The 144179-nt window shown below is 37.7% G+C and overlaps 1 protein-coding gene across 1 annotated transcript; it reads right to left on the reverse strand.

Moving 5' to 3' along the window:
- Window positions 1-2667: 2667 nt before the first annotated feature.
- LOC129396518 (phosphoglucomutase-like protein 5) lies at window positions 2668-102065 on the reverse strand. Its single transcript, XM_055107382.2, is given in 8 exon segments — window positions 2668-3348; window positions 34344-34498; window positions 35093-35283; window positions 39222-39347; window positions 42588-42734; window positions 48763-48925; window positions 69714-70262; window positions 102042-102065. Coding segments are annotated over 8 exon segments (1461 nt in total). The 3' UTR covers window positions 2668-3242.
- Window positions 102066-144179: the final 42114 nt, after the last annotated feature.

Raw genomic sequence — 144179 nt, forward strand, 5'->3', positions numbered from 1 at the left:
TTTGCTTGTTTTATTACTAAGACTATGGAAAGTGCTTCTTTTGCCACTGCCCTGAATCCATCGTCACATGAAATTTCCCCTCATGCTCTACGAAGCCCAAGCAGCAATTTTTGGAAATTGAAGAAACATATAATTTACTCCACATCTGAAACTCCTACTAAACCCAAATAGCTTATCCTTTTCTCATAGGAGACCAGTAATTGGCCCTCACTAGCTGCCATGAAGCCCTCTTTATCTCATATTCATCTAGGTTCTCTAAATGTTATTTACACGCATAGAAGTGTATTTATAACCCGCATCTCTTACATGGAGTATTTTTTTAAACATTGGAGAGGTGTTTCTTTTGTAATACAAAGTGGGAAAAGGTAAAGGAATGATTTTTATTAACATATTCTCAACCATGTGAAATATATAACATTTGACAACTATATAAAAAATAGGAAGACATTTATTTCTAGGTGGTATTATCACCAGTAATTCTTGCTTTTGTTTTGGTTTTCAGACAATACAACACGCATCTATACTTTTAAATTTTCAGCTGGGTGCGATGGCTCATGCCTGTAATCCCAAAGTGCCGAGGTAGGCAGATCACCTGAAGTCATGAGTTCAACCCCAGCCTGGTTAACATGGTGAAACCTCATCTCTACTAAAAATACAAAAATTGGCCGGGCGTGATGGCATGGGCCTGTAATCCCAGCTACGTGGGAGGCTGAGGCACAAGAATCACTTGAACCCAGGAGGCAGAGGTTGCAGTGAGCCGATATCGTGCCACTGCACTCCAGCCTGGGTGACAGAGCAAGACTCCATCTCAAAAAAAATTTTTTTTTTCTATGAGTGTCATATATATGGTGTACACACATTTGTGTTTGTATATACATATATGTATGTATATATTACTATGTGGGTATATACATATACAGACACATACACATATATGTATGTTTGCATATATATTACTGTTTATGGTTGAGTCTCTAATTAGATTTGCTTACAGATGTACATGGGTCATGGTGACTAGAATAAGTAAAAAATCTTCCCCTGCACAGTCCAGATAACTGTCTGCAGTAACAATTCATACTCTGACACCCTGAAAGTCACAAATCGAGAGCTTTCTTTTGCTTTCAACCTCAATGCCCAGACCTGTTAGGCAGGATACCAGGTGGGAAGGAAAAGTTACAGCTTGCTTATTAGATCTCAGGAACAAAGAAAAAAGGTAAGTACACAACAAACCAAGTTGGAAAGGAATTAGTGGGGTAGGTATCTAAACCCATGAAGAAAGGATTTTGCCCAAGGCACCAGAAGAAGGTTGAGGTCTTGAGGCACCAACAATCTTAAACACCCCTTCCCCTGAGCATGTGAATGGAAGCAAATGGAGGGCAAGGGAGGAAACCACATCATCAGAGGGAATTAAAACCCACCCACTACACTTGAAATTTCATAATGTTTCAATCTCCTCTCTCACCAAATATTTTACTGGAGAAAGTCATCATAATTCTGATTTATTTTATTTTTTGATATGGAGTCTCACTCTGTCACTCAGGCTGGAGGGCAGTAGTGCAATCTGGGCCCACTGCAACCTCTGCCTCCCAGGTTCCAGCCATTCCTGTCTTAGCCTCCTAAGTAGCTGGGATTACAGGCATGTGCCACCATGCCTGGCTAATTTTTGTATTTTTGTAGAGATGGGGTTTTGTCATGTTGGCCAGGCTGGTCTTGAACTACCGACCTTGGGTGATCCATCCCCCTCAGCCTCCCAAAATGCTGGGATTACAGGTGTGAGCCACTGCCCATAATTCTGATTTTTCTTACTTCATTTACAGTAAGTCCTCAAACTTCTCTGTGACATTACATAGGGATGATGATGACAGTAAAATAATAGCTTAATCTCATTAGATTATTGTGAGGATTAAGTATGAAAATGCAGGCAAAGCATTTTAGGCACCATGGTGCATTTAAGTGTTCAGTGAATGTTAGATATTCTCATCCATGTCTTTATTATTGATAGCAGTCCCACAGCAGAATCTATAAAAGTCTCAAGAAGCTGGGCAGTAAAAAGGTCAAAAATGGAATGGACAGGGAAAGATCAGTCATCCCAGAACAAATAACTGAGTTTATCTGCGTTTGGGTTATAGTGTTCTACCCAGAGGAGATACTTGCAGCTGAGACCGCTAGAATAAAAAGTCACATTCATGGGCTGGGAATGCCCACTTTAGAGGTCACTTCCTGCTGTTGTCTTCAAAAGTGCTTTACGGCTTACATAGCTCCTCTAAGTATGTTTCTGGTGCGCTCACTGGTCCTAAACCGGCAGGTGGATATACTTACCGATGGTTTACATGTGGAGAAATAGCCCTGCCCAATATTTCACGGTTAGTGCTGGAACTAGGACTCAAATTCAGGTTTCCTGGCCCCAATTCTACACTTGCTCCAGTATATAATGTTGTCATTTGAAGGTGTTCAGAGCCAGCAGACGTAGGACTCTGGACTCAGACGCTCAGAAAAAATTTCTGCATAGACAATTACTATTCTCACTAATTCAGCTATTTGGTACATAACTCAAAAAAGAAATGAACACTTGGCATGCCATTTTGGGCAGGTTGTCCCCATGGTGATGTGTCTCTTAGGAGGATCTTCTCTGCATTTCGTGTACAGATTTCTCCCGAATCTCACAGAAGCAATATTGGAACAGAAAGTGAAACTATGTAAGTCTCTAATATAACCAAAATAAGAATTCAAATACAGGTCTTTATGATTCATAATATGGCTTATTGCATATTCCTAAGAGAATCATTTTACAGAATATATACTTCTCTTCCCTCCTTTCTCTTTGTTTAGCAACATCAAACAAAAGCTGCTTGGGAGTGGCTACTAGGAATTGGTTTTAAGCATCCAAACTAATTTCCTCTCTCCTCATTCAATCCCTCAGAAAGAAGTGCAAGAGGAGTATACATTACATTTGCATCAGCATTCAGCATTTACATTTGTCTTTCAACACTTCAACAGAATTGACTTAGGTAATAATTTACCCAACTGATTTCAGTGCAAGACTCTAAGATAAAAGCAAATTTTCTGAGAGTAAAACAAAACAAACCCAAACTTCAACGGACAGAAAATTGCTTTGAAATCCTAGTTATCTAGGCAACTTGCTATTATCCGTTCATTATTAAAGAGAATAAAAAATTAGTTTGAGAAAAGACATACATTTAACACACAAACTCCAGAGCACAGGGTTACCTGAGGCACTGCCGTTAACCTTTGTGGTGTGAGCCATGCTGGCTTGAGTCCAATGAGAGATTCAGAAAGGAGTGAGGAGTCATGCAAATTTTATGCATCAAGTTCTCAAAGGCATTCAACCTGAAACAATAAAGAGAGCCCCATCAAAATGGATCATTTAAAAAATGTACAACACTAAATCTTAGACTTCCGTTTACAAAGATGACTGCTAACAGAGAAAGGAAATCGGAATGGGGGGAGAAAGACTATAGATCCAGGAGGTGACTGCATTGGACCTGGCAGTATGGAGATAACACCCACGGATGTACCAGTGGCTACATACTGAAAGGGGGTCTCTACACATAATAATCTATGGGAAACAAAATTGGTTCTCTAGAAATGAGACTATTTTAGCAAAGTGGTCACCAAATACAAATGACTTCCTAATGTGTAGCACTCTACAAAATATTTTTGGTTTTTAAGCATATCTTCCTTTCCAAATTCGGGTTCAAAAAGTTCATTTATTCAACTGCAATTTCAAAGCAATTATTGCACCAAATGTTTACATTTTTAAAAAGATTAACTTCATGGAAATTCTTTTGAGATATCTGAAGTCTTTCTACCAACGCCTCTTTCTTACATGCAACCACTTTTCTAAAGCACAAATCTGATCCAGTCAGTCCTCCTCCTCTTAAACAAAAATACATTATCTCCCACTGTGCCGTTGGATAAACTTCAAATTATTAGAGGCATTCGGACCAGAGCAACTCCATCTTGAATAGGGGCTAGATAAAATAAGGCTGAGACCTTTATTTTAAGTCTAAATTCCCAGGAGGTTAGGCATTCTTAGTCACAGGAGGAGACAGGTCAGCACAAGATACAGGTCACAAAGACCTTGCTGATAAAACAGGTTGTGGTAAAGAAGCCGTCCAAAACCCACCAAAACCAAGATGGAGATGAAAGTGATCTCTGGTCATCCTCACTGCTCATTATATGCTAATTATAATGCATTAGCATGCTAAAAAACATTCCCACCGGCAGCAGGACAGTTTACAAATGCCATGGCAATGTCAGGAAGTTATCCTATATGGTCTAAAAAGGGGAGGACCCCTCACTTCCAGGAACTGCCCACCCCTTTCCTGCAAAACACAAGAATAATCCACCTCTTGTTTACCATCAAGAAGTAACTGTGTGTACAATCAGTTGAGCAGCCTACGCTCCTGCTCTGCCTATGGAGTAGCCATTCTTTATTCCTTTATTTTCTTAATAAACTTGCTTTTACTTTACTCTATGGATTCACCTCTAATTCCTTCTTGTGAGAGATCCAAGATCTTGGGGTCTGGATTAAGACCCCTTTCCAGTAACAAAATGATAGAGCATGGCACATAGTTCTGAAACACCGGGGTCCACATTGGGCAATATATTCATTTTACATTGATATTTCTATTTCAAAGTTACCTGAGATTACCATAATAAGACTTATATTTCAATCACAAAATTTAAAACAAAAAAAGAAGAAATACAAAAAAGAACACTGTTTCCCCTTTGGTTTTTGCAAATACCTTCCGAAACATACTAGCAAACAGTAAACAACAGTACATATAGAAATTCCATTTCCATTGTGCCCAAACTCTGACTCTAGACCCATGAAATCAGAAGAAGTTGGGAGAAATAAACTCTTAAGTTGAAAATTAAAGTGTCAATTCAGAAACCCACATGACCTCTTAACAACAGAATGCTAAAATAATATCCATATACACTAATTCTAATGCAGCCATTGAAATCATATAAGTTTTTAATAAGGTAAAATATTCAAAGTATGTTGGTTAAAAAAAAAACTGTATACTATCCTAAACCTAATTTTATTAAAAATATGTATGTGTATATGTACACATTTAATTTAAACGATGAGAAGTAAATCTACCAAAATGTTCACTGTGGTGGTTGCCTCTGGGTGATGAAATCATGGATTTTAGCTCTTTTCTTACTTTTGTAATAACAATTATTAAAAATAAATATTTAGGCCGGGCGCGGTGGCTCACACCTGTAATCCCAGCACTGTGGGAGGCTGAGGCGGGCAGATCACCTGAGGTCAGGAGTTTGAGACCAGCCTGGCCAACATGGCAAAATCTCGTCTCTACTAAAAAATACAAAAATTAGCCAGGGCTGGTGGTGCACGCCTGTAATCCCAGCTACTCGGGAGGCTGAGGCACCAGAACCACTTGAACCTGGGAGACAGAGATTGCGGTGAGCTGAGATTGCACCACTGCACCCCAGCCTGGGTGACAGAACGAGACTGTCTCAAAAAATAAAACTAAAAATTTAGACCCCTTCTGTCTTGTTTTATTTGCTTTAAAACCCTCAGGGAAAAGAAAAGGTATTTTTTTTAATGCTATTCAAAAAAGGAAACTATCAGGCTACAATCATGAAGATTATAAGGGGGTCAGAAATATAAGTAAATAAAAAGGAAGGAAAAGGAAATGGCTGATTGCTTTGATCACACAGGGTGAGAATTTCTTGCCACTTAGTGAAATTTCCCTCATTGTTTAAATGGGTTTGCACCACAGTTCAAAGCTAAGTACTGTGAAAGCAACTCAGTGTAAACTCAAAAGGACCCTTTTTTCTTTTTTTTTTTTTTTTAAACAGATTGCTTCTGACAAGCCTGCCCGCTGCGTGGCTTTTCCAGCTACACTGACTAGCATTGTGTCCACCTGGAGAGAGGAGATTCTAAACCATCCACTCCCTGCTGATCCTTAGTTTCTGGCTGGTGACACACCAGAAGGATAGGATGGCTCCAATCTCCCTGATGAAGGGGTAATCACCTGACTTTCTCTTGGAAACAGAGGCACTGGTTCAGGTCCACAACATTGAACTTGGAGAGCAATAACCTGTGTGTGCACAGTCATTGCTGGCTGAATCAAAAGGCAGGCATTAGGGATAAACACTGTCTTTTAAGAATAGGAGTGAATGTCTCTACATTTCTGACAAACGCAGTTTTATTTAAAAAAAAAAAAAAAAGTGGAGACTGGGAAGACCAGAGAGGGAGGGGCAAATGAAGGGGCAAAGGAAAGAAGCCCAGTTTCTGGAATTATTCAACTAAGTATGCTTTTAAAAGCTAACAACCACAAAACCCTAAGCCAAACCCTGTTTACTGGCCCCTTGCTAGCCTTGTGTGTTTGCACTCCTGCTCCATAACGGCTTGTAAATACCACCATGTAAAACCTTGAAGGCAAACAGAAGACAAGACGGGACAAGCTGCATGTGCTAAGGGTGAATGAAGTATGCGTCAAGGTATTTGGATGGAGATGTGCCCAGAATCTTCCTAGTCAAGCTTAATAAACTTTGGCCCAAGGTCCTCTCCTGTTATTGAAACTCTTCCATCTGGCAGAAGATCTTTTTCTCAGATCCAAATTGGTGCCTCCCACCCTTCCCCAAACTGAACAATAAAACCAAAATAAGGAGGAAGCCTAAAATTAGGAACTATAAGCATATCACTGGTAAAATAACAAGACACTGTTGTCCAGGCACGGTGGCTCACGCCTATAATCCCAGCACTTTGGGAGGCCGAGGTGGGTGGATCACTTGAGGCCTGGAGTTCAAGACCAGGCTGGCCAACATGGCAAAATCCCATCTCTACTACAACTACAAAAATTAGCTGGGTAGGGTGGTACACGCCTGTGATCCCAGCTACTTGGGAGGCTGAGGCACAAGAATCACTTGAACAGGGAGGCAGAGGTTGCGGTGAGCCGAGATCACGCCACTGCATTCCAGCCTGCACAGCAGAGTGAGAGACCCTGTCTCAAAAAAAAAAAAAAAGAAAGAAAAAAAGAAGACACTGTCACTGGGTGTGAATCCTGGCAGTGTCTGTGCAAAGAGAACAGTTGTATATTGTGTATTGATTTTTCTCAGTTATTATTCATGCTGACAGGCGGCCTCAAATTGTGAGTGCTCATTCTTCTTAATGCTATGCAGATTCTTATGTCGGTGCATTGTATAAACCAGAAAAGGTTTGGCCACAGTCCATTCCTGTGTTACAGATCAATAAATTGCTTCTTTTCTCCCTCAGAGGACAGTGCAAACCAGTAAATCTTAAGTGGTACAATGGTGGCTTAGTTCTCCTAGCTAAGAAAGAAACCACTCCTGCGAAAGGATTTAGGAAAATACATCAACAGAGAAAATAAAGAATTTGTCTTTGTCTCTATTTATTTCGGGAGACTGAAGGATGCTGATGCATGTTTTAGTAGATCGCCAAGTAAGGTACAATGAATGACGGAAACATTGCATGAGCTGACCCCATAAATACTTTACATTAGCTAAAATGATACAAATATGAAAAACAGCACACTAGAACTTTGATAAAAGTACACCAATGCAAACAAGTAGTTAGATAAAATTGAGATTTGATATATACTCTAGCACTGCTAAACTATCAAATGCCACTATCTCAGTTAGAAACAAGATAATGCTGATGATAATATTGATGGTAATGTTGATGGCAGCTAATGTTAATAGACCTCTTACTATTAGTTATTGAAATATAAAATGTCACCCAAAGTGTAACATTAAGTACTACTAATAAGAAAAGATGTCACTAAATGATAAAATGCTTATTAAGAAATTGCATTCATTATAAGACACATCCACATTTCAGAGGCCATATGAGAAAAATGCATACCTTACCACTGATGCAATTGTTACGTTCAAGGGACTTTTAAAAACACTTAACAGTTATTACCTTGTTTAAACTTCACAACCACCCTACAAAGTACTACCCCTTCTCTCCATTGTATACATAAGAAACAAGCACAGGCAGTTTTAGAACTTGCTCACATCACACAGCTAGTATGACAGCGCTGACATTTAAAGCTGAGCAATTCAGCCCTAGGGCTCTTGTGATTATGTGATTTAGAGTAAGGGCACTATTGTTTCAACAAATGAGAACTTAGGGCATAAATGAGTGATGCATATACGTAAGGTAGTCACCTTAGTTACCTATATGCTTACTGCAAGGAGGCTTTGCGCAAATCTTTTTTAGATAAGAAAGCTGCATCTCGGAATTTTATGGAATTTTTTTTCTTTTTTGAGACGGAGTCTCGCTCTGTCGCCCAGGCTGGAGTGCAGTGGCGCATTCTGCTCACTGCAACCTCTGCCTCCCAGGTTCAGGTGATTCTCCTGCCTCAGCCTCCCAAGCAGCTGGGATTACAGGTGTGTACCACCATGCCCAGCTAATTTTTGCATTTTTAGTAGAGATGGGGTTTCACCATGTTGTCCAGGCTGGTATAATATGTTTTTAGAGCAACTGTATTTGCAACCTTATTCCTTGGAGTAACACATTGAAGAGCCTGAAGTACTTACATGACACACAGGAAATGCTTCTCAGTACTTAACCAGTACACTCTTTTCTTCTTTTTTTTTTTTTTTTTTTTTTTTTTTTTGAGACGGAGTTTTGCTCTGTCACCCAGGCTGGAGCACAGTGGCGCCATCTCGGCACACTGCAAGCTCCGCCTCCTGGGTTCACGCCATTCTCCTGCCTCAGCCTCCCGATTAGCTGGGACTACAGGCACAGACCACCACGTCCAGCTAATTTTTTGTATTTTCAGTAGAGACGCGGTTTCACCGTGTTAGCCAGGATGGTCTTGATCTCCTGACCTTGTGATCTGCATGCCTCGGCCTCCCAAAGTGCTGGGATTACAGGTGTGAGCCACCGCGCACGGTCCCAGTACACTCTTTTCTAGACTGCACAGAATTAGTAGAGCAGGCTTGATTATCAACCTTGTTCTTTATATGAATGTCAACTGTTTCAAAAAATCAAATACTTCCAGAACTGAAAAAAAAAAAAAAAAACTCCACCAGGTAGAAGGTTCTAAATGCAATGGTAGGAGTTTCAAAAATGCATAAAAACTAAGGCAGGATACGGGAATCAGATTCTTGCCACTCAAAATAAGAATTATACTTTAAAAATGTAGATGAAAGCTGGCTTCACTTCTCCCCACAGAATAACCAAAATAAATATACATCAACGAGATTATCACCAGCAATCTCCCAGAACTCATGAAAGAGAATCGGTCAGTTCCTGGGGCCACTGAGAAATAAAAACAAAACAAAACAAAACAAAAAACAAAACAAAACTCCAGCAGACAGTAAGAGAATCAGATTTTCATATCTGTGACACCCTTCCCCCAGTCTGCTTGGTATCAAGCACATGTAAAACTTCCCCCAACTCAGATTCTACACTGGAAAAAGTGAGATTAAGTTGGACACACAACTTGCCTACCATCTTGGCTTCTTTGGCAGGAGACCTATCCATGCCTCAACCCATGAGAAGCATCAGGAGTGCCTGAAGGGAGATATCACCCTGTGGACAGCCGGACACAAAGGAAGGAGGCAGGATTACCATCTCCAGCCCTGGAAGCTCCGCTCTGTAACTCAACCAAAGGAGATGCCAAATCAGAGTGGCTGTTCGGCAGCACTACGCTGTAGGAGGTAGATTCCACAGGTCTCTTGGGCATGAACTCCTAGCCAGCCTTTCCATACCACAGGGATAGCTCCTTTGGAACCTCCCCCATTCCAGCCAGGCAATCCTCTGATCCTTTGCTGGAAGAACAGAGGCAAACCTGGGTTTTAAGTACCATTTAGTGCTGAAAAAGAGGCAGTGACCTAGCGGGAAAAATGTGTAAGAAATTCAACAGCTAAATTACAAATAATCTCTAAGCAAACATACCAGTAAAAACCAAAACAGACTAGACAGAGAAGATTGGAATAAATAATAAATCCTTTAATGCAAAGACACAGACATATATCCATAAGAACATGGAACCATGACCTCCCCAAATGTATAAAGCAAGGAACCAGTGACTGACCCTAATGAGATGGTGATTCATGAACTCTCTGACCAAGAATTCAAAATAGCAGTTTTACAGAAACTCAGGGATCTCCAAGACAACAAAGAAAAGCAATTCAGAAACTTATCAGAGGAATTTAACAGAGATCGAAGTGATAAAAAATCAGACGAATCTTGAAATTGAAAAATATATTTGCTAACTGAAAAATTTATTGGAGGCTCTCAACAGCAGAATGCATCAAGCAGAGGAAAGAATCAGTCAGCCCAAAGACAGGCTCTTTGAAATTACATAGAGGAGAAAAAGTAAAATGAATGGAAATATATTCTACAAAGATTGCCTACAAGATACAGAAAATTACCTTAAAAGACCAAATCTAAGAATTATTGGTGTTCAAGAGAAAGTTGAGCAAGAGTGAGGGGTAGAAAAAAGCTTACTCAATAAATAATAACAGAAAACTTTCCAAAATATGAGAAAAATATCCAGGTAGAGGAAGGTCAGAAAACACTAAACAGATTTGACCCAAATAAAACTACACCCAAGGCATATAATAATAAAACTCTCAAAGGTCAAGGACAAAAAGAGGATACTAAAAGCAGCAAGAAAAAAGGAGGATATAACATACAACGAAACTCCACTTCAGTTGGCAACACACTTCTCAATGGAAACCGTAAGTCAGGAGGAAGTGGAATGATATTTTCAAAGTGCTGAAAGAAAAAACCCCAAAAAACCCTGCTATCCTCAAATACTTTATCCAGCAAACAGCAGAAATATCCTTCAAGTATGAAGGAGAGATAGTCTTTTTCTGACAAACAAAAGCTAAGGGAATTTACCACTACTAGATCTGTCTTACAAGAAATGTTAAAGATGGTTCTTCAATCTGAAATGAAAAAACATTAATGTGCAAAAAGAAAACATTTGAAGGTATAAAACCTACGGGTAACATCAAGTATAGAAACCCCCAGAATATTCAAATACTGTAATTGTCATGTGCAGTCCACCCATAAGTTACCCATAATTCTAGTATGACACCTAGAAGACAAATCTATCAAAAACCCTAACAGCTACAGCAACCTGCTAAGAGATAGGCAATATCAAAATACGTAAATTCAGACCAACAAAAGTCAAAATGTCAGGGGATGGAATTAAAGATGGAGGGTTGTTTTAAAGTTTTTTATTTATTCTTTTTTTGTGTGATCTAAGACAGGGATCTCCAACTCCTGAGCCATGGACCAGCACTGGTCCGTGGCTTGTTAGGAACCAGGTCACACAGCACTGCCTGCTCCACCTCCTGTCAGATCATTAGCAGCATAGATTCTCATAAGAGTGCAAACCCTATTGTGAACTGCAAGTGCGAAGGATCTAGGTTGAGCGTTCCTTATGAGGATCTAATGCCTGATGATCTGAGGTAGAACAGTTTCATCCTAAAACCATCCCCACTGCCCGATCTATGGAAAAATTGTCTTCCATGAAACTGGTCCCTGGTGCCAAAACAGACTGGGGACTGCTTATCTAAGATAAGCTGTCATCTCTTTAAAATAACTTGTTATATCTATAAGATGTTTTCTATAAGCCTCATGGTAACCACAATGTAAAAACCTATAATAAACACACTAAAAAAACCCACAACAAATTAAAACATAGTTCCAGAGAAAGTCACTTAACCATAAAGGATGACAGGAAGAAAGGAGGAGAAGAGTTACAAAACAACCAGAATACAAGAAACAAAATGGTAATTCTCCATTCAGAAATTTATCAGAGAAATTTAACAAAGAGACATCATTCAAAAAATCAAACAGAAATCTTAGAACTGATTAATACATTTGATGGACTGAAATTCAGCTCCCAAGTATATAAAGCAAACATTAATAGATACAAAGAGAGAGAGAGAGATTGTAATACAATAATAGTGGAGGACATCAAATACCCCACTTTCACCAATGAACAGATCATCTAGACAGAAAATTAACAAAGAAACCATTGTATCAAACTACACATCGGACCAAATAGGTCCAACTGATATTTATAAAACACTTCACTCAACTATTCAGAATACACGTTTCATCAGTACATGGAACATTCCCCAGAATAAACCATATTTTAGGCCACAAAACAAGTCTTAACAAATTTTTAAAAGTAGAAATCATATCAAGTATCCTTTCTGACCACAATGGAATAAAACTAGATATCAATAACAAGAGGAATTTTGGGCTGGGTGTGGTGGCTCATGCCTGTAATCCCAGTACTTTGGGAGGCTGAGGTGGGTGGATCATCTGATGTCAGGAGTTCGGGACCAGCCTGACCAACATGGCAAAACCCTGTCTCATTAAAAATACAAAAATTAGCTGGGTGTGGTGGTGTACACCTGTAATCCCAGCTACTTGGGAGGCTGAGGCAGGAGAATCACTTGAACCCAGGAGGTGGAGGTGGCAGATTGCACCACTGCACTCCAGCCTGGATGACAGAGGGAGACTCCATCTCAAAAAAAAAAAAAAAAACACAAAAAACACCTTTGGAAATTAAACAAAAACATGGAAATTAAACAACATGCTCCTGAATAAACAATGAGTTGATGAAGAAATAAGAACATTTAAAAATTTCTCAAAACAAATAAAAATGGAAACACAACATATCAAAATCTATGGGATACAGTAAACACAGTACTAAGAGGGAGGTTTATAGCAATAAACATCTACATCAAAAAAGTTGAAAGACTTCCAAAAGACAACCTAATAATGGAGCATCTCAAGGAACTAGAAAAGCAAGACCAAGCCAAACCCAAATTTACTAGGAGAAAGGAAATAATAAAGATCAGAGCAAAAATAAATGAAATTGAGATTAAAACATTACTGAAGATCAACAAAACAAGTTTAGTTAAAAAAAAAACTGACAAAACTTTAGCAAGACTAACTAAAAAGAGAGGACCCAAATAAATAAAATCAGAAACAAAAAAGATACAAAACAACAGAGACCATAGGAGTACAAAGAATCATTAGAGACAATTGCCAACAAATTGAAAAATCTAGAAGACAAAGATACATTCCTGGAAATATACAACCAAAATTGAACCACGAAGAAAGAGAAAACCTCAACAAACCAATAGCAAGTAATAAGATCAAAGCTATAATTAAAAGTCTCCTATCAAAGAAAAGTCCAGGATCTGATGAATTCTATTAAACATTTCAAGAAAAACTATAATAATTCTACTCAAACTCTTCAAAAAAAAAAAAAATTGAAGAGGAAGGAATGCTCAAACTCATCCTGCAAGTCGGGCATTACCCTGATACCAAAAAGAGATAAGGCCACAAAAAAAAAAAAAAAAAAAAGACAACAATAGGCTAATTTCACTGAGGAACACAGATAGAAAAATCCTCAACAAAAAATATTAACAAACTGAATTCAGCAAGATATTAAAAAGATCATTCAACATTATCAAGTGGGATTCATCCCAGGGATGCAAAGATGGTGCAGCATATGCAAATCAATAAATGTGATACACATTAACAGAACCAAGAACAAAAACCATATGATCATTTCAGTAAGTGCTGAAAAGTATTCATAAAATTCAATATCCCTTTTGATAAAAACCCTCAACAAACCGGGTACAGAGGAAACATACCTCAAAATAATAAAGGCCATATATGACAAATCCACAGCCGACATCATACCAAACAGGGAAAACCTAAAAGGCTTTCCACTAAGATCTGGAACAAGACAAGGGTGTGCACTTTCACTACTTTCATTCAACATAAAGTGAAAGTCCTGGCCAGTTAGTCAAGAAAAATAAATAAAGGTGTTCATACTGGAAAGAAAGAAGTCAAATTCGCTTTGAATGTAGATGACAGGATCTTCTATTTTTAAAAACCAAAAAACTATTAGAAGTAATAAGTGAATTCAGTAAAGTTGCAGGATACAAAGCCAACATACAAAATTCAGTAGCATTTATATATACCAATAGTGAACAATCTGAAAAAGAAAGAAAGCAATCTAATTTATCGTATCTACACAGAATGTAAAATACCCAGGAATATTTTGTTTTTTTTTTTTTGAGACAGGGTTTTGCTCTGTCACCCAGGTTTGCAGTCTGTCACCAGTGCAGTGAGCACTGCAGTCTCGATTTCTTGGTCTCAAGCTTTGCACTCTGTCACCAGTGCAGTGAGCACTGCAGTCTTGATTTCTTGGTCTCAAGCTTTGCAGTCTGTCACCAGTGCAGTGAGCACTGCAGTCTTGATTTCTTGGTCTCAAGCGATCCTCTGACTTCAGCCTCCCAAGTAGCTGCAACCACAGGCACATGCCACCACGTCTGGCTAATATTTTGATTTTTTTTTAAGAGATGAGGTCACACTATGCTGCCCAGGCTGGCCTCAAACTCCTGGGATCAAGCAATTCTCCCGCTTTGGCCTCTCGAAGTGTTGGGATGGCAGGTGTCAGCCACTGTGCCCGGCCCCTGAGAATCAATTTAACCAAAGCTGTGAAAGATCTTTACAAGGATCACTATAAAAAACTGATTAAATAAATAGAAGATGAATCAAAAAATGGAAAAGATATTATTCCATGCTCACGGATTGAAAGAATATTGTTAAAATGACAATCCTACCCAAAGCAGTTTGCTGATTCAATGTAATCCCTATCAAAATACCAACAATATTCCCCATAGAAATAGAGCAGACAATCCTAAATTTTATATGGAACCACAAATAACCAAAGCAATCTTGAGCAAAAAGAGCAAAGCTGGAGGCCTCACACTACTTGACTTAAAAATATACTACAAGGCTATAGTAGCCAGATCAGCACGGTACTGGCATAAAAAACAGACACAGACACCGACTGAACAGAATAGTGAACCCAGATATAAATCCATGCCATTTGCAGCCAACTAATTTTTGACAGAGGTGCCAACAATATGCAACAGGGAAAGGACAGTCTCTTCAATAAATGGCACTGGGAAAACTGGACAACTATATGTAGAAGAATGAAACTAGACCTCTATCTCTCACCATGTACAAATATCAAATACAAATGGATTTAGACTTAAATATAACACCTGAAATTATAAAACTACTAAAAGAAAACATTGGGGAAATGCTCCAGGACATTGGTCTGGGCAAAAATTTTTTGTTGAAGTTCTCAAAAGCATAGGCAACAAAAACAAAAATGGACAAATGGGATTACATCAAGCTGAAAAGCTTCTGCACAGCAAAGGAAACAGTCAAACAAGGTGAAGAAACAACCCATAGAATAAGAGAAAGTATTTGCAAACTACCCATCTGACAAGATAAATAACCAGAATATATAAGGAGCTCAAACAACTCAATAGCAAAAAGTCATTAATCTGATTTTTAAAAGGGCAAAAGGCCTGAACAGGTATTTCTCAACAGAGGACAAATGAACAAAGGGTATAAGAAATGCTCAACATCAGTAATTATCCAGAAAATGCAAATCAAAACCACAATGAGATATAATCTCACCCCAATTAGAATAGCTTTTATCAAAAAAGACAGGGAATAACATGCTGGTGAGGATGCAGAGAAAGAAAAATCCTCACACATTGTTGGGGGGAATGTAAATTAGTACAGCCACTATAGAAAACAGTTCAGAGGTTCCTCAAAAATGTAAAAGTAGAATACTATATGATCCAGCAATTCCACTACTGAGTATTTATCTAAAAGAAAGAAAACCAATATATTGAAGAGAGATTTGTACTTGCATGTTTATTGCAGCACTATTCATAATAGACAAAATATGTAATCAACCTAAGTGTCCATCAATGGATGAATAAAGAAAATGTGGAGGCCAAGGCAGGTGGATCGCTTGAGTCCAGGAGTTTGAGACTAGCCTGGACAATATAGCAGGACTCTGTCTCTACAAAATAATAATGAATATTTAAAAAGAAAGTGTGGTAAAAATACACAATAGAATATTATCCAGCCATAAAAAGAATTAAATCCTGTCATTTGGAGCAAGATGGATGAAACTGGGGGTCATTATATTCAGTGAAACAAGCAAAGCACAGAAAGACAATGTCGCATGTTCTCACTCATATGTGGGAGCTACAAAAGTGAATCTCATGAAGATAGAGAGTAGACTAGTGGTTACCGGAGGCTGGGAAGGGTAGCGGGGATGGGGAATGAAGAGCAGTAGATTAATGGGTACAAATACACTTAGAAGAAATAAGACTTGGTGTTCGATAGATCAGTAGGACAACTACAGTTAACATTAATCAAGCGTAAAGATCTCATGAAAACTCACTATTACAAGAACAGAATCAGGGTAACTGCCCCCATGATTCAATTACCTCCCATCGAGTCCCTCCCACAACACACGAGATTATGGGAACTACAATTCAAGATGAGATCTGGGTGAGGATACAGCCAAACCATACGACCTTATTTGAAGAGTTCCCATGATAGCATCTGCCTCCTTGTGTCCCAAAGTGGGCATGAGTGTGTTCAACCTTCCTAGAAACCTTCACTGCTCATCCATTCTACATCATGAAAGTAAACATTAGTATCTTTCCAAGAGTGTACACAAGGGCTGCACTTCCAAGGAACAGGTTAAAACCATCTCAGAGCCTGCAAATGCTTTCAGAATCCCGTGCTGGCTCTGCTCCAGCTGGGTCTGAGACCCACACAGCTTCCTGAACATTTAAAGATAACTGACACTTGCAAAGTTTCTTTCCAAGAAACTGTCTATGGTGAAGGTTTATCAGATCATGAAAACCTAGGCCGAAAATCAGCTGTTCTGCTACAAAAGAAAGCAGCAATAGATAGTCTAAAGAAGAGCATCAGAATGAAAATCAGAATGATTAAACTTTCTCTTTTTCAGTTAACCAACTTTATGCTTCTTCCTGACTTGGGAGGAAAATAATTTTATGACTCGGTATAGGTACATTAAAACAGTATTTACTGATTTGCTTTCATTTGTTTGTAATAGATTTAGGGAAAACAGACCCTGGCAGACACCTAAACCTTGACTTTATAAATATGACTGTGTTAGTGGGGTCTTGCTCTTACTGAGCAAGCATTCCTACTGCTGGTAGTTTCAACTAAAACATCAGTGCTTTCACCTATTTAAGCATTAAAGAACAACAATGTAGTAGCCACAGATATAAGTTAGTTTAGTATGATTTGAAAGGCTTTCTGTTCATTTATTTATTTTAAATGTACAGTTCTCATTTATTTTCTGCTTAGCAAAAATTTTTCCTCTAATTCCACTGAGATTGGATTCTTGTATGACCTTCTCTGATCAACTCTTAAATTGATGAATATTGTTAATGACAAGCTCAAGTGTGCCTGGGACTGTCACTAAGTAAAAGGGGGACATGTAACACATCCTCAGATTCATTTTCTTCTGAAAATAAGTTTTACTTAAATAAGGGTTTAGGCCAGGCATGGTGGCTCATGCCTGTAATCCTAGGACTTTGGGAGGCCAAGGTGGGTGGATCACCTGAGGTCAGGAGTTTGAGACCAACCTGGCCAACAGGGTGAAACCCCATCTCTACTAAAAATACAAAAATTAGCCAGGCGTGGTGGCAGGTGCCTGTAATCCCAGCTACTCAGGAGACTGAGGCAGGAGAATCACTTGAACCCAGGAGGCGGAGATTGCAGTGAGCTGAGATCGCGCCACTGCACTCCAGCCTGGGCAACAGAGCAAGACCCTGTCTCAAAAAAAAAAAAAATTAATTTTTGTATAAGGTGTAAGGAAGGGATGCAGTTTCAGCTATCTAAATATAGCTAGCCAGTTTTCCCAGCCCCACTTATTAAACAGGGAATGCTTTCTTCATTTCTTGTGTTTGTCAGGTTTGTCAAAGATCAGATGGTTGTAGATGTGTGGTGTTATTTCTGAGGCCTCTGTTCCATTCCATTAGTGTCTATCTCTGTTTTGGTACCAGTACCATGCTGTTTTGGTTACTGAAGCCTTGTAGCATAGTTTAAAGTCAGGTAGCATGATGCCTCCAGCTTTGTTCTTTTTGCTTAGGACTGTCTTGGCAATGCGGGCTCTTTTTTGGTTCCATATGAACTTTAAAGTAGTTTTTCCCAATTCTGTGAAGAAAGTCATTGGTAGCTTGATGGGGATGGCACTGAACCTATAAATTACCTTGGGCAGTATGGTCATTTTCACAATATTGATTCTTCCTATTCATAAGCATGGAATGTTCTTCCATTTGTCTGTGTCCTCTTTTATTTTGTTGAGCAGTGGTTTGTACTTCTCCTTGAAGAGGTCCTTCACATCCCTTGTAAGTTGGATTCCTAGGTATTTTATTCTCTTTGAAGCAATTGTGAATGGGAGTTCACTCATGATTTGGCTTCTACCCATCTGACAAAGGGCTAATATCCAGATTCTACAAAGAACTTAAACAAATTTACAAGAAAAAATCAAACAACCCCATCAAAAAGTGGGCGAAGGATATGAACAGACACTTCTCAAAAGAAGACATTTAAGCTTTGTTCTAAAGCATCTGCTTGAGCTCTTCCTCGAGTCGGCCCACCTTGGCTCAATGGCATGCCTACCTGCAGCCACACCCCAGCCTCTGCTCTGTGATCTCCTCTAGGAGTTGGCCCTTGATGGAAATTTCCTCTTTAAATCCAAACGACCTTATCCAAATCTCACATTTCACATTTCTTCACGCTCACATTTCTCAGGCTCCTAACACCCACCTGATTTGATAAGAGTCATGTAAAGAAACCCCATCTGGGGGGAAATGTCCACCTTTCACTTCCCAAGTCTCTCCCTAGAGTACCAGTGAAATTGACTAATGGCTTTGCAGATAAAGGGACTCCAGATGATGTTATGAATTTTTCTGAAGTCATTATGAAAGCAAAAAAACAGCCACAATAATGATAAATTGGGGTTGAGATGTTAATTGTTAAAGAAAGTAGCCGGTGTTATATTAGTAACAAAGGAGTCCACTTTCACAAATCTCTCCTCTGTCCTCTCATGCCAGTGCACAGGTATATCAAAGAGCAATTCTTTTTGCTCAGGATGTTTCTCTTATTTCACTTTTGTTGCTTTTGGCTGAACTACTAAACAGGTTATAAAATGAACAAATGCTCACAATATGCGCACAAATCACATTATATGTTTTAATGGGATGTGTGGGCAATACAAAGTCAAACCCCTATTATCAGAAGTAGTGGTAGGGATAAACATTTCAGGTCTGTTCGGGGGTTTGAGGCTTTTGGCCAGCATACAGAGACACAGATGTGTTATAAAAGAAACTCTGTATTTTCCCAGAAAGATAATTTTTCTAAAGAGATGGGACTTCTAGGGTCCTATATGTGTTCTATGGAAGCACCTAACAGAGGGAACAATGAATTTTCATGTGTTTTAGAGGATATTAATCAAAAAGTATGGATCAAAAGGCAATAGGGGCTGGGCATGGTGGCTCACGCCTATAATCCCAGCACTTTGAGAGGCTGAGGCAGGAGGATTGCTTGAGTCCAGGAGTTTGAGACCAGCCTAGGCAGCATAGTGAGACCTTGTCTCTACAAAAAATAAAAATAAAAAATTAGCCAGGTAGGGTGGTGCATGTCTGTGTTCCCAGCTACTTGGGAGGCTGAGATGGGAGGATCACTTGAGCCTGGAAGTTCATTGTAGTGAGCTGTGATTGTGCCACTGCCCTCCAGCCTAGGCAACAGACGGACCCCTTCCCCACCCCAAAAAAACGTAGGTCTATTCCTAGGTCATAACTGAAAGGCTCAATATATTAATACATATTTTTAAAAAGCTAAAGAAAATTAACAATAATTATTTACAAAGTAATCTGAAAAACTATAAAATAGAGATATGTGAGGTTCACACAGCAGAGTCCTCTGGAAGCTCTGAGGGACTCTGAAATGTGAATATACACAGCAAGAAAGCACCCCTGCCTCACTAGCATCCACATGTGGAAGACGGGGCCTGGGCACAGCCACTGGCCAACATTTAGTCCTTAATGTGGAAGCACAGGAGACTACTCATGAGAATCCACTGCCTATGCTTCACTCTCTTATCCATAAAGCCCCATTGCCATGACAATAATAGCTAACTTCATTGAACGCATATTGTGGACTGGCACTGCTCTAAGCACTATATATATATATATATATATATATATATATATAACCTAATTTAATCCTCAGTACGAGACCCCGTGCTATGGTTTGAATGTTTATCCCCTTCAAAATTTCTGTTGAAACTTCATCCCTAGTGTGGCAGTATCGAGAGGTGGGGGCTTTAAGAAGGGATTTGGTCATGAGGACTCTGACCTCATGAATGGATTAACTCATTCATGGATTAGTGGATTAAAGAGTTACCATGGGAGTGGGTCTGGTGGCTTTAAAAGAGGAGGAAGAGAGACCTGAGCTAGCATGCTCAGCCCCCTCACCCCCTGTACTACCTTGGGACTCTGCAGAGTCCTCGACAGTAAGAAGGCTCTCACCTGTTATGCCCCTGGACCTTGGACTTCTCAGCCTCCATAACTGTAAGAAATGAATTCCTTTTCTTCATAAATTACCAAGTTTCAGGTATTCTGTTATAAGAAACCAAAAATAGACTAAGACACCCTGAGAAGTTAGGTAAACAGCCCAAGGTCATAAAGTCAGAAGGCAGAGGAGTTAGAATTCAACCCCAGGTAGTCTGAATGCAGAGGCCAATAAAGGTCAGCGAGTTCCATGTCCCACTTCGTACATGAGCTCATTTGAGTACACTGGCAGACATAAATGCTTGCTTTTCTTAAACTACATTCCCTGTCTCTCCCTCCCACCCCAAAATATAGGTAGTAGAATCTGTGTGAGACAATCTTTATGAACAATGTCATCATGATTTAAAAACACTCCCCAGCTCTATCCTTGAGATTCACGCTGAAGCCACGGACCTCCCTGAATCTAGCAGAACACCTTACACAGAGAATATTAACACATTTTGTTGGCACTGAAGTTTGCTAAAGGAAAAGGGAACATGGAAGGGAAGATGAGCTCCATCAGGAATATCCAGTACCATGCAGTGTGCTTGGCACACAAAAGGGGCTAAAAAAGGTTTTTTGGAAAATGGAAATGTGAGAGGTAGGCAAGGTGGGGAGGAAGGGAAGATAAGAAAAGAAGGAAGGAAGGAAGGAGGGAGAAGGGAAGGAGAAGGGAAGGAGAAGTGAAGGGAAGGAGGGAGGAATACAGATGGAGGGAAAGGGTGGGAAGAAGGAAGAAAGGGATAAAGAGGAGAGGATGAGAAAGAAGGACAGATGACTACTTGAGCACATGCAAAGGTCAGAGGCAAGAACCACTGTTCCAATTTGAATACTACTGTCAGTTATTAGTGAGTCTCAGAGTATTTGCAGGGGTAGGAGGAGATAAGAAGAAGGTCCTGAATTCCCCCTCCAGAACTGCACCCCAATGGACTCACCTAGATCGTACCCCTTTGCCATCAATTGGGTCCTAATTACTGCAGTTACTCTTTCTGGAAGGAAAAAAGAAAGATCTTGCTTTGGAGGACAAATGTATCCATTCTTAGTCATTTAGTTTGGGAAGGAATGACCCTCCTCCTAGCTCTACCTAATGAGGGGAAGGAGGCTTAAGACTGTCAGTCTATCCCATCGTCTATAGCCCCAGGGAATCAATGAGTCAGAGAAAGTACAAACCCCAACCAAAGTCAAGACTTGAGTTGATGTTTTCAGTTTCTTCTTGGAAAGAAAAGCTTTGTCGTCCATCTTCATAGACAAGCTGGTGTAAGAGCATGGGGTCTAGAAATCCTGCAGACACTTGCTATCTGGACCACACAGTCAGAGGCTCAGAGCCTAGGGATAAGAGTGATACCATCTAAGGCAAAGCAGACAAGAGGGAATACCAGGTCAAATGGTAGTATCATGTGAGCTGCTGGATCACGGTTCACCTGAGGCCAATCTACTTCAGTTATGTGGGCCAACACATTCCTTTTGCTATTTAGGCCCCATTTCAGCTAGTTTTCTCTAATTTGCTGCACAGAGATCCCAAGTGATATGATCTCTCTGTGAGTCCTGGTGGATCTTGCATTCTTAAATACAGGCATCAACTTACAAGGAGTTTTCCCTCATGCCAGAATATAAACCACCAATGCCATCAGGGACTCTAAAAGAACTTGGAACTCCAAATGACAAATTTAATCATCAGGCAGCAACTTGATCAGAGATGAGATGACTGGATTCCCAGGTCTGGATTCCGCCCTCACCTGTGTAGGGCATATAGATAGGGCTGACAAGATTTGTTTTCATTTTTTCCTAGGCTCGGGCATCTCATATCCAACTGCTAACACATTATTTACTAGAGGATCTCATTGTACTTAATCTATATCTTTTACGTTTCTGGTCATCAGTGTTGTCTATCTCAGATTTAAAACTTAGGCTGGGTGCAGTAGCTCACACCTCTAATCCCAGCACTTTGGGAGGCCAAGGTGGGTGGATCACTTGAGGCCAGGAGTTAAAAACCAGCCTGGCCAACATGGCAAAACCCTGTCTCTAGTAAAAATACAAAAAAATTAGCCAGGCATTTTGTCACATGCCTGTAATCCCAGCTACTCAGGAGGCTGAGGCATGAGAATTGCTTGAACCTAGGAGGCAGAGGTTGCAGTGAGCCGAGACTGCACCACTGCACTCCAGCCTGGGCAACACAGCAAGACTTCATCTCCAAAACAAAACAAAACAAAACAACCTCTAGAAGGAATCATACCTGCTTAACCCACTTTACCCAGAATATAAGGGAGAAAAGCTGCTGAAGCCTAATAAATACTTTTTAATGCAGCTGCTGCTGATGATCTTCAAGCAGATCCTGAGGCAAAGATGTAAATTTCCAACCTTACCTTGAACTACGGTCAACATTTTCCTGGAAGTCTTAAGTTAAAGCCAGGACTGCTTCTTTCAGAGTTTTACTAAACAGTAGTGATATTCAACGTCAAAATTACAGATGTATTGGGTTGAAATTAATTCTGCTTATCTGATGTTATCTACCACCTTGGGGGTAATACAGGTCTCTCTCCCTACCCCCACCCCTACCCCCACACCAACCCACACGAATGACTTTCACTCAGAGTATAATCAGAACTTTTCCTGCCCTCACAAATAAGGAATAGTGAAGAGATTATGAGGCTTGAGCCAGATAATCTGGTACCAATATTGACTAATTTATTCTGTGTGACCTTGGGCAATTACTTAACGTCTCATCATCATATTTTTCTGTAAATACAATGTCAATAATAGTGCCTGCCTCAAATACTTCTGAAGGTTTGTGTGACAATCAAACAACATACTATATAACATAGTGGTCCCCAACCTTTTTGGCACCAGGGACCAGTTTCATGGAAGACAATTTTTCCACAGACTGGGGGAGGGGGATGATTTGGGGATGATTCGAGAACATTCCATTTATTGTGCACTTTATTTCTATTATTATTACGTTGTAATATATACTGAAATAATTATACAACACACCATAATGTAGAATCAGTGGGAGCCCTGAGCTTGTTTTCCTGAAACTAGATGGTTCCCATCTGGAGATGATGGGAGACAGTGACAGATCATCAGGCATTAGATTCTCATAAGGAGCATGCAACCTAGACTCCTCACATGCACAGTTCACAGTAGGATTTGCTCTCCTATGAGAATCTAATGCTGCCACCAATCTGACAGGAGGTGGCACTCATGCAGTAATGCTCACTCACCTGCTATGTGGCCTGGGGTTGGGGATCTCTGCTGTAATAGAGTTCACTTGTAAATAAAAATGCTTTCCTGAGCACACAAAACTTTCAGGCAGCATCTTGATTCACCCTGCGCATCTATCTTAGATACTATCTTTCCCTCAGCATGACAGGTAAAGTGAAATCAGTGATATTTAGCAAGCATTTAAGCAGTATTTCAATAGACCCAGCTCAACACTACCCTAGAAAGTTGAAGATGAAATCCATTTTAAAACTTTTTTGGTGGGGAGAGCTACAAAATACATTTTGAAATATAAAGCACACACAAGAACTGCAATGCTCTTTCACTCCAGAAGTACCTTCAGGCCTAAGATGACTTAACATTATCCTCCTTCATTTTAAAACGTTGTCAAGCACCAAACTTCTCTGGTGGCTTGACAGAGCATATGATTGAGAGTTAGGCCGGGCTAAACTACCTTCCTTATATCTTTTATATCACCAATAAATTTGACTAATGACTGATATCTGAGAACCTCCAACTCTGTAAGTTATGTCTTTTCCAAAGACAAGATTGCAGGCCATATATTTATGTCCTGGTTCAAACAAAAAGGAAAGCAGTAAACAGTGATTCCAGAGACAATTCAACTCACCTGAACCTAACCAATGTTTACTGGTGGTCTAGTAAATACAAACCTCTATGCTGGGAACTAGAGTCATTCAAAGAGAGCAATGATTCTTGCCCCTAGTCAGAAAAGAAGTTCCAAGAGAGATGCTTTGTTTTATTTTTAAATAAATAGAGTTTGATTATTTTTATCACCTTTATCAAGGTATAGTTTATATAAAATAAAATTCATTACTTCTTTTTTTATTTTTTTTGAGAAGGAGTCTCACTCTGTCACCCAGGCTGGAGTGCAGTGGCAGGATCTCAGCTCACTGCAAGCTCTGCCTCCCAGGTTTAAGCGATTCTCATGCCTCAGCCTCCCAAGTAGCTGGGATTACAAGCCTGCGCCACCACACCCAGCTAATTTTTGCATTTTTAGTAGAGACAGGGGCTTCGCCATGTTAGCCAGGCTGGTCTTGAACTCCTGACCTCAAGTGATCCTCCTGCCTCAGCCTCCCAAAGTGCTGGGATTACAGGTGTGAGCCACTGCGCCCAGCCAAAATTCATCACTTCTAAGTGTACAGTTTCATGAGCCATGACAAATACACACACACACACACACACACACACACACACACACACATATATATATATATAGCTGTGTAACTACCACTGTAATCAAGATATGGAACATTTTTATCAGCTCAAAACATATACCTCATGCCTCTTTGCAGTAATCAATGGGATTGATTTTTAAATTGAATAAATATTTTAAGTCACAAGCAATAAAAGAGAGAGGTTATTTAACCAAATGTAGCCTCGGAAGACCAAAATTGAGATTACAAAGGCAGGCCATGAAGTTAATGTTCCCATTGGAGAACAACAGCATGCCACATGTTCGAGACTGAGTGGCACTGAGACTGGATGGCATTGAAACCCCAGTTTAAAGTAGCCTTGAATCCCTAATCAGACAGGGCGATTCTAAGGAGCTTCTTTCAGTATTGGATCCATCCACCACTGGTCAAAGTGACTTGTTTAGACCAAGAAGGGCCACATAGGTGGGAGGGCTGAAAATAGACTGCTGGACACCCTAAATAATGACAATGCCCTTCCCGAGACAGAATCTGAGTATCAAAGAGTCCTCACAAATACAGCAGATAAAAGAGAGCTGACTTCCAAAAAAGGTTCGTCTTTCAGTTCTCATGGGAGAGTGATGACGACTATATATTTTAGCACTTGGGTTACTTAACATTCATCTAAGTGTTTTTCTGACTAACTCAGATAGCAGAAACCCAAGATGGGTCAGAAAAATTGAATAAAAGACGATGCATCCAGCATTTCCAAGAGGATTTAGCCACTATCTCCAAATCTCCTACAGTTTATAGTCTTAAGTGTTAACAATTTATTCCTCTCACTCTAGCCAGTTAATACATAAATGCTTTTTACTAACTACAGGCCTGAGATCACTTTCCCATTAGACACCAACTCTTAGAAACACACAATTACAGACTTGAACCAGTCTCAGCATCCTTTCCAGTAGATCAACACACAAACCATAAAGGAAGGCCACCTTATGCGTCTTGTAAATGCCTTGGTAGTGAATCCAGTCCTCATTCAATTTGCCAGGGCAGGGAATAAACAACCTTGCGCTTAAGTTCAGGCTGTGGGGAGTTTTTCATTATCGACTAGGAAATAACTACAATGCAGTTGCTTCCTTTCATCTCACATTGATTAAGCTGTATTTGCTAAGAGCGTCAGTACCCACATATCATTACTAAAAATCCAACTCATTACAAACTCACCTAAATGTAAATGAAAACCACAAATCAGGCATAGTTTTATTATATCCAAAGGAGATTGGGTCATTATGCACCATTCATTTTCTTATTAGTCGGTTATATTTTTCTTTGCAATCAACAGATAGTATCACCAGATGTCTCTCTGTACCAAAGTCAAAAGAAGCATGTTGATAGCTCATAGTAGTTAACTTTTTGAAATATCTGTTGGGGTGGAGGGAACATGGTATCAAAGGACTTACTGAGAAGGGGATGCTTGACTCAAGCCATAAAAGATAAAGAAGAACAAAGTGGAATGAGGTGGGGCAAAGGGAATACATTTCAGGGACAGAAGTGCATGCAAAGGCACAGAAATGTGAGGGCATCGAATTTGGGGAACTGTAAGCAGCATGACATGTTTAGAGTGTAGGATAAGAATGTCTGCAGGAGTGAAGTGTTCATAATCAGGAGATTATGCGTGTTCTATAATCAGGAGATTATGCATGTTGTATAGTCAGGAGACGGAATCTCCTGCAGGCATTCAAAGCCCACCAGCCCATTTTAAACAAGGGAAGAAAATGCACGACTTTCTGCTTTAGAACAACTGCCCTTGGGACAGTACAGAAGAGGAAATGAAGGAGACGAAGTCTAGAGGAAGTGGGAACAGTTTATTGACTATTACAATAGTCCAAGCAAAAGATAATGAGAACGTAAAGTAGAAAAGGAAAAGTAGGAATGGAGAAGAAATAACGATTTAAAAACATTTAAGGGGTCCTTCTAACAAAACCCAGTGATTAGTGGTACATCTGGAATGAGGGATTATTCCAAGGTTTATTATTTAGATAATAGGTGACTCATGCAGAGACTAAACATAGGAAAAACAATTTTCAGGAAAAATTAGAAAAGTTGCTATTTATACATGTTCAATTTGAGTTGTCTATAACAGATCTGTCTACTGATATCAATTTGGCTATCGAACTCAGGAGTAAAATTTTGTCTAAAGATAAAAGATGAAAATTAGAAGTGCCTAAAACTGACAAAGGGTCTAGTATCTAGATCATCCAAGGAACTTCTGCAAATTCATCAGACTAAAAAGAAGAACCCTAAATAGAAAAAAAAAAAAAATGGTCAAAGGACAGCAATAGGAAATTAATAGAAAAGGAAACTCCCAAATTTCTCAAGCATATGAAGAGATGCTTAAACTCATTAGTAATGTGAGACATGAAAAATTAAAATTGCAATGGTATGTTACTCTCTATCTAGTCTACTGGATAAAAATTAGAAAGTTAGACAACATGAAGTGTTGGCCTGGATTTGAAGATGCAGGAACTTAGAGACTGGTTGGAGAAGCAGGCAAGAGATGGGCATTCTGGAGTGCAATCTGACAGTATTTGGTTAAAATTGACTAAATTAAGTATAGACACCCCCTCTGGCCCAATAATTCTGCTTCTGAATACACGTGTTGAAGAGATCCTCACACATATCCACAGGGTGCCTGTGCAGCAGTATTCACTGTGATAGGAAGTGAGAAGCAGTCAGAGTGTTCATTGCTGAGGGAATCAAGGGCAAAATATCATGGATGCACTCATGGACAAATAAGCAGCAGTTTGAAGCAACACCCTAGATGGATGTACAGCCAACAAGAGGATCTTAAAGTGTGGTCTTTAGTGGAAAAAAAGGTAAGAAATCAAATACAATCTCTTATATAGTACTAGTCATATTAAGTAAAAATATATGCAAAAAATATATACACAAAACCCAATAAACACATTTTTTTGTGGTTGTCTATGGTGGGACAGTCAAACAGACAGAAAAGAAATGCATTATCATTTTTAAAGTAATAAGAAATGAGCCTTCAATCAGACCAATTATTAAAGGTTTGTTCAATGATGAGTATGATTCACTCGACTCTTTATGCCTGAGGTCCAAAAAAGAGGGAAGAGGGTGAGACTAGGAGATAAGCAAGTAGAAATAAGCAAAAAGATGGGCCATTGTGCCATTTATGCTGGTGGCTTTTTGTCCCCTTCTACCCCAAAGTCCCCACTTCATCAAATGCCCTGTTCTCTTCCCCAGGAGGCAGAACTCCATAGGCTGCCCTCTGGCTTCCAGCGCAGTTTGGTTATAGGAGGCACCAGCAGGAGGTTGGAGGGTGAGAAGAGACAAGTTGGGGCATTTCTCCCCCCTGCCAAGTTCAGCTCTTGTCTGACCACCCACTTTTCACAACTCCAGACCTCACTAGGCTGTGGTCACCCTGACCTCTCCCCTGGACCCTTCTTAGTCCTAGGGGTGTTAACAGCTTCCTGCTATTGCTGATGCTAAGGTACCTCCCCATTCCTTCTTGTGTTTTTTGGTTTCCTTAACCTCATCCGTTCCTTAGACCAGGTTATTAAGTTACAATTACTAAATTCTCTTTAGTAAGACCTTTTTGAGGGTGCCATGTCTTTCCTGCCTTGATCCTGACTGAATCAGCTATACAGAGTTTCAGGGCAATAACTTACAGGATAAAGGGCTTTCTTCTTTTTTTCTTTTATGTTAATATAGGTTACATTTGAACATATTTATCTGCTAAAGCAAAATAATTCCCATCATTCTATAGCAGAAGCAATGTATGGGAGACTGAGTAATTACATATGAGCTCACATCGCTATCTCTTCCACCACTGTCATCCATCATGACTGATCTGGGAGATGAAACAGCACAGATCTAAAGGACGTGGTAAGAATCGAGATCACCAGAGATCAGTAGATACTTGCATACTTGCAGGATGAACACTGTCTGGATTCCAACGATCAGCTGAGTATGTTCAAGATAAAGCTATAGTACATATTTTAGATTGGGGATTGGCAACAAATAGCTGTAGACTACCTTCTGAGGAATAAGTGTTTTCACATGTGTGGGTGTCATTTCTAATCCCAGCATCACAGTCAGGTCCAGATACCTGTTTCTGATCTTTGGTCCTATGCCTAATCTCCTCCAAGAGTCCTTCCCTGGACCTCCTATCTAAGCAAGATGCTCGATGCCCACCAATGAGTACTGCACCAAGTTCATTTCCACTAGCCTGTGTTACAATTTGTGTTTCTGTATGTTTCCCTTACTTGTTATTCTTTGTCTTCCCCATTAGACTGAAAGCACCGCCACGGGGACCATGTCTAGGACATAGGAGGTCCTTAATAAATATTTCTTGAGTGGCTAAATGGTGAACCATAGGGGTGGCATAAGAGCAAATAGAGGGTAGATGAGCACTAATCCATTCACCACCCTGTTTATGGGTGGTGGACCTTGGATGGCCTTTTTCATAGTCAAAACATACTTTTTAGATCTGGCTTCTTGGGATGTATTCAAGGATGCTAGCCGTGTTTGAGACTGTAAATATGTCTAGTGAATAGGGTTTCAGGCTGTGTGTGTTTGCCTTGTTTTGCACAGAATTCAGCACAGCCCCAAGCACAGATGGGTGCTTCATAAATATTGTTGAAGGATGATGACACAAAGGATTATTTAATACCTCTACACGGGGTGGAGACGGACCTCAGGCCACAAACATACTTTCAATGTGTTTTACTTCTGAAATCATTTGAACCAAAATGTTTCCGCAACACAGATTCATCTGCAACCACAAATCAGACACATTCAGAATGACAAAGCCCCAAAAGAATGCCATTTTCAAGGCTGAAACTGTATTATTCTGGGCTAAATGGAATCCTTGTTTTAGTGACACTGTAAGAGTAGAAATTAAAGACACTGAAAATCTTCCCTTGGGGAACCACAATTATCTGTGAACAATGAAAGTTTGTCTGAATAATTCATCAGCCTCAAGGGTACAGGCCTCCCCTTATTCTGGAATCCCAGGAGTTTAGGCAAGTGTGTCATTTAATGGGTCTCAACTGTGTCCTCAGTTGTTACTACTCCAGGGCCTGGCATTTATGGGCACATTCCTATAATGTTACTAATTAAAGAAAAAATAAGCTATGTGGGAAACCACTGTCAAGGTCGAAATTTTGAAGCTGCATTGATTTTACCCAGGAAGAAAGAGGCTTATAAAGTGTCCATCATGAGAATCCACCTGGGACCTACACAACAGATCAAATACCCAGAACAAATCACCACGTCAGAGCCCCACAGAATTCTGATTCCCAGCCAGCAAGCATGAATAATCCTTTTAAATGGTCACTTACATATCAGAACAGGTCCTTTGTGAAATTTCTAAGCAAGGCCTCTGGTTTCTGACTGAAACAGAGATTTATTGAGAAGGAGGGGTAAAGTGAAATCAAGAACTGCTGGGAAATTTCCACGAGAAACAAGGACAAATGGTTTTTGTTGTCAGAGTAAAACAAGCCTCCCCTAGCCATGGTTTGGAAAGTTATTTGCTAGCCCACAGGGGACAATATTCTCAGCTGGTTTATCAGGGACCCTTTTGATCCAATTATAGTTATTGGGCAGATACAGTAGTACCCTATTATCAGAAGACCTAGTTTCAAATCCTGAGTCAATTTCTAATTCACTGTGTGACCTTGTACAAGTCACTTAAGCTCTCTGATCATTGGTTCAACATCTTTAATATGAGGAGAGTAATGCCTATCTCAATTACCTCATAAAATTATTGCAAAGATCAAGTGAGTTGATATGTTACAAATTATTTCTAAATTATAAGATTCTGTACAAGTGGAAGGGTTAAATATACTCCCATATTATTAAATACCCTACATATTACTCAGGATCCTATATGACTCTGAGTTCTCAATTTCTAGAAATGGTCCCATTTTTGCTTTGTTCCCTACAATTCTATGGAGTCTTTTTTTTTTAAAGGAAGGGTGTAGGCAAAGGTAAATGGGAGAAAACATGGCATCACATACCACTCTTTGGTGCTGCTAGGCAAGAATTTTAAACTGAATTTAGTTCACCATCGTGGACTTAAGGTCCATATCACCTCAGGGAGACAAGTAGAGTGGGAGGCATCCAAAAGGTAGGTGATTCTTCTCCCCTCTAGTGAAGAATACAAGGTCAATTTACAAAAAAGCACCAGCAGCAAATAATTGGAAAATTAAATTCATAAAACATTTATAATAGCGTCAAAATAAAGAAAATACCCAGAAATAAATTTAACAAAAATTGTATAAGATCTCTACATTAAAAATTATGAAATACATGTAAGAGAAATTAAAGAAAACCTAAATAGAGAGATATACCACATTCATGGATTGGAAGATTCAAGATTATTAAAATACTATTCTCCCTAAATGGCTCTATAGATTCAACATAATCCCAATCAAAATCCCAGTAGGCTTTGGTAGAAATTGAGATGTTGGTTCTAAAATGAAATAAAATGCAGAGGACCTGGAATATATAATTTCCCTTTAATTTGACAAAGAAGAAAAACATGTTGGGAAGCTCACCTACTTTCAGTGTAATATTTACATACAAATCAACAAATGGATCAGTGGTATAGAATAGAGAATCCTGAAATAGATCTACATATATATGGTCAACAGATTTTTAATAATGGTGCCAAGGCTATTCAGGGGAAAGAAAATTCTTTTTTAAAAATGGGATTGGAAAAACTGGATAAGGGAAATAAGTGAACCTCGACCCCTACCTTATACCGTGCTCAAAAATTAATTCAAAATCATTCTAGACATAAATGTAAAAGTTGAAACTGCAATGACTCTAGAAGAAAATATAGAGAAAATATCTCTCTGACCTTGGAGGAAGCAAAAATTTCTTGTAGTTGACAAAGACATATATAATAATCATATAATCCATTAATTATAAGAAAAATAAACTAGACTTCATCAAAATTTAAAACTTCTGCTCATCAAAAGATACTAATAAGAAGATTAAAAGTAGCCAGGTTCAGTGGCTCATGCCCATAATCCCAGCACTTTGGGAGGCTGAAGCAGGGGGATCACTTGAGGCCAGGAGTTTGAGACCAGCCTAGGCAACATAGCAAGATCTCATTTCTACAAAAAATGTTTTTAAAATTAACTGGGTGTGATGGCGCATGTGTAGTCCTAGCTACTCAGGAGGCTGAGTTGGGAAGATTGCTTGAGCCCAGCAGTTGAAGGTTACAGTGAACTATGATCGTACCACTGCACTCCAGCCTGGGCAACAGAGTGAGACCCTTTCTCTAAAATAAACAAATAAATAATTTTTATGTCATCTGAAACTAAGATCATACTGAAATTTTCCCTCAGTGTCTCCAGAATGTCTTTTTTGAATGGTTTGCCCAATGTAGTATCTCATTTAGAACCACGTGTTATGGCCCTTCAGTTTTTTTGTTGTTGTTGTTGCGACAGAGTTTCACTCTTGTTCTCTTGTTGCCCAGGCTGGAGTGCAATGGCATGGTATTGGCTCACTGCAACCTCTGACTCCTGGGTTCAAGCGATTTTTCTGCCTCAGCCTCCCAAGTAGCTGGGATTACAGGCGTGCGCCATCACACCCGGCTAATTTGTCCCATAGAATCTCATCTTCTGGATTTCGTGGCTATTTTTTCATGGTGTTGATTCATTCATAAGGTAAAATTTATATACAGTGAAATGCATCTTATGGGTACAATTCAATGTTTTGAAAAGTGTGCACATCCATGTAACCACCACCCAGATTAAGACACAGAACATTCCCGTCACCTCAGAATGTTTCCCGGTGCCTTCTTCCTACCCCTCAAACAGTAACATTGTAATAATTTCTATTGCCACATATATGTTTACCTGTTCTGAAACTTCACAGAAATGGAATTATATATTATGTATTTGTTTGTTACTGGCTTTTTATCATTTAATTTTTTTTTATTCATCCACACCCACTGCATGTGTCAGTATTTCATTCCTTCTTGTTATTGTGTAGTATACGAATATATATATATATCACAATTTATTTTTGCAATCTCCTGTTGATGGACATTTGTATTGTTTCCAGTTATTAGCTATTATGAATCATGCAACTATGTATATTATTATACAGGTCTTTTGTGGACACATCTCCATTATTTTTGAGTAAATATTTAGGAATGGAATGTTGGTCAGCTGTAGGCTCCATTTTACAAGAAACTGCCAAACTGTCTTCCATTCTACACTTTCGTTTGCAATGTATGAAAGTTCTGGTTGCTTCCTATCCTAATCAACATTTGGTGTGGGACTACAGGAACATGCCACTACACCTGGTTGATTAAAGAAAATTTTTTGTAGAGACAGGGTTTTGCTCTATTGCCCAGGCTGGTCTTGAATTCCTGGCCTCAAGTGATCCTCCCACCTCAGCCACTCAAAGCTCTAGGATTACAGGTGTGAGTCGCCACGCCCGGCCAAAATTTATTAATTGGTAGTTGGCAATTGTTGATGGAAAAGAAAAAGCAGTTTACAAGCAATGTACTTTTTGATGTCTTTGGTATTATCACAGGCAAATAAATTATATATGTATATATATTATGTATATTATATTATGTATTTTAATTATATGTGTATAACATATATGTATAGAAAGAGATACAGTAAGGAATATAAGTTTTTCTATTAACATAGGTAACCCAAGGTAGGGGATATGATGTTTACATTCTCTTATTTGTGTTTTCTAACTTTCCACCAGGCACATACACTGTTTCTATAATAACACGTGCTGGTTGAAAATGTCAGACTCTGAAATTCAATGTTTTATAATATAGGGTGATAGACAAGAGGGATGGAGAGAGCAAGAAGAATGAAACCTAATAGGGTTAGTTAGAGCCCTACTGAGTGAATCTCTTGTTGGGTATTTTCCATGCACTGTCTCATTTCATTCTTACAGTAAACCTATGAAGTATCATTTTTCTATTTGTACAGCGCTAATAAGGCTATAAGTTAGCATTTGAACATAATATAGTCTGACCTCAAAACCCATGCTTTTTTCCCCTCACTTATACATACATACTTTCAGGTTAATAAGTTCTGTTGCTAAACATTTATGTAGTATTTACTATGTACCAGGCACCATGTTAAATGTTCTACATGAAGCACCTCATTTGTACTTCATGACAATCCATATAAAGATACCACTATTATTATCCACATTTTACAGATAAGAAAACTGAGGCACAGAGACTAAATAAGTCTAAATTCCCACAGCTAGTAAGTGGCAGAACCAAGAATTAAGCTCAGGCCACCTGATTCTCCAGCTTCTACCCAGTACACTATACCGTGTTCCCATGCTTTCAACGCATTCCCAAATGGAGCAGGGGAGAATAAGCGCCAGCAACCAACAAAGGAGACATCAACGCCAAAGGTCTACCATAAAGTTTTTCACGGTGACATCCTTGCTTACCTGTCCAGGGCCATGCTGGTTGGCATACTCCTCCCAAACCCGCGGACCCCCATCTGACGGAAACATGGAATGCAAGAGAGGTTGGCAGCAATGATGGCCAGGGAGTCAGAAGGGCTCACAAAGAAGCCATTTTGGCCTAGGATCATGTAACGGTCCTGTAGGAAGGAATGTGTAAAAATGATCGGACAGAAGCATCTGCTAGCAGCCCATTCCCATAATCATCACGATCCACTTTACTGCCATCTTATATTTAACAATCTAACAACTTGAATGAGGCCAAAGAGAACATGGGAAACATTCTTCGAAACCTCTGAGTACCAAGGGCCCAGAATCTTGACACACCAGGAACATGTTCCACCTGTTGAAATGTGGCTCAAGCTTTAGAAGCCCCCAAATACCTAATTCTTTCTTTCTCCCAAACATAATAGAGAACACTGCTTCTTGCAGAAATAGCTGATTTCTTAACTTGGTGCTTTCAACAACACCAGCCATAAATAAAGATTTACTGAATAATATATATTTTTAAATAAACAACCTTTGTATGCCATAATGTAAATCTGGAACTAAGAAAAGTAATCGCTATTTAATTGCAACACTTAGTCATTAAACAGAAGGGCAGATGCAGAGCCAGTTAGGGCACACATGTCCCATACATGTTAGCTCCAGATGTGTTCATTAATTCTCTGCTTTCCAGTGCATGGCTCATTATACGATCAAAGGGTCAGCAGACAGAGAGCTTTCCTACTTACCCCATCAGCATCAAATGCAACTCCAAATCCATATTCTCCTCCTTTCATTGCTTCCAGAAGAGTCGTTGCATATGTCAGGTTTGGGTCAGGGTGCTGCCCTCCAAAGTCTTCCAGGGGAACACAGTTTATTGCAGAATTGGCTGGGGCCCCCAGCTCATCACACAGAACTTTTCTCACATAAGGTCCCATAACTAAAAATAGATACACAGCAATATTAAATATTTGCAGAACCTGCTCCCCAGAGTATTTTGTTCTGAATAGTACAGGAAACACCATTTAATAACCCAGAAGAAAAATATAAATTTACAATCGTTTTAAAGATACAATATAGAACAATATTTGCTTGAACTACTATTTATTGAGCATCTACTATGTGCCAGTTACTGTGGTAGGAATACAGAAGATGTATTCAATCATCTAGTTACATACATTTTTTCACCTGAAATTTTTCTAAAAGGTTGCCAGAAAGAAATCAGCTACATAATAATGATTCATTGCCTGTTGCTTTTCATGTATTAAAAGCTTTAGCTGAATATATGCAAAAGCATTAAAGGGCTCCAGCAATGTTCTTTGTCTCTGCAATCATTTGGACTCTGCCAAGTATATAATTAAACACTATAAACCACTGAAGCATATAAAAACAAGCACATTTTACCAAAATACATGCCAAGGAATAGTATTTTCCAGTTCAATGAACATTATGGAGTATGCAATATGGAGCTGCTCTGCTAGGAAACGAAGGGATCATATTGAAGGGATGCAAAGCACATAGTTTCTACATTCCTGGGCTTGTAATCTAGTAGTGGGATGAGTCAAAGCTGCAAATGAATGACTGCAGTGGAAAGACTAAACAATGCACATTGATGAAATAATTATATCCAACGGCTTCAGAGAAGCAATAACCACACATAAGGCTTCAAGGAAGAAGCAGCATTTCTGGTGGAACTTGACGGAATAATATAAAGTTGGCAAGTGTTTGGGTTTGGAGTGGGAAGCCCATCTAAATCGAAGGAACATTATGAGCAAGGGAACAGAGCCTGAGGTAGAACATAAGGCACATTTGTGGAACAGCATGTAATCCTCCTAGCTGAAATATCTGAAAGATATTGCTTTCCACTTATTTTCCACCAATACAACACACAATCCTCCAATAGTGAACATCTCTTGATTGTGCCTGCCCAGCACACATTTCCTCTTCCTCTGGATACAGCATTTGGGATTTCTATTGGAGAAAAACTCCCTTCCCCATCTCAGTTCATGGGGTCTGGGTATGGCTAAATCCCACCTCCCCAAGGCTAAGGAGGTGACCTAGGTCTGCGCAGTCAGCGTCCTCCATCTTCCAGCCAGAGCAATTGATTCAAAGATGGACATACAGTATAAACCAGGCAATGAGGCTGAAACCCAGAAACATTGCTCATACTATTTGGAAAAAAAGCAAAGCTGTCTTCCCTGTAGGCCAGATAATGCTAAGGCAAGAACCTGAAAGTTCTTTTCCTGAGGAATATGATCAGCCCAACAAGAAAGAACAGAACAGCCTAGCCAGAAGCCCTTAGAGTAAGGCCCATGGAGAAGACCCACAGCAGGCTCAGAGCTCCCAGCAGATTTTTAGTGCCTCATTCTTAAATATGCCAGAAAGCCAAGGATCACCAAAATTTTGAGGAATGTATTTGAGATGAGGTGAAAATAAACAAAAAGAGAAACCTGGAGGAAACAAAAATTATACAGGGAGAAGAAAACTTTTTAAAATATATCAGTAATATCCTAATAGAGATTAACAAGATAGAGTAGAATGGCTAAAATGGAAAAGACTGACAGTAGCAAGTATTGGTGAAGATACAGATAAACTGGAGCCCTCATGCATTGCCAGTGGTGCAAATGGAACAGGCATTTTGGAAAATGACTTGGCCATTTCTTATAAAGGTAAACATACACGTATCATATGACTCAGCAATCCCATTCCTAGCTGTTTACCCAAGACAAATGAAAACATACAGACTTGTTCACGAATGTTCACAGTATCTTTCTTTACAATAGCCAACAACTAGAAGAAAAAGAAATCTAATTTTCATTAACCAGTGAATGGATAAACAAATGGTGGTATATCGACAACACAATAAAATTGTACTCAGCAGTAAAAGGAACAACTTACTGATACATGCAACACCAAGAATGTATATCAAAATTATTATGCTGAGTGAAAGAAGCTTGAAGCAAAAGGTGACATGTTGTATGCTTCCATTTATATAACTTTCTGGAAAATGTAAAACTATGGGAGCAGAAAGCAGATGAGTGGTTGCCAGGGGCTGGGGATAAGGGGAGAGGTTTGACTACAAAGGGCTGCAAAAAACTCTTTGGGGTGATGGAAATATTCAATCTTGATTGTGATAGTGGTTACATGACTGTATATGTTCATCAAATCTTATCAAACTGTATACCTACCAGGAGTGAGTTTTACTGTGTAGAAATTATACCTCAGTAAACCTAAGTTTAAAAAGATATGGTATGCATGAAACATAACTAGGATGTGTTTTTACAAGAGAGAATCTTTGGAAAATACAAACAAAAGTTTTGGGAAATTAAAAATATAATGGTAGAACTAAAGGACTGGAAGATAAAGTCAAGGAAATTTCCCAGAAAGTAGAACAAAATAAAGAGATGAAAAACTGGGGAGGAGAAGGGGAAATAGAATAATTAAAGGATCGATTCAGTAGTAAAAATAACCAGAATGGTTACTAAATAGTAATTCAAAAACTTTTCCAGAATTAAAGGACACAAGTGTTCAGACTGAAAGGGTCCATCAGGTATCCGATATAATAAAGATAGAGTCCCATACTAAGATCCATTAGTGTAAAACAGAGGAACACTGAAGATAAGTCAAAGGTCCTAAAAGCTTCCAGAGAAGAAAAAGGAAAGACAATGGATTAAAAATCAAAATAGCACTGGATTTCTCAAGTTTAATATAATAGCTATAACACAGTAGAGCAATGCCCTCAAACTTCTGAAGAAAAATAATATCCAACTTAGATTTCCATATCAGTCAAATATTAATCAAGGGCAAGTGTAGAATAAAGGGCCTTTTCAGATATACAATACACAAAATATTTACCTACCATGAGCTTTCTCTCACTGAGCTCCTGGAGAATGTGTTCCTCCAAAATGTGCGAGTAAATCAAGGTGTCAGACAAAGAAACCAGGGGACAGGACATTTAACATAGGAGATGTGTAAAAAGAATTACTACCATGGTGATAAAGGGAGATTTCATGATGACAGCATGCTCAGAGAGCAACCAGGGCAGAGTGGGGCAGATCAAAGTCTCCAGGAAAATGAAGTGAAGGAAGATTTAGACATTAGCAGAGAGCTTGAGGATTAAGAGTGGTAAACATACTTGATTAAAAGCAAGCAATGAGAAAACAAGATAATTGCTGTTTCCAAGGAAATCAAAAAGTTGTACTGTAAAGGAAATATAATTATAGCATATTGCATGGCTCAGCAGTGTTGTGGTAATGTAAACACTAGATAATGATCTTACCAAACTGATGATATAATTAGGGAAGCATGCTAGGATTCCCTAACTGGTGGGTGGAAAGGGTGGGTGGAGAGGTGGGTGGTGGGTGGAGAGGGTGAAAAAGAGCTGCAGCTCCAGTTCCTGTAGTACGAATTCAGTAATGCTCAAAACTGAAAAATCAACAAGGGTCTGTATATTCATAATATTTAATGATAGGGAGATAAATACAAAAAAGAAACAGCTGAAAAAATGGAAAAATTTAACTCTGGAAGGTAACAAATTGGGGGAAGATAGGAGTTGGGTACAGATTTTTTTCACAATAAATCTTGAACTATTTGACTGTTTAAACTATGCCATGCATATGATCAAATAAATAACAGTTTTACTATACTCCACACTTGAACATGCATAGCCTCAAACTCATTTGTTCAACTTTTGTTTTCATTTACATCCAAAGACAGAAATAAGGGTCCTGAAGTTTTCCAGAGCATTCCAAATATCTGAACATACACATGTTGTGTGAATATCTATGAATCCAACTTTCCTCTTAACCTCTGAAACCCAACAGGTGTAGAGGTCTCAATATTTCCTGCCCACTGATTTGGAGAAAATCACAAGCTTACCTCCATGCATTGCGTCAACGCGAATCTTCAGTTGGCTGGGCCCAGTCAGCAAACTCTTGATGGCATGAAAGTCAAAGATGGTCCGAAGGAGGTTAATATAGATATCCACTGGGTCCACTATCTCCACTAAAGATAGAAAAACAAAGGAAAATGTCATTGACTGTACCCATGAAAGATACTTGGAAGCATAAAAGGAATCACTACCTTAACAGCATGAAATTCTGGTCACAAGCCCATCATATCCCTACACATGATGTGGGAAGCGAAGTGCCCATTTGTTGACAAAAATCACAAATCAGGGCACAATCAAGATACTACAAGCTTTTCAGGTGCTCAATGGGTATAAATGATACCAAGTTATAAATTCTTCTTTGCAAGGAAAATATCAACCACAAGAATAAATTAAGATAAAAATGTGCCCTGTGACTCCTGCTCCCACTTCCCCTCCCAAAAAAATGCACACAGCACACATCTCAATGTTCAGAGGCATTTTGGCATATCCAGTTGCCTTTCTTGTGGGGGCTGGCCAAAGACTGACTCAGCTGGTATGAAACAAATCAGCAAGTGACCTCAGTAGTGACCCCTATTTTCCAAATGCCATTGTGGTTACCAGATTCGAGTGCAGAATTGGTGGTGAATATATTCCTGGGTTTGAGTGAAATCTCATTCATGCCCAATCTAGCACCCAATTTCCAAGTGAATGGCAAATATCTAGAAGTTCTCATTAAACACAAATGCTTTCCAGTATCTAGCACCACCCAGTAACCAAGAATCCAAAAAGTTTTATTCATTTATGTGACATACCAAAAAGCTCAGAATACATTTTTCATACTTGTCAATCAGTGTATAATTAATGCTCGGAAAGTACTTTTCCAAGAAGTAGTAAATCAATTCTTTAGGTGCTAAAATTTGTCCAGGAGCCCTGCTTTTTTAAATTCTTAGCTAAATTTTGAAACTTATGTATATTGTTTTCAGATTTTTCAAATACATACTACTTTGAAACCCTGAAATACTTTTAAACTTGCACTGAAGATATTACCAACCCACTTTCAATAATTTTTAGTAAATCCAGGTGTGATATTTCATGGATGAGATCTTAATATGCCATATAATATTATCCCTTCATCTGATCAAATACATATCTAAAAATATTTTTTCTTACACTTAAGTCAATGTAATCTATGTGTTCATTCAAATATAATTATATTTGTAACATGGATACTTTTAAATTATCTTTTTACATGAGGAGCATAATAATCTATGAAGTAATTAAAAATTAACCTGTATAAAGTGTACACCTGACAATGGTTAAAATGGTAAATTTTGGGGCCGGGCGCGGTGGCTCACGCCTGTAATCCCAGCACTTTGGGAGGCCGAGGCGGGCGGATCACGAGGTCAGGAGATCGAGACCATTCTGGCTAATACGGTGAAACCCCGTCTCTACTAAAAATACAAAAAATTAGCCGGGCGTGGTAGCGGGCGCCTGTAGTCCCAGCTACTCGGGAGGCTGAGGCAGGAGAATGGCGTGAACCCGGGAGGCGGAGCTTGCAGTGAGCCGAGATCGCGCCACTGCACTCCAGCCTGGGCCACAGAGCGAGACTCCGTCTCAAAAAAAAAAAAAAAAAAAAAAAAAAAGGTAAATTTTGTTATGTATATTTTACCGCCATAAAAAAATTAATCTGTAAGACAAAAGGTTATGCCCTGAGTACTTTGGAAGTTTTACTCACTCTACAGTATAGGATAATGTTTTTGACAATTTCATTCTGGCTCTTCAATTCTTGAACCACTTGCCTAAATACATTTGGTATTTACAATAGGTAACACACAGTACCAAACAAATGTGAAAAACGAGGGAACAAGAAGTCAGTAAAAATTGAAAGTTCACATCATATAGTTCATGCTCTTGACACTTTAAAGTGAAATGCAGAGGAATTATTTGTTCCTAATTAACTCAAGCTTTGCTCAACACTTGAACCAGCAAGAATACAGCACATAAATTATCCCAAACGATTATCTCCAAATTCTTGGAAGCCAGGGAATCCCTCTACCTATCTCCTGGTATCAGTAACATTTTTAGAAAACTCGTTCAACTAGCAATGTGGCTGCAGCAATGAGCCTGAATGAGAGCCCACGAAGATTCAGGTCTCTTGGACAACTATAAAAATTGTGAAGATGCCAAAAATAAGCCTAGTCCTTCCAACCATATGTAATCAGCGTATTGAAATCATTTTGCTTAATATAATGGACCCCTTGCCTTTAATTGTCCAGCCATCCCATGCGTGTGCACACATATGCCTATGCAATCTCCCAGCTAGATTAGCAAAAGCAGGCACTGTTGCTTCCAGTGAGTATCATGGCTCTCTGTAAATTTCTGCTCATTACCTAAGCAAACAACTGACTCAAAACTTCTCAAGAAAGATTTGGTAACATTGGGCAAATACTGTGACCCCCACACAATCCATTTTAATCTTTTCTCTATCCCTAAAATATCACATGGACACAAACCAGGTATTTCCTCTTTTGGGCTAAGTTAAATTACTTCTAAAATGAGGATACCATCTTAACACAAACTGCATTCAAGCTTATAGAAGCACTAAAAAAGTAAAACATGTTAGATCTATTGCTATTCTATGCCTTCTAGGAAAAAGCAATATGATAAAATATAGGGGGAAAATGTTGTATACATACATGTTATTAATGTTGTTGTCATATGGTCTAAAATTAATCTATAAAACAAAAAGCTATCTTCTGAATACTGTAGAAGTTATATTTGCTTTACAATATAAGATAATATTTTTGACAATCTCATTTTGGTTCTTTAATTTTTGAATCACTTGCCTAAATATATTTGGTAGTTACTGAATTCCTTTTTAAAATCTCCTAACACGGTGCTTGGTATAGGGCAGGTGATCAATAATTATGCATTCAATAAGCTGATGCATAATTATTCCAAGCTTGGTTATGGCTTGGAAAAGAAACTCCTACCTTTCATGAGAAATTTAATAACCCATTGACTTGTTAGGTTTCTTCTTAACTAAGGCATTCCAGCATCTTCACCTTAATTGCTTAGACAAGTTTTGGCAATTCACAGTCTATTTTTGGAATGCTATAATGAAGTCAACCATAAAACTTTTCCTATGTTGAAAATGATATCGAGTTTTGGAAGTGGTTTTTGAAAGTTTCCAGTTCTGAATATCTTGGCTGCTCTCATGTCTTCTCTCTACACCATATTAAGTTTACACACATTTATCGAGTCACCCCTGAGATTAACAATGCAATAATTTTCATGAGTTTACTTCCCTACAGAAACCAGTCAGCCCCATCCACATAGTTACTCTGACTTCTTCAAAATAAAATCTCTGTTACCTCTGAATGGTTTGAATTTGTTCTCTAGGTCAAATTCTTGTCTTCCTAGTCGAGATAGGTCGATTCGGAGATCAGCACATATAGCATATTCCTCAATCGTTTTGCTGATTTGGTAGATTTTGTCTGAGACAACATCGGGTGCAGGACCTAAAATTTGAACACCAAAAATACATGTTTTTGAAAGTCTCGTGAGTTTCAAGCAGTGAAATGTTACCATCCTCCTCCAGCAGGCAGAGAAAGATTCATTTGTTCTCTAAACAATGATCAATGGTTCACAGTTCAATTAGCCTTGATATTTCTTATACTGTACTCATCCACTATGGGGGAAATTTGATCAGCCTCACCTGTTCTATGTAGACTAACAACCCATATGTTTGTTTGTTTGTTTTAATCCACTTCTAAGCAATGACACATCTTTCCTAAAAACAGTTTCACACCTGCCAGGGAAACCTGGTTACATAATCAGCTTTATTCAGGTTATGGGACACAAACAGGATATGCATTTGACAGAAGTGAGGGATTCCAGATTTCCATGCAGCTTCCCCAGTGCATCTAGAAGAGGAAACTATGCTTTCTATTCCCAGCTCTGCTACCTAATTGATGTGTGAGCTTAGCAGGGTAAGTTAATTATTTTCCCCAACTCACAATCTCTGGTCACTTCTAAAATGAAGCTCAACTAAAAATATATGACACATTTCCTCGGAAGGCCAAATTGACAAGTAGTATTAGACTTTAAATAAATTGAACATGAAATCAATACTTGTTCACCTTTTGGGTTTTTTTTTTTTTTTTTTTTTTTTAACCTTGTGTATCTTAATGCAAGCCATTTCAGATTTTTTTTTTTGCAACAACGTTGAGAAACAAATAAGTAGATTGAAAGATCTAAAGTATAAATGATTGCTAGATGTATAGATAGCTTTCTGTATGAATCTTACTTGTCAACTATACTGTAACTTTCTACTGAACACAAATTGTTTCTTGATTTTTAAAATACCTCAATCCTTAGAACTGCATTTTCCAATACAATTGTTACTAGTCACATTTAGCTGTTGAGCACTTAAAATGTGGCTAGTCAAGTTGAGGTGTGCTGCAATTGTAAATGCACACCAAATTTTGAAGAGTTAGTAGAAAATGCAATCGATTGCATTAATAATTTTTATATTGATGACATGGTATAATAATATTTTAGATATAGTAGTTTAAATAAAACACAATGTGAATTTCACTTGTTTCTTTTCACTTTTTTAATGTGGCTACTAAAAATGTACAGTATGTATGTGACTCACAATATTTTTCTGTTGGACAACACTGCCTTAGAGTGTAGCACCATCACCGTATTCCAATAAATGCTCATAAAAAAGAATAGCAATAGTCCTATTCTAGTAAGTGGGAGAGAAGACAGCCCAGAAGATTTTACCAACAATTTTCTTGTTGTGTGGGAAAAGTGAAGACCTCAAAGAAATAAACATAGCCCTTTGCTTCACTACTTACCATTTTCTACCCTTCACAAAACTTAAAGAATAGGTAGTCTTGTTTTGTTTTTGCATTATTTTATGCTTGCCAGATTATAGAATGCATGAATATCTCCCTCCACTCCCTACACCCCAGGCACCATACTATATTCTTTGGCTGTGTCCATCATTTTCAAGTCCCTGAGTTTTAATGCCAGCACACTGATTTCCAAAAGTAAAGCAAGTACTGTCTCTCTAGATAGTTGTCTATGATGCCATTCAACCATCCATGCTGATAACTTCAGAGTTCATCAACAACTTCTGAATTCCTTTTCAATTTCCAAGCTCCTTGATATCTTCCACTCCAATGACTTTCACCATATGCACACCGAAAATATGTACAATTATAATATATATTAAAATAATTGTTTTTTAAAGGATACGGCAAATCTACAGGCACTCATATAAAAATAAATTTTAAGATGCTAAAAAAGAATACCCAGAGATTTTGAAGTGTATAAAATAAATAAATGAAAAATGGAAAAGCTAAAAAGCTTTTTAATTTGAGGTGGTCCCATTTATTTGTTTTTGCTTTTGTAGCCCGAGCTTTTGATGTGATATCCAAGAAATCATTGCCAAGGCCAATGTCAAATAACGTTTTCCCTATGTTCTCTTCTAGGATTTTTATGGTTTCAGATCTTATATTTAGTTCTTTTATTCATTTTGAGCTTATTTCTGTGTATAGTGTAAGATAAGGGTCCAATTTCATTCCTTTACATTTTTGTTTTCCCAGGCACCATTTATTGAAGAGGTTTTTTTCTTTCTCCATTATGTCCTCTTGGTGCCCTGCTCCAAAATTAGTTGACTATATATGTCTTGATTTATTTCTGGGCTCTCTATTCTGTTCCATTGGTCTATGTTTCTGTTTTTATGCCAGTATCATACTGTTTTGGTTTTACTTTAGCTTTGTAATATAATTTTAAATCAGCAAGTGTGGTACCTCCAACTTTTTTTCCCTCAACATTGCTTTGGTTTTTTGTGGCTCCATACAAATTTTAGTATTGCTTTTCTATTTCCATGAAGAATGTTATTGAAATTTTGATAGGGGTTGTGTTAAATCTGTATACTGTTTTTGGTAGTATGAATGTTTTAATAATATTAATGTTTTTGATCCATGATCAGTGAGCACAGGATATCTATTTATTTGTGTCTTATTCAATCAATGTTTTATAGTTTTCAGTATACTTTCACCCCTTGGTTAAATTTATTCCTAAGTATTTTTTTTGATGCTATCATAAATGGCATTGTTTTCTTGATTATTTTCAGCTGGGTCATTATTTATGTATAGAAATGCTACTGATGTTTGTATGTTGATTTTGTATCCTGCAACTTATTGAATTCATTTATTAGTTCTAAAAATTTGTGTGTGTGTTTGTGTGTGCATGTGTAGAATCTTTAGAATTTTCTATATATAGGATCATATCATCTGTAAATAGAGATTATTTTACTTTCTCCTTTCCAATTTGGATGACTTTTATTTATTTTTCTTGTCTGATTGCTCTTGCTAGTACTTCCAAAACTATGTTGAATAGAAATAGCAAGAGTGGGCATCCCTGCCATGTACTAAATTGTGGAAAAGTTTTCAGTTGTCCCCAATGGATTATGATGTTAGCTGTGGGTTTCTTATAAACGACCTTTATTATGTTGAGAAACTTTCCTTCTATACCTAAAGTGTTAAGAGTTTTTGTTAAGAAAGAATGCTGAACTTTGTAAAATGCCTTTCCTGCACCAGTTGAGATGATAATGTGGTTTTTATCTTTCATTCTGTTTAGCCAGTCTTGCATGTCAGGGATAAATCCCACTTGGCCATGATTCATAATTTCTTTAATGTGTTGTTGAATTTGGTTTTCATCAATATTTATCAGAGATATTGGCCTGTGGTTTTATTTTCTTACAATATGTTTGTCTGGCTTTAGGTATCAAGGTGATGCTGGCCTCACAAAATGTGTTTGGAAGTATTCCCTGTAGCTCTAATTTTTGGAAGAGTCTAAGAAGTGTTGGTAATAATTATTCTTTGAATGTTTGATAAAATTCAGCCATGAAGCCATTTGGTCCTAGGCTTTTCTATTTTGGAAAGTTTTTAATCACTTCTTCAATTTCTTTATTTGTTGTTGGAGTGTTCAAACTTTTTGTTTCTTCCCAATTCAATCTTGTTGGGTTAGTTTTTCTAGAAATTTATCCATTTCTTCTAGGTCCTCCAATTTGTTGGCATAAAATTGTTCATAATAATCCCTTATGACCATTTTTATTTCTGAGGTATCTATTGCAATGTCTCCACTTTCATTTCTGATTTTATTTATTTGAGTCCACTTTTTTTAGTGAATCTAGCTAGGAGTTTGTAGATTTTATTTTTTCAAAGAACCAACTTTTGATTTTATTTATATTTTCTATAGTTTTACTATAGTACATTTTATTTGCTTCTGTTCTGATCTTCATTATTTCCTTCCTTTTGCTCACTTTGGGTTTAGTTTGTTCTTTCTTTAGCTCCTTGGGGCATAGTGTTAGTCTACTTATTTAGATCTTTTTCCTTTTCTAATCTAGGCATTTATTGCTATAAACTTCTCTCTTAGAACTGACTTTGCTGCATACTGTAGGTTTTGATACATTGTGTTTCCATTGTCATTAATCTCAAAATATTTTTTAATTTCCCTCTTGATTTCTTCTTTGACCCATTAGTTCATCATAAGCATGTTGTTTAATTTCCACATATTGGTAAATTTTCCAAGATTCCTCCTGTTATTGATTTTTAGCTTCACACCATTGTGGTTGGAAACAATACTAGACATGATTTCAATCTTTTTGAATTTGTTAAGGTTTATTTTGTGGCCTAACATATGGTCTATCCTGGAGAATATTCTATGTATGCTAGAGAAGAATGTATATTCTGCTGTTGTTGGATGAATGTAGGTCTGGTAGGTCCATTTGGTCTGAAGTATAGTTCAAATTTATTGTTGTCTTGTTAATTTTTTGTCTGGTTGATCTCTCCATTGTTGCAAGTGGAGTACTGAAGTCCCCATTAGTGTTATATTGCTGTATATTTCTTCCTTCATGTCCACTAATATTTGCTTTACATATTTAAGTGCTTCAATTTTGGATGCATATATGTTTACAATTGTTATGTCCTCTTGATAAGATGACCTCTTTATCATTAAATCATGACCTTCTTTGTCTCTTGGAACAGCTTTTTACTGGAAGTCTGTTTTATCTGATATAAGTATAGGCATCCCTGCTCTCTTTTGGTAACTGTCTGTTTTCATGGAATATCTCCTTCTATCCCTTTACTTTCAGTATATGCCTATTCTTAAAGTTTAAAAATGGGTCTCTTGTAGGCAGCATCTAGTTGGATCTTGTTGTTGATCCACTCAGCCATTCTATATCTTTTGATTGGACAGTTTAACCCATGTACCAGCAAGGTTATTATTGATAGTAAAAGACTTACTCCTGCCATTTTGCTAATTGTTTTCTGGTTACTTTGTAGATAATTTGTTCTCTTCTCCCTCTATTGTTGTCTACCTTTGTGGTTTGGTGGTTTAGTTTTCTGCTTTGTGGTTACAATATTGTTTTTTAAATATTCAACATGAATACACTTTCTTGTTTGGATAACGTGTAAAACGTCTACAAGGAGGGATAGATAATAAGTTTTCCCTTCAGAATGCACTGCTTTGCCTGGGATGAGGAATAATTTATAATGGTAACTGTTGCTGGTTAAAATTTGGCTCCTACCCACATTCATGCAAACTCAGCGTTCTAGATTAAAAGAGATTTAAGAGACTTGCCAAGCAAATGCATGGCATCCTTAGATGTATCCTGATTTGAATAAAACAGCTATAAATAATAATATTTTGGGGATTATTGAAAAATTTGACTATAGATTAGTTTTCAGGTGATATTGGAGAATTAATGTTATTATTGTTAGGTATGTTAGCACGGTCATGCAGCAATGTGTCTTTCTTTTTAAGAGATGCATACAAAAATATTTGGGTGTGAAATGTTCTTGTGCTATAATTTGCTTTAAAATTCTTCAGAAAAAAAAGATAAGCAAAATAGAAAAACAAGATAATGGGTACATGTTATCTATTTCGTATTCTCCCTATTTTTTTGTGTGTTCAATTTTTAAAAGAAATTTACTGCATACATATATCCCACCCCCTCCACTAAGGACCCCCAAACTATAAAGTGCTGTGAATATAAGAAAAAGTGAAACAATTCTATGATTTTGAGAGAAAGTCAACACTGTAGGAAAAAGACAGCCCAGGATTTGGGCTAAAATCATTAATCTCACCCTGATCAACCCTGTGGCCTTCAGCAGTAACTCAGCCTCTCAGGCCTTTGATTTGTTCATGTGTAAAATGAGGGTCATTGTCATTTAGACAACGACCTTCAGGGTATGTTTTAATGTTAAAATTCAGAGTCCTTCCATATCAGATAAGCATCAACTATTCAATAGTTTATGCTGAAGAGTACAGGGGACCAAGAGACCACCCAAATGGGTTCATGAGCCCATCATGCCACTTCTTTGTTGGGTCACTTTGGGCACCTCACTAAATTTTTCTGAGCTAGGTCCTCTGCACCTTGCTTGTCTATCATCAAAGGGTCACTGTGAGACTATAATAATATAAGAGGAAAGAAATCGTGATTATTAAGGCATATGCTGAACCACATACCTCCATTGGCAACATTAAACTTCACTCCAAACTCTCCCCTTGGTCCTCCAGGGCAGTGGCTGGCTGTTAGAATGATTCCACCAGCTGCCTTGATCTTCCTGATAATGCAGGAGACCGCAGGTGTAGACAAGATGCCATTCTGTCCAATAATCAGTCGTCCAATCTAAACCATCCAAAAAAAAAAATCAATCCAGTTGCTTGGGATTAAAGGCATTTCAACAGGAAAGTGCCCCAGGCTCTGTTAACATACAGCCAATCACTTGATAAAAGAAACAGAGTAGGCTTTAGATTAGGGGAGGCAGGGTAGGGGGAGCACTGACATTGTCTCTCCTATCTAATGTCTCTAAGACCATTTGGTGCACCTGCATCTAGTAGTCAATTATTAACCTGTAAATAGGATATGCCTCACTGATCTTCAGTCGTTTGAAACATCTGCTTCTGATAATCGAGGGGTTAGCTTGAATCACACAAGAAGTTCTTAGTTTGCTACTGACTCAGAAACTATGCATATGAACATGCTAGAGATTACAAGAAAAAAGAAATGGAATGCTTCTCTGCTTCTTCTGCTTCCTGTAACTTAGAACAAGCTCAGAGAGCAAGGGGACTGATTTACTACAACCTCATCATCTGTAGGCATATTTTAACTGTAATCTTCAGGAATGACTTTTCTCCTGAAAGTAGGAATTCTCTTTCTGCTGTTAAGTGACAGCATGTGCTGGAGACATTGGAGAAATTACCCAGTCATGCTAAGCAGAGATCTGGAGGTCATCCATGGATGCAGCCAGATTCTTTCTAGAGCTACAAACCTGACTTTCTAAAAAGTCAGCAACACAGCGCTGAAGAACATTTATTGCTACACCTTGTTTTAAAATTGGATTCAATATCATCCAATCTAGTAGTTCTCAATATTTCTACAAAATAGAATCACTTATGAAGCTTTTTAAAATCCTAGTACTCAAACTGCATTCTAGACTGATGATATTGCAATCTCTGGGTTTGAGAGCCCAGCATTAGTAGTTTTAAAGCTCCACAGATGATCCCAATGTTTAGCCAAGCTCGGTAATAAAGCCCCCTTGTTACTCAAAGGGCTGGCAGCATAGGCATACCTGCAAGCTTGATAGAAATACAGAACCTCAGCTGGGCATGGTGGCTCCACCTAAAATCCCAGCACTTTGGGAGGCTGAGGTGGGCAGATCACTTGAGCTCCAGAGTTCGAGACCAGCCTGGCCAATGTGGTGAAACCCTATTTCTACTAAAAATACAAAAATTAGCTGATCATGGTGGTGCACGCCTGTAGTCCCAGCTACTCCGGAGGCTGAGGTGGGAGAATTGCTTGAACCTGGGAGGCAGAGGGTGCAGTGAGCTAAGATGGCATCACGGCACTCCAGCCTTGGCTACAGAGTGAGACTCTGTCTGAAGGAAGGAAGGAAGGAAGGAAGGAAGGAAAGGAAGGAAGGAAAGAAAGAAAGGAAGGAAGGAAAGAAAGAAAGAAAGAAAGGGAAAGAAAGAAAGAGAAAGAAAAAGAAAGAGAAGGAAAGAAAGAGAAAGAAAAAAGAAAGAGAAAGAAAGAAATAGAAAGAAAGAGAAAGAAAGAAATGCAGAACCTCAAGGCCCACCCAAGGCCTACCGAATAAGAACCTGTATTTTAATAAGATCCTCTCCTCTCTTCCCAGATAATTCATTTGATAAGTACTGATATAACCAACAAGCCAAAACAAACCTTAACATACAGTTCAACAACAATGTTGCCCTGGCACCATCATTGCTAGAGGTCAGTCAGTGACCAAATATAACAATCAGTGAGATCAGGGGAAAAAAAATTACAGAAGAGATCAAAACACACACACACACACACACACAGAGAGAGAGAGAGAGAGAGAGCTCAAAAGCAAAGTGGCCTTGGGATGATTTAGTATGGAAATCCACAAGATCCCCAGGCTACATATTTTCAAGTAGAGGAGACAGATTATAAACAAATAAGCAATAATAATCATAGTTACTAGTGAGGTACATATTAGGAAGGAATTAGGCTGCTGTTATAAAGGACGTCAATTTTAATAATAATATAATAATAATAGCTAAGGGAGCTTAGATTTTATTCTAAGTACAACCAGAATCCATTGAAAGGTTTTAAACAGTGGAAGTGACCTGATTGCATTTTTAAACATCATGGGCTGAGCAGCCCAAATGGTCCTATTAAAAAGTAAGTCACATCAAGTCACTAAAACATTCCAATAGCTTTCCTTGTCCCCCACCAACCCAAAACAAAGCCAAAGTCTTCATTGTAGTCTACAAGGCCCTACATAATCTGACCTCCAGCATGTACCATTCTCCATCGCCCTCCCGCCCTCCTTCTTCTGTTCCAGCCACAATGGAACAGAACAGCTATTCCTCAAACATACCAAACATGATCCTGCCTCAGGGCCCTTGCATTTTCTTTTTCCTCTGCTTACAATACTTGCCCAGATATTAACATACCTGCCTTCTACTGTCTTTTGGGTTTCTGTTTCAGTGTAAGCTAATCAGAGATAGCATCCTTGACAGCCCTATATAATACTATAGCCAGAAGTCCCTAACTTTTCTATTGTTTCCTATTTCCTTCACCCTGCTATAATTTTCTGGATCACATATGTTGCCTTTAACATTTTCCATATTATTTATTTTCCCACTGTATGTAAAGCCCAAGGACTTTTCACTGCTATATCCCAAGAACCTAAAATAAATCTGGCATGTGGTAAGCGTACAATAAATATTTGTTGAATTAATCAATGGAGAATAATGAATGCATGAAGAATGGCTTCTCTGGGAGAAATACCTTGAAGGGGGGCAAGAGCAGAAAGAGGAATATCAGATGGGAGACTCTTCAAGTCGAGTGTTGATAGAGTCTTGGACTAGGCTAGAGCCAACAGAAATGAAAATTAGTCATTTGGTTTGAGATACATTTTTGGAAGGAGGATGAACAGAATATGCAGGTGGACTGGAATATGGAAGAGAGGGGCTGTGGTAAATAGCCTCCAAAATGGCCCCAATGGTCCTTGCCTTTTGGCATTTTTGCCTTTTTGTGGTCCCCTCCCACACTGAACGATGCAGATCTGGGTAATCAGTATATATTGCAGAAGTGATTGTGTGTGACTTCCATGGTGAGGCCGTAAATGGCATGGACACTTCTGCCCTGCTCTCTTGGACAGCTTATTTTGGGAGAGGCCAGCCGCCATGTCATGAAGACACTCAAGAAGCCCTGTGAAGAGGAAGCAAGGCCTGCCAACAGCAGCCAGCACCAGCTTTCCAGCCAAGGGATTGAGCCATCTCACAGTGGATCCTCCAGCCCCCACCAAGCCTTCATATGACCAAACCAATACCAACATGTAACTGTGACCTCATGTGAGTCCCCAAGCCAGAATATCCATCTCCTCTCTCAGAAATGATGAGAAATAATAAATATATGTGCTCACACATATTACCATCTAATTTTCTACATTATATGTTTATTTCCCCACTGTATATAAGATCCAAGGACTGTTTTTTTTCACTGCTATATTCCAAGAACCTAGAACAAATCTGGCATATGGTAAGTATACAATAAATATCTGTTGAATTAATTAATGGGAAAAATAAATGAATGATGAATGGCTGCTCTGGAAAAAAATACCTTGAAGAGTGGCAGGAATGGAAAGAGGAGGATCAGATGGGAGGCTAACAGCCAGCACCGCCTTGCCAGCCAAGTGACTGAGCCATCTTGCAGTGGATCCTCCAGCCCCCATCAAGCCCCAACTAAGCCACTAAGTTTAATGGTAATTTCTTACACTGCAATAAATAACTAATACTGGACCAGTGAGAAAAGGAGTCAAGAATAATCTCAGCTTTCTATCTTTAGTAACAATGGATAGTGGTGCTATTAATCAAGTCAGGAAAGAGAAAGGACAATAATTACACCTATAGTATTACCCAAAGTCATGATAAATTATTTTCCATATGCTCTTGCTAAAATTTATGTAGTCATTCAACTCATTTTATTGAGTATCTACCATGAAACCGGCAATATGGAAGAACCTTCTGATATAGAACTGAATATAATTTAGTCACTGCCCTCAAGTAATAAGTCTGGAGAATCAAGAATCTGAAAAATGTTTGTAGCTTTTGTTCAAAATTTTCTCTCAGCCATTTAAAGGGAAAATTATGAAGATTGTATAGTGGTGAGAGACTGGGATAGCAGTCCACAAAAACTTAGAAAGCCCTTCCATAGCACAGAGTCAATGCTGAGGAACAGCAGCCCAGCCAGGGGCTACATTTTCCAACCCACCCTAGCATCTAGGTGTGGCCACATGGTGCATTTGGACAATGGGTGATAAACTAGTATGAGAATAAGAACAGAAGTAATGTGTGTTTCTTCTAGGCTGAGGATATCAGAAAACAGACATATCATCTCTACACTGCTTATTTCTCTTTCTACAGATTCAGTACAGGTAATCATGTGGCTCTAGGCAATGCCAGAGTCACAAGAGGGAAGGAAACTGAGTCCCCATCCCATTTGGTAGACAAGAGTCTTTGCCCACCAGGGACATCCTCATTGGACTATTGTGAGAGTGAGAAATAACATTCTATTGTTTTTGAGGCAATAAAAATTGCCTACATTTCAGGTTTATTTATTACAACCACCCACATTTTCTTAAGCAGTAGCGAAAGAAACATAAACAATAGTTTAATGCCAAATCAAAAATGTCAAATGCAAAATTATTTTATGCTATTACAGTATAAAATTATGTCCACTTTGGGGCAAGGACTTAGAAAAATGCAGAAATAAACATGTAAAGTTATTAAGTAGGAACGATTATAGATACATTTTTATCTTATTAAATTTCAGTTATTTTTGAAAAGGTAATATACATTCTGTTTAAGAAGGTTAAAGTGAGTAATTACACTTGAATAAAGTTTCAACCTGAAATACTTTAGTTATAATTGGAGAATTAACAGAAGATTAAATTCTAGATATCTGGACATTTTACCTATGTGAGATCTGCTCATTAACCCATCAATACCAGAGAGAAGAGGTATTGCTGGACATGGTCCTATCATCTGGGGGATAAGTACTGGAGGAGATGTGAAAGAGAGGGTGATGGGGCTTCTGAGGTAAGACATGGAAAATCATGAAGATATTTGTGTCCCTTATGGACACTCACCAAATGGTGACCTAGGCAGAGGAGGATTTTAATAACAGGATCACCAGTTCTGTGGATGTCAATGAGTGGCTTTCCCCCAGCCATTCCTGTCATTGTCCAATGGGCTCATGAGCCAAGTGGCTGTTATGGTTTAGATGTTTGTCTCCTCCAAATCTCATATTGAAATGTAATCCTCAGTGTTAGCGGTGGGGCCCAGTGAGAGGTGTTTGGATCATGGGGACGAGTCCCTCACGAATGGTTTAGCACCATGCCCTTGATGATAAATGTGTTCTCGCTCTGCGTTTACATGAGATCTGCTTGTTTAAAAGTATGTGGCACCTTCTCTTTTGTTCTCTTGCTCCCACTCTTGCTGTGTGATATGCCTGCTCCCACTTTGTCATCCGCCATGTGTAAAAGCTCCTGAGGCCTCACCAGAAGCCAAGGAGATGCGGGCACCAGGCTTGTACGCCTTCAGAACCATGAGCTAAGGAAACTTCTTTTCTTTGTAAATTACCCAGCCTCAGGTATTTCTTTATAGCAATGCAAGAATGCTGTAATACCATGGCCGTGATGGTAGGGATGAAGGCTATGCATGGGCTCAACAACATGGACATTCACTCACCAAGGCTGACCTGGCTATGGCCACTGCAGAGTGCCTACTCTACCAGCAGCAGGGACCAACACTGAGTCTCCTTATGGTACCATTCCCCAAATGATCAGCCAGCTACCTGGTGGTAGATTGGTTAATTTGGGCCACTTCCATCACGGAAGATGCAGCACTTTGTACTTACTAGAACAGACACAAAGAAGAGGAGATATGAAGACAGATGCAAAGATTGGAGTGATGCAGCCACACCCGGGAAGCCAAGGAATGTATTCTGCTGCCAGAAGCTGGAAGAGGCAGGGAGCAGATTCTCCCTAGAGCATCTACAGAGTGTGGCCATGCCGATACCTTGATTTTGACTTCTGGCCTCCAGAACTGTGAGAGAATAAATTTCTGTGATTTTAAACCACCAAATATGTGGTAATTTGTTATGGGAGTCCTAGGAAATGAATACAAAGTTTGTAATCTAATACGAAGTTTGTATTAGCTTCACAAGGCTGCTATAACAAATTGCCATAAACTTGGTGGCTAAAAGCAATTAAAATTTATTCCCTAACAGTTCTGGAGGACAGAAGTTCAAAATCAAGGTGTCACTGGGGGTCTGCCTCATCGAAAGGCTCTAGGGGAGGATCCTCCCTTGCTTCTTCCAGTTTCTGTTGCCTCCACATATTTCCGAGCTTGTGTTCACATCACTCCAATCTCTGCCTCTGTTTTCACGTCACTTTCTTCTCTGCGTGTCTATGTCTTCTCTTCTGTTCACCCTCTCTCTACCAATTAGCCCAGGATAAATGCCATCAGAAAAGGTATGGCTTTCAAGATCTAGTCATTGATAAAAAGAAATATAACTTTTGGAAGCCCTTTTGTATAAAGAAAAAGCACTCAACTTGAAGTTAAAAGGCATAGGTATGAGTCTTGACTCTACCCCCTGACATAGGATCAATCATTTAACTTCTCTGAGGCTCTGCGTCTTTATCTGAAAAGCCAAGGAAGAAGAGTGTTGTTAAAATCCACCGAAGATCAGATTCTATAAACAAAAACCCTTTGTTAAATTAACCATGACACAAATTATTCTATTGTCTTCCCCAAATCCCACAACCCCCTCCAACATTTAAAATTCATCTTTAGATAGCAGATTATCCCTTAAAGTACCATTTTACTCTCTGAAAATGTCCTAGAAATACTAACCCTCTGTCAATGCAGCAGACCGCTACCTTGCAAGGAAAAGATGGTCTACTTACATAATTATCCTTAGTTATGTTTACAGCATTGAAGCAGGCAATATCTGACTTTCATTCCTGAGTGAAATCCAGACCACAGCCCAGGGAGGACCAAGCCATGGCATTCTGTTGCTCCCCGCTGAACGTCCCACACCATAGGGTCTGGCTTTGGCTGGAAGAAGGGCAACCTCACCCAGTCCTCCAGAAGGTGCACACACCCAAGCGGATGCTACTGCCTTTAAGGGGCATTTCCTTCAACTCCCACGTGGAAAAGGGGGCAAAGTGGACCCTAGTCCACTGTCACTCACACACACGTACAGATCCCAGGGTCCACACAGATACAGATCCCAGGGTCCACATCTATCACATATATGAACATTATCACACAGACCCCTGCAGACACATCTGTGAGGCATATGCATTCCCAAACACACAGACAGACTCATGATAAATTTGTTCCTACCCAGCTGTGACTTCTAAATGCTTGGGGAAACCAAGACATAGTAGAAAGGAGTGTGCAATTATCATTTCCCATGATGCCGTTACTTAAGAACTCTTTGTGTCCGTCCTTCTAATGGCACCAATGCCTCCCATCAAGCCTTAAACCTCACCTAAATTATGTCATTGGGCTTTTTCATCCATAAATGAGCATACCAGGTGCCAAGGGAATCAATATGCCCTTTCACATGCCTTAGAACAGTGTCCAAAGAAAGATAAAATGTTATTCTATAAAAGCTTTCTCCCAGCATTTCTATTCCTTTACATTTTGTGCCATATACAACTATGGTTTTTTAATGATCTTATTTCTGACAGCTGTTTTTCTTCAGAACATCAACAGCTTCTTTCCTAAATTAGTTTTAGTATGAGTTCCATTTCTAATTAACTCAAATTAAAGTCCTAGAGAGCAGCGAGGTAATATTTAAACCCTCAGGCTAAAATTTCAGAGTAGGTGCAGAATGTTGACTCTAAATGAGTTTTTCCTGTGACATAACACGCATGAAAGCAGGATTTCTTTCATGTGTGAAATGTCTTAAATCAGACTTACCCTTTGTGATTCTCTTTTAGCTTTAAATGTCATTTAAGAAAAAAAAGAAAAGAAAATTAAGCATGACATTCCCCAATATCCTCTGCTCACTGTGTTATAATCCCTATCACTCCCCAAGTGAACTGGAGAGAGTGAAGACACAATGAACAGAAACTTCCCTGATGCTTCACAGAGGAAGTGTTCTCCAGGACCACACAGCCTCCACCATGTCCATCTACGAAGGGCTGTGGCAAGCCATATACACAAAGATGCCTGTTTCCTGTCTTCTCGGTTAAAAACAAAAACAAAACACTGGAAGGAACCCCAAAGCCAAGCTGCCATGGGTTGCAGAGTGCCAGCCGTGAAGTAGTGTTGTCCATGGGTAAACAGGAGATGGATAAGGGCAATTTCAAGAAATAACAAACTCGAGGCATGAATGTGGTTATCCAAACATCAAGGGACTCCTTCATTTGCATTTGGATAATTGTGCAGTTATATGATTTGTTACATGGAGACCAGATGGAAGTAAGAGAGCTCATCCTCAACTTCCTGTACCTCTGGAAGTCTTTACACACATGCTGGAGAGATAGATGAGAGTTCATTAGCATCAAACCACCATGGATTTCATAATCAATTCCTAATATCTGAATAAGTGCAGAAAAGTCACAGGCATCTAGAAGTGTGGCCCAAGTCCTGTTCTTCAATCGGCCCACCCATTTCTCAAGATTTCATTGAGAAGATCAAGAAATCTAATCTTCCTTGGATGCAAAATGGAGGTGGTGAAAATTGGAAGTACGTCCTTCCTGGTAATGAGGCAACTTCAGTATATAGGAAGTGCTCTGAAATCTTTAAGGTATACAGTCTGACTCACTAGAACAAGAAAGGGCCCCACTTGTTGCCATTTTATGAGGTGACCACCCCAGCTGGATAAGAACTACAAGTGTCCATGGGGTCTACCTGGGTGTGGGTCAAGAAAGCAGAGTTGAGTGCCCTGAGGTAAGCTGAGATTTTGGTTTTCAATGGGAAAGAATGTAAGAATTGACTTTGCCACCTACTGCCTGGGTGACTTTGCACAAGATCCCAAATCCCTATGTATCTCGATTTTGTTATCTAAAAGATCACATGATGGAGGATGTAAGCAAGTAACACAGCCAAGACCCAGTTTACAGTGTCTAGTACCTAACAGACTCTTGACACGTTTCACTTGCCCTTGAGTCAATCTTTCCATGTCACTGAATATTCTTGCACAACACGATTTTAATGGATATAGTCGTACATTGTTTAAATGTACCATTATTGACCAATGTAAAAATGTTCTTTTACCTCAAATTTTTATATGTAAAACAAAAACATGTTTGAGGACTAAACCCACACTGTAGTATAAATTAAACTGGATGTAGGCCAGGCATGGTGAGTCACACCTATAGTCCCAGCACTTTGGGAAACCAAGACAGGAGGATGGCTTGAAGCCAGGAGCTCAAGAGCAGCCTGGGCAATACAGCAAGACCTCATCTCTACAAAAAAATAAGAAAAATTAGCTGGCCACGGTGGCGTGCACCTGTAGTCCCAGCTTCTTGGGAGGCTGAGGTGGGAGGATCCACGGAGCCCAGGAGTTTAAGGCTGCAGTGAGCTTGGATAACGACTGCACTCCAGCCTGGATGACAGAACAAGAACCTGTTTCAAAAAAGAAAAAAGAAAAAAAACCCTAAAATCTAAAAACTGGATGTAGTTTGCTAATAACTAAACAGCAAATTAATTGTAACATGCTTACATATCAACGATGTCTTTCTTCTTTGATCATAAACCTGCTCACTAAGAAGCTGCTGAAGTCCATGGTAGTGACAGGTACATGTCTGCATCCTTGTCCTGACCTGCATCTTCTTTGATTGTCCCCATCTGTGTCTCCGACTGGCACTGCCGAACCGGCTTGCTACCTGATCAATGTTGTACTGAACCGGACTGCTAACTGATCAATGTTGTTGAGCTCACTGCACAAAGCTGTTCTTACAAGGTAGATTTCTGCCTGGAATAGCCATACTTACACTGTTTATATTCCTTACTCCTGACCCATCCAACGCAGCACAAGTTCTATTTATTGCCATAGAAACATAGGTCATTTGGAAACACCTCCTTCATTTCTATGGAATGTTCAAACACTTCTGACATTTTGGACTCTGTTCTAGCCTCTTGTTAAATATATCCAGAAAAGAGACAAAGCTTTATGGGGGGGCTATATGCACACATATGCTATAGAATAAGCTATCTAAATGCTTAAAAATACTTTCCATCTGGCACCGCACCTTAATAGGTAGACAGAAATTAAGTATGTGTATATCTATCTGTATAGATACGTATAAATATATATCCCCAAAACAAAAACTCATTCTCTTATTTATACATAGGTAGAATATAGGTGAATATACATATACATTTATAGGTAGAACAAAAAAACCCCTCAGCCTCTTTAGGGCCATGTGTTTTCTCTGAGTAATTGTCACAATCAATTAAAATACACGTGTATGCCTTTTTAGATAAATTCCATCAGACCAGTTTCTGTCTGGTTGGAAAATAATAACTGCCTATTTGCTAAGTGCCCCTGCCCCCATACTATGTTCCAGTGAACTAAAGACCTCTGGCAATCATAGATTTACAACTCAGCAAGATTAAACAATTTATTGTTATTTATGACATCCAAGCTGGATCTTCTGTATTATATTCCACATTAGCATCTATCACTTTACATTTGGGAGATCCTGTCCAAAAAATGATTATGCCTCCTAACCAAACATTCAGCAGGGCTGCAGGAACAGGCCCCCTGAACAAACATCCTGCCAAAGTACTTTAAAGCACCGTGAGCTCCCACAGCTGTGCATTTTCAGATGACTCAGCAGATTAGCGTGGAGTCTCTTAGCCTCTGCTTGGTCTGTTCCTTTCAGTGATCTCTCACATGGCCCAGTCCATTCGGTTTGAAAATCCTCATGAAATGAGCAGATTATGATCTGGCTTCAGTAGAGGGCCATGGGGTGGGCATGGAGGGGAGAGGGTTTGCTCTTAACACAGCCTGAGCCTCAGAAAGGTTTCACATGGAAAAGCATGGCACTGACTCAGCTCATGCTTAACAGGAAATAATGCACAGACCACACCAAAAAAGCCCTTTATGTTGTGTGAAAGTCTATGCCGGAGCAGCTGCTGCCACCTCATGTACTGTGATAGAGTGTGCATGTGTGTGTTTGTGTGTGCGTGAGTGTGAGTATGCACACAAATGTGTGCTGGGAGGGGGAGGAGATCACACCTTCCACAGTCGCCACCTCAGCCTTAGCTAGCAGCGTGGAGAAATGCCAAAAGTCAACAGGAAGCTGCACCAAAGCAACTGTGATCACCACATCAGCAGGCGCTTTCTGATTAGTAAAGCTACTGGGACTGAAAAACACACACGATCTCGTCCTTCTTTTATTTTAATCAGAGCAAACTATTTTTATAATAATTGTGTTATATGAATAAATAATTCATAATGCTGTAACCCATTATCACATTCAATCCTCCCAACAACCCTAGAAGATATGTAGACAAGTATTATTACTTTCCCTATTTTTATAAATGAGGAAATAAACCCCAGGAGGCTAGGCGACTTCCCCACGGTCATAGAAGTTGCAAACAGTAGTATCATGATTCAAATCCAAAGCTTCTCCTTTTGTCTTTATCATTTTAATTTTGAAGGTAATGCATATGCATGTATGATCTTTTAAATCCAGAGATGTATATGGAATAGATAGGAAAAGGGACTCTCCTTCCCCATTATACACCCCCTCCACCCAAGCTATATACACTGTTGACTAGATTATGTCCTTTCAATCCTATTTTCTATGCCTACATTATATACAGAAAAGCAGGATTACGTTACACACAATATTCCAGTCATTGCTGTTTTTCACCAACAAGCTATCATTCACATCTTTTTCATACTACATATAAATTTATATCCTTTATTTTAGTGGTGTATATTGTGCCGTTGTGTCATAAATTATGTACCTGTTCTCTGTTGAACATATAGATTTTTTCTGAGTTTTTCCTTAGCAAAATGCTGCAGTGAGTATCCTTGTACACAGATGTTTGTACATTTGTTCTAGAAAAATCTACAGTAAAGATTCTTAGATTAAGAGATTCCCAGGTTATTAGAAAACTACTCTATTAATTTAGATATATACTTCCAAATTGCCTGACCAAAAAGTTATGTCAATTTAACTTCTATGAACAGTATACAAACATGACAATTTTCCATCACCTACACCAACTCTGGGTAATTTCATCTTTTTTACAAGTTGATGGATTGTTTTAATTTATATTTCTCTGGTTATTAATAAGGTTGGCCACCTGTTCATGTGTTATTATTGATGATATTTGTATTGAATTGTTTGAATTTTCTTGATTTCAAAAAACGTTTTACATGTCATAGATATTAAATATTTGTTGTAAAACTCTCCTTCCAGTATTGTGTATGTGTTTGGTCAAGTAGAATAAACTCTCGTCCTCTGATTTCAGATTCCTTTCTCTTTCCATTAGAAATCCCTAAATGTAAAACTACATATTGATAGCTAAAAACCAGGATGTTTACTAGAGAAAAGGAATACAAAGGCAATAATTAAATATTATATTTATACAAAATACCTACTAGTACAAACTTAAAAAGAGAAAGTAAAAGTCAAATGCTTCTACGACTTCAGACTAAGAAAAAGAACTTTTGAGGTTGAATGTTCCTGAAATTTTTCTTTTCATACAACTACGGACACGACTTCAAAAGTTGATGTGACTAAAAATGTAAGATATGAAAGATATTTGAAGACTCAGAGAAGGTGGATTTTCATTTTAACAAGTCACATATATATTCTAGATATCCTCTTATTCGTAACTAAGAGAGTCAAATCAGATGAAAGAATCTAAAAATTTCCCTTTGACTGTGTTAAGTAGAAGTAGTAGAGGCATATTGGCCAAATCTTGAGTGTTTGCAAATTGACTCTTAAGGCTATAGGCTGGCACAGGTCATTGAAGCCCTAGCTTTTTATCTTTAATTTTAAAATCCCCAAACAATTTATACTAATTTTTCTTGTCCATTATTTCCAAATAATCTTGTTTAAATGTTATTACAGTGCTTGCTCATGTTACTGTTGTCTAACAGAAGGGTATCTGGGGCCTTAAAACTGAGAGGGTTAGGACTAATGATTCCAATACCTATGCTTGGACATCTCCAAAAGTGGGTTCCAACTTCTTGTCCTCAAGTCTGTATAGAAACTAGCAAACTTCCAGAGTTCACAAAAGGCTCAAAGAGAACAGATGTTTTATAGAAAATTCTTAGAGCAAGTTTCACGCATAATGTTGCTGATGTGTGTCTGCCTTTTCAATAAACATCACTATGCTTTATCACAAGATTTAATAAAGCAGCTTAGTTAAAAATGCCATCTGGGTCTCTGGACACATTAAACAAAGCTTAAAATAACCACCCCAGCAACTGGGAGGACCCAGCTGTTCTCATAATCTGTCCCACTCCTTTTACTTCCCCAAAAAAAGAGTGAATGAAGACCACAGACTAAAAGCATCCAGAAGGAACTGACACAAACAGGGAGATAGATGGAGCCAAGGGCTCCTGTAAGTTTGCTATTGCTCACATAATAGATTTGCTAATTCCACAACCTGCGGATGGTGATTAAGAACGGGAAGCAGAAAGAGGGAAGAGAGAATCATAGAAGGGCTCATTCAAGTTTTCTAATGTATCACAAACCTGTCCTCCCTAATGTCTGGATCATAGCAGCCCATTCCATTCACCTATTCTGTAGTGAACTCCAATAGAAAATACAAAGCCATCACCACCCAGTTCTTTCTCCCTTCTAGAGATGAGATATTAGCCACCCAATCCCAGATTCTCAGATCCATTCCAGGAAAGAAGCCCTAGGTATTGAAGCACAGCTTTCCCTCCCTCCCTTCTTTCTTCCACCCCAAGATTTGTTCCCCAGATAGTTCTAGTAAATGCAAAACCAAGTATATTCTCATTCTTTAGAGCAACCAGCTTTTCATGGCCAACTGGAATCAAATACAACCTGCACAAACATCTATCTGGAGGACACTCCCAAGGCTCCTACTGAGCCAGCCTTCTGCATACCACTGCATTTCAGCTTCCTAGTTCACAAGACACTGAGACATTCTTGAATTCTGCAAGGTGCACTGTGTGTTAATATCTTTGCTGATCATCATGTGGCCAATAAAGGGCATGACTAGTCAACAAATAAATCTTCTCTTGGCTAAAACTTGCAACAAAACTGTAAGCTGTTTACCCAGGGGCCCACTACAGGTTATATTCAATATATACAGTCAAATCATAACTATCTGAGATATATTCAGTTGACCATACACCTTTATATTTCAGTAAAAGGTCTTTACATTTCCCAGTGCTATCGATGTTACAAAGTGCTTTCATATGCAGTGCTTCATCTGATTTCCAGGATAATTAAATGATCCTGTCATACCTGATTTTTAGATGAGGAAACAAGTGGTTTCTGCGTATTTCAAGAGGCTAACGCATCGGCCCTCCAACTTGTATGTGAAAACCAAAAACAAAATTCCAAGGCCCCTCAACCATCTGAATGGACTTTGACTCTTTTGGTCAATATATGGCAGAGCTAGGAAAAGAAGGTGAGTCTTCCAGCTGCTGATACAGGGTTTTTTCTGCCATACTCCATTACCTCCAAGGCTAAAGTCAAAAGAGGGTGTGGTTATCACATGAAAAAATCTGGTTTGGATTTCCCAAATGTGTATGTAGTATTTGGTGATTTACCTTAATTTAACCTACAGTTCTTTTGGGTTGTAACAGTCTGACTCCATTTTTGAAAACAAAACAAAATCGATTTTAAATGCTGAATTATAGATCTTTGCTGTCCAGTATGGTAGCTACTAACCACTTATGGTTATTTGCATTTCTATTTTAATTAATTAAAATTAAGTAAAATGCAAAATTCAGTTCTTCAGTTGCTCTAGCCACATTTCAAGTGTTACAGTAGTCACATATGGCTAGTGGCTGGGACAATGCAGATTATAGAACAGTTCCATCATCAAAGAAACTTCTATTGAACAGTGCTATTATATAATGTCATCTCCAGAGAAAGAAGACTTTAGAAAAAGTCAGAAACGGCCGGGCGCAGTGGCTCACACGTGTAATCCCAGCACTTTGGGAGGCCAAGGCAGGCAGATCCCTTGAGGTCAGTTCAAGACCAGCCTGGCCGACATGGTGAAACCCCGTCTCTAGTAAAAATACAAAAAAACTAGCTAGGCGTGGTGGTGCATGCCTGTAACCCCAGCTACTCAGGAGGCTGAGTTGGGAGAATCACTGGAACCCAGGAGGCAGAAGTTGTAGTGAGCCAAGATTGTGCCACTGCTCTCTAGCCTGGGTGACAGAGCAAGACTCCATCTCAAAAAAAAAAAAAAAAAAGAAGAAGAAAAAGTCAGAAACATCTTGAGGCAGGCATAGTGCTGTCATCTGTCCAATATTGAAGATGATTTAAGAATAAGAAAGAAGAAGAGAACAAAGAAGAGAAAAAGAAGTTGCCTTAGGTGTACCTACCCAGAAAAGGACAAAGGCATTCTTGTAGTCATGGTGTTGTATTTTAGCTCTTAAACTTTTTAAGAGATTAGAATAATTTGACACATAGAAGATCTAAACCACTGAAGAGGCTCTGAAGCAGATAAAAGTAGAAAGAAAATAAAAAACTAATTAGTTACAAACTAAGCTTAACCACAATTCGTTTAAACGATACTATTTACTCTTCACATGATTGGTTTTTCTTTTGCTTTATAGTATGACATAGTTTATAGCTTTAAAGGGGAATTAAAATATTTCTGGGAATTTTTAAAAGTAAGTTCACACAGCCACATAAAAACTACAGAAACAGATAAAACCTATCTTCTCATTTATTCCCTAATCCATTCAAATTAAATCTAAAAATCCAAGCAGCCACAGTGATATTCAAAAAAGCAAAAGTGAGACAAAACAAAATTCATTTGTCACCTGTGGAGGTAGTTAACTCACCTAATCTTCACTCCAAACACCAGTAATTTTTAAAAGACAGAAATAAACATATGTTCTGCCTTCCCGGAAGGAACTATGTTTCAGGGTAGCCAAATAACCCAGTTGTGAAGAAAATGGTCTGCTTATAGAAAAATGCCAGCTAAAGCATGTAGATAGAATTAGAGAATTAGAAATTCACCATTTGGAAACCCCTAATGAAATAATCAACTCAAGCAAGGATCATTAATAAATGCTAAAACAATCAAGTAACTATTGATACAGAATATAACTGAATATACACATGGTACAAAGTTCACGTCACAGACTACTGGCTTGACCCAAGGGGGAATATAGCAGAGGAGATAGGCAGTGATCACCCTAACCTTGCGATCATCTCACCATCACTAATGATGGGATGTGAATACACATTACTGCCTATGAAATAGTCTTTAAAAAAAGAAGTTGAACCTGAATCTAACTAAACCTTGCAATGGGCTGAACGTGTATGTCTTCCCCAAATTAATATGTTGACATCCTAACCCCAAAGGTGCTGGTATTAAAAGGTGGGGCCTTTAGGGGGTCATTAGATCATAAGGACAGAGGCTTCATGATTGGAATTAGTGCCCTTATAAAAGAGGCCCCAGAGAGCTAGCTAGTCTCTCCCACTATGTGAGGGCCCAGCAAGAAGGCCAATCTATGAACCAGAAAGTTGGTCCTAACCAGATATCAAAACCACATGCTCCTTGATTTTAAACTTGCTAGCCTCTAGGACTGTGAGAAATAAATTTCTGTTCTTTATAAGTCATCCAGTTTTTGGTATTTTGTTATAGCAGGACTAAAAGCCTTTAGAACTAACTTCCAGTTAACCAGGAAAAAACAGAGTGAAAAGTTAAATGACACCATAAAAAGCAACCAGAAAATTCCAGAAGGGGAAATATTCTACAGGACAACTGACTAGTTTTTCAACAAGTCAATTTCACTAAATAAATACATAAACAAAGAGTATGGGTATTTTCCAGGTTAAAAAAGTCTTGAGCTAAATAATCAAATGCAATGTGTATCCCTTGATTAGAAGAAACTAATTTGAACAAACCAGCCACAAAAGATATTTCAGGGAGACCAAGCTGGAAGGATCACTTGAGGCCAGGAGTTTGAGACCAGCCTGGGCAACGTAGTAAGACCTCCATCTCTACAAAAACAATAAATTAGCTGGGCATGGTGGTGTGCACCTATAGTCCTAGCTACTCAGGAAGCTGAGGCAGGAAGATCACTTGAGCCCAGGAGTTTGAGGCTGCAATGAGCTATGATTGTTTCACTGCACTTCAGGCTGTGTGAAAGAGCAAGACTTTGTCTCAAAAAATAAAAGGACATTTCATAATAATTGAGGAAATCTGAATGTGGACTGGGTAATAAATGATATAAAAAAGCCATTTTTTATTTTGTTTGAAAAGATGATTTTGTAACTATACAGGAAAATGTTCTTATTTTTTTAGAAATCTGTACTAAAGAATTTAGGGGTAAAATATCATTTTCTTTAATATACTTTCAAACACAAGCAAAAAATAGTCACGACACAAATATAGCAAAATGTTTACCATCTATGTTCTATGCTTGCCTGTGAGTGCCATTAATCTCATCTCTCTGCTTTTCTGAAAGTTTGAAAATTTCAAAGTTTTATAATAAATTTTTTTACATCCCATAATTTTATAATAATTTTTTTAAAGTTTGAAGCAAATCAACAACTATAGCTTCAAAAATATCCTGACCCACAATAAACATTGAACAGGGTATATTTCTCCCATTTCCTAAAAAAGTTGGCCCAGGAAGGAGTATGAGAGCTGCCATAGCTCTCCCAAGGCTCATTATTCTCCATCACTCCATGGGAAATCACAAAATAAATTTTTTAAAATGTTGTTTAAATTTATAATGTTTTTGATTCTATAATAATTTTATAATAAAATAATTGTAAAATGTTTTTGATTTTATATTTTTAATTTATAAAAATTTTTATACATGTTTATGTTTGAAATGTCTATTTCAAACTTTATGAGATATTAAAATATAAGTAATATAGTTCATCATTTTAGAAATGCCATGCTTTTCTTCTCCAGCAATTACATAATCAAAGAGTAACTGTAGTTTTTCCTAGAACATTGCTTTGTAGGCTGGGCATGGTGGTTCATTACACTTTAGGAGGCCAAGGCAGGCAGATCTCTTGAGATCAGGAGCTTGAGACTAGACTGGGCAACACAGAGAAACCCTATGAGTAGTAAAAACACAAAAATCAGCTGTGCGTAGTGGTGTGCACCTATAGCCCCAGCTACTCAGGAGGCTGAGGTGGGAAGATCACCTGAATCTGGGGAGGTCAAGGCTACAGTGAGCCAAGACTGTACCATCGCACTCCAGCCTGGACAACAAAGTGAGACCCTGTGTCAAAAAAATGAAATTTAATTAAAAAAAAGAAAATTGCTTTGTAAAATTAACTTTTTCAATCAAAACCAAGATTTTTCAGATATAGAGAATGCAGCCCACTGGTCAGATTTGTCAGTTCAAAGAGAATAAATTCTAGTTTCCTATTTTTCTAGCCTGCTTATGATTATCCAATAGGATATCAAAAAAGACCAAAGCCTTTGGGATCCATGTTCAGTATTCCTGAGTCTAACTCAGGATGCCAAATCAGGAGACAAGCACATTCTCATCAATTTTCAATCATTCGAGACCAATTTTGCTTATAATTATCCAGTTCTTTTAGACCACCTTTCTCCTGAAGCCAGCCTTATGGCTATTCACTTCACTTTAGCATAAGCCCCCAAGAAGGTGAACAAAATGAGGAAACGATTGGTTAAAGTTGGCATTTGAAATTCTGAAACATGTCCACCATTCCCTTCACCCATGCCCGCCCCTCTTAGAAGTAGTACTTTCAGATTATTTAAGAGTCGATGCTTCTATGTGGATTTTGTCATCTGTCCTTTATAACAGCTAGTAGGTTTAATTTGACTCTATTTTAAGCATATATTGACCTATGCTAATTATCTGTTAAAATAAATTCCACTCTTAGAGTTAATAAAGTGTGTTTGTCATGGAAGACCCATTGAAGTGAGAAGCTGAGGAGCCCTTATGGTAAAGTGGGACAAGAAATAATAAGACATAATAATTTTCCCATGCAAATCAACAACCGTAGCTTCAAAAATATCCTGACCCACAACAAGTATTGGACAGGCCATGTTTCTCTCACTCCCTAAAAAATTGGCTCGGGAAGGAGTATGAGAGCTCCCATAGCTCTCCCAAGGCTCATTATTCTCCATCACTCCACAGGAACAGCCTGTCAGAGAAGAGTGAAAGACCATTTGTCAACCTCTCTTCAACTCCCTGATTCTAGCCAAACTTCATCAATCTCAAGTGAGGAGCCAGAGAGAAATCAAACCCCATATATCCAGCATCATTGTCTACTGGAGTCAAAAATCACAATTCCACTACCCACCCCAACACCACTGGCCCTGTTTCTCCCAATTGCTTTTTATTGTGTTTTTTAAAAAATCCTCTTTCCCCATCCCTGCAACACCGAGAAGGAGGAATTATAGTAGATAAATATGAAGCATGGAGATCCATTAAAAATGTTTTTAATAATAAATGAGAAAATGAAAAGGAGAGGGTTGGGAAGGAAGGAGGGAATTCAAATGCCAGGGAAATGTTCAGTTTCGCTTTTAAAGGTGTTAACACTCATTTATACATCTGCAAGACACTCCCCTTAAAGAAAAGTTCTATGAGTGTGGGTCTGGTTGCATGAATAAGGATAAAATTACTTTTTTAGACGATGTTTCCCACATATCATTCAGAGACCCCTGAAGTTAGGTATCCCTCTTGTAGATGTCCTTGAGATGCTGCTGGACCTGGGAAAGAGGAAACTGGGATACGGGTCTATGCCAAAAGGTGCTTCTAGTTATAGGACAGAGAGGAAAGGGGCAGAGGGAGAAAAACCCGAAGTCTGAGAATCTGGATTGCAGAAGACTACCGAGGTCGTGGGAGAAGGGAGAGAAAACAAGGATGAAAAGCGAAAGGGGAAGAGGCATGAAATGTTGTCAAATGTCAAAAGGCATTTGGAGAGAAGTTGGGAATTGCATTAAGAAAACCACTGCAAATCTCATTTCAGACCATTTAGAGATATGCCCCCTGGGAACTGCGAGCTCAGGCTGTTTAGCATCAAACAAATGGATCCACTCCATCCCTACCCTAATTAAATAAATCATTCAGTAATTCCACTGGGTTAAAGAACCAAAATATTAAAAACCTTCAGGGCCTACTCTTGCCAAATATGTCAGGGTTCGTGTGTGTGTGTGTGTGTGTGTGTGTGTGTGTGTGTGTGTGTGTGTGTGTGTTCTGAGACACCACTACTGTTAAATAGGCAGAGCTAAGACTTAGGGCACTGGCAGATTATTGCAAAAAGGGCACGGGGCAGAGGGACTATGTTGTGAGCCTGGGAAAGAAGTTTGTGTGAGGACTGTGGGCAGTGAACGCGTTGGAAACAATATGGAAAACTGGGAGCTGCCTTGGAATCTACAGGGCCGGGTAAGAGAATGTCCGAAAGAAAAATGAGCAGGTGCGGGATGTGTGCAGAGTCGGAGAAGAGTCCAGGGCGCCCGGAGTGGCTCCAGGAACGACGGACACCCCTCAAGGCTTTTGGGGGCGGTGGGTACTAATAGAACCCAGTGTCCGGGGTGCACCGGGGAGGCTGCGAGCGCGGCGGGATTGGGGCACTGGAGGGTGAGGACGCGGGAGTGAGGAAGCAAAGCCGGGGCCAGGCAGGGGCCTCCCAGCTGGGCCCGGAGGCAGCAGGGGGACAAGGGCTAGGAGAGGGCATGGCGGCGGCGCGGCGGGAAGCGAGGGGCATCCGGACACTCACCCCATTGGCCGTGGACATCTGCACCATGATCTCGATGGCCGTCCTGCTAAAGTACCTGCCGTCGCTGCCCACCACCGTGGTGCAGCCCTGACGGTCGCGCAGGTCGATGGACGACAGCACGCTCTGGAAGAAGTTGGGCAGGTAGTTGCACTGGCCCTCGAAGAGGCCGGTAGGTCACCGCAGACCCCCGCCGCCGGCCGGCCGCCGGTCCTCGTAGGGCGCGGTGGGCACTGTCAGCACCGGGATGGGGTTCCCCTCCGTGGCGCCTCCTGGCCGGTCCTGCTGAGGCTCCCGGGGCCGGAGGGAATCTGCAGCCTGCCGGGGGCCTCCGCCAACCTGGCCGCGCACCGGCACTCCGCCTCGCGCCCGGGCCCCCTCTCCGGCAGGTCGGCACCCTGCGCCCTGCGCCCACCCGCCTGGGGACCGCCCGCCCCTCCTCTCCGCGCGGCCGCTCGCTGACTCCCTCGGTGGAGATTGCTTCTGCCTTCCTGTAAAGTTTTCTCCCGCCCACCTTCTCCGCTGCCAGACTGCCCGAGGTGCCCTCAGTTTCTCCCCAAGTGGGACTCACTTTAGGGGTGTCCAAAAAGCCTGATTCCAGGGCCTGCTAGCCCGACCCCGGTGACGCCTGCACCCGCCCCTGGCCCCAGCCTTCACGCGCGATCGCCGCCCTCCGGGGCACACCCTCCGCCAGAAAACAGCCGGCGGGCGGCGAGACTTTGGGCAGAGTCCGGGTTCCTCTCCGGAGCCAGGCCCGTCTCCCTGTCTCCCTGGGAGTGCGCAGCCTACACGCACCAGTTTCTCTTTAGAACAAGCACGGGGAGGGATTTGGGAGGGGGCTGAAACCTTTTGCCATCAGCGAACAGCCTCAGCCAAAAATAACCCTGGAAAGGCGAGCTAAGAATGGTTATCTCCTGCCAGCGCTGAAATCGGAGGCTGGGCGCTGTGTGTGGGGTGTGTGTGTGTGTGTGTGTGTGTGTGTGTGTGTACCCTCCCACCCCGACCATTTGTTGAAGGGAATCACCACTGTCAGACTTCAATCCAACAGGACCCACTCGAGCAATCTACACTTTCCCCAGCCTCCTCCAAAACAGCACACTTTCCGGTATGGACAATTCTTTTTTTTTTTTTCACTTGTTTGTTTGTTGTGGTGGTTGCAACAGCAGCAACACAGACAACACATATTTCCCTATTCTTCTCGCCCTTCTCACCCTCCCTACCCAGCTCCTGCCTTAGAAACAGGCTTGGCCTACACTGTATCTGTCCACACTGCCTGAACTCTTCCCTGAATTAATCGTTTTCAATAGGAGGGGGCTAAATCCCTTATTAATGCCCTACCAGGAGTGAATGAATAAAGCCAAGTTAAAGGGGAACTGGGTACCACATACTGTGCTAGGTTCCTTTGCATGTATCCTTTCATTCTGCTGGAGCTAAAGATGTTCTGCCTCCTCTCCATAAAACGCACCCAAACTCCAAAACCAGGAAATTCTCCATAGAAAATAGGAGTGAAGAGAGAAAAGACTAACAGGATAAACCCCAAAGCAGGAAGAAAGTTTTGTCTCCCATTTTGCTCAAGGAATTTTTGGACCCACCAAGGCTACTGTCCTGAAAGATCCTGCTGCTTCTCCTTCCCCAAATATTGTCCACTTCCTCAGAGTAAGGCTGACTTGCCACAGGCTTATAAATTGTTTGGTCACAGTAAGACAACTGTGAGTAATAACACACATTGTATAATGTTTTGCAATTGATAAAAGGCTTTGCATCTGTTTTTTCTTTGGAGGCTGAAGAAAAGAAGAATGGTATTCACGCAGTTCCCATTTTACAGATGAAAACAAGAGGACTTTTTCTGTGAAGTCAGGAAAGTGGTTACAATGGTACTTTCCGCCTGTCCGAATTATGTATTGCCCCTCCCCTTTCTATTAATAACATTGAAGTGTGATGGGACAACCACTGAAGCCGTCAGTTGAAACCTGCTGGGACTTTTTAGCCATTCTCTTCAACATAAAGAATGGGTGTTTTTGGAGGGGGTGAGAGGAATGGGGAAATGTTGTCAAAGAGTACAATGTTTTAGTTGAGACCGGAAGAATACATTTTGTTGAGATCTACAGCACAGCATGGTGACTGTAGTTAACAATGAAGTATTGTGTATTTCAAAATTGCTAAGAAAATAAATTTCAAATGTTCTCACCACAAAAAAGATAGGTTTTGAGGTGATGAATCTATTAATTCTCTGGATTTAATTATTCCACAATGTATACATATATCATAACATCACATTATACCTCCGTAAATACATACAATTTTAATTTGTCAATTAACATTTTTTTAAAAGAATACTGTGGCCAGTTGGGGAGGTAGTTTTTTTTTTTTTTTCCTATAGTCTCTACTCAGTCTCCAAGATCCCATTCCCCAGAAAGTTCCTGTCACCCAGGTGGAGTGCAGTGGCACAATCATGGCTCACTTCACCCTCTCCCTCTTGGGCTCAAGCAATCCTCCCGCCTACAGGTACATGCCACCACGCCCAGCTAATTTTTGTAGCTTTTGTAGACATGGGGTTTCACCATGTTGCCTAAGCTGGTCTCGAACTCCTCAGCTCAATCAATCTGCCCACTTTAGCCTCCCACAGTGCTGGGATTACAGGTGGGAGCCACCAAGCCCAACCCATAAAGTTCCTAACTTTTTATCTCCCTGGGAGTGCACAGCCTACACACACCAGTTTCTCTTTAGAACATACTTAAGAGTCTTGGCTTAGCATCCAACACACAGAACTTTAACACTTCTACGGATCTGTGCACCTGTCTATGGTGTGGGGTTTTTAAGATCTCTTTCTAATGACACTTTATTTTGCAAAGCAGGACAGTTTCATTCCCAGAAGAGCAGGTATGGTAAATCCTTTGTTCCAGTAACGAAGACAATGATCCAAACCCTAAGCCTCAGAGAAGCCCAGAAACCCTCCAGGCCTCCATCTCTCTGCTCCTAGCACCTGCCTCTCTCTTGACATCAACATCATTCTCCCCTCTCACAGCCCAGCTCCTTCCACAGACCCAGGGATTAGGCACCAGCACCTCAGACTAGATTTTAGAGAATTACCATTCAAGAGGCAATCCTCTTCCCTTGGTTCCAATTTCAAGGTTCTCAAAGACTGGAACAGGGCTAGTTTGAGGCAATGTGCCCCATCGCATAGCCAGAAAGAACCTTACAGTGAAAAGGAGAACAATTCTTCCAAAGTAAGGGGGTGCTGATCCCCAGAGGGAGGACAGATGGGCAACCAAACAGTAACCGGGCCACCACATGCTTCACACTCACTGATCAAGGATTTCTAAAACCACTTTTCTTTTCTCTGAATTTATATAGGACTTTGTATCACTCATAAAGGAATGTCTTATAGGCTGATAACACCTTTCTATTCATGCTTATACTTAACATTTAGGCTAGGATAATTTCCTAACCTCAGTGTCCTCACTATAAGATGGGAATTATTATAATCCCTACCTCATAAATTGTTGGGAGGATTAAAATACTTAGTAAAGTGCCTGACTAATAGAAAGGCATTCAATAAATGTTAGCTATTCATGGTGTCATCATCATTATATTTACCATTATTACTAATCTCCTGTATTGCAAGAATTACACTTTATATTTTTGTAGACCATCACTGTAGCTAAAGGGTCTTTGGGCCATAGGTGATATTCCATAAAGGTTGGTTAAATTGATCTGTGGTTTTTGACTCTGGAAACTCAGAACTCCCTCAAAATGTACAAAACAGATTTACCTGCTAAATAAATCTCTTCAAAGCTGACCCCAGGTTTAATTGAATTAATTCCAATGAATTTGTCACAATGATGGAGAAAGGAAACTTAGAGGGCCCCACAGTTGTTTGCTGGTAAAATGAGAAGTTTGGATTAGATCAATGTTTCCCAAAATATTTTCCTCAGAATGTTAGTGCCCCTCGAATCCTGCACAAAGCAAGAGTTTCATGACCAAGTAGCTTTTAAAACTCCTGTACACTCTACTCCCATTCTTCACAATGCACACTTTCATATTAAAAGTTCTGAGAGGTCCTCAACAGAAGACATCACTTAACTTTTTTTTTTTTTTTTTAAGACAGATTCTCACTCTGTCACCCAGGCTGGAGTACAGTGGCCACCACTCCTGGCCTAAAATTTTTTTAACCTGGTGCTTCCCAATCTAAACTCACAGGGACCAGTTTTCTTAATGAAAGAGAATCAGAATAGCTAGTAACCATAGCTGGTGACACTCCCCTGCCCCATTCCTTGTATGTCCTCAGTGGACTAGGTAAGGAATAAATAAATTTTCCTGATTCTCAAGGGCTGGTCACTCCTTTGCACTGAGCTCAAAGCTTCTCTGTAGCATGGGTCACAATGAATGGTAGCCCTGATAGCCTAGAGTAGCCTTTCAGCCTTCTCTGAGCCTCTAAAGACTGAGGATCCTTGGCATGAAATGGAGCAACTGATATACCCTTGCTTCCTCTGGGGACTCTCTTGCTCTCAAAAAGGCATCAGCCATCATCTCCATCTAGAGAATATACTAGCTGACTCAGCTTGACCAGCCTGTCCCAAAATGAGAATCTGGGTAAAATAAGCATTGAAACACTTCATTCCTTGTAGATTCACAAAACATATTAGCATATTACAGACTATGAAGTTCTTCAGGAAAAAAGAAACCTATTTTACTTTAATCCAACATTGCCAAGTTTTATTTGACCATGGAAGATTTTTCCAAAACACTTACAAACAGATCAAGGACATTAATCTTTCATGAAACACTAGATCCCCAGGGTCCTCTCCAGCTACATCATTCTGTGATTTTCTTTTTTATTTATGATACATTAAAAGATTAATCTCTATCAGACTTCCATTTAGAAATTCACCAGAATGTGCAAAGGCAGCAGGTAAAATTGCTGAAGGGTATTATAAAAATACCCTCCAGTGATTTTTGAAACTTAAACTGAAATATTTATATAACTATATATTTCAGTTTGTATATTATATATATATGTATATACACACATATATATGTGTGTATATATATTGGTGTATGTATATCTATATCTATGTATATATGGCATTATATCCATTTTACAGATGCAGAAACTGAGCTTTAGAGGGGGTGAGCAATTGGTCCAAAGCCACACAGCACACAGGTAGTCATTGATAAAGGTAAAAACAAGAGTTGAAGCCTGAGGTGTAAGGACACAGAGACAAGTACACAAATGTTTACAAGTTACACATACGACACGTGCCTTTAACATGAATTTCTTGAACATTCATTTAGAGGCCTTACAATGAAGACATCAGAGTGGCAGCAAGTTCTGTTGGAATCAGGGGAGCGTGTTCTTCTATAATCCCCTGGCTAACAGGAAAGCACACTGATTTGGCCCATGGTAGTTATACACTCCCATTTAGCCAGGGGCCACTTTTATGCACACAGGAGGTGCTAAAAATATGCTGTTGACTCATTGCCTCTAAGAGCAGAAGAAATGCCAAAAGTATAGGACAAGAGGCAGAAAAGCACACGGAAAAATGTCGTAGGGCAGTCCTCTAAGGAGGTGTGAGATCCCTTTGAAATCTGTCCAAACACTTTCTTGTGCTGGAGAAAGTCAATTACATATTTCAAGCAAGCCCACATGTCATACGAGTATCTTGTACGTGTTTGTGTACTCGTGTCTGTGAACTTACATCTCAGACTTCAACTTCTCGCTCCCCACCCTTATCAATGACTGCCTGCATGGCCTTGGGCAAGTTGCTTTCCCTCTTCAAAGCTCAGTTTCTGCATCTATAAAATGGACATAATGCTACCTACCTCATGGGGTTAGTGATCACATTTAAGGAGCTAATATGTGGAAATTGCTTACACAGTACCTATCACATAATAAGGGTTTAATAAGTGTTTGATGTAATTGTTTTGATTATTACTACTATTACTAAAATAATAATTACTACAATAATAATGATTCTTATTCTCTATATTAGTATTATCTTTGAAAATGGGCATGGATTATGTCTATGTAACACTTTTGGCACAATATCTAGCATTATATCACACACAAATTAGAGAATTCATATTATTAAGGATGAAAAAATATTTTTACTGACCCTTAAATTCTTCGTAAGTAACTGCAAAAGAAGCCATTATCCCAACACATGAAATAAAAAAAAAATTCAGTTCCTCTGGAGTTTGTTTTTGGAGGTAGCCACAGGATACCTAAATTTTTTTTCTTTTCAGAGAGACCGAGGGGCTCACTAGGTTGACCAGGCTGGTCTTGAACTCCTGGTTTCAAGCCATCCTCCCACCTCAGCCTCCCAAAGTGCTGGGATTACATGCATGAGCCACCACATCCAGCCTACCTAAAATACTGAATGCTGTTTAATAAATCTCCTGAGGCCAGCATAAGAAGGTGGTGGGCAAAACTAATGCAGGTATGTTTTTCGGGCTTTTTCATGTATTGGGCCAAACTTTGAAAAGCACTTACTATTAATGGCTAACTTGCAAAATTTGTGATTTATTAAAAGCAGATTTTAATTGTTTTACCTAAAAATAATAGGCCTCTGATCTGCCAAAGATGAAGATTTAATTTCTAGGTGTTCCTCACAATACCTAGAAACATCAGTGTAATCGATTATTAAACACTTTAGAACTATTCTCTTCAAAGTTCTTTAATATATAATACAGCAAAAGAAAAGTTTCTTTTCTAAAGGCTTCTCTATACTTTTTTTAATAGTTGAATTTCATTTCTGAAGGCTCCTAAAAAGAATAGAATTTAGATCTTTATTAAAGAGGAAATATATTTTCCATGTTTAATTTAAATTACATTCCATCAGTCATTTGCAATCTTAGCCTACACGGAATTTTTTTTTTTCTGGTAGTTTTTATGTTTGGGCTTTAGGAGGGGATTCCCAATAACCTCTATATAAATATTTCTAATCTCTATAGAAATATTTTAACATTTCAATGTAAATTAGTTTTTTAAAGCTATTTTATCCATAAAAATAATGAATTTGCATGGCTGAGGGTGAAATAATGTGTTACCAGGACCCGTCAGTTTTGGGGGTTGTGAGTAGATCCCATCTTCATGTTCCTCCAGCCCAGCCCAAGCCTGGCTCAGGTCCTCCTCCCCCATTTGTCAGGAACCACCATCCCCAGGGATTCTATGTGCCCTGCCTGACCAGTGTTCTCCATCAGAGTTTACCAATCTTTTGTTCATTCCCTCAGAGCACAGCTAAGCAAGAGTACACTAATTTGAAAATTAACTCAAGCAAATAGAGGAACAATATCCCCAACACATTGCATTTTAACATAGGGTTTCCTGGACACACTGTTTCAACCCAAGAGTTGGGCTAATAGTAGGAGTTCCATCTGCTAAAATACGGCTGTCAGCTTCAGAGGGAAATTCATGAACGTCTTCGTAGTTTGTTTTTACGTTTCACTTGGCACTGTTTCTAAAATTTCCTCTGAAGCCAAAAAATAAGTTATTTCCCAGCACACTGGTCACTTTTCATTTATCATTGGATTGATTTTTGTAACTTGCAGTAGGAGCTGAAATCGACCAGGGGGTTCTTATCCAACAGACAGCAGCAAAACTCTTTGTGTATCTGCGTTCCTTTCAACAAGCGTGACTTCCTTAATGGCATCATTCGTGAGCGTAACTCAGTGCTCAGCAATAACATTTCTTCACTAACCCTACCAGGTATCCAACATAGGATGTTACTTCCTTTCACTGTTTTCCGACTCCTGGCAGATATTAATCATTGGGATTTGGGAACAAGGAAATAGAATTTCTGAGAATGCTTGGGAATTCCCAAATTCATATGATTTTAATAACACTTCACTTACAAGTTTTTGAAAAATAATAAGTGACTATAATAACAAGCAAATAGTCGTTTTGTTCTGTAACAGGATTATATGAAAAGTTTTAGTAGTCTTCTGTTTTAAAGAGATATGATAACAAATGATGATTTATTATTATTATGAGCCAACATATTGTAACAAGATTATAAAATCCAATAGCATTAATAGAGAAAACATTAAAAAGAAATGAATATTATCACAAAATAAATGCTAAAGAAAAGTCCTTTAAAGATTGAAAGGTAACACCACAAATACTTAATGCTTTAATCGTTGTTTACATGACATTGTTAAACAAGGCATCAATCATCCCCTCCAATACCATTTAAATAACATAACATTCTGATCTCCTGGCAAGATGAATAGCACTAGAAAGAAGCAACTGTCAAAATGGCCGATTTAAGGGCATATTTTGTTTCTAAAACTTGGCATTGCTTAGAAAACCTCTCATAGGATTTGTAAAACATATACTATGCCTATGAACACATTAATATTTATTTGCAGAAATGGTTCACTGTTAGCAGTGGACAAGGCCATGAACACACACTTGTAACACAGCAACAGATACAAGAAAGTCTGACTGAGGCTCCTTTACTGCTCCTGTCCTGTTCACCTTAACTTTCATCTCCACATGTCAGTGCTTCCTCATCTTGCTTGATTTGAAATCAGTGCATTTCTTCAAGCCAGTAAGTTCTCTATACTATTAAGCTGTAATTTTCACAGGAAAATTAGAATGTTCCTTCCCATTTTCCTAATTTCTCAACTGATATTTCTCAGAATTCAGAATCCATAAATATTGAAATGCCAGGAGAGAATTTCCAAATGGAAATGCTGTTCCCTTCGTCCAATTTCAGAAGAAACCGTAGGATAGTGTTATCCTTCTCTTCTCCAATTTTTTTTTCCTGCAAACTTATGGTTATCACCTCTTTAAGTGAGTAGCTCACAATTTTGCCTCCCCTGCAAATGGTCCCAAAACGGTGAAGTGGGTCCTCTTTAGCTGTGTCTTTAGTACATAATCCTGCATTTCTGACCATATGCAGGGAGTGTGACCCAGGGAAGGATCCCTGACTCAATGGGATTTCTCTTGCTGTCTCTAGGATTTGAACACCGGAACCCAGACGTACAGAGGCTTGGAGCCATCGTGGTGTGCTATATTGATGATGGCAGCAGTGGGTGGTGTGGGGGTAGTTAATTGACAGCTACCTGTTGCTGACATCCCAGGAACTGCCTGAACCTCCTCTTTCCCAGTCATAAGATATCTAAGATTCTGCAGTATTCTTCATTAAATCCTAGCATGGTTTAAGCTAGCCAGAATTAGGTTCTGTTGCTTTCAATCAACAGAACCTTAGCTAATACGTTGTTATTTCCTGGTCTTTGTTCCTTTAATTTTCCAGGAAAAGAAGGGAAAATGGCTTACTGGTTTTAAAAAGAGACAAGGGACAACATACCATTTATGCAAAATTTAGAAGCACTCAAAGGAAACTCTGGAAAGTTCCTGAGACATATATAGGTAGGATCAGCATAAAACTTGAACAGTGTATCTAGATCATGGTTGCCATGGTTGCCTTGACACAATGAACATCTGTATCAAGATCATATTTTCTTGGTGGGACAGAGAGAAGCACAAGGCGGGACTCACATTTACAGTAATCCTTGTTTTCCAGGGACCATACAACCCAGTTTGTCCAGAGCTGTTCATCTTAAGTTTGTTATCCCACCATAATTATAAATAGAACCTCCTTTTTCTCTCAAGAATATCCCACTTTGGATGATAATTTCTGTGACTACCCATTAAGAATATTTAATAACTATAGAAAACTGCTTCTCTATATTTTTTGTATGTTTGAAACATTTTATAACAAAAATATCTTTAAAGTTATCACCTACACAGAATATAGCTGCCAAATGCTCCTACTCTGCTATTCTAACCATGAATCCCTCTGGGGCCCCTTCCTCCTACGGCGCCTGTGAGGATGAAATGAAATAAGCTCTATGAAGTGCCCAACAGTGACCAACACTGAATAAAATACAGCCACCATAGGTGGCCTTCCCTTATGTTCACCAAACTCCTGATAAGTTATTCGGTGAACTTTTAATCTTAATATTTTATGTAGATTATACATTCATTTGATTCAAAATGCAAAAGGTACAAAAGCATATACTGTTAAAAGTTTCCCAACCCACTACCATTTATCTCCATAGAGGTAACTGTTTCCAGATTTTTGAATATCCTTAAAGAATATCATATGTATGGAAAAGAAAGATTATATATTATGGGGTTATATTCCAATAAACTTATTAAAATATTGTAAGCTGAAAATGCATTTAATACACTTAACCTACTAAACATCATAGCTTAGCTCGGCCTACCTTAAACACTCACATTAACCTACAGTTAGGCAAAATCATCTAACAGAAAGCCCATTTTATAGTAAAGTGGGCTTTGAATATCTCATGAAATATAATGAATACTGTACTGAAAGTGGAAAACAGAATGGTTGTATGAGTACTCAAAGTACAGCTTCTGCTGAATGTGTATTGCTTTCAAACTATCTTAAAGTTGAAAAGTCATAAGTCAAAATATTCTAAGTCAGGGATTGTTTGTACTTCTACTTTACATGATGAAATTGAGCCTTGAAAAGATTAAGTGACTCGCCCAAGGTCACACTGGCAGTTAAATAGTGAAACTTGGATCCAAATTGTTCAGTCACTACATGTATTGTCTTGAAATTTGAAAAAGAGGAAGAGGAATTAAACTACTAAATTGAAGGACTATTTTAGGCATAGAAGAAGCAGATGCCTTCATGTCCAAGTGATTGTGAAAAGCCCACTTGCCCCAAAATATGTCTCCTGGTCTTATGAAATTCCACCATTTCAGATTTTTACCTGGGGATTTAGAGTAATCTGCTGTTTTCCTAGAGCTCCCCTAAAATAGAAATAGAAATTTTGGAAGGCTAAATATATGCTAACATTGGAAAACTCATTTTCTCCCCTTCGTAAGGCAAGGTACTGAAGGAGGGGCCCCTACGGGCCGTGCAGGGACATCCTGGAGGCATGGGGAGAAGAAACTGAAAGGCAAGTTTGTATGGAACAAAGAATACCAATCTCAGGATTCTCCCTTGAACCTGCCCTAACTTTGTTCAAATAGACTTAGCCACTGACCTGCTGTCAAAAGACCACAGCCAATCTGACTTGTTTTCAATATAATGATGAATATTGATTTGGTCCCTTCATCCAACATTCTCAGCTGGATCTTTTTGACCAAGGATATACATTACTAGGTGAGTACAGGCAGTTAATTCTTCCACACGGGACTTCGGAGTTTCTGAGTTAACCAGAATCACCCACCTTAACATCTGCCAGTTTATACCCCAAGTCCTGACCAGTGCCCCCTACCTGCTATGCCTCATGTTTTCAATAGAGCATAAAATCAGAAATGAAAGATGAAACATCATAGCCAATATCACAGAAATACAAAGGATCCTAAGAAACTGCTAGGTATAATTACACACTAACTAATTGGATCATCTAGAAGAAATGGATAAATTCCCAGACACATAAAACCTACCAAGATTGACTCATGAAGAAATTTAAAAATCTGAACAGACTAATAGCAAGCAAGGAGGTTGAATCAGTAAGAAAATGTCTCCTATCAATGAAAAACCCAAAACCAGATGGCTTCCCAGATTAATTCTACCAAATATTTTAAGAAGAACTAATACCAGTCCTTCTCAAACTCTTCCAAAAAGCTGAAGTGGAGGGAATACTTCCAAACTCATCTTACAGGGCCAGCATTACCCTGATTCCAAAGCCAGACAAGAACACTACAAGAAAGGAAAATGACAGGCCAATATCCTTGATCTACATAGATGCAAAAATCCTCAACAAAATCCTAGCAAACCAAATTCAATAGCACATTGAAAGAATCATTCACCATGATCATGTCATGGTTCAACATAAGCAAATCAATACATATAATATACCATATTAGAAAAATAAAGGATAGAAACTATATGGCCATCACAATAGATATAGAAAAAGCTTTTGACAAAATTCGAAACCCTTTCATGGTGAAAAAAAAAAACACCCAACAGATCACATATTGAGGGACTGTATCCCAACAAAATAAAGGCCATATATGACAAACCCATAGCTAACACCATAATCAATGGTGAAAAGTTGAAACTTTTCCTCTACCATCAGGAACAAGACAAGGATGCCCACAGACACCACTTCTCAGGGTAATTAGGCAAAAGAAAGAAATAAAAGGCATCTTAATAGGAAAGGAAGAAGTGAAACTGTCTCTACTGACGGCATGATCTTGTTATATATAGAAAACCCTACAAACTTCACTAAAAAAAGGTTAGAACTCAACACAAAGAAGGGAACAATAGACACTGGGGGACTCCAAAGGTGGGAGGGAAGGATGGTGGGAGCAAGGGTTGAAAAACTACCTATCGATTACTATGCTCACTGCTTGGGTGGTGGGATCATTAGAAGCCCAAACCTCAGCACCATGCAATATACCTGTTTAAGAAACCTGTACATCTACGCTCCTGACTCTAAAATGAAACATGCAATATTTAAAAAACAAAAACAAATAAATACAATTTGAAAACTGTTAGAACTGAACTGATAGGTGATATCAGTAAAGTTGTAGGATACAAAATCAACATATAGAGCCTTGAACACAGCAACATCCAGCTGTCTGACACGAAAGTCTCAGGGGCAATAAAACCTATATATGAACTCAGAAACAATGAGCTAAGTTGTGTTTATGTCTGAAAGGATGTTAAGAACTTCATTCATGTTACATCAGAGCCAACAGAAAGAACCAACAGGAAACCTGTACCCAACAAACAGAAATGACAAGATGAAGGGAAAGCAGAGGTAAGGGCTTACCTTAGAAAGGGCAAGTGATTAGCTCAATATACAATACAATGTTTGCTCCTGAGCCAAAAATTTGTACAATAATTTGGATATTACTTGCACAACCAGAAAAATCAGCCACTCATTAGGAAAATGTGTTTCTGTAGAAGTCTTAGGACTCAGCTATCTATAATAACATGAAAAGACAATATTTTCATCCAAAATGAGTATTTTTGTTTGTCTTGGCTTGTTATTCTAACGTCAACAGCCTCTAAATAAACTGTTGAAGTACATGATATAACCACCTCTTTCTCCATCTTTCCCATTGCTCCCATAGGGTTTCAGTTGTGCAATTTCACCATTAGCAAAGCTTTTTGCTGAAATCTGGCTTTTCAAAGGGAGAGTATCCAGAAACAGAAGATGCTGATCTGGGAGCCTCTTGCTAATAGAACTGCTGCTTCAGTTTAACTTGAAAAAGCCCACACCCAGTTCCTAATGACAAACATCTGAACACCGGGTCTTCCCCTGAGCAAGACCATGCTATGCCTCCTGCTCGCTCTGTTCTATAAGCAACCCACAGATTGCTCCCTGTGAAGAGGAGCCTGCAAGGGGAGCAGCATTCCACCAGACCCTGATTTAGCAAGATATTTCCGTATCATTCCCCCAACCAGCTGGAAGTCCTCCACTGCTCTTGTGTAAAAATCTAACTCATCTCGCTGAATTTCCTGATTTAAAAGTCTAATTCATTTCACCAAAAGTGTGACAGAAGGAAACCAAGTACACCATCTCTCTCTTACCAAACCAAAGCTATTGCATGTGCATTCTGGGGGGAAAACATGGTCCAAATATGTTATGGAGGGGGTGCCAGCCCAGTGTCATCCTCTTACTATTGCCATAGGATCTTGGCTGATGGCATCAGAGGAAAAACAAGTTTATCGATTACTTTCAACAATTAAGCTCACTCCTCCATGAAAAATAAGTCACAAGTCCAATGTCTCTTATTAAAATAAGCACTGCAAAATATAAAGGAGTCACAGTTTTAAAATGGGACACACGTTCTCTAAGCAGTGAACCACGTTAGAGGTGCACTGTTTACATTGTATAAAGTCCCCTGGAGCCAGGGTTAGGAAGCGCATCTGTTCTTTGGTGTTCTGGGATGAAGGAGAAAGGAAAATGTGCTGCCAGAAGTGAGTGGGAAGGAGCCCATGAGATAAAGGAAGTAAATCCATTTGCTGATTGCAATAATAATGGTAATACACGAAGCTATACATACATACATACATACATACATACATGCAAATTTTCACATTTTTTTAAAAAAAGAACTTAAGGCTTCCACTTATGTAATCAGCCCTTATGAACTCTCCTGATTAGCTGCAAGGAAAATCTTCCTTTCTCCTCTTTCTTGCACCATCCTGGGCTCCCTTTTGACTTGTTTTTTTTTTTTTTAACTTATAAACGATCAGCTCATATTCTGAAGTTTGTAGTCCCCTCCCGCCCCCTCTCTCTCTATACGGCTCATTTACATTGGCAGCTGTCGTGCTGCTGGGCATCCTCAAACTCACAAGTTTCCCTTTAATGTTTGAGCAGACAAACATGATCATGCACTAGGCATCACTGTGCCACTCAAAATGCTTTTTTGTTTTTTTTATTGCATCTGAGAGAAATCTCAAGGTTGCAAACCTGGAGTCAGAATTGTCTCCATGTGTCTCAGTGGGAAGAGTATCGTGTGAAGAAACAAGTTGATTCTACTAATCAAAAGGAATTTTTTTTGATATCAGGTCATCCTCCGAATGAATTTATATTACCGAGTGGAGGGTCACATGAAGAAAATGGTCAAACAGCACCACCTAGAGCAAGAGCTGAGAAGTGCAGCGGAGCCGGGCTGTGTCAGGAAAGAAAAGCAAGCTGGGGCCTGGCTCAGCGCTCTCCCCTCTGCTCCTGTCTGCACGGAAAGATTAGGATGACAGTGGCAGGAAGCCTGTGCACCTAGTATGCATCACTTGAAGGGAACACACAGATTCCAGTAAACAGTTGGAAGGAAATGTTAATACCAGGCTCTGCTAAACAATATGAAATGACTCCTAGATGAGACAAGCGACTTTCATCAAAGTTCCCTGATACCTGAAAAGACAGCCCAGGGGATCCTGCACTACATGTGGTGTATGTAAATTAAGCGGGTTTTTTTTTCCCCTTTGTAATCAAGGCTCATACACAAACAAAATCACACTTTAGAAACGGCCTATTTCAACTTGTAACTAGCTTGCTTTCAGGGGCTCCAGGTCAAAAAGAAATAGAGCACAAAGACGCTTTCTCCTTAGGGATCATACACAAATTCACTCTGTCCGTTTCTTTCCCACATGGAGCAACAAAGCCGTCAGACCTCTCCATCCACACATCGGGTCCTTCCTGATTAAAGTGAGATAAATCACAGCCCTCTCTCTCTAGATGGCAGGCGACAAGAGGGGGATGCTTGCCTCAAGAAGTCCTCCCCATCCCTCTGCATTCATGCAAGCCCGAGCGGAGAGATGCAAGAAATTACGGATGCATTTTAATTCCCCAGACCCTGCAATTAAAAATGGAAATTTTTTGGCCACGTGTGTTGGCTCACGCCTGTAATCCCAGCACTTTCAGAGGCCGAGGTCGGCGGATCACCTGGGGTCAGGAGTTCGAGACCAGCCTGGCCAACATGGTGAAACCCTGTCTCTACTAAAAATACAAAAATTAGCTAGGAATGGTGGTGGGCGCCTGTAGTCCCAGCTACTCGGGAGGATGAGGCAGGAGAATCACTTGAACCCGGGAGGCAAAGTTTGCAGTGAGCCAAGATCGCACCACTGCACTCCACTCTGGGTGACAAAGGAAGACTTCATCTCAAAAAATGTTTTTAAAAAATGGAAGTGTTGTTCTTTCATTTGTAAATGTGTTTTGGTAAAAGACGGGCAGTTTAAACAACCCTTTCTATTGTCTACATTGTTAAAATTCATCCGACATGGACTCTTGACTCCGCTTTGCCTGGGCAGACCCAATCCAAGCATTTACAACAGGTATAACCTCCTCAAATCAAAAAGAGGAATCAGCATTATTGCTAAGATCAAATAAGGTCTTGTTTTATTTCATTTTTATTTTTGAATGCAGCCATTCCTCCATGTGCTGTCATCAGGTAAAATTGTCAGTCCTGATTAGGTAAAGGTATTATTACAAAATGCAATTCTTAAACATTCAGTGTCTAACTACACTTTTAATAAGCCTTTCCCCCTCCCCTATGTATTCTCCCTTAGACACCCCTTCTCAAATTTAAAATCACAGAAACTAAAATATGATGCCTAAAGAGAGCCTAGCGACTGCCCAGTCCTCTAATTTGATGAGTGGGAGTACTGAAGCCCAGAGGAGGTCAAGTAATTTGTTCCCAATGTCTTAGAGAAGAAGAAAATGACCAGCTGGGAAATCCCACTCATGTCAAGGCAGAGGCACAGGGCCACAGACTGTGGTTGAATTGTGCCACACTTCTACATCCTTCTTTAGGAATCACAGAACATTCCTGTGTTGAGTCGGAGTCACTGACTTCCTTTTCAGGCTGATTGAGTTCTGTCCTTACGGGCTGCGACAAGAAGTTTTGGTATTATACTACACCAAGACCATTTATCTAGTTCAAGAAATGCACAGTCCTTAGAGCCCAGCAACTTTCCCCATGTCCAGTAAATGTAGCTTCTCCATTAGAAGCTGTCAGAATGGAGCCTTCTGGCTCATCTTGATTTTGATTTGTGCAAGAATGAATGGTTGTGCTAAGACAGCTTTCCTAGCTGATAGAGAGCGAAACTTTTTTCTCATAATCTATAAAAAAATTAAATTAGAACTTTTTTCTCATAATCTGTGAAAAAATATTAAATTAAATCTGGCTCGTCTTGATTTTGATTTGTGCAAGAATGAATGGTTGTGCTAAGACAGCTTTCCTAGCTGATAGTGAGCAAAACTTTTTTCTCATAATCTATAAAATATATTAAATTAGAAGCATAGAGTTTATTTCATGACTTTTATCTTCCTGCAATTTTCTTGTGGGCGTAAATGATTTGTTTTTATCCTGCCTGCCCCCCAATCCCTTTTCCAAGAGACCAAAAGAGTATCTAGTGCAAAGTAGAGACTCAAATATTTTTTAATAAACAGTGATCCCAGCCACCCAGTGCATGTTGCCAAATGCCAACCCCATAAATTATCAAACACATCATCTCATTCAGCCAATCAAAATCAAGTGCTACCTATTTTTTTAAGTTTTCATAGCCCTTGGGCATCTGCTTTCTCAGCATTTCCCAAACTTGAGTCATTCTCATCCTGCCTTCCTAATTTTGATCTGTCAATTACCTCTACTATTATTTATTTCATATAATTTTAAATAGACCCACTTTTGAAACTTAAATACACGCCTTTTAAAAGGAAGCTTTCTTACTACTATACATCAAAAGCCATTATTACTTGTTCTAAGTACTCATAACAACATGGTCACAACTATTAAAATTTACTAATGTGCATCCACATACTCTCTAAATTCATGGAGCATCTGCACACACTTTAAGAAACAATTCTGCATTACTCACTCAATTTTCTTGACATCCTTCTGAGGCAGGACAAACCTTGGGCCCAAAGAATTGAGGTAGGAGTCCAAGCAAGTTGCCAGCCACATAAAGGCAAACCTTGGCTCGGAAGTCAGGACTACCAGCCCCTAGGTTATGGTTCATGCTCTTTCCTCTGCTCTCCAGAACCTCCTATCTCCAAGTGTAGTTAGCAGCCCAGATGCAGCAGCATCCTCTAGAGACTTGTTAAAAATGCAGAAGCTCAGGCTCCACCCCAGGCCTATGCAGACTGAATCTGCATTTTAACAAGGTCCAGGTAATTCACGTGCACATTAAGTTTGAAAAGGCCTGGTATAGATCAGCTGTTCTCTAACTTAGCAGCACATTAGAACCATCTGTAGAGACTTTAAAAATACCAGTGCCTGGGCTTCACCTCCCAGAGAATCTGACTTAAGTGTCTGGGGTTTGCCCTGAGTCTAGGTATTTTTAAAAACTCCTCAGCTTATACAAAGCTGGCAGGGCCGGGCACAGTGGCTCATGCCTATAATCCCAGCAGTTCGTGAGGCCAAATTGGGCAGATTGCTTGAGTCCAGGAGTTTGAGATTAGCCTGGGCTAAAACCCCATCCCTACAAAAAAAAAATACAAAAAGTAGTTGGGCATGGTGGTGGCACATACCTGTAGTCCCGGCTACTCAGGAGGATGAGTCCTCACTTCAACCCAGGAGGTCACGGTCTGGTCAACAGAGCAAGACCCTGTATCAAAACAAACAAACAAGCAAACAAAAAATGCTAGCAGCTTACCAGCTAGGGAGGCCTGTAGAGCCAAGTTTTCCAAATGGGGCTACATTAGTTGTTCCAGAACTTTAGCTGCATCAAAACCACCTGGATGGCTTGTTCAGCTACAGAGGGTCTGGCCATGCCCCTAGAGTTTCCAGCTGAGGGTCTGGAATGAGGCCCGATGATTTGCATTTCTAACAATCTCCAGGTGATGCTGATGCTGTGGGTCCAGGGACCACATTTTGAGAATCTATGCTAAATGAATCGGAGAAGACCAAAGCTCAAACTTATTCCAAGAACTTTTCAAGGCCCACCTGCAAGTTGTAGTGGAAGTAAGCATCTAAGGGTGCAAAAAAGTATCACTGTAGACTAAGGCCTTTTACCTGAGCTCTCAAATGTTCACATTTCTCTTATCAACCTAAATAACAAACAGAGAGAGGCTCTCCACTAGAAAAAGATATTCGTTTGGAAACAGAGCCTTGCAATAGAAACAGGCAAGCCAGAGTAAACTATATGCATATTCACGGAGGTAAAGGAAGACAAAAGAAAAAATGAGGAAGATTATATGATCATTTGGAAATGATTATCCTTGGCTACAAAGATCAATAACAAAGGTGATGCCAGGCACAGGTTGGACAGGCAGTTGTTGGGCAAATATGCTTCAGAAGCATTGTTGTGTGCAAATTTGCAATGGGCTTTGTGCATGATTCTGTTTTTTGCAGTCTTCTGTGATAAGTTTTTGTTATCAGGCATACAAGCCCAAGAATCCTTTATTGCATGGCCTTCCCTGGCTCTATTTGTCAGGGTTTTGGTTAGGGGAGGGGTATTTTTAACACTCTCAATGTAAAAAATGCCATAAGGTAGGTACCCCAATTGCTTGTTTCGTCTTCATAAAATAACTTTTCCACCCGAACAAAGTCTACACATAAATTGTAAAAATACCCTGGCATGCAGTCCCTGGAAAAGTCTGGAGTCATTCACAGGGTTCCCACCCAGGTGGGCAAGCGTAGCCACCACAGATAAACACAAAGTAGGGGTCCCCGCTGGGGTTCAGCGGCAGGCAGTGGCCCTGGTTCTGATATTTGGCTGAAAACACAGCTCCTCTTTGTCATCCTCAGGACATTTCAGCTATTTCCTAGATAATAATCTCACTTCACCCTGCACAAAACAGGCACATGATCATGTCACTCTGACCTGGTTTGAGTCCAAGGAGAATTTTGTTTTTAAAATAATTTAGGTTAGTAGTTAAAATATGAACTTTGGGCCAGGAGTGGTGGCCCATGCCTATAATCCCAGCACTTCGTGAGGCCAAAGTGGGCAGATTGCTTGAGTCCAGGAGTTTGAGATTAGCCTGGGCTAAAACCCCATCCCTACAAAAAAAAAAATACAAAAAGTAGCTGGGCATGGTGGTGGCACATACCTGTAGTCCCGGCTACTCAGGAGGATGAGTCCTCGCTTGAACCCAGGAGGTCACGGTCTGGTCAACAGAGCAAGACCCTGTATCAAAACAAAGAAACAAAAAAACAAAAAATGCTAGCAGCTTACCAGCTAGGGAGGCCTGTAGAGGCAAGTTTTCCAAATGGGGCTACATTAGTTGTTCCAAAACTTTAGCTGCATCAAAACCACCTGGATGGCTTGTTCAGCTACAGAGGGTCTGGCCATGCCCCTAGAGTTTCCAGCTGAGGGTCTGGAATGAGGCCCGATGATTTGCATTTCTAACAATCTCCAGGTGATGCTGATGCTGTGGGTCCAGGGACCACATTTTGAGAATCTATGCTAAATGAATCGGAGAAGACCAAAGCTCAAACTTATTCCAAGAACTTTTCAAGGCCCACCTGCAAGTTGTAGTGGAAGTAAGCATCTAAGGGTGCAAAAAAGTTTCACTGTAGACTAAGGCTTTTTACCTGAGCTCTCAAATGTTCACATTTCTCTTATCAACCTAAATAACAAACAGAGAGAGGCTCTCCACAAGAAAAAGATATTCGTTTGGAAACAGAGCCCTGCAATAGAAACAGGCAAGCCAGAGTAAACTATATGCATATTCACGGAGGTAAAGGAAGACAAAAGAAAAAATGAGGAAGATTACATGATCATTTGGAAATGACTATCCTTGGTTACAAAGATCAATAACAAAGGTGATGCCAGGCAAAGGTTGGACAGGCAGTTGTTGGGCAAATATCCTTCAAAAGCATTGTTGTGTGCAAAGTTGCAATGGGCTTTGTGCAAGATTGTGTTTTTTGCAGTCTTCTGTGATAAGTTTTTGTTATCAGGCATACAAGCCCAAGAATCCTTTATTGCATGGCCTTTCCTGGCTCTATATGTCAGGGTTTTGGTTAGGGTAGGGGTATTTTTAACACTCTCAATGTAAAAAATGACATAAGGTAGGTACCCCAATGACTTGTTTGGTCTTCATAAAATAAATTTTCATAAAATCTCTGTAAACGTGGAAATATCTACACCACTATCTCTGTAAATGTGTAAACATTTACAACGCTATCTGTATAAACATGGAACTATTTACACCGTCGTCTCTATAAACATGGAAATATCTACACCGCTATCTGTATAAACATGGAAATATCTACACCGCTATCTCTATAAACATGGAAATACCTACACCGCTATCTGTATAAACACGGAAATATCTACACCGTGATCTGTATAAACATGGAAATATTTACACCGCTATCTGTGTAAACATGGAAATTTCTAAACGGTTATCTGTATAAACATGGAAATAATTACACCACTATCTCTATAAACATGGAAATATCTACACCGCCATCTGTATAAACATGGAAATACCTATACAGTCATCAGTGTAAACATGGAAATATCTACACCACCATCTGTATAAACATGGAAATATCTACAATGCCATCTGTATACACATGGAAATACCTACACGGCAATCTGTGTATAGATGGAAACATCAACACCGCCATCTGTACAAACATGGAATTATCTACACTGCTATCTCTATAAACATGGAAATATCTACACTGCGGTCTGTATAAACATGGAAATATCTACACCGGTATCTGTATAAACATGGAAATATCTACACCATGATCTGTATAAACATGGAAATATATACACCTCTAACTGTATAAACATGGAAATATCTGCATCACTATCTCTATAAACATGGAAATATCTCCAAAGACATCTGTATAAACATGGAAATACCTACACAATCATGTGTAGGAACATTTAAATATCTACACTGCCATCTGTATAAACATAGAAATATCTACACAGCCCTCTGTATAAATATGGAAATATCTGCATAGGCATCTGTGTAAACATGGAAATATCTGCACCGCTATCTCTATAAACATGGAAATACCTACACCGCTGTCTCTATAAACATGGAAATATGTACACCGCTATGTGTATAAACATGGAAATGTCTACACCGCTATCTGTATAAACATGGAAATATCTACACCGCGATCTGTGTAAACATGGAAATATCTACACCGCGATCTGTATAAAGATGGAAATATCTTCACCGCGATCTGTATAAACATGGAAATATCTACACCGCTATCTGTATAAACATGGTAATATCTACACGACCATCTATATAAACATGGAAATATCAACACCGCTATCTCTATAAACATGGAAATATCTACGCCGTCATCTGTGTAAGCATGGAAATATCTACACCGTCATCTGTACAAAGATGGAAGTACCTACACCGCAATCGGTGCAAAAACGGAAATATCTACACCGCTATCTCTGTAAACATGGAAATATCCATATCGCTATCTGTATAAACAGGGAAATATCTACACCGCCATCTGTGTAAACGTGGAAATATCTACACCGCCATCTGAATAAACATGGAAATATCTACACCGCTATCTGTATAAATATGGAAATATATAAAACGCTGTCTCCATAAACATGGAAACATCTGCACCGCTATCTGTATAAACATGGAAATATCTACACAACTATCTCTATAACCATGGAAATATCTACACCGCCATCTGTATAAGTATGGAAATATCCTCAGAGTCATCTGTAGAAACATGGAAATATCTACACGGCAATCTCTATAACCATGAAAATATCTACAGCGCCATCTCCATTAACATGGAACTATCTACACCACCAGCTGTGTAAACATGGAAATATCTACACCGCTATCTGTATAAACATGGAAATATCTACACTGCCATCTGTATAAAGATGGAAATATCTACACCGCGAGCTGTATAAACATGGAAATATCTACACCGCGATCTGTATAAACATGGAAATACAACACCGCTATCTGCATAAACATCGAAATATCTACACCGCTATCTGTATGAACATGGAAATACCTACACCGCTATCTCTATAAACCTGAGAATACCTACACTGCCTTCTCTATAAACATGGAATTATCTACACCGCTATCTCTATAAACATAGAAATATATACACGGCCATCTCTATGAACATGGAAATATCTACTCCACCATCTGCATAAACATGGAAATATCTACACCGCCATCTGTATAAACATGGAAATATCTACACCGCTATCTCTATAAACATAGAAATATCTACACCGCCATCTCTATAAACAGGGAAATATCTACACCGCCATATGTATAAACATAGAAATAACTACACTGCCATCTGTAGAAAGATGGAAATGTCTACACCGCGATCTGTAGAAACATGGAAAAATCTACAGCGCTACCTATATAAATAGGGAAATATCTACACCGCTATCTGTATAAATATGGAAATATCTACACCAAGATCTCTATAAACATGGAAATATCTACAACGCTATATGTATAAACATGGAAATATCTAAACCGCTATCTGTATAAACATGGAAATAACTACACCGCGATCTGTATAAACATGAAAATATCTACACTGCCATCTGTATACACATGGAAATATCTACACAGCCATCTGTATAAACATGGAAATATATACACCGCTATCTCTATAAACCTGGAAATACCAACACTGCAATCTGTATAAACATGGAAATAACTGCACTGCTATCTGTATAAACATGGAACTATCTACACCGCTATCTGTATAAACTTGGAAATATGTCTACCACTATCTGTATAAACAAGGCAATACCTCCACCCCTATCTGTATAAACATGGAAATATCTCCACCACTATCTTTATAAACATGGAAATATCTACACCGCTATCTCTATAAACTTGGAAATATCTTCTCCGCTATCTGTATAAACTTGGAAATACCTACACTGATATCTGTATAAACATGGAAATAGCTACATCGCTATCTGTATAAACATGGAAATATCTCCACCGCTATCTCTATAAACAAGGAAATATCTACATCTCCATCAGTATAAACATGGGAAAACTATACTGCCATCTGTATACACATGGAAATATCTACACAGCCATCAGTAAAAACATGGAAATATCTACACCGCAATCTCTTTAAATGTGGAAATGTACACCGCTATGCGTATAAACATGCAAATATGTACACCATTATCTGCATAAACATGGAAATATCTACACGGCTATCTGTACAAACTTGGAAATATGGACAACGTTATCTGTGTAAACATGAAAATATCTACACCGCCATCTGTATAAACATGGTAGTATCTCCACATCTATCTGTAAAAACATGGAAATATCTCCACCGCTATCTGTATAAACATGGAAATATATACACCGCTATCTGTATAAATATGGAAATATCTACACCGCTATCTGTATAAATATGGAAATATCTACACAGCTATCTGTATAAATATTGAAATATCTACAACGCTATCTGTGAAAACATGGAAATACCTACACCGCTATCTGTGTAAAAATGGAAATATCTACACCGCAATCTGTGCAAAGATGGAAATATCTACACCGCTATCTGTGTAAACATGGAAATATCATCACCGCTATCTGTATAAACACGGAAATATCCACCGCTATCTGTATAAACAGGGAAATATCTACACCGCCATCTGTATAAACATGGAAATATCTATGCCGCTATCTGTATAAATATGGAAATATATACAAGGCTGTCTCTATAAACATGGAAATATCTGCACCGCTATCTGTATAAACTTGAAAATATCTACACCACTATCTCTATAAACATGGAAATATCTACACCGCCATCTGTATAAGTATGGAAATATCTTCAAAGTCATCTGTATAAATATGGAAATATCTACACCGCAATCTCTATAAACATGAAAATATCTACACCGTCATCTCCATTAACATGGAAATATCTACACCACCAGCTGTGTAAACATGGAAATATCTACACCGCTATCTTTATAAACAGGGAAATATCTACACTGCCATCTGTATAAAGATGGAAATATCTACACCGTGAGCTGTATAAACATGGAAATATCTACACCGCTATCTGTATAAACATGGAAATACCAACACTGCTATCTGTATAAACATGGAAATAACTACACTGCTATCTCTATGAACCTGGAAATATCTACACCGCTATCTCTGTAAACCTGAGAATACCTACACCGCCTTCTCTATAAACATGATTATCTACACCGCTATCTCTATAAACATAGAAATATATACAGGGCCATCTCCATAAACATGGAAATATCTACTCGACCATCTGCATAAACATGGAAATACCTACACCGCCATCTGTATAAACTTGGAAATATCTACACCGCTATCTCTATAAACATAGAAATATCTACAACGCCATCTCTATAAACAGGGAAATATCTACACCGCCATCTGTATAAACACAGAAATATCTACACTGCCATCTGTAGAAAGATGCAAATGACTGCACCGTGATCTGTATTAACATGGAAATATCTACAGCGCTACCTGTATAAATAGGGAAATATCTACACCGCTATCTGTATAAACATGGAAATATCTACACCAAGATTTCTATAAACACGGAAATATCTACACCGCTACATGTATAAAGCAGGAAATATCTAAACCGCTATCTGTATAAACATGGAAATAACTACATCGCGATCTGTATAAACATGGAAATATCTACATGGCTATCTCTATAAGCATGGAAATATCTTAACCATCATCTGTATAAACATGGTAATAACAACACAGTCATCTGTGTAAACGTGGAAATATCTACACCACCATCTGTATAAACATGGAAATATCAACACCGGGATCTGAGTAAACATGGAAATATCTACACCACAATCTGTGTAAAGATGGAAATATCTACACCACAATATGTGCCAAGGTGGAAATATCTACACCACTATCTGTGTAAAGATGGAAATATCTACACCGCAATCTGTGCCAAGGTGGAAATATCTACTCCGTCATCTGTATAAACATGGAAATATCTACAACGCTATCTGTATAAACCTGGAAATATCTACAACGTTATCTGTATAAACGTGGAAATATCTACACCGCTGTCTGTATAAACGTGGAAATATCTACACCGCTATCTGTATAAACCTGGAAATATCTACAACGTTATCTGTATAAACGTGGAAATATCTACACCGCTATCTGTATAAACGTGGAAACATCTACAACGCTATCTGTATAAAAATGGAAATGTCTACAACACCATCTATGTAAACATGGAAATATCTACACAGCTATCTGTGTAGACTTGCAAATATCTACACAGTTATCTGTGTAAAGATGGAAATATGTACACCGCAATCTGTGCAAAGATGGAAATATCTACACCAATATCTCTGTAAACATGGAAATATGTACACCGCTATCTGTATAAACATGGAAATTTCTACACCGCTAGCAGCATAAAGAAGGAAATATCTACACCGCCATCCGTATAAACATGGAAATATCTGCACCGCTTTCTATATAAATATGGAAATAACTACGCCGCTATCTCTAGAAACATGGAAATAACTACACAGCTATCTCTATAAACATGGAAATATCTACACCGCCATCTGCATGAACATGGAAATATCTACACCGCTATCTCTATAAATATGGAAATATCCACACTGCCATCTGTGGAAAGATGGAAATATCTACGCCGTGATCTGTATAAACATGCAAATATCTACACTGCCGTCTGTATAAAGATGGAAATATCTACACCACGAGCTGAATAAACATGGAAACATCTACACCGATCTCTGTATAAACGTGGAAATAACAACCCCGCTATCTGTATAAACTTGGAAATAACTGCACCGCTATCTGTATAATCATGGAAATATCTACATTACTATCTCTATAAACATGGAAATATCTACACCGCCATTTGTAAAAACATGGAAATATCCACACAGCCATCTGTGGAAAGATGGAAATATCTACACCACGATCTGTAAACATGGAAATTTCTACAACACTACCTGTATAAACATGGAAATATCTACACTGCTATCTGTATAAACATGGATATATCTACACCGCAATCTGTATAAACACGCAAATATCTACACTGCCATCTGTATAAAGATATAATATCTACACAGTCATCTGTATAATATCTACACAGTCATCTGTATAAACATGGAAATATGTGCATCTCCACCTGTATAAACATGGAAATACCTACACTGCCACGTGTATACACATGGAAACATCTACACAGCCATCTGTATAAACATGGAAATATCTACACCGCTATCTCTACAAACATGGAAATACTTACACCACTATCTGTATAAACATGGAAATATGTAAACCGCTATCTATATAAACATGGAAATATCTCCACTGCTATCTGTATAAACATGGAAATATCTACACTGCAATCTTTATAAACATGGAAATATCTACACCGCTATATGTATAAATGTGGAAATAACTACACCACTATCTCTATAAACATGGAAATATCTATATTGCAATCTGTATAAACATAGAAATAACTACACCGCTGTCTCTATATACATGGAAATACCTACACAGTCATCTGTATTAACATGGAAATATCTTCTCACCATCAGTATAAACATGGAAATATTTACACTGCCATCTGTATAAACATGGAAATATTTACGCAGCCATCTCTATAAACATGGAAATAGCTACACCGCTATCTGTATAAACATGGAAATAGCCACACCACTATCTGAATAAACATGGAAATATGTACACAACCATCTGTAAAAACATGGAAATATCCACACAGTCATCTGTATAAACATGGAAATATCTACACAGCCATCTCTATAAACACGGAAATAGCTACACCGCTATCTGTATAATCATGGAAATATCTACACAATCATGTGCACAAACATGGAAACATCTACACCTCCATCTATATAAACATGGACATGTCTACACTGCCATCTGTATACACATGGAAATATCTACACAGCCATCTTTATAAACATGGAAATATCTACACCACTATCTCTATAAACATGGAAATAGCTACACCGCTATTTGTATAAACATGGAAATATCTACACTGCTATCTGTATAAACATGGAAATATCTCCACCGCTATGTGTATAAACATGGAAATATCTACTGTGCTACCTGAATAAACATGGAAATATCTACACCGCTATCTGTATAAACATGGAAATATCCACACCGCCATCTGTATAAACACGGAAATACCTAACACGCTATCTCTATAAACAAGGAAATATCTTCAATGCCATCTGTAGAAAGATGGAAATATCTACCACGTGATCTGCGTAAACATGGAAATATCTACACCGCTACCTGTATAAACATGGAAATATCTACACCGCTATCTGTATAAACATGGAAATATCTGCGCTGATATCGCTATAAACAAGGAAATATCTACACTGCAATCTTTATAAATATGGAAATATCTACACCACTATCTCTATAAACAAGGAAATGTCTACACCGCTATCTGTACAAACATGGAAATGCCTACACGGCTATCTCTATAAACATGGAAATATCTATGCCACCATCTGTATAAACATGCAAATACCTACACAGTCATCTGTATTAACATGGAAATATCTACCCCACCATCTGTATAAACACGGAAATATCTACACTGCCATCTGTATAAACATGGAAATATCTACACCGCCATCTGTATAAACATAGAAATATCTACACTGCCATCTGTAGAAAGATGGAAATATCTACACCGTGATCTGTGTAATCATGGATATATCTACACCGCTACCTGTATAAACATGGAATTATCTACACCGCTATCTGTATAAACATGGAAATATCTACACCACAATCTGTATAAACTTGGAAATATCTACACCACTATCTGTATAAACATGGCAATATCTGCACCGCTATCTGTATAAACATGGAAATATCTACAGCGCTATATTTATAAATATGGAAATATCTACACGGCTATCTCTATAAACATGGAAATGTTTACACCGCTATCTCTATACACATGGAAATATCTACACGGCTATCTCTATAAACATGGAAATATCTACACCGCTATCTCTATAAACATGGAAATACCTGCATAGTCATCTGTATTAACATGGAAATATCTACCCAACCATCAGTATAAACATGGAAATATCTACATCGCAGTCTGTATAAACATAGAAATAACTACACCGCTGTCTCTATAAGCCTGGAAATACCTACACAGTCATCTGTATTAACATGGAAATATCTACCCCACCATCAGTATAAACATGGAAATATCTACATCACCCTCTGTAAAAACATGGAAATATCTACACAGTCATCTGTATAAACCTGGAAATATCTACACAGACATCTGTATACACATGGAAATATCTACACAGCCATCTGTATAAACATGGAAATATCTACACCGCTATCTCTACAAACCTGGAAATACCTACACCACTATCTGTATAAACATGGAAATATCTAAACCGCTATCTGTATAAACATGGAAATATCTCCTCTGCTATCTGTATAAACATGGAAATATCTACAGCGCAATCTTTATAAACAATGAAATATCTACACCGCTATATGTATAAATGTGGAAATAATTACACCGCTATCTCTATAAACATGGAAATATCTACATCGCTATCTGTATAAACATAGAAATAACTACACCGCTGTCTCTATAAACATGGAAGTACCTACACAGTAATCTGTATTAACATGGAAATATCTACCCACCATCAGTATAAACATGGAAATATCTACACTGCCATCTGTATAAACATGGAAATATTTACACAGCCATCTCTAAAACCATGGAAATAGCTACACCGTTATCTGTATAAACATGGAAATAGCCACACCGCTATCTGTATAAACATGGAAATATCTACACCACCATCTGTAAAAACATGGAAATATGTACACAGTCATCTGTATAAACATGGAAATATCTGCACCTCCACCTGTATAAACTTCGAAATATCTACACTGCCATGTGTATACACATGGAAACATGTACACAGCCATCTGTATAAACATGGAAATATCTACACCGAAATCTGAGTAAACGTGGAGGTATCTACAGCGTCATCTGTATAATCATGGAAATCACTACACGGTTATCTGTATAAACATGGAAATATCTACACCGCTAATTGTATAAACATGCAAATACCCACACCGCTATCTGTTTAAACATGGAAATATCTACACCGCTATCACTATAAACATGGAAATATCAACACCACTATCCTTATAAACATGGAAATATCTACACCGCTATCTGTAAAAACATGGAAATATCTACACCGCTAACTCTATAAACATGGAAATATCTACATCGGTATCTCTATAAACATGGAAATATCAACACCACTATCCTTATAAACATGGAAATATCTCCACTGCCATCAGTATAAACGTGGAAATATCTACACCGCTCTCTGTATAAATGTGGAAATATCTACACCGCTAACTTTATAAACATGGAAATACCTACAACGCTATCTGTGTAAACATGGAAATATCTGCTCTGCTATACGTGTAAACATGGAAATATATACATCGGTATCTCTATAAACAAGGAAATATCTACACCGCCATCTCTATAAACTAGGAAATATCTACACCGTTATCTGTATAAACGTGGAAATATCTACAACGCTATCTGTGTAAAGATGGAAATATCTACACCGCAGTCTGTTCAAAGATGGAAATATCTTCACCGTTATCTGTATAAACAACGAAATATCTACACCGCTATCTCGAAAACATGGAAATATCTACACTGCAATCTGTATAAAGATGCATATATCTACACCGTGAGCTATATAAACATGGAAATAACTTCACCGCTATCTGCATAAACATGGAAATATCTTCCCCGTTATCTCTATAAACATGGAAATACCTACACCGCTATTTCTATAAACATGGAAATATATACACCGCCGTCTCTATAAACATGGGAAGACCTACAACGCCATCTACATAAACAAGGAAATATCTACACCGCCGTCTATATAAACATGGAAATATCTACACCATTATCTCTATAAACATGGAAATAACTACACCGCCATCTGAAGAATCATGGATATGTCTACAAAATCATCTGTATAAACATGGAAGTATCTACACCACCATCTGTATAAACTTGGAAATATCTACTCTGCCATTTGTATACACATGGAAATATCTACACAGCCATCAGTAAAAACATGAAAACATCTACACTGCTCTCACTATACACATGGAAATACCGACACCGCTATTTCTATAAATATGGAAATATCTACACCGCCATCTCTATAAACATGAAAATTTCTACACCGCCATCTCCATAAACCTGGAACTATCTACACCACCATCTCTGTAAACATGGAAATATCCACACCGCTATCTGTATAAACATGGAAGTATCTACACTGCTATCTGTATAAATATAGAACTATCTACACCGCTATCTCTATAAACATCGAAATGTCTACACCGCTAACTGTATAAACATGGAAATATCCACATGGCTATGTCTATAAACATGGAAATGCCTACACTGCCATCTGTATAATCATGGAAATACGTACACAGTCATCTGTATAAACTTGGAAATATCTACACCACTGTCTGTAAAAACATGGAAATATCTACACTGCCATCTGTATAAACTTGGAAATATCCACACAGCTGTCTCAATAAACATGGAAATATCTACAATGCTATCTGTATAAACATGGAAATATCTACACTGCCATCTGTATATACATGGAAATATCTACACCGCTGTCTCTATAAACATGGAAATATCTACACCGCCATCTGTAAAAACCAGGAAATATCTACACAGTCATCTGTATAGACATGGAAATATCTACACCACCATCTGCATAAACATGGAAATACCTACACTGCCAACTTTATACACATGGAAATATCTTCACAGCCATCTTTATCAACATGGAAATAACTACACCGCTACCTCTATAAACATGGAAATACACCGCTATCACCGTAAACATGGAAATATCTACACCACTATCTCTATGAACATGGAAATATCTTCACCGCCATCTGAATAAACATGGAAATATCTACACTGCCATCTGTATAAAGATGTAAATATCTACACCGTGAGCTGTATAAACATGAAAATCTCTACACCGCTATCTCTATCAACATGGAAATACCAACACCACAATCTGTATAAACATGGAAATAACTACACCGCTATTTGTATAAACATGGAAATACCGACTCCGCTATCTCTATAAACATGGAAATACCTACACCGCTATCTCTATAAACATGGAAATATATACAACATCATCTCTATAAACATGGAAATATCTACACGGACATCTATATATACAAGGAAATATATACACCGCTATCTATATAAACATCGAAATATCTACACCGTTATCTCTATAAACATGGAAATATCTACACTGCCATCTGTAAAAACATGGAAATCCCTACAAAGTCATCTGTATAAACATGGAAGTATCTTCACCACCATCTGTATAAATTTGGAAATATCTTCTCTGCCATCTGTACACACATGGAAATATCTACACAGCCATCTGTATAAACTTGGAAATATCTACACTGCTATCTCTATAAACATGGAAATACCTACGCTGCTATCTTAATAAACATGGAAATATCTACACCGCCATCTGTATAAACATGGAAATATCTACAACGAAATCTCTAGAAACATGGAAATACTGACACCGCTATCTTTATAAACATGGAAATATCTACACCACCATCTGTATAAAAATGGAAGTATCCACACCGCTATCTGTATAAACTTGGAATTATCAGCCCCGCCATCTGTGTAAACATGGAAATAACTACCCGGCAATCTCTATAAACATGGAAATATCTACACTGCCATGTCCATACACAGGAAACTAAGTACATCGCCATCTGTGTAAACATGGAAATATCTACACAGCTATCTGTATGAACATGGAAATATCTAGACTGCCATCTGTATAAAGATGGAATTATCTACACCGCGAGCTGTATAAACATGGAAATATCTTCACCGCTATCTGTATAAACATGGAAATATCAACACAGCTATCTATATAGACATGGAAATATCTACACCGCTATCTGTATAAAATGGAAATATCAACAACGCTAATTGGATAAACATGGAAATATCATCACTGCCATCTGTATACACATGGAAATATCTACACAGCCATCAGTATAAACATGGAAACATCCACACCGCTATCTCTATACACATGGAAATACCTATTCCGCTATCTCTATATACATGGAAATATCTACACCCTCATCTCTATAAACATGAAAATATCTACACAGCAATCTCAATAAACATGGAAATATCTACACCACCATCTGTGTAAACATGGAAATATCTTCACCGCTGTCTGTATAAACATGGAAATAACTACACTGATATCTGTTTAAAGATGGAAATATCTACACCGTGAGCTGTATAAACATGGAAATTTCTTCACCGCTATCTCTATAAACATGGAAATATCTACATCGCCATCTGTAGAATCATGGATATATCTACAAAGTGATCTGTATAAACATGGATGTATCTACACCACCATCTGTATAAACTTGGAGATATCTACTCTGCCATCTGTATAATCATGGAAATATCTACACAGCCATGAGTAAAAACATGGAAACATCTACACTGCTATCTCTATACACATGGAAGTACCGACACGGCTATCTCTATAAACATGGAAATATCTACACCGCCATCTCTATAAACATGAAAATTTCTACACCGCCATCTACATAAACCTGGAACTGTCTACACCACCATCTGTGTAAACATGGAAATATCCACACCGCTATCTGTATAAACATGGAAATATCTACACTGCCATCTGTGTAAACATGGAAATATCAACACCGCTATCTCTATAAACATGGAAATACCTACACCGCCATCTGCAAAAACCTGGAAATATCTACACAGTCATCTGTATAGACATGGAAATATCTACACCACCATCTACATAAACATGGAAATACCTACACTGCCATCTTTATACACATGGAAATATCTTCACAGCCATCTGTATCAACATGGAAATAACTAAACCGCTATCTCTATAAACATGGAAATACACCGCTATCACTGTAATCATGGAAATATCTACACCACTGTCTCTATGAACATGGAAATATCTACAGCACCAACTGTATAAACATGGAAATATCTACACTGCCATCTATATAAAGATGTAAATATCTACACCATGAGCTGTATAAACATGAAAATATCTACACCGCTATCTGTATAAACATGGAAATACCAACACCACAATCTGTATATACATGGAAATATCTACACTGCTATCTGTATAAACATGGAAATATCGACTCCGCTATCTCTATAAACATGGAAATACCTACACCGCTATCTCTATAAACTTGCAAATATATACACCATCATCTCTATAAACATGGATATATCTACACGGCTATCTACATAAACAAGGAAATATATACACCGCCATCTATATAAACATGGATATATCTACACCGCTATCTCTATAAACATGGAAATATCTACACCGCCATCTGTAAAAACATGGAAATCTCTACAAAGTCATCTGTATAAACATGGAAGTATCTACACCACCATCTGTATAAATTTGGAAATATCTACTCTGTCATATGTACACACATGGAAATATCTACACAGCCATCTGTAAAAACTTGGAAATATCTACACTGCTATCACTATAAACATGGAAATACCTACACCGCTATCTTAATAAACATGGAAATATCAACACCACCATCTGTATAAACATGGAAATATCTACACCGCTATCTCTAGAAACATGGAAATACCTACACCGCTATCTTTATAAACATGGAAATATCTACACCGCCATCTGTATAAAAATGGAAATATCCACACCGCAATCTGTATAAACTTGGAATTATCTGCACCGCCATCTGTGTAAACATGGAAGTAACTAAACCGCTATCTGTATAAACATGGAAATATCTACACTGCCATCTGTATAAAGACGGAAATTTCTACACCATGATCTGTATAAATATAGAAATATCTACACCGCTACCTATATAAACATGGAAATATCTACACCGGTATCTGTGTAAACATGGTAATATCTACGCCGCTATCTGTATAAACATGGAAATTTCTAAAACGCCATCTCTATAAACATGGAAATATCAACACAGTCATCTGTATATACATGAAAATATCTACACCACCATCTCTATAAACATGAAAATATCTACACAGCCATCTGTATACACATGGAAATATCTACTCAGCCATCATTATTAACATGGAAACATCTACACCGCTATCTCTATACACATGGAAATACCTACACTGCTATCTCTATGAACATTGAAATATCTACCCGGCAATCTCTATAAACATGGAAATATCTACACCGACATCTCTATAAACATGAAAATACCTACACAGCCATGTCCAAAAACATGGAACTAACTACATCGCCATCTGTGTAAACATGGAAATATCTACACAACTATCTGTATGAACATGGAAATATCTACACTGCCATCTGTATAAAGATGGAAATATCTACACCGCGAGCTGTATAAACATGGAAATATCAACACTGCTATCTATATAAACATGTAAATATCTACACCGCTGTCTGTATAAAAATGGAAATATCTACAACGCTAATTGGGTAAACATGGAAATATCAACACTGCCATCTGTATACACATGGAAATATCTTCAGAGCCACCAGTATAGACATGGAAACATCCACACCGCTATCTCTATACACATGGAAATACCTATACCGCTATCTCTATAAACATGGAAATATCTACACCGTCATCTCTATAAACATGAAAATATCTACACCGCCATCTCCATAAACATGGAACTATCTACACCACCATCTGTGTAAACATGGAAATATCTACACCGCTGTCTGTATAAACATGGAAATAACTACACTGATATTTGTAAAAAGATGGAAATATCTACACCGAGAGCTGTATAAACATGGAAATATCTACACCGCTATCTGTATAAACATGGAAATACCAACACTGCTGTCTGTATAAACATGGAAATATCTACACCGCTATCTGTAAAAACATGGAAATATCTACAGCACTATGTCCATAAACTTGTAGATACCTACACCGCCATTTCTATAAACATGGAATTATCTACACCGCTATCTCCATAAATATAGAAATATCTACACCGCCATATCTATAAACAAGGAAATATCTACACCGACATCTGTATAAACACTGAAATATCTACACTGCCATCTGTAAAAAGATGGAAATTTCTACACAGAGATCTGTATAAACATGGATATATGTACACCGCTACCTAAATAAACATGGAAATATCTACACCGCTATCTGTATAAAGATGGAAATGTCTACACCGCTTTCTCTATGAACATGGAAATGTCTACACCGCTCTCTGTATAAACATGGAAATATCTACATGGTTATCTCTATAAACATGGAAATGTCTACACCGCCATCTGCATAAAGTTGGAAATACCTACAAAGTCTTCTCTACAAACATGGAAATATCAACACCACTATCTGTATAAACATGAAAATATCAACACTGTCATCTGTGTAAACATGGGAATATCTACACAGCGATCTCTAAATACATGGAAATATCTACACCGCTATCTATATAAACATGGAAATATCTACACCGCCATGTGTATAAAAATGGAAATATCTACACCGTCATCTGTATAAACTTGGAAATATAACACCGCTATCTGTATAAACATGGAAATATCTACACTGTCATCTGTATAAACATGGAAATAAAACACCGCTATCTGTATAAACATGGAAATATCTACACCGCTATCTCTATGAACATGGAAATAGCTGCACCGCTATCTGTATAAACATGGAAATATCTACAGCATTATCTCTATAAACATGGAAATATCTACACTGCCATCTGTATAAACATGGAAATATCAACACAGTCACTTGTATAAACATGGAAATATCAACACCACCATGTTTATAAACATGGAGATATCTACACTGCCATCTGTATACACATGGAAATATCTACGCAGCCATCAGTATAAACATGGAAACATCTACACCGCTATCTCTACACACATGGAAATACCAAAACCGCTACCTCTATAAACATGGAAATATCTACACCACAATCTCTATAAACATGGAAATAACTACACCGCCATCTCTATAAACATGAAAATATCTGCACCGCCATCTCCATAAACATGGAACTATATACACAACCATCTGTGTAAACGTGAAAAAACCTACACCGCTATCTGTATAAACATGGAAACATCTCCACCGCTATCTGTATAAACATGGAACTATCTACACGGCTATCTGTATAAACATGGCAATATTTACAACGCTATGTGTGTAAACATGGAAATATCTACACAGCTATCTGTGTAAACATGGAAATATCTACACCGCTATCTGTGTAAACATGGAAATATCTACACCGCAAACTGTGCAAAGATGGAAATATCTACAACGCTATCTCTGTAAACATGGAAATATCTACACCGCTATCTGTTTAAACATGGAGATACCTACATTGCTATCTTTATAAACATGGAAATATCTCCACCGCTATCCTTATAAACATGGAAATATCTACAACGCTATCTGTGTAAACATGGAAATATCTGCACAGCTATCTGTGTAAACATGGAAATAACTACACCGCTATCTTTGTAAACATGGAAATATCTACACCGCCATTTGTATAAACATGGAAATATCTACACCGCCATCTGTATAAACATGGAAATATCTACACTGCTATGTGTATAAACATGGAAATATCTTCACCGTCATCTGTATAAACTTGGAATTATCTACACTAGTATCTGTATAAACATGGAAATATATACACCACCATCTCTATAAACAAGGAAATATCTACACTGCCATCTGTATACACTTGGAAATATCTACACAGCCAACAGTATAAACATGGAAACATCTACACCGCTATCTCAATACACATGGAAATACCTATACCGCTATCTCTACAAACATGGAAACATGTACACCGTCATCTGTATAAACTTGGAAACACCTACACAGTCTTCTGTATAAACATGGAATTATCTACTCCACCATCTTTATAAACATGGAAATTTCTACACTGCCATCTGTATAAACATGGAATTATCTACCCAGGCATCTCTATAAACATGGAAATATATACACCGCTATCTCTATAAACATGGAAATATCTACTCCGCTATCTGTATAAACATGGAAATATCTACACCGCCATGTGTACAAACATGGAAATATCTACACCGTCACCTGTATAAACCTGGAAATATATCACCGCTAACTGTATAAACATGGAAATATTTACACCGCTATCTCTATAAACATGGAAAAATCTGCACCGCTATCTATATAAAAATGGAAATATCTACACCGCCATCTGTATAAACATTTAAATATCTACACCACCATCTTTATACACATGGAAATACCTACACAGCCATCACTATCAACATGGAAACATCTACACCGCTACCTCTATACACTTGGAAATACCTAAACCGCTATCTCTATAAACATGGAACTATCTACACCACCATCTGTATAAACATGGAAATATCTACACTGCCATCTGTATAAAGATGGAAATATCTACACCGTGATCTCTATAAACATGGAAATATCTATACCACTACCTGTGTAAACATTGAAATATCTACACCGGTATCTGAATAAACATGGAAATATCTACACCGCTATCTGTGTAAACATGGAAATATCTAAACTGCTATCTGTATAAATTTGGAAATGTATACACCACTATCTCTATAAACATGGAAATGTCCACACCGCTACCTGTATAAACATGGAAATATCTACATGGCTATCTCTATGAACTTGGAAATATCTACCCCGAAATCTGTATAAACTTGGAAATACCTGCACAGTCTTCTGTATAAACATGGAAATATTTACACCAAGATCTGTATAAACATGGAAGTATCTACTCAGCCATCTGTATAAACATGGAAATAGCCCCACCGCTATCTGTATATACATGTAAATTTCTACAAAGCCATCTGTAAATACATGGAAATATCTACACAGTGATTTGTATAAACATGGAAATACTTATAATACTATCTCTATAAACATGGAAATATCTACACCACCATATATATAAACATGGAAATATCTACACTGCCATCTGTATACACATGGAAATATCTACACAGCCATCACTATAAACATGGAAACATCTACACCGCTATCTCTATACACATGGAAATATCTGTAGTGCTATCTCTATAAACATGGAAATACCTACACTGTCATCTGTATAAACATGGAAATATCTACACTACTATCTGTATAAACATGGACATATCTACACCACCATCTCTATAAACATGGAAATATCTACACTGCGATCTGCATACACATTAAATTATCTACACAGCCATCGGTACAAACATGGAAACATCTACACCGCTCTCTCTATACACATGGAAATACATATACCGCTATATCTATAAACATGGAAATACCTACACCGTCGTCTCTATAAACATGAAAATATCTACACTGCCATCTCCATAAACATGGAAATAGCTACACTGCCATGTCTATAAATATGGAAATATCTACACCTCCATCTGTATAAACATGGAAATATCTACACTGCCATGTGTATACACATGGAAACATCTACACTGCCATCTGTAAACATGGAAATATCTACACTGCTATCTATAGAAACATGGAAATACCTACACCGCTATCTGTATAAACATGGAAATGCCTTCACCGCTATCTTTATAAACATGGAAATATCTACACCGCCAAGTGTATAGACATGGAAATATCTACACCATCATCGGTATAAACATGGAAATATCTACTCTACTATCTGAATAAACATGGAAATATCTACACCACCATCTCTATAAACATTGAAATATCTACACTGCCATCTGTATACACATGCAAATATCTACACAGCCATCAGTATCTACATGGAAATATCTAAACCACTATATCTATAAACATGGAAATATCTACACCATCACCTGTATAAACTTGGAAATATCTACACATTCTTCTTTATAAACAAAGAAATAAATACACCACCAAATGTATAAACTTGGAAATATCTACACAGTCTTCTGTATAAACAAAGAAATATATACACCACCAACTTTATAAACATGGAAATATCTACACAGCCATCTGTATAAACATGGAAATATCTACACCGCTATCTGTATAAACATGGAAATATCTACACCGCTATCTCTAAAAACATGGAAATATATACACCGCCATCTCTATAAACATGGAAATACCTACGCCGCCATATACATAAACAAGGAAATAACTACACCGTCATCTCTATAAACTTGTAAAAACCTTCACCGCCATCTGTATAAACATAGAAATACCTACACTCCATCTGTGGAAAGTTGGAAATATCTACACCGCGATCTGTTTAAACATGGAAATAACTAAACCGCTACCTGTATAAACATGGAAATATCTACACCGGTATCCGTATAAACCTGGGAATATCTACACAGCGATCTGTGTAAACATGGTAATACCTACACCGCTATCTGTATAAACATGGAAAAATCAACACTGCTATCTGTATAAACATGGAAATACCTACACCGCTATCTGTATAAATATGGAAATATCTGTACCCCTATCTCTGTAAACATGGAAATGTCTACACCGCTATCTGTATAAACATGGAAATATCTACACGGCTATCTCTATAAACATGGAAAAATCTACACCGCTATCTGTTTAAAGATGGAAATTTCTACACCGCAATCTGTGCAAAGATGGAAATACCTACACCGCTATCTGTGTTAACATGGAAATAACTACACCACTATCTGTATAAACATGGAAATATCTACACTGCTATCTGTATAAACATGGAAATATCTACACCGCAATGTGTATAAACATGGAAATATCTACAACGTCATCTGTATAAACATGGAAATATCTACACTACTATATGTATAAACATGGAAATATCTACACCACCATCTCTACAAACATGGAAATATCTACACTGACATCTTTACACCCATGGAAACATCTACACCGCAATCTCTATAACATGGAAATACCTATACCACTATCTCTATTAACATGGAAATATCTACACCGTCATCTCTACAAACATGAAAATATCTACACTGCCATCTCCGTAACCATGGAAATATCTACACCGCCATTGGTGTAAACATGGAAATATCTACACCGCTATCTGTATAAACATGGAATTAACTACACGGACATCTGTATAAAGATGGAAATATCTACACCGCTATCTGTATAAACATGGAAATATCTGCACCGCTATCTGTATAAACATGGAAATACCAACACCGCTATCTGTACAAACATGGACATATCAACATGGCTATCTGTATAAACATGGAAATATCTACACTATGTCCATAAACATGGAAATACCTACACCGCCATCTCTATAAACATGGAATTATCTACACCGCTATCTCTATAAATATAGAATATGTACACCGCCATCTCTATAAACATGGAAATATCAACACAACCGTCTGTAAAATGATGGAAATATCTACACCGCGATCTGTATAAACATGGAAATATCTACAACGCTACCTGTATAAACATGGAAATATCTACGCCGGTATCTGTATAAACATGGAAATATCTACACCACGGTCTGTATCAACATGGACATATCTACACCGCTATCTGTATTAACATGGAAATATCAACAACCGCTATCTGTATAAACCTGGAAATATCTTCACCGCTATCTGTATAAATATGGAAATGTCTACACAGCTCTCTGTATAAACCTGGAAATAACTACACTGCTATCTGTATAAACTAGGAAATATCTACACCGCTATCTGTATAAACATAGAAATATCTACACCGCTATCTGAATAAATATCGAAATATCGACACTGCTATCTCTATAACCATGGAAATGTCTACAACGCTATCTGTATAAACATGGAAATAACTACACTGCTATCTGTATAAACTTGGAAATATCTACACCGCTATCTGTATAAACATGGAAATATCTACACCGCTATCTCTATATACATGGAAATATCTACACCGCTATCTGTATAAATATGAAAATATCTACACCGCTATCTCTATAAAGATGGAAATATGTACACCGCTAGCTGTATAAACATGGAAATATCTACATTGCTATTTGTATAAACATGGAAATATCTACACAGCCATCTGTATAAACATGGGAATATCTACATGGCTATCTCTATAAACATTGAAATATCTACAGAGCTATCTGTATAAACATGGAAATATCTACACCTCTATCTGTATAAGCATGCAAATATCTACAGCGTGATCTTTATAAATATGGAACTATCTACACTGCTATCTCTATAAACATGGAAATGTCTACACCGCTATGTGTATAAACATGGAAATATCTACAGGGCAATCTCTATGAATATGGAAATATCTAAACCCTCATCTGTATAAACATGGAAATATCTCCTCCGCCATCTGAATAAACATGGAAATACCTACACGGCTATCTGTATAAATTTTGAAATATCTACACCGCTATCTCTATAAACATGGAAATATCTACACAGCTATCTGTATAAACATGGAAATATCTTCACCGCTATCTCTATAAACATGGACATATCTACATTGCCATCAGTATAAACCTGGAAATATATACAGTGTCATCTGTATAAACATGGAAATAACTACACCGCTATCTGTATAAACATGGAAATAACCATACCGCTATCTGTATAAACATGGAAATATCTACACCGCTCTCTGTATAAACTTGGAAATACCTTCACCGCTATCTGTATAAATATGGAAATATCTACACCGTTATCTATATAAACATGGAAATGTCTACAAAGCTATCTTTATAAACATGGAAATATCTACATGGCTATCTGTATAAACATGGAAATATCTACACCGCCATCTCTATGAACATGGAAATAACTACACTGCCATCTGTATACTCATGGAAATATCTACACAGCCATCTTTATAAACTTGGAAATATCTACACCGCTATCTCTATAAACATGGAAATACCTACACCGCTAACTGTATAAACATGGAAATATCTACACCACTATCTGTATAAACATGGAAATAACTACACCGCCATCTGTAAAAACATGGAAGTATCTACACAGTCATCTGTACAAACTTGGAAGTACCTTCACCTCCATCTGTATAAACATGGAAATATCTACACTGCCATCTGTATACACATGGAAATATCTTCACCGCCATCTGTATAAACCTGGAAACATCTACACTGCTTTCTCTATAAATATGGAAATACCTACACCACTATATGTATAAACAGGGAATTATGTACACCGCTATCTGTATAAACATCAAATATCCACAACACTATCTGTACAAACTTGGAAATATCTACACCGACATCTCTATAAACATGGAAATATCTCCACCGCTATGTGTATAAACATGGAAATATCTCCACCGCTATCTGTATGAACATGGAAATATCTACACCGCTATCTCTATAAACATGGAAATATCTACACCGCTATCTGTATAAACTTGGAAATATCTACAACGCTATCTGTATAAATATGGAAATATCTAAACCGCTATCTCTATAAACATGGCAATGTCTACACTGCTATCTCTATAAACAAGAAAATATCTACATGGCTATCTCTATAAACATGAAAATATGCTCACCACCATCTGTATAAATATGGAAATATCTACAAAGTCATCTGTATAAACATGGATATATCTACACCACTATCTGTATAAAAATGGAAATATCTACACTGCCATCTGTATAAACATGGAAATATCTGCACAGCAATCTGCATAAACATGGAAATATCTACATCACCATCTGTATAGACTTCGAAGTAGCCACACTGCTATCTGTATAATCATGGAAATGACTACACAGCCATCTGTAAAAACATGGAAATATCTACACAGTCATCAGTATAAACATGGAAATATCTACACTTCTGTCTGTATAAACATGGAAATATCTACACTGCCATCTCTATACACATGGAAATATCTACACAGCCATCTGTATAAACCTGGAAATATCTCCACTGCTACCTCTATAAACATCGAAATACCTACACCGCTATCCGTATAAACATGGAAGTATCTACACTGCTATCTGTATAAACATAGAAATATCTACATGGATATCTGTATAAACTTGGAAATATCTACAATGACATCTCTGTAAACATGGAAATATCTCCACCGCTATCTGTATAAATATGGAAATATCTACAACGCTATCTCTATAAACATGGAAAAATCTACACCGCTATCCGTATAAACTTGGAAATATCTACACGGCTATCTCTATAAATAAGGAAATATCTAAACCGCCATCTGTATAAACATGGAAATAACTACACAGTCTTCTGTATGAACATGGAAATATCTACACCACCATCTGTGAAAACTTGGAAATATCTACACTGCCATCTCTATAAACATGGAAATATCTACACCGCTATCTGTATAAACATGGAAATATTTCCACCGCTATCTGTATAAACATGCAAATATCTACAACGCTATCTGAGTAAACATGGAAATATCTACACCGCTATATGTATAAACATGGAAATATCTACCCTGCTATCTGTGTAAACATGGAAATATCTACACTGCTATCTGTGTAAAGTTGGAAATATCTACACCGCAATCTGTGCAAAGATGGAAGTATCTGAACAGCTATCTGTGTTAACATGGTAATATCTACAACACTATCTGTGTAAACATGGAAATATCTACAGAGCTGTCTGTGTAAACATGCCAATATGTACACCGATATCTGTGTGAAGTTGGAAATATCTACACCGCAATCCGTGCAAATATGAAAATAGCTACACCTCTATCTCTGTAAATATGGAAATATCTACACTGCTATCTGAATAAACATGGAAATATCTACACCACGATCTGTATAAACATGGATATATCTACACCGCTGTCTGTATAAACCTGGAAATATCTACACCGCTATCTGTATAAACGTGGAATTACCTACACCACTATCTGTATAAATATGGAAATATCTACACCACTGTCTCTATAAACATGGAAATGTCTACACTGCTATCTGTTTAAACATGGAAATATCTACATGGCTATCTCTATAAACATGGAAATAAGCACACCGCCATCTGTATAAACATGGAAATATCTACAGAGTCCTCTGTATAAACATGGAAATATCTACACCAATATATGTATAAAAATGGAAATATCTACACTGCCATCTGTATAAACATGGAAATATCTACACAGCCATCTCTATAAACATGGAAATATCTACATCGCCATCTGTATAAACATGGAAATAGCCACACCGCTATCTGTATAAACATGGAAATATCTACACAGCCATCTGTAAAAACATGGAAATATCTACACAGTCATCTGTATAGACATGGAAATATCTACAATTCATTCTGTATAAACATGGAAATATCTACACTGCCATCTGTATACACATGGAAATATCTACACAGCCATCTGTATAAACATGGAAATATCTACACCGCTATCTCTATAAACATGGAAATACCTACACCGCTATCTGTATTAACATGGAAATATCTACACCGCCATCTGTATGAACTTGGAAATATCTACACCGCCATCGGAATAAACATGGAAATAACTACACCGCTATCTGTAAAAACATGGAAATATCTACACCGCTATCTCTATAAACATGGAAATATCTACACCGCCATCTTTATGAACTTGGAAATGTCTACACCACCAACTGTATAAACATGGAAAAATCTGCACCGCTATCTGTATAAACATGGAAATATCTCCACCGCCATCTGTATAAACATGGAAATACCTACACCGCTATCTGTATAAACATGGAAATATCTACATTGTTATCACTATAAACATGGAAATATCTACACCGCTATCTGTATAAACATGAAAATGTCTCCACCGCTATCTGTATAAACAGGGAAATACCTATGCCGCTATCTGTATAAACATGGAAATATCTAAACCGCTATCTGTATAAACATGGAAATAACTACATCGCTATCTTTATAAACATGGCAACAACTACACTGCCATCTGTACAAACACGGAAATATCTACATGGCTATCTCTATAAACATGGAAATATCTACACAGCCATCTGCATAAACATGGAAATACCTACACAGTCATCTATATAAACATGGAAATATCTACACCACTATCTGTATAAACATGGAACTATCTACACTGCCAGCTGTATAAACATGGAAATATCTACACAACCATCTCAACAAACATGGAATTATCTACATCGCTATCTCTGCAAACATCGAAATACCTACACTGCCATCTGTATAAACTTGGAAGTAGCCATACCGCTATCTGTATAAACATGGAAATATCTACACCGCCATCTGAATAAACTTGGAAATAACTACATGGCTATCTGTATGAATATGGAAATATCTACACGGCTATTTCTTTAAACATGGAAATATCTACACGGCCATCTGTATAAACATGGAAATACATACAAAGTCATCTGTATAAACCTGGAAATAACTATGCCGCTATTAGTATAAACATGGAAATATCTACACCGCTATCTTTATAAACATGGAAATATCTACACCGAAATCTGTATAAACATGGAAATATCTGCAACACTATCTGTATAAACTTTGAAATATCTACACAGCTGTCTGTGTAAACATGGAAATATGTACACCGCTATCTGTGTGAAGATGGAAATATCTACAACGCAATCTGTGCAAATATGGAAATATCAACACCTCTATCTCTGCAAACATGGAAATATCTACACTGCTATCTGTATAAACATGGAAATATCTACATCGCTATCTGTATAATGGTGGAAATATCTACACTGACATCTCTATAAACATGGAAATAGCCACACCGCTATCAGTATAAACATGGAAATATCTACACCGCCATCTGAATAAACTTGGAAATAACTACATGGCTATCTGTATGAATATGGAAATATCTACACGGCTATTTCTTTAAACATGGAAATATCTACACAGCCATCTGTATAAACATGGAAATACATACAAAGTCATCTGTATAAACATGGAAATAACTATGCCGCTATTAGTATAAACATGGAAATATCTACACCGCTATCTTTATAAACATGGAAATATCTACACCGAAATCTGTATAAACATGGAAATATCTGCAACACTATCTGTATAAACTTTGAAATATCTACACAGCTGTCTGTGTAAACATGGAAATATGTACACCGCTATCTGTGTGAAGATGGAAATATCTACAACGCAATCTGTGCAAATATGGAAATATCAACACCTCTATCTCTGTAAACATGGAAATATCTACACTGCTATCTGTATAAACATGGAAATATCTACATCGCCATCTGTATAATGATGGAAATATCTACACTGACATCTCTATAAACATGGAAATAGCCACACCGCTATCAGTATAAACATGAAAATATCTACACCGCCATCTACAAAAACATGGAAATATCTACACAGTCATCTGTAGAAAGATGGAAATATCTACACCACTATCTGTATAAACATGGAAATATCCACATCGCCATATGTATAAACATGGAAATATCTACACAGCCATCTCTATAACCTTGGAAATATCCACATCGCTATCTGTATAAACATGGAAATAGCCACACCGCTATCAGTATAAACATGAAAATATCTACACCGCCATCTACAAAAACATGGAAATATCTAAACAGTCATCTGTAGAAAGATGGAAATATCTACACCACCATCTGTGTGAACATGGAAATATCTCCACCGCTATCTGTATAAAGATGGAAATATCTCCACCACTATCTGTATAAACATGGAATTATCTACACTGCTATCTGTATAAACATGGAAATATCTACACAGCCATCTCTATAAACATGGAAATATCTACATCTCTATCTGAATAAGCATGGAAATAGCCACACCGCTATCTGCATAAACTGGGAAATATATACACCGCCATGTGTATAAACATGGAAATATCTCCACCGCTATCTGTATAAACATGGAAATATTTCCACCGCTATCAGTATAAACATGGAAATATCTACACCGCTGTCTGTATAAACATGGAAATATCTACATCGCTATCTCTATAAACATGGAAATAGCCAAACCGCTATCAGTAGAAAAATGGAAATATCTACACCGCCATCTGTAAAAACATGGAAATATCTACACAGTCATCTTTAGCAACATGGAAATATCTACACCTCCATCTGTATAAACATGGAAATATCTACACTGCCATCTGTATACACATGGAAATATCAACACAGCCATCTGTATAAACATGGAAATAGCTGCACCACTATCTGTATAAACATGGAAATACCTACAACGCTATCTGTATAAACATGGAAATATCTACACCGCTATCTGTATAAACATGGAAATATCTCCACCACTATCTGTATAAACATGGAAATATCTACACTGCCAAATATATAAACATGGAAATATCTACACAGCCATCTCTATAAACATGAAAATATCTACATCGCCATCTGTATAAGCATGGATATAGCCACACCGCTATCTGTAAAAAAATGGAATGTCTACACCGCCATCTGTAAAAACATGGAAATAACTAAACAGTCATCTGTATAAACATGGAAATATCGACACCTCCATCAGTATAAACATGGAAATACCTACACTGCCATCTCTATACACATGGAAATAACTACACCGCTCTCTGTATAAACATGGAAATATCTACACAACTATCTGTATAAACATGGAAATAACTACATTGCTATCTGTATAAACCTGGAAATATGAACACCCCCATCTCTATGAACATGAAAATACCTCCACCGCTATCTGTAAAAACATGGAAATATCTACACCGCTATCTCTATGAACATGGAATTATCTACAATTCTATCTGTATAAACATGGAAATATCTACACCGCTATCTGTATAAACTTGAAAATATCTACACAGCTGTCTGTATAAATATGGAAATATCTACACTGGCATCTCTATCAACATGGAAATGTCTACACCGCTATCTGTATAAACATGGAAATATCTACATGGTTTTCTCTATAAACATGGAAAAATGTTCACCACCATCTGTATAAACATGGAAATACCTACAGAGTCATCTGTATAAACAAGGAAATATCTACACCACTATCTGTATAAACATGGAAATATCTCCACTGTCATCTTTATAAACTTGGAAATATCTAAACAGCCATCTGAATAAACGTGGAAATATCTACAACGCTATCTCTATAAACATGGAAATACCTAGACTGCTATTTGTATAAACATGGAAGTATCTACAACACTATCTGTATAAACATGGAAGTATCTACACTGTGATCTGTATAAACATGGAAATATCTTCACAGCCATCTCTATAAACATGGAAATATTTACATCGCTATCTGTATAAACATGGAAACAGCCACACCGCTATCTGTATAAACATGGAAATATCTACACCGCAATCTGTAAAAACATGGAAATATCTACACAGTCATCTGTGTAAACATGGAAATATCTACACCTACATCTGTATAAACATGGAAATATCTTCACTGCCGTCTGTACACACATGGAAATATCCACACAGCCATCTGTATAAACATGGAAATATATACACCGCTATCTGTATAAACATGGAAATATCTACATCGCTATCTGTATAAACATGGAAATATCTACACTGCCATCTGTATAAACATTTAAGTAGTCACACCGCTATCTGTATAAACATGGAAATATATACACCACCATGTGAATAAACATGGAAATATCTACATGTCTATCTGTAAAAATATGGAAATATCTACACCGCTATCTCTATAAACATGGAAATATCTACACAGCTATCGGTATAAACATGGAAATATGTACACCGCAATCTCTATAAACATGGAAATATCTCCACCGTCATCTGTATAAACATGGAAATATATGCACAGTCATCTGTATAAACATGGGAATAACTACACCACTATCTGTATAAACATAGAAATATCTACACCGCTATCTGCATAAACATGGAAATAGCCACACCGCTATCTGTATAAACATGAAAATATCTACACCGCCATCTTCAAAAACATGGAAATATCTACACAGTCATCTGTAGAAACATGGAAATATCTACACCACTATCTGTATCAACTTGGAAATATCTCCACCGCTACCTGTATAAAGATGGAAATATCTCCACCTCTATCTGTATAAACATGGAAATATCTACACTGCCATCTGTATAAACATGGAAATATCTACACAGCCATCTCTATAAACATGGAAATATCTACATCGTTATCTCTAAAAGCATGGAAATACCCACACCGCTATCTGCATAAACTGGGAAATATCTACACGGCCATCTGTATAAACACGGAAATATCTCCACCGCTATCTGTATAAATATGGAGATATCTCCACCGCTATCTCTATAAACATGGAAATATCTACACCGCTATCTGTATAAACATGGAAATATCTACACCGCTATCTGTATAAACTTGGAAATATCTACACCGCTATCTGTATAAACAAAGAAATACCTACACATTCATCTGTGTAAACATGGAAGTATCTACAACTCCATCTCTATAAACATGGAAATATCTACACTGCCATCTGTACATACCTGGAAATATGTACAGAGCCAGCTGTATAAACATGGAAATATTTACACCGCTATCTGCATAAACATGGAAATATATACATCGCCATCCGTATAAACATTGAAATATCTACACTGCCATCTGTAGAAACATGGAAGGAGCCACACCGCTATCTTTATAAACATGGAAATGTATACACCACCATGTGAATAAACATGGAAATATCTACACGGCTATCTGCATAAATATGGAAATATCTACACCGCTGTCTCTATAAACATGGAAATAACAACACGGCTATCTGCATAAATATGGAAATATCTACACCGCTATCTCTATAAACATGGAAATATCTAAACAGCAATCTGTATAAACGTGGAAATATCTACACCGCAATCTCTATACACATGGAAATATCTACACCGTCATCTGTATTAACTTGGAAATATATACACAGTCATCTGTATAAACATGGAAATAACTACACCGCTATCTGTATAAACATGGAAATCTCTACACCGCTATCTGAATAAACTTGGAAATATCTGCACCGCTATCAGTATAAACATGGAAATATCTACACAGCCATCTCTGTAAACATGGAAATATCAACACAGCCATCAGTATAAACATGGACATACCTTCACAGTCATCTGTAGAAACATGGAAAAATCTACACCACTATCTGTATAAACATTGAAATATCCACACTGCCATATGTATAAACAAGAAATATCTACACAGCCATTTCTATAAACATGAAAATATCTACATCGCTATCTGTATAAACATGGAAATATCCATACAGCTATCTGTATAAACATGAAAATATCTACAACGCCATCTATAAAAACATGGAAATATCTACACAGTCATCTATAGAAACATGGAAATATCTACACCTCCATCTTTATAAACATGGAGATTCCTACACTGCCATCTGTATACACATGGAAATATCTGCACAGCCATCTGTATAAACATGGAAATATCTACACCACCGTCTGTATGATCATGGAAATATCTCCACAGCTATCTGTATAAAGATGGAAATAGCTCTAGCACTATCGGTATAAACGTGGAAATATCTACACTGCCATCTGAATACACATGGAAATACCTACACCGCTATCTGTATAAACATGGAACTATCTACACCACTATCTGTATAAACATGGAAATATCTGCACCGCTATCTGTATAAACCTGGAAATAAGAACATCGCCATCTCTATGAACATGAAAATATCTCCACCGCTATCAGTATAAACATGGAAATATCTACACCGCTCTCTGTATAAGCATGGAAATATACAACGCTGTCTGTATAAATAGGGAAATATCTACACCGCTATCTCAATAAACATGGAAATGTCTACACAGCTATCTGTATAAACATCAAAATATCTACATGGCTATCTCTATAAACATGGAAATATCTACAACGTCATCTGTATAAACATGGAAATACCTACACTGCCATCTGTATAAACATGGAAATATCTAAACAGCCATCTCTATGAACATGGAAATAGCTACATCGCTATCTTTATAAACATGGAAATAGCCACAACGCTATCTGTATAAACATGGAAATATCTACACCGCCATCTTTAAAAAACATGGAAATATCTAGACAGTCATCTGTATAAACATGGAAATATCTACACCTCCATCTGTGTAAACATGGAAATATCTACACTGCCATCTGTATACACATGGAAATATTCACACAGCCATCTGTGTAAACATGGAAATATCTCCACCGCTATCTCTATTAACATGGAAATATCTGCACCGCTTTCTGTATGGACATGGAAATATCTACATCGCTATCTGTACAAACATGGAAATATCTCCACCGCTATCTCTATAAACATTTAATTATCTACACCGCTATCTATATAAACATGGAAATATCTCCACCGCAATCTGTATACATATGGAAAAATCTACACTGCTATCTGTATAAACATGTAAATATCTACATCGTTATCTGTAAAAACATGGAAATATCTCCACCGCTATCTCTATAAACATGGAAATAACTACACCGCTATCTGTATAAACATGGAAATATCTACACCGCTATCTCCATAAACATGGAAATATTCACACCGCTATCTGCATAAACTTGGAAATATCCACACCGCCATCTGTATAAACGTGGAAATATCTACACCGCCATCTGTAAAAACGTGTAAATATCATCACAGTCATCTGTAGAAACATCGAAATATCTACACCTCCATCTGCATAAACATGGAAATATCTACACTGCCATCTGTATACACATGGAAATATCAACAAAGCCTTCTGTATAAACATGGAAATATCTACACCGCTTTCTGTATAAACATGGAAATATCTACACCGCTATCTGTATAAACTTGGAAATATCTACACCGCCATCTGTATAAACATGGAAATAACTACATGGTCATCTGTATAAGCATGGAAATATCTACAACACTATCTGTATAAACATTGAAATATTTACACAGTGATCTGTATAAACATGGAAATATCTATACAGCCATCTCTATAAACATGGAAATATTTACATCGCTATCTGTATAAACATGGAAACAGCCACACCTCTATCTGTATAAACATGGAAATATCTACACCACCATCTGTAAAAACGTGTAAATATCATCACAGTCATCTGTAGAAACATCGAAATATCTACACCTCCATCTGCATAAACATGGAAATATCTACACTGCCATCTGTATACACATGGAAATATCAACACAGCCATCTGTATAAACATGGAAATATCTACACCGCTTTCTGTATAAACATGGAAATATCTACACCGCTATCTGTATAAACTTGGAAATATCTACACCGCCATCTGTATAAACATGGAAATAACTACACGGTCATCTGTATAAGCATGGAAATATCTACAACACTATCTTTATAAACATGGAAATATTTACACTGTGATCTGTATAAACAGGGAAATATCTACACAGCCATCTCTATAAACATGGAAATATTTACATCGCTATCTGTATAACCATGGAAACAGCCACACCTCTATCTGTATAAACATGGAAATATCTACACCACAATCTGTAAAAACATGGAAATATCTACACAGTCATCTGTGTAAACGTGGAAATATCTACACCTCCATCTGTATAAACATGGAAATATCTACACTGCCGTCTGTATACACATGGAAATATCTACACAGCCATCTGTATAAACATGGAAATATCTACACTGCTATCTGTATAAACATGGAAATATCTACATCGCTATCTGTATAAACATGGAAATATCTACACTGCTATCTGTATAAACATGGATTTAGCCACACCGCTATCTGTATAAACATGGAAATATATAAACCACCATGTGAATAAACATGGAAATATCTACACGTCTATCTGAAAAAATATGGAAATATCTACACCACTATATCTATAAACATGGAAATATATACACAGCTATCGGTATAGACATGGCAATATTTACACCACCAAGTGAATTAACATGGAAATATCTACATGTCTATCTGTATAAATATGGAAATATCTACACGGCTATATCTATAAACATGGAAATATCTGCACAGCTATCGGTATAAACATGGAAATATCTACACTGCAATCTCTATAAACATGGAAATATCTCCACCGTCATCTGTATAAACATGGAAATATATGCACAGTCATCTGTATAAATATGGGAATAACTACACCGCTATCTGTATAAACATTGAAATATCTACACCGCTATCTGCATAAACATGGAAGTATCTACACCGCTATCTGTATAAATATGGAAATATCTACACCGCTATCTCTATAAACATGGAAACGTCTACACCGCAATCTGTATAAACAGGGAAATATCTACATGGCTATCTCTATAAACATCGAAATATCTACACCGCCATCTGTATAAACATGGAAATACCTGCACAGTCATCTGTAGAAACATGGAAAAATCTATACCACTATCTGTATAAACATGGAAATATCTACACAGCCATCTCTATAACCATGGAAATATCCACATCGCTATCTGTATAAACATGGAAATAGCCACACCGCTATCAGTATAAACATGAAAATATCTACACCGCCATCTACAAAAACATGGAAATATCTACACACTCAACTGTAGAAACATGGAAATATCTACACCACCATCTGTATGAACATGGAAATATCTCCACCGCTATCTGTATAAAGATGGAAATATCTCCACCACTATCTGAATAAACATGGAAATATCTACACTGCCAAATGTATAAACATGGAAATATCTACACAGCCATCTCTATAAACATGGAAATATCTACATCGCTATCTGTATAAGCGTGGAAATAGCCACACCGCTATCGGTATAAAAACGGAAATGTCTACACCGCCATCTGTAAAAACATGGAAATAACTAAACAGTCATCTGTATAAACATGGAAATATCTACACCTCCAACTCTATACACATGGAAATACCTGCACAGCTATCTGTATAAACATGGAAATATCTACACCACTATCTGTATAAACATGGAAATATCTACATAGATATCTTTATAAAGCTGGAAATATGAACACCCCCATCTCTATGAACATGAAAATATCTCCACCGCTATCTGTAAAAATATGGAAATATCTACACCGCTATGTCAATGAACATGGAAATATCTACACAGCTGTCTGTATAAATAAGGAAATATCTACACTGGCATCTCTATCAACATGGAAATGTCTACACCGCTATCAGTATAAACATGGAAATATCTACATGGTTATCTCTATAAACATGGAAAAATGTTCACCGCCATCTGTATAAACATGGAAATACCTACAGAGTCATCTGTATAAACATGGAAATATCTACACCACTATCTGTATAAACATGGAAATATCTGCACTGTCATCTTTATAAACATGGAAATACCTACAGAGCCATCTGAATAAACATGGAAATATCTACAACGCTATCTCTATAAACTTGGAAATACCTACACTGCTATCTGTATAAATATGGAAATATCTACACCGCTATCTGTATAAACATGGAAATATCTACACCGCCATCGGTAAGAACTTGAGAATATCTACACCGCCATCTGTATAAACATGGAAATATCTCCACCACTATCTGTATAAACATGGAAATATCTCCACCACTATCTCTATAAACATGGAAATATCTACACCGCTATCTGTATAAACTTGGAAATATCTACAATGCTATATGTATTAACATGGAAATATCTGCAGCGCTATCTGTATAAATATGGAAATATCTACAACGCTATCTGTATAAACATGGAAATATCTACACTGCCATCTGTATAAACATGGAAATAGGCACACCGCTATCTGTATAAACATGGAAATATCTACACCGCCATCTGAATAAACATGGAAATATCTACATGGCTATTTGTAAATATGGAAATATCTATACCGCTATCTCTATAAACATGGAAATATCTTCCCAGATATCTGTATAAACATGGAAATATCTACATAGCTGTCTCTATAAACATGGAAATATCTACACCGCCATCTGTATAAACATGGAAATAGCTACACAGGCATCTGTATAAACATGGAAATATCTACACCACTATCAGTATAAACATGGAAATATTTGCACTGTCATCTGTATAAACATGGAAATATATACACAGCCATCTGTATAAACATGGAAATATCTCCACAGCTATCTGTATAAACATGGAAATATCTCCACCGCTATCTGTATAAACATGGAAATATCTACACTGCTATCTGTATAAACTTTGAAATATCTACACCGCTATCTGTATAAACATGGAAATAACTACACCGCTATCTGTATAAAGATGGAAATATCTACACTGCTATCTGTATAAACATGGAAATATCTACACCGCCTTCAATATGAACTTGAAAATATCTACACCGCCATCTGTATAAACATGGAAATATCTCCAACACTATCTGTATAAACATGGAAATATCTACATCGTTATTTGTATAAACATGGAAATATCTCGATCGTTATCTCTATAAACATGGAAATATCTACACCTCCATCTTTAAAAACATGGAAATATCTACACTGCCATCTGTATAAACATGGAAATATCTACACACCCATTTGTATAAACATTGAAATATCTTCACCACTATCTCTATAAACATGGAAACACCTACATCGCTATCTGTGTAAACATGGAAATATCTCCACCGCTATCTGAATAAACATGGAAATATCTTCATCGCTATGTCTGTATACTTGGAAATATCTACACCGCTATCTGTATAAACATGGAAATATCTACACCGCTATCTGTATTAACATGCATATATCTACACTGCCGTCTGTATAAACATGGAAATAGCCACAGCGCTATCTGTATAAACATGGAAATATCTACACCGCGATCTGAGTAAACATGGAAATATCTACACGGCTATCTGTATAAACATGGTAATATCTACACCGCTATCTGTATAAACATGGAAATATCTACAGCGCTATCGGTATAAACTTGGAAATATCTACACCGCCATCTCTATAAACATGGAAATATCCTCAACGCTATCTGTATAAACATGGAAATATCTCCACCGCTATCTGTATAAACATGGAAATATCTCAACCGCTATCTGTATAAACATGGAAGTATATACACTGCTATATGTAAACATGGAAATATCTACAACGCTATCTGTATTAACATGGAAATATCTACCCTGCCGTCTGTATAAACATGGGAATAGCCACAGCGCTATCTGTATAAACATGGAAATATCTACACTGCCATCTGAATAAACATGGAAATATCTACACAGCTATCTGTATAAATATGGAAATAACTACACCGCTATCTCTATAAACATGGAAATGTCTACACCGCTATCTGTATAAACATGGAAATATCTACATGGTTATCTCTATAAACATGGAAATATCTAGACCGCCATCTCTATATATATCGAAATACCTACAATCCTATCTCTATAGACATAGAAATGTCTACACCGCTTTCTGTATAAACATGGAAATATCTACATGGCTATCTCTATAAACACGGAAATACCTACACCGCCAGGTCAACAAACATGGAAATACCTACACAGTCATCTGTATCAACATGTAAATAACTACACCATTATCTGTATGAACATGGAAATATCTACACTGAGAAATGCATAAACATGTAAATATCTACACAGCCATCTCTATAAACATGGAAATATCTTCATCGTTATCTGTATAAACATGGAAATAGCCACACCGACATCTATATAAACATGGAAATATCTACATGGCTATTTGTAAATATGGAAATATCTACACCGCTATCTCAATAAACATGGAAATATCTTCCCAGATATCTGTATAAACATGGAAATATCTACATAGCTATCTCTATAAACATGGAAATATCTACACCGCCATCTGTATAAACATGGAAATAGCTACACAGGCATCTGTATAAACATGGAAATATCTACACCATTATCAGTATAAACATGGAAATATCTACACCGCTATCTGTATAAACTTGGAAATATCTACAATGCTATATGTATTAACATGGAAATATCTGCAGCGCTATCTGTATAAACATGGAAATATCTACAACGCTATCTGTATAAACATGGAAATATCTACACTGCCATCTGTATAAACATGGAAATAGGCACACCGCTATCTGTATAAACATGGAAATATCTACACCGCCATCTGAATAAACATGGAAATATCTACATGGCTATTTGTAAATATGGAAATATCTACACCGCTATCTCTATAAACATGGAAATATCTTCCCAGATATCTGTATAAACATGGAAATATCTACATAGCTGTCTCTATAAACATGGAAATATCTACACCGCCATCTGTATAAACATGGAAATAGCTACACAGGCATCTGTATAAACATGGAAATATCTACACCACTATCAGTATAAACATGGAAATATTTGCACTGTCATCTGTATAAACATGGAAATATATACACAGCCATCTGTATAAACATGGAAATATCTCCACAGCTATCTGTATAAACATGGAAATATCTCCACCGCTATCTGTATAAACATGGAAATATCTACACTGCTATCTGTATAAACTTTGAAATATCTACACCGCTATCTGTATAAACATGGAAATAACTACACCGCTATCTGTATAAACATGGAAATATCTACACTGCTATCTGTATAAACATGGAAATATCTACACCGCCTTCAATATGAACTTGAAAATATCTGCACCGCCATCTGTATAAACATGGAAATATCTCCAACACTCTCTGTATAAACATGGAAATATCTACATCGTTATTTGTATAAACATGGAAATATCTCGACCGTGATCTCTATAAACATGGAAATATCTACACCTCCATCTTTAAAAACATGGAAATATCTACACTGCCATCTGTATAAACATGGAAATACCTACACACCCATTTGTATAAACATTGAAATATCTTCACCACTATCTCTATAAACATGGAAACACCTACATCGCTATCTGTGTAAACATGGAAGTATCTCCACTGCTATCTGAATAAACATGGAAATATCTTCATCGCTATCTCTGTAAACTTGGAAATATCTACACCGCTATCTGTATAAACATGGAAATATCTACACCGCTATCTGTATTAACATGGATATATCTACACTGCCGTCTGTATAAACATGGAAATAGCCACAGGGCTATCTGTATAAACATTGGAAATATCTACACCGCGATCTGAGTAAACATGGAAATATCTACACGGCTATCTGTATAAACATGGAAATATCTTCACCGCTATCTGTATAAACATGGAAATATCTACAGTGCTATCGGTATAAACTTGGAAATATCTACACCGCCATCTCTATAAACATGGAAATATCTTCAACGCTATCTGTATAAACATGGAAATATCTCCACCGCTATCAGTATAAACATGGAAATATCTCAACCGCTATCTGTATAAACATGGAAGTATATACACTGCTATATGTAAACATGGAAATATCTACAACGCTATCTGTATTAACATGGAAATATCTACCCTGCCGTCTGTATAAACATGGGAATAGCCACAGCGCTATCTGTATAAACATGGAAATATCTACACCGCCATCTGAATAAACATGGAAATATCTACACAGCTACCTGTATAAATATGGAAATAACTACACCGCTATCTCTATAAACATGGAAATGTCTACACCGCTATCTGTATAAACATGGAAATATCTACATGGTTATCTCTATAAACATGGAAATATCTAGACCGCCATCTCTATATATATCGAAATACCTACAATCCTATCTCTATAGACATAGAAATGTCTACACCGCTTTCTGTAAAAACATGGAAATATCTACATGGTTATCTCTATAAACATGGAAATATCTAGACCGCCATCTCTATATATATCGAAATACCTACAATCCTATCTCTATAGACATAGAAATGTCTACACCGCTTTCTGTATAAACATGGAAATAACTACATGGCTATCTCTATAAACACGGAAATATCTACACCGCCAGGTCAACAAACATGGAAATACCTACACAGTCATCTATATCAACATGTAAATACCTACACCATTATCTGTATGAACATGGAAATATCTACACTGAGAAATGCATAAACATGTACATATCTACACAGCCATCTCTATAAACATGGAAATATCTTCATCGTTATCTGTATAAACATGGAAATAGCCACACCGACATCTATGTAAACATGGAAATATCTACACCGCCATCTGTAAAAACATGGACATATCTTCACCGCTATCTCTATAAACATGGAATTATCTACACCGCTATGTGTATAAACATGGAAATATCCCCACCACAATCAGTATAAACATGGAAATACCTACACCGCTAGCTGTATAAACATGTAAATATCTACGCCACTGTCTGTATAAACATGGAAATACCTACACCGCTATCTGCATAAACATGGAAATATCTACATCGTTATTTGTATAAACATGGAAATATCTCGACCGTTATCTCTATAAACATGGAAATATCTCCACCGCTATCTCTATAAACATGGAAATTTCTACACCGCTATCTTTATAAACATGGAAATATCTACACCACAATCAGTATAAACATGGAAATACGTACACTACCATCTGTATAAACATGGAAACAGCCACACCGCTATGTGTATAAACATAGAAATATCTACACCGACATCTGAATGAAGATGGAAATATCTACACGGCTATCTGTATAAATATGGAAATATCTACAACGCTATCTCCATAAACATGGAAACAACCACACCGCTATGTGTATAAACATGGAAATATCTACACCGCTATCTGCATAAACTTGGAAATATCTACACCGCCATCCGTATAAACATGGAAATATCTCCACCGCTATCTGTATAAACAGGAATTATCTCCACTGCTATCCGTATAAACATGGAAATATCTGCACTGCTATCCGTATAAACATGGAAATATGTACATCGCTATCTGCATAAATATGGAAATAGCCACACCGCTATCTGTACAAACATGGAAATATCTACACCGCCATCAGTAAAAACTTGGAAATCTCTACACAGTCATCTGTATAAACATGGAAATATCTACACCTCCATCTTTAAAAACATGGAAATATCTACACTGCCATCTGTATAAACATGGAAATACCTTCACCGCCATCAGTAAAAACTTGGAAATCTCTACAAAGTCATCTGTATAAACATGCAAATATCTACACAGCCATCTGTATAAACATGGAAATATCTACACAGCCATCTGTATAAACATGGAAATATCTATACCACTATCTCTATAAACATGGAAACAACTACATCGCTATAGGTATAAACATGGAAATATCTACAATGCCATCTGTATAACATGGATGTAGCCACACCGCTATCTGTATAAACATGGAAATATCTACACCACCAGCTGAATAAACATCGAAATATCTACATGGCTATCTGTATAAATATGGAAATATCTACACCGCCATCTCTGTAAGCATCGAAATATCTCCAACGCTATCTCTATAAACATGGAAATATCTCCACCGCTATCGGTATAAACATGGAAATATCTCCACTGATATCTGTATGAACATGGAAGTATCTACATTGCTATATGTACAAACATGGAAATATCTCCACTGCTATCTCTATAAACATGGAATTATCTACACCGCTATCTGTATAAACGTGGAAATACCTACGCCGCTATCTGTATAAACATGGAAATATCTACACCGCTACCTGTATAAACATGGAAATATCTAAATCGTTATATGTATAAACATGGAAACATCTCGACCGCTATCTCTATAAACATGGAAATATCTCCACCGCTATATCTATAAACATGGAAATATCTACACCGCTATCTTTATACACATGGAAATATCTACACCGCTATCTCTATAAACATGGAAATATCTACACCACTATCTGTATAAACATGGAAATATCTATACTGCCATCTGTATAAACATGGAATTAGCCACACCGCTATCTGTATAAACATGGAAATATATACACTGCCATCGGAATAAACATCGAGATATCTACACGACTGTCTGTATAAATATGGAAATATCTACACCACAATCTCTATAAACATGGAAATATCTCCAACGCTATCTGTATGAACATGGAAATATCTACATCGCTATCTGTACAAACTTGGAAATATCTCCACCAATATCTCAATAAATATGGAATTATCTACACCGCTATCTGTATAAACATGGAAATATCTCCACCGCAATCACTATAAACATGGAAATACCTACACCGCTACCGGTATAAACATGTAAATATCTACGCCGCTGTCTGTATAAACATGGAAATAACTACACCGCTATCTGTATCAACATGGAAATAACTACACCGCTAACTCTATAAACATGGAAATATCTACACCGCTATCTGCATAAACTTGGAAATATCTACACCACCATCTGTATAAACATGGAAATATCTCCATCACTCTCTGAATAAACATGGAAATATCTCCACCACTATCTGTATAAACGTGGAAATATGTACACCGCTATCTGTATCAACCTGGAATTGTCTATATCGCTATCTGAATAACATGGAAATAGCCACAACGCTATCTGTATAAACATGGAAATATCTACACCGCCATCTGTAAAAACATGGAAATACCTACAGAGTCATCTGTATAAACATGGAAATATCTACACCTCCATCTGTATAAACATGGAAATATCTCCATTGCCATCTGTATACACATGGAAATATCTACACGGCTATCTGCATGAACATGGAAATATCTACACCACTATCTGTATAAACATGGAAATATATATACCGCTATCTATATAAACATGGAATTATCTACACCGCTAGGTGTATAAACATGGAAATATCTACAACGCTATCTGTATAAACATGGAAATATCTGCACCGCTATCTGTATAAACATGGAAATATCTACATCGCTCTCTGTATTAACATGGAAATAACTACACTGCCATCTGTGTAAACGTGGAAATAGCCACACCGCTATCTGTATGAACATGGAAATATCTACACCGCTATCTGTATAAACATGGAAATATCTACACTGCCATCTGTATGAACATGGAAATAACTACACCGCCATCTGAATAAACATGGAAATAACTACACCGCTATCTCTATAAACATGGAAATATCTACACCGCTATCTGCATAAACTTGGAAATATCTACACCGCCCTCTGTATAAACATGGAAATATCTCCACCGCTATCTGTATAAACATGGAAATATCTACACTGCTATCTCTATAAACATGGAAATACCTACACCTCCATTTGTATAAACATGGAAATATATACACCACCATCTTTATACACATGGAAATAACTACACCGCTATCTGTAAAAACATGGAAATATCTAAACCGCTATCTGTATAAACATGGAAATATCTACACCGCTATCTGTATAAATATGGAAATATCTACACCGCTATCTCAATAAACATGGAAATGTCTACACCGCTATCTGTATAAACATGGAAATAACTACATGGTTATCTCTATAAACATGGAAATATCGACACCGCCATCTGAATACACATGAAAATATCTACACGGCTATCTGTAAATATGGAAATATCTTCACCGCTATCTCTATAAACATGGAAATATCTACACCGCTATCTCTATTAACATGGGAATATCTACACCGCCATCTGTATAAACATGGAAATACATACACAGTCATCTGTATATACAAGGAAATAACTACACCGCTTTCTGTATAAACATGAAATATCTACCCTGCTATCTGTATAAACATGGAAATATCTGCAACGCTGTCTGTGTAAACATGGAAATAGACACACCGCTATGTGTATAAACATGGAAATATCTACACCGTCATCTGTAAAAACATGGAAATATCTACAAAGTCATCTGTGTAAACATGGAAATATATACACCTCCATCTGTATAAACATGGAAATATTGGCACCGCTATCTGTATAAACATGGAAATATCTACACCGCCATCTATATGAACTTGGAAATATATACACCGCCATCTGTATAAACATGGAAATACCTACATCGCTATCTGTATTAACATCGAAATATCTACACTGCCATCTGAACAAACATGGAAATATCATTGCAGCCATCTCAATAAACATGGAAATATCTACATCGCTATCTGTATAAACATGGAAATATCCACACGCCTATCTGTATAAACATGGAAATATCTACACCGCCATCTGTGAAAACATGGAAATATCTACACTGCCATCTGTATACGCATGGAAATATCTACACAGCCATCTGTGTATACATGGAAATATCTCCACCGCTATCTGTATAAACATGGAAATACCTACATCGCCATCTGTATAAACATGGAAATATCTATACCGCTACCTGTATAAACATGGAAATATCTACACAGCTATCTGTATAAATATGGAAATACCTACATCCCCATCTATATGAACTTGGAAATAAATACACCGCCATCATGGAAATATCTCTACCGCTATCTCAATATATATGGAAATATCTCCACCGCTATCTGTATAAACATGGAAATATCTACACTGCTATCTCTATAAACATGGAAATATGTTCACCGCTATCTGTATAAACATGGAATTATCTACATTGCTAGCTGTATAAACATGGAAATATCTACAGTGCCATCTGGATAAACATGGAAATAGTCACACCGCTATCTGTATAAACATGGAAATATCTTCACCGCCATCTGAATAAACATGGAAATGTCTACACCGCTATCTGTATAAACCTGGAAATATCTACAACGATATGCCTATGGACATGGAAATACCTACACCGCTATCTGTATAAACATGGAAATATCTCCACCGCTATCTGTATAAACATGGAAATATCTACATCACTATCTGTATAAACATGGAAATATCTGCGCCACTATCTCTATAAACATGGAAATATCTACACCGCTATCTGCATTAACATGGAAAAATCTAAACTGCAATCTGTATAAACATGGAAATAGCCACACTGCTATCTCTACATACATGGAAATATATACACCACCATCTGAATAAACATGGAAATATCTACAAGGCTATCTGTAAATATGGAAATATCTACACCGCTATCTCTATAAACATGGAAATACCTACACGGCTATCTCTATAAACATGGAAATATCTACACCGCCATCTCTATAAACATGGAAATATATACACAGTCATCTGTATAAACATGGAAATAACTACACAGCTATGTGTATAAACATGGAAATAAGTATACAGATATCTGTATAAACTTGGAAATATCTACAACGCTATGTGCATAAATATGGAAATATCTACACCGCTATCTCTATACACATGGAAATGTCTACACCGCTATCTGAATTAACATGGAAATATCTACATGGCTATCTCTATAAACATGGAAATATCTACACTGCTATCTGCATTAACATGGAAAAATCTAAACTGCAATCTGTATAAACATGGAAATAGCCACACTGCTATCTCTATATACATGGAAATATATACACCACCATCTGAATAAACATGGAAATATCTACAAGGCTATCTGTAAATATGGAAATATCTACTCCGCTATCTCTACAAACATGGAAATATCTACACCGCTATCTCTATAAACATGGAAATATCTACACCGCCATCTCTATAAACATGGAAATATATACACAGTCATCTGTATAAACATGGAAATAACTACACCGTTATCTGTATAAACATGGAAACAACTATACAGATATCTGTATAAACTTGGAAATATCTACAACGCTATGTGCATAAAAATGGAAATATCTACACCGCTATCTCTATACACATGGAAATATCTACACCGCTATCTGAATTAACATGGAATATCTACATGGCTATCTCTATAAACATGGAAATATCTACACTGCTATCTCTATAAACATGGAAATATGTACACCGTTATCTGTATAAACATGGAAATGTCTACATTGCAAGCTATATAAACATGGAAATATCTACACTGCCATCTGTATAAACATGGAAATATCTACACAGCTATCTGTATAAACATGGAAATATCTACACCTCTATCTCAATAATCATGGAAATAAATACAGAGCTATCTGTGTAAACATGGAAATATCTACACCGCTATCTCTCTACTCATGGAAATATCTACACCACCATCTGCATAAACATGGAAATATGTCCACCACCATCTGTATAAACATGGAAATAACTGCACCGCAATTTGTATAAACATGGGAATATCTACACCGCTATCTGTATAAACATGGAAATACCTACACCGCTATCTGTGTAAATATGGAAATATCTACACCGCTATCAACATAAACATGGGAATGTCTACACCACTATCGGTATAAACATGGAAATATCTACATTTCTATCTCTATAAACATGGAGCTATCTACACCAACATCTGTATAAACATGGAAATACCTACACAGTCATCTGTATAAACATGGAAATATCTACACAGCCATCACTATAAACATGGAAATTTCTACACTGCCATCTGTATAAACATGGAAATATCTACACAGCCATCTCTATAAACATGGAAATATCTACATCGCTATCTGAATAAACATGGAAATAGCCACACCGCTATCTGTATAAACATGGAAATATCTACACCGCCATCTGTAAAAACATGGAAATATCTACACCACCATCTGTAAAAACATGGAAATATCTACACAGTCATCTGTTAAAACATGGAAGTATCTACACCTCCGTCTGTATAAACATAGAAATATCCACACTGCCATCTGTATACACATGGAAATAACTACGCAGACATCTGTATAAGCCTGGAAATATCTACACCACTGTCTCTATAAACATGGAACTACCAACACCGCTATCTGTATAAACATGGAAATATCAACACCGCCATCTGTATAAACATGGAAATATATCCACCGCTATCAGTATAAACATGGAAATATCTCCACTGCTGTCTGTATAAACATGGAAATATCTACACCGCTATCTGTATAAACATGGAAATATCTACACCGCTATCTGTATAAACTTGGAAATATCTACACCGCTATCTATATACATATGAAAATATCTACACCACCATCTCTATAAACAAGGATATGTCTACACTGCTATCTGTATAAACATGGAAATATCTACATGGCTATACCTATATACATGGAAATATCTACACAGCCATCTGTATAAAAATGGAATTACCTACACAGTCGTCTGCATAAACATGGAAATATCTACACCACTATCTTTATAAACATGGAAATATCTACACTGCCATCTGTATAAACATGGAAATATCTACACAGCCATCTCTATAAACCTGGAAATATCTACATCGCTATATGTATAAACATGAAAATAGCCTCACCGCTATCTGTATAAACATGGAAATATCTACACCGCCATCTGTAAAAACATGGAAATACCTACAACGTCATGTGTATAAACATGGAAATATCTACACCTCCATATGTATAAACATGGAAATATCTACACTGCCATCTGTATAAACATGGAAATATCTACACAGCCATCTCTACAAACCTGGAAATATCTACATCGCTATTTGTATAAACATGGAAATAGCCACACCGCTATCTGTATAAACATGGAAATATCTACACTGCCATCTGTATACACATGGAAATATCTACACAGCCATCTGTATAAACATGGAAATATCTACACAGCTATCTCTATACACATGGAAATAGCTACACCTCTATCTGTATAAACATGGAAATATCTACACAGCCATCTGTATAAACATGGAAATATCTACACAGCCATCTCTATAAACACGGAAATGTCTACACCGCTATCTATATAAACATGGAAATAACCACACCGCTGTCTGTATAAGTATGGAAATATCTACACCGCCATGTGTAAAAATATGGAAATATCTACGCAGTCATCTGTATAAACATGGAAGTATCTAAAACTCCATCTGTATAAACATGGAAATATCTACACTGCCATCTGTTTACACATGGAAATATCTACACAGCCATCTGTATAAACCTGGAAATATCAACAACGCTATCTCTATGAACATGGAAATACCTGCACCGCTATCTGTATAAACATGGAAATACCTACACCGCTATCAGTATAAACATGGAAATAACTACACCGCTATCTGTACAAGCATGGAAATAGCTACACCGCCTTCTGTATGAACTTGGAAATCTCTATACCGCTATCTGTATAAACATTGAAATATCTCCACTGCTATCTGTATAAACATGGAAATATCTCCACCGCAATCACTATAAACATGGAAATACCTACACCGCTACCGGTATAAACATGTAAATATCTACGCCGCTGTCTGTATAAACATGGAAATAACTACACCGCTATCTGTATCAACATGGAAATAACTACACCGCTAACTCTATAAACATGGAAATATCTACACCGCTATCTGCATAAACTTGGAAATATCTACACCACCATCTGTATAAACATGGAAATATCTCCATCACTCTCTGAATAAACATGGAAATATCTCCACCACTATCTGTATAAACGTGGAAATATATACACCGCTATCTGTATCAACCTGGAATTGTCTATATCGCTATCTGAATAAACATGGAAATAGCCACAACGCTATCTGTATAAACATGGAAATATCTACACCGCCATCTGTAAAAACATGGAAATACCTACAGAGTCATCTGTATAAACATGGAAATATCTACACCTCCATCTGTATAAACATGGAAATATCTCCATTGCCATCTGTATACACATGGAAATATCTACACGGCTATCTGCATGAACATGGAAATATCTACACCACTATCTGTATAAACATGGAAATATATATACCGCTATCTATATAAACATGGAATTATCTACACCGCTAGGTGTATAAACATGGAAATATCTACAACGCTATCTGTATAAACATGGAAATATCTGCACCGCTATCTGTATAAACATGGAAATATCTACATCGCTCTCTGTATTAACATGGAAATAACTACACTGCCATCTGTGTAAACGTGGAAATAGCCACACCGCTATCTGTATGAACATGGAAATATCTACACCGCTATCTGTATAAACATGGAAATATCTACACTGCCATCTGTATGAACATGGAAATAACTACACCGCCATCTGAATAAACATGGAAATAACTACACCGCTATCTCTATAAACATGGAAATATCTACACCGCTATCTGCATAAACTTGGAAATATCTACACCGCCCTCTGTATAAACATGGAAATATCTCCACCGCTATCTGTATAAACATGGAAATATCTACACTGCTATCTCTATAAACATGGAAATACCTACACCTCCATTTGTATAAACATGGAAATATATACACCACCATCTTTATACACATGGAAATAACTACACCGCTATCTGTAAAAACATGGAAATATCTAAACCGCTATCTGTATAAACATGGAAATATCTACACCGCTATCTGTATAAATATGGAAATATCTACACCGCTATCTCAATAAACATGGAAATGTCTACACCGCTATCTGTATAAACATGGAAATAACTACATGGTTATCTCTATAAACATGGAAATATCGACACCGCCATCTGAATACACATGAAAATATCTACACGGCTATCTGTAAATATGGAAATATCTTCACCGCTATCTCTATAAACATGGAAATATCTACACCGCTATCTCTATTAACATGGGAATATCTACACCGCCATCTGTATAAACATGGAAATACATACACAGTCATCTGTATATACAAGGAAATAACTACACCGCTTTCTGTATAAACATGAAATATCTACCCTGCTATCTGTATAAACATGGAAATATCTGCAACGCTGTCTGTGTAAACATGGAAATAGACACACCGCTATGTGTATAAACATGGAAATATCTACACCGTCATCTGTAAAAACATGGAAATATCTACAAAGTCATCTGTGTAAACATGGAAATATATACACCTCCATCTGTATAAACATGGAAATATTGGCACCGCTATCTGTATAAACATGGAAATATCTACACCGCCATCTATATGAACTTGGAAATATATACACCGCCATCTGTATAAACATGGAAATACCTACATCGCTATCTGTATTAACATCGAAATATCTACACTGCCATCTGAACAAACATGGAAATATCATTGCAGCCATCTCAATAAACATGGAAATATCTACATCGCTATCTGTATAAACATGGAAATATCCACACGCCTATCTGTATAAACATGGAAATATCTACACCGCCATCTGTGAAAACATGGAAATATCTACACTGCCATCTGTATACGCATGGAAATATCTACACAGCCATCTGTGTATACATGGAAATATCTCCACCGCTATCTGTATAAACATGGAAATACCTACATCGCCATCTGTATAAACATGGAAATATCTATACCGCTACCTGTATAAACATGGAAATATCTACACAGCTATCTGTATAAATATGGAAATACCTACATCCCCATCTATATGAACTTGGAAATAAATACACCGCCATCATGGAAATATCTCTACCGCTATCTCAATATATATGGAAATATCTCCACCGCTATCTGTATAAACATGGAAATATCTACACTGCTATCTCTATAAACATGGAAATATGTTCACCGCTATCTGTATAAACATGGAATTATCTACATTGCTAGCTGTATAAACATGGAAATATCTACAGTGCCATCTGGATAAACATGGAAATAGTCACACCGCTATCTGTATAAACATGGAAATATCTTCACCGCCATCTGAATAAACATGGAAATGTCTACACCGCTATCTGTATAAACCTGGAAATATCTACAACGATATGCCTATGGACATGGAAATACCTACACCGCTATCTGTATAAACATGGAAATATCTCCACCGCTATCTGTATAAACATGGAAATATCTACATCACTATCTGTATAAACATGGAAATATCTGCGCCACTATCTCTATAAACATGGAAATATCTACACCGCTATCTGCATTAACATGGAAAAATCTAAACTGCAATCTGTATAAACATGGAAATAGCCACACTGCTATCTCTACATACATGGAAATATATACACCACCATCTGAATAAACATGGAAATATCTACAAGGCTATCTGTAAATATGGAAATATCTACACCGCTATCTCTATAAACATGGAAATACCTACACGGCTATCTCTATAAACATGGAAATATCTACACCGCCATCTCTATAAACATGGAAATATATACACAGTCATCTGTATAAACATGGAAATAACTACACAGCTATGTGTATAAACATGGAAATAAGTATACAGATATCTGTATAAACTTGGAAATATCTACAACGCTATGTGCATAAATATGGAAATATCTACACCGCTATCTCTATACACATGGAAATGTCTACACCGCTATCTGAATTAACATGGAAATATCTACATGGCTATCTCTATAAACATGGAAATATCTACACTGCTATCTGCATTAACATGGAAAAATCTAAACTGCAATCTGTATAAACATGGAAATAGCCACACTGCTATCTCTATATACATGGAAATATATACACCACCATCTGAATAAACATGGAAATATCTACAAGGCTATCTGTAAATATGGAAATATCTACTCCGCTATCTCTACAAACATGGAAATATCTACACCGCTATCTCTATAAACATGGAAATATCTACACCGCCATCTCTATAAACATGGAAATATATACACAGTCATCTGTATAAACATGGAAATAACTACACCGTTATCTGTATAAACATGGAAACAACTATACAGATATCTGTATAAACTTGGAAATATCTACAACGCTATGTGCATAAAAATGGAAATATCTACACCGCTATCTCTATACACATGGAAATATCTACACCGCTATCTGAATTAACATGGAATATCTACATGGCTATCTCTATAAACATGGAAATATCTACACTGCTATCTCTATAAACATGGAAATATGTACACCGTTATCTGTATAAACATGGAAATGTCTACATTGCAAGCTATATAAACATGGAAATATCTACACTGCCATCTGTATAAACATGGAAATATCTACACAGCTATCTGTATAAACATGGAAATATCTACACCTCTATCTCAATAATCATGGAAATAAATACAGAGCTATCTGTGTAAACATGGAAATATCTACACCGCTATCTCTCTACTCATGGAAATATCTACACCACCATCTGCATAAACATGGAAATATGTCCACCACCATCTGTATAAACATGGAAATAACTGCACCGCAATTTGTATAAACATGGGAATATCTACACCGCTATCTGTATAAACATGGAAATACCTACACCGCTATCTGTGTAAATATGGAAATATCTACACCGCTATCAACATAAACATGGGAATGTCTACACCACTATCGGTATAAACATGGAAATATCTACATTTCTATCTCTATAAACATGGAGCTATCTACACCAACATCTGTATAAACATGGAAATACCTACACAGTCATCTGTATAAACATGGAAATATCTACACAGCCATCACTATAAACATGGAAATTTCTACACTGCCATCTGTATAAACATGGAAATATCTACACAGCCATCTCTATAAACATGGAAATATCTACATCGCTATCTGAATAAACATGGAAATAGCCACACCGCTATCTGTATAAACATGGAAATATCTACACCGCCATCTGTAAAAACATGGAAATATCTACACCACCATCTGTAAAAACATGGAAATATCTACACAGTCATCTGTTAAAACATGGAAGTATCTACACCTCCGTCTGTATAAACATAGAAATATCCACACTGCCATCTGTATACACATGGAAATAACTACGCAGACATCTGTATAAGCCTGGAAATATCTACACCACTGTCTCTATAAACATGGAACTACCAACACCGCTATCTGTATAAACATGGAAATATCAACACCGCCATCTGTATAAACATGGAAATATATCCACCGCTATCAGTATAAACATGGAAATATCTCCACTGCTGTCTGTATAAACATGGAAATATCTACACCGCTATCTGTATAAACATGGAAATATCTACACCGCTATCTGTATAAACTTGGAAATATCTACACCGCTATCTATATACATATGAAAATATCTACACCACCATCTCTATAAACAAGGATATGTCTACACTGCTATCTGTATAAACATGGAAATATCTACATGGCTATACCTATATACATGGAAATATCTACACAGCCATCTGTATAAAAATGGAATTACCTACACAGTCGTCTGCATAAACATGGAAATATCTACACCACTATCTTTATAAACATGGAAATATCTACACTGCCATCTGTATAAACATGGAAATATCTACACAGCCATCTCTATAAACCTGGAAATATCTACATCGCTATATGTATAAACATGAAAATAGCCTCACCGCTATCTGTATAAACATGGAAATATCTACACCGCCATCTGTAAAAACATGGAAATACCTACAACGTCATGTGTATAAACATGGAAATATCTACACCTCCATATGTATAAACATGGAAATATCTACACTGCCATCTGTATAAACATGGAAATATCTACACAGCCATCTCTACAAACCTGGAAATATCTACATCGCTATTTGTATAAACATGGAAATAGCCACACCGCTATCTGTATAAACATGGAAATATCTACACTGCCATCTGTATACACATGGAAATATCTACACAGCCATCTGTATAAACATGGAAATATCTACACAGCTATCTCTATACACATGGAAATAGCTACACCTCTATCTGTATAAACATGGAAATATCTACACAGCCATCTGTATAAACATGGAAATATCTACACAGCCATCTCTATAAACACGGAAATGTCTACACCGCTATCTATATAAACATGGAAATAACCACACCGCTGTCTGTATAAGTATGGAAATATCTACACCGCCATGTGTAAAAATATGGAAATATCTACGCAGTCATCTGTATAAACATGGAAGTATCTAAAACTCCATCTGTATAAACATGGAAATATCTACACTGCCATCTGTTTACACATGGAAATATCTACACAGCCATCTGTATAAACCTGGAAATATCAACAACGCTATCTCTATGAACATGGAAATACCTGCACCGCTATCTGTATAAACATGGAAATACCTACACCGCTATCAGTATAAACATGGAAATAACTACACCGCTATCTGTACAAGCATGGAAATAGCTACACCGCCTTCTGTATGAACTTGGAAATCTCTATACCGCTATCTGTATAAACATTGAAATATCTCCACTGCTATCTGTATAAACATGGAAATATCTACACCGCTATCTCTATAAACATGGAAATATCTACACCGCTATCTGTATAAACATGGAAACACCTACACTGATATCTGTATAAATATGGAAATATCTTCATTGCTATCTGTATAAACATGGAAATAGCTACACTGCCATCTGTATAAACATGGAAATAGCCACACCGCTATCGGTATAAACATGGAAATAACTGCACTGCCATCTGAAAAAACATGGAAATGTCTACACGGCTATCTGCATAAATATGGAAATATCTACACCGCTCTCACTGTAAACATGGAAATCTCTATACAGCTATCTGTATAAACGTGGAAACATCTACACTGACATCAGTATACACATGGATATATCTACACAGCCATCGGTATAAACATGGAATTATCTACACTGCTATCTCTATAAACATGGAAATACCTACACCATTTTCAG

This window comes from Pan paniscus, chromosome 12, assembly GCF_029289425.2.
Source record: "Pan paniscus chromosome 12, NHGRI_mPanPan1-v2.0_pri, whole genome shotgun sequence".
Classification (NCBI taxonomy): Eukaryota; Metazoa; Chordata; class Mammalia; order Primates; family Hominidae; genus Pan; species Pan paniscus.